The sequence below is a fragment of the Lygodium microphyllum genome, chromosome 10 (assembly GCF_053477565.2).
Source record: "Lygodium microphyllum isolate KBCC chromosome 10, Lygodium_microphyllum_v1.1.10, whole genome shotgun sequence".
NCBI lineage: Eukaryota > Viridiplantae > Streptophyta > Polypodiopsida > Schizaeales > Lygodiaceae > Lygodium > Lygodium microphyllum.
Window position 1 is genome coordinate 22,017,969 of NC_141144.1, and position 135,911 is coordinate 22,153,879.

Below are 135,911 nucleotides of genomic sequence, written 5' to 3' on the forward strand. Positions count from 1 at the left end.
GGCACATTGCATCGAGTTTCGGGGTAAGGGAGTTAAAAGGGACCCCTATTTTGGGGTCTAGGGGCAGTGCCTTTGGCCCGACGGTAAAGGGAATATTCCCTAGCCGACTAGTGGAGACTCATATGGTAGGTCAATCATGCCGACCTAACCACCTTCATGGGCTATAAAAGCTAAACCCCTTCACAGCCATCAATTATCTATCTTTCACCGAGTCAGAGTTATTCCAGGTAGCCTTAAGCTCTTCACCTATCTTCTGTGTAGATCACCATCTAAGCTTCACTGTGGAAGCACATGGGTGGACAAAGCCATCTCTGTATCAGTTGTTTGGAGCTAATTTATCTATTGTGTACTCTTTATCTCTATCTCTTTCTCAGATTTTGTTCGCAGCGCCATGTAATTTTTACATAGTATTATAGCCCAGGGGGCTCTAGGGATCGAAGAGTGCGCAAGAGGCAAAGGCTTCAGCAAAGAGAAACAATGTCGTCTTCTTTCGGAAGTGGTTCTAGTGCACTAAGAAGTGGTGTAGGAGGTGGTGTTGTTGTACCAGCTATTCAAACATTGAGGATTTGTCCACTAACCTTTAGCGAAGGAAAGTTAGATGATACAAACTATACCTTGTGGAAGTTCAAAATTACAACTATCCTTGATTCTTATGAGCTTTTGGAGACTGTGCTGGGAACTGATGTAGAACCATAGCCTACCCCCAACCCATCAAATCCTAGTGTAGTGTGATGATTCCTTCGAATGCAGATCTTCTACGAGCTTGGAAACGAAGGAATGCAAATGCATTGTCTGTCTTAGTTACAAGCTGTTCTAACAGTGTTTTGACTTTGATTCAGCATACAACCACAGCATTAGAGGCTTGGAATGTATTGAGGAGTCAGTATGAAACGTGAAACCAAACAAGGGTTCAAAACTTGGAGAATCAACTAGCAACAGAGAAGTTTGCTAAAGGAGAGACAGCTGAAGCATTCATCACGAATTAAGAATCTATGTGACCATATGGCTGGTGCTGGGATACAAAAGACTAGTGAGGAGCTAGCGAGGAGGTGTCTTCGGATTTGTCCACAAATGTTTGATGGACTAGTAAGTGCCCTTAATACTCATGTGAGACCTCAAGCTTTGAGTTTTGAGGAGTTTTGTGCATTATTTCTGGAGGAGGAGTTGAGGCTGAAAGCTCGAGAAGGAAGCAACAATGGAGATGCTACATTCTCTGCCAATGCAAAAGGCAAAGGTAGTTCCTCCACCAAAAATGATGGTGACAAAAAGAAGAAGGAGGGGTAAGAAGAAGTTTCAAGGAGAGTGCTTCTACTACAAGAAGAAAGGATATGCAATCGCATATTATCATGTCAAGAGGCATATGAAAAGAATGGTATCCTTAAAAGTAAAGGGAAAGAGACAGCCAATACAGCTGAAGCAGAGTTGGAGTTATTCATAGCGACCACTGAGGAGGTGTGCTCCTCGATGCAAGAAGAATCTACCACTGACTCATGGGTGTTGGATAGTGGGGCCTCCCATCACATGACCAACAAGAAAGGTCTATACAGTTCTATGTAGCCTCTACAAGAATCCATCACTGTGACGGTTGGAAATGATGTAAAATGCCCTGCTGCGGGCACATGTACTATTTCATTTGTTGATGCAAATGGTGATGTTAAAAAGCTTTCAAATTTATTGTATGTTCCCAAAATTAGGAGAAATTTGTTATCAGTTGTTGCCATAACTAATCTTGGTCATGAAGTGATATTCAAGAAGATAGGTGCAGAAATTCTTGACAGTGATGGCAAAGTTGTTGGCAAAGGAGAAAGAAGGAACAACCTATATGAGCTAAGTGCTCTTACAGCCACCGTTGGATTGGGCACAAATAAGCTTTGGCACGAAAGATTTTAACACATTGGATTTGCAGTGTTGAAGGAGATGCACAAGCAAGGTATGGTTGCTCACCTACCTGCAATGACTGAATTGAAGGAACCATGTGAAGCTTGTATGATGGGCAAGTAACAGAGAAAGTCCATTCCATAAGAAAGCAAAAATAGAGCACATGCTTCTCTAGAGTTTATGCATGCTGACTTGTGCGGAAAGATGCCTACACGGACTTTGGGGGGATCTTCTTATTTTATGTTGATTGTCGACAACTATAGTAGGAAGATGTAGGTGTACTTCATTTGTGATAAGGCTCAAGCTTTTGGTAAGTTTAAAGAATGGCTAACACTTGTTGAGAATGAAATAGGGAAAAGTGTGAAGAAATTTAGAACAAATGGTGGTGGTGAGTTCAACTCAAAGGAGTTCGAAGACTTTTGCAAGAACAAAGGGATCAAGCATCAATTGACAATGCCTCACACACCTCAGTAGAACAGTGTTGTGGAACACAGAAATTGCACCATTGTGGAGATGGCAAGATTCATGCTAAAAGGCAAGGGATTGCCTAACCATTTTTGGGCTAAAGCTGTTAATAAACAAAGGCTCTCAAGGAAAAAACACCTCATGAGGCTTACACTGGTAAGAAACCATCTATCTCACACTTCAGAATTTTTGGATGTGAATGTTATGCACATATTCCAGATGAGAAGAGAAACAAGTTACAACCAAAAAGCAAAAAATGTATCTTCTTGGGTTATAGTGATGAGCAGAAGGCTTACAAATTATATGACCAAGAGACAAAGAAGATCATCACGAGCTATGATGTGGTGTTCAAGGAGCAACTACATACAATGGAGGAGGAGAAGGCAAGTTCATCCACTTTATCATCAAACGAAGTAGTCCACTATGAACTTGTCTCGAGAGCTACCCCTATCCTTAAGGAGGAGGAAGCATCATCTTTAGATGATGAGAAAAAGTTCACCAACCTGACATCACCCCACCAGAAAAGCCATTTCCGTGTTGGGTGAAGCAGCTCTATGACCACAATAATCCTATGCCCACATCTATTGAGGAGAAGGCAGATGGACCAAGGAGGTCTCAAAGAATAGAGGAGTAAAGGAGGGCTTCTGCCCACATAGTCAATATGGCCTTGATGACTGAGATTATGAGAGAAGTAAAGGAGCGAACTGACTTAGAAGAAGCACTTGAAGATCCAGCATGGAAGTCAGCTATGCAAGCCGAGTATGACAACATAATGAAGAATGACACTTGGAAGCTAGTGGATCGGCCAATAAAGCGAAAGGTTATTGGCACCAAGTGGATCTGGAAGGTAAAGTACAAGGCTGATGGTACTTTAGAAAAGTACAAAGCTAGACTGGTTACTCAAGGATTTTCACAGGTTGAAGGATTTGATTTTCAAGAGTTATTTGCCCCAACTGCTAGAATGACCACTATTCGCACAGTACTTGCAATGGCCGCCCACAAGCAGTGGTCAGTTTACCAAATGGATGTTAAGTCAGCGTTCTTAAATGGTGACCTTAAGGGGAGGAGGTGTGTGTGGCTCAGCCACCAGGGTTTGAGGCCCCCCATTCTGAGAACAAAGTGTGTAAGCTGAAGAAGGCATTGTATGGGATGAAGCAAGCCCCTAGAGCATGGTACCAGCAAATAGATAAGTTCTTTTTAAGCTTAAACTTCAAAAGATGTGCCTCAGATGCTAACTTGTATGTTTACAAGGATGGTGAAAACTCTGTAGTGATTGTCCTATATATGGACGACCTTCTTATTACAGGTGACTATGAAGATATGATCAACCAAACTCGAAAGGCTTTGAGTTCTGAGTTTGAAATGACAAACTTGGGCTTGCTGCACTATTGTTTGGGAATTGAAGTCTAACAAGAGCCAAAAAAGATCTTCATCTCTCAGAAGAAGTATGCATGGGAGATCTTGAAGGCATTTGGCATGACCGAGTGCCAAGAGATAGCTACACCTATGGAGGTGAATGCAAAGTTATCCGTTGAGGATACATTAATACTGGCAGACATTGGGAGGTACAGGAGGATGGTCGGTAGTTGATCTACTTGTGTAATACTAGACCAAATATCAATTTTGTTGTTGGTTTTTTGAGCAGGTTCTCAAACAAGCCTCATAAGAGTCATTGGAAGGCTGGGATGCGGGTGCTCAGATACTTGAAGGAAACTCTTGACTATGGTATCACATAAAGTTTCAGAACTTCTATTGTGGGGAATTGTGACTCAGATTGGGCAGGAGATAGTGATTCCAGGAAGTCAATTTTTGGTTATTGTTTCTCTTTGGGTTCAAGAATTTTCTCTTGGATTAGTAAGAAGCAACCAATAGTGGCATTGTCTTCTACCGAAGCAGAGTACAAGGCAGCTTGTTTTGCTGCATGTGAAGCATTATGGTTGAGAAGGATCCTATGGCATATGGGAGTGCAGGATGAAGAACCAACTGTGTTGAGATGTGACAATCAGAGTTGCATCACCATTGCCAAAAATCCAGTGTTTCATGCGCTCACCAAACATATAGAGATCCAATATCACTATGTGTGTGGTTTGATGGAGGATGGGATACTGGAACTGGTCTACTGTCCAACAAAGGAGAATGGAGTGGATATCTTCACAAAGGCACTTACGAAGGATCTGCTTCAAGTTCACCTTCATAGACTCGACATTGGGCCGAGGAGATAGTTCACCTATGGGTGGACATTGAGAGGGAGTGTTAGATATGCTCAATGCCCCACCCTCATAAGGTGCGACCAGTGATCCATGGTGCTCAAAGTTGTAAGGCCCCCATTATGAGGAGAAGCCAAATGTGAGCCCGGATATTGGTTGATTCTTGACTTATATATCATATGAGGTCTATGTGACCGGATGGCAAAAAGGTGACCATTGTGGGTCTAATCTTTGGGTTGGACTGAGTAGTTAAGCTAGTAGCAACTAGAGGCACATTGCATCGAGTTATGGGCTAAGGAAATTAAAGGGGGGCCCTGTTTTGGGGTCCGAGGGCCGTGAAAGCGGCCCCTGGCTGGGGGGGTCCAGGGGCAGTGCCCCCGGCTCGATGGTAAAGGGAAAATTCAATGGCCAACTAGTGGAGGATCATATGGTAGTCGGTCATGCCAACCTAACTGCCTTCACGAGCTATAAAAGCTAAACCCCTTCACAGCCATCGATTATCTATCTGTCACCCAGTCAGAGTTGTTCCAACTAGCCTTAAGCTCTTCACCTATCTTCTGTCTAGATCGCCATCTAAGCTTCATTGTGGAAGCGCACGGGTGGATAGAGCCATCTCTGTATCAGTTTTTTGGAGCTAAAGAAATTTTCTAATTCTCCTCTTATCTGTTGTGTACTCTCTATCTCTATCTCTTTCTTAGATTCTACTCACTGCGCCGTGTAATTTTTACACTTCTATGGAGTCAAAATTTGGGGGAAATAGGTTTAATGCTTCAATCTTAAGTTAGGGATCAATCAAGCCTTCATCAAACATACAAAAGGTATTCCTCTTCAATTCTTAATCTCTCTCATTCATCCAATTGATTGAGAGATTAGAGAATTGTAAAATTTCCATCAAATTTCAACCAATCATTGCTTAAATCATCCCATTCATGGAATGCAATGTTTACTTGATGCATATTGGATCCAAGCTCAGTGAATTAGAAGCTTCTAATTGAAATTCTAGCATTGCATTTCATCCAATTGATTAAGTCCATTGATTGATAAGACTTCCTACTCTAATCCATTGATTTGCTGATGATTTTTCCTTCATGGAAAAATATATCATAGTCCATTGTAAAAGGATAAATAAGATATGAGTCATTGCATGGTAAGACCCTCTTCTCATTTATTTTGCCAAATTTCAGTTCTCTTGCATTTCATGTAAAGAGCTGAATGAAAATCTCAGTAATGCATATCATGTTGATTGATTAGAGAAGTATGCCATTGCCATGTTGAGATTCCCACTGAGGAAAAAGGTGGATGTCCGAGGAGATAGTGGGACAAAAGAGAGGTGACCCTCCCTCACTATTAAAGATCTTGAAGAGGTGTAATCAACCGACCTGAGGGAAACTTTTAGACAGTTTAGCCTCAAAGATTGAATTGTAGAATTTTCTATCCTAAACCTGTTATGGCGTGCTATGGCTCATCTTGAAGAGGGAATTGTTGGCTTCAATTTGAATTAAAATTTTTGAAAATCAAAGTTTCCTAGCTCAAGTTATATCCAATTTTCTAACAAGGGGTACTGCACCACTACACTACTATGGTAGGTCATAAGGGAAAGAGTAAGGTGGACCATGATGAGTATGCACAGAAAATCAAAGATTCCATGCTAGAAAATACACCTCAACAGGACCCTAAAGAGCCTCAAATTGCAACAAGAAATAAGTGCACTCAATAATACCATGTGTGAACATGAGAATAGACATGCTCAAAGGTATATGGAGCTGTTATCTACAATGAAGCAGATGGTATTGTCTACTAATCAAGAGCTAATCAACGAAGTCTTTCATTGAGAAGTTAGTGGATTTCACTACCCAAACAAAGGTTTTAGTTGACAAATTGGTAGAATCCAATACTCAAATAATGGCTCAATTCTCCCAATGGATGCAAATGCAAATGGGAACCAAGGAAGCTAAGGAGAAAGCTCATTCAAACAGTGATCCTTTAGTCCCACTTCAACCACCTAACCAAAATGGTCAAGGTCATGGTATCATTGGATGAAGGGGTATTCCAAATAGTCAATATAAAGTAAGTGAGAGTTCAGAAAAGGCATGATGACTATTTGGGCAGTTTGAGTTGTGATAATTCCCAAGCTTATGGACTGAATTCCCAACTTCCTAGAGGTTCTCAACCAACGACAAGGTTTCATACTAGTTCTTAGCCACCTATAAGGAGAGTACTACCTTATTCTAGAGGTTCAATGCCTAATAACCATTAGCAGTCTATTTTGGGACAACAACTCTTTCATGAAAGAGAGTTGAAGGATAAGATCATTCTGGCAAAGTACAATGGCCAATCATCTTCACCATTCGATCTAGAGGAATGGATTTCAAAATTGGAATCTTACTTTGATATATTCCCTAGAACTAATGATATGAAGATTTATTTTTCATATTTGCATTTGGAAGGATTTATGTATACTTGGTGGAGATACATTAAGAACGAGAACATACTTGTAGAGAATTGGGATGCATTTAAGACACTTATGGCTGAAGTCTTTGTCTCACCTCTTGAAAAAGAGAATTTGGCATGGAGATGGTATGGATTAGAGCAAAGTGGCCTTTTTATATGTGATTACACAAACCAATTCCTCAACCTTACCATGTATGTAAAGAGCATTAGTGATGAAGCTAAAGTCCACAAGTGTATGTATGGTTTAAAACCTTCTTTCTCATCTTATGCTATGCACAAAGCCCTACCAATCTTTTTGAAGCTATTGAGCTTGCAGAGCATTATAGAAGGAAGTATAGAAAGAAGTGTCCATTTCAGCCTAGTTATGGACAGCCAAAGACTATTTTAAAATAGGGACAAGTTGGCAATGTTTATGGTAGCAATCATGCACCAAGTGTGAGACTAAGAGTATCAACTTATCCATCATTCAATTCTTCAAGACCTCAAAGAAATTTTAGAATAGCAAACAGTCCAAGAGTGGACTTTAAACAAGGGGACACCAAGTTTGAATCTACTTTAGCAAATATGAAACCAAAGGCTATTCCTATGGACCTCTACAAAGAAAGGAAGGAAAAAGACTTATGCTTCAAATGTGGGGAAGAGTAAACAACTAATCATGCAAAAAAACTTGTATACAAAAATGCAAAATCCAAGGTTCATAGTATGTTAGTCTTTGAGTATTCAGAGGATGACACTAATAAGGTCAATGCATTTGCAACTATTGCTAAAAATGAAGATGTTGAGGAAGAAGTTAGACAATAACATTTTTATGATCTTGCTGACACTTTTCATTTTGATCTCGGTGGTAGTGTTCCTTTTGATCCGGTAGGAACTCCTAATGAGCCGCTTGCTACCACTAATTTTTTCATTTCCATGGATGCTTGGGCAAGTTCTAAGAGCCCTAATACACTTCGAATGAAGGGTAATATTCATGGGAAGGATGTATTTATCCTGATAGATAGTGGCAGTACACATAGTTTTGTGAATATGTCCATTGTAAATAAATTGAATTGTCTTTCCACTGACTTACAACAACCCTAAGAGTTCAAGTGGCCAATGGTGAAGAAGAAATCAGCACACAAATATGCCCACATGTTTCTTTACAACGAGCTGAAAATTTTGAAGCAAAACTAAACTTAATTACCTTTGAAATGGGGCCCATAGATATTGTACTCCGGTGTGATTGATTGATGATATTGGGCAAAATTACTATGGATTTCTCAAAAATTTATATGAAGTTTATATTTCATGGACATCTCATTCATTCATAGGGAATCCCTAGTAAATCATATTTTTAGCTTATCACCATTCAACAACCTAAAAAGGAGTACAAGAAGTGCTCACAGATTTTTATTTTACACGTGAATAAAGAGGTTGACGACCAATCTACAAATTCAACAAATCATCCAACTTTGAAAGCTCTTCTTGAGGAGTATATGGATTTATTTGAAGTACCTCCTTCATTACCTCCCAAGAGAACAGTAGATCACCCAATTGATTTGGAGCCCAACTCAAAGACAATTAATAAGCCACCCTATAGATTGTCCAAGTGTGAGCATGAAGAAGTAGCCAAGAAAATCAAGGAGCTTCTTAAAATGGGATTTATTGAACCTAGTTCTTCACCTTATGTATATCCGATCTTCTTATTTAAAAAGAAAGATGGATCTTTCTAGATATGTATTGATTATAGGGATCTAAACAATATCACAGTGAAGAAAAAGTATCCAATACCTAGTAGCCCTGAGTGGGTTGCCGGCCCGTAGAGTTAAGGCTTTGCCTAAGTAGTACTTCTTGTGGCACAGTCGCATCTCTTGGTTTCGGTAGAGGGGGTGAGAGTGGCATGGCGATGCTAAGGAGATCCTCGATCTCATCCTCCAAGATGGGCTCCGCATCTTTCAGGTGCTCTAGAGCCTCCTTTATCCACTCCTTCACCTTCTCGATGGCCTCCAGTTGGCGCTTCAGGTTGGGATACTCCCCCACCTTAGCACTTTCCTTTCCAGTAGTCTTTGGGGCTGATGTCCCTACCTCAATGTCAATGACTTTCTTTCCAGCAGGTAGTGTTGTGGCACTCTCAATTTTTAGCGTGACTTTAGCTTCGAGTCTCTTCTTCCTTCGCATGTGGCTCTTCTTCCCTATTGAGGCTATGTCAAGATTGCTAGGACCTGGCAATGACATGCCAACCTGCTTCCTTTGTGCACTGTCATGACATGCAATGGGATAGGCATAGCCTCCCCATCAAGCATCTCGACATGAACAGCCACAATGGGATGGATGACACATTAGCTAAATTCGAGGATGGCTTTTGCTTTGGACAGTCAACAAAGAGATGAGTGATTCCACACTCAGGACACCTTAGGTCAGTCTTGTCTCTATTTTGTTGCTCCCTTTCAGAACGCCGTGATGAGATGTGTCCCGAGTGACCACAAGTCCAACACATGATCGGATCTTGGGTTTTCCCTCCTAGGCCTCTACCTCGTCCCCTACCTAACGCCATCACTGTTACTGATCAATAGTCCATAAGGACTACGTTGCCCTCATCGTCGTGCGAGACGTAAGGGTATACGTAAGGCTCTTCCTCATTTGGCTCTTCCACCCACGTAGTGGATTGGAGTGTCGCTCGGTATATGTATCACATAGGGGCCAGGTGGCCTAGGTATTCCAGTAGGATTAATATCCATTCTAGGAACAATCGGCTTAACATCATTAAGTGTGGGAAGGGCCAATGGCGCTCCCCTTCCGAAGAATTGTTGCGGCCTATTCACTAGGTAAGGTTGACTGTACGGTTGTGAGTATGAAAGTCTTCTAGGCCATCTACAATGCGCACTGTTGTGACCAAACCTACCGCAATCAACACAAGGTCGTCACCTAGGGTCTTGACACTTAGTTGGCAAGTGGTTTCCGCCACAATACATGCATTGGACATGTGGTCGCGTTGGTCGTCTCAACATTTCCTACATTTTGGCTATTTCCATTTTCATGTCAGCCAATTCCTGGTTGGTGTCCGCATTCTTTCCCTTATCTTGGATACTCGCGCTTGAGCGCTCGCTAGATGCTGAAGCTCTCTCTGAACTTCTAGAGTTGGTCTCTTCTTGGTTTGAGTTCCTAGATCTCCTCTCCTTCAATTGGTCATCTACCCGAATGGCCTCTTTGAACACCCTTGCTGGCATGTCTCGTTGTAAGCTTGATTTGTCTGCCAAGGCATTATAAAGCTCCTCATTTCGTATTCCATTGATGAATATCGTCGACACTGCTCCTTCAGTCGGGTCGTTCACCCATCAGTATTCACTTGAAGAGACTCCTTATGTGGGTCACATAGTCACGGATGACCTCTTTTCCCTTTTGCCTAATGTTCATAAGACATACTAGCAAGTTGCCCGAGTATCCAAGCTCGAAAAAACTCTTTATGAAGAGGTTTTTGATTCCATTGAAGTTTGTTCGCTCTGCAGCATCTAGACTTGTGTACCAAGTCACCCTTATCGCCTAAGCAAAGCCCGAATGCTTGAGAGTATTGAGTCAAGTCGGTGAGACCGTTGGCCTCACAGACCTGCTCGAACTGCTCTATAAATCTATACGGATCATCTTGGGGCTGGTACTTATCCAGCTGCTTAGCAACGACTGGTATCTTAGGCTGGCTCTTAGAGCCTTGGTTCACCCCTAACCTTGCTAGTAGTGACGTGGCTAATACTGCAGTGCTCCTACTCTATTGTTGTGTTGTCTAGCAATCGCTTCATGAGAAGCTCACTTAGTGTCAAGCCTCCTTCTAGCACCCTCTCATGGTCAGTTCGATTCCTGCCTATGAGGCTCAGCACTCATTGTATCTCTCTCATCTCTACGTTCTACCTCAGGATCCTAGTCTGCTAGTCTCAGTTGTATTCCACTATGCCGCCTTGTAGCGCTTTGTGGGCTAGTTTCCTTTCCTCCTCTAGGTCAGCTATGATGGCTTCTACCCGTTCTACCACAATGCTCATACCGAGTGTGAGAATCATAGCTACTCACCAACTGCTAGATCGCTTCTGGGAAAACCCTTAAGTCAAATTCCTCGTTCTACCTACGGTCCTTTCTTCTGACATGGTTGTGTTCTCATGTTCCACCAAGTTATCGATAAGGTTAAGGAGGTTGGGTAGATCCACGTCTATGTTGCTATTCGCTTAGTCCCACGCTAGGCTCCGATTTCCGTCTATGTCCTAGGATCTTCTCTTATTGGTGGGTTCCTTCACGTTCTTTTATCTGGATGAGTTCCTTAATTATTGCACACAATTCTCAAGTTACCTCCACTTAGCGAGTGCGTTCTTTTCTGTGCACACAGGCTTTCGGTTTTTTTTAGATGTACTTCAAGTGTTGGAAGTCAAGGTGAGTGAGGAGAACAAGTGTCTAAGTGGCCTGCGCACTCTCATCTCATCTTAGGCCTGATAGGCTTGTTCAATCAATTTTTGGCCATCTTGGTAGATTTTAGGGTTTCTTGTTGCACCCTCCTACTCGGTTTAGGTTCGTTTGGGGTTTATGCCTCCACTAGCTATCGTCAAGGCACGGACTCTCTCGACAACCTATTCGAGCTGCTAAGCAACTGTGTCTTGAGAATTTTCCTATTCCTTGCATCAGAATCGAGTTATGGGCGTCGGGATGGCTCACAAAGGTTGGCGCCATTCAAATCTAGTTGGGTCTGGTGCAAACTTCCACAAAATTTACACAAGTCTGACTCGGTCCAACTCGTTCGAATTGCAAGGGGGCTGAGTGGCAGACTCGAACATGCCGAGGGCCAAATAGCAACATCGGCCAAGCTTGCAACTCGGACGGCCGAATAGATGTGGCCGAGCGCCGAGTGGTCCGAGGGCCGAGTCACATTAGTGGGTCAAGTTGATTGTTCGGATGGGCTGAGTCAAGAAAAGAGCTAAATCAAAAAGGGCCGAGTCGGTTGGGCCGAGTCAAGTAGGCCGAGGGCCTAATATCGATTTTGTCCAAATGATTGACTCGGACGGGTCGAGCAATACGTGTCTGAGAGTCGAGTGGGCTGAGTGGTCTAAGGGCCGAATGGTCTGATTCTGGGACTCGGCCCAAATCCAAGCCACTCTGATGGGCCGAGTTGCATGTGACGACGACCACGCTGAGGATGATCCTATTGAATACGATGATACACACGATCACCAGGTATGCCAACTTCCAGATCACAACAAATACCCAGCATGAAGGTTCTAATATACCTGAATCGTGCAAAGAACTCCCCCCCGATGGTGAGATCCAACCGAATCAATGATGAAAACTCTCTCCCTCTCTCACTCTCTCTATCTCACTGCTAGGGTGAAAGATGAGCTCTTCTATGGTCTCCTAGCCCTTAAGAGCAAGGTCTTGCTATCCCCAATCACTCCCTTGCCCCAGCATTAATCATTCCAACCACTCTCTTTTCCCGTTTACCTCGATTTGTGCCTGTCTTACCCTGTTTTACAGTAGTAAACCCTACGCCTCTCCAATCTGATTTCTTAATCCTAACCTACGCTAAATGTGACAAGAATCAAAAGTAAATAATTGAAATGATCTCCCCTTCTTTTCCAATCATTAAACAACCAAAATAGCCAAAATACTTACTTATATCAAAGATCAACAGCCCCAACTTCCTACCTATCTCAAGCTCCGGTTCGGGGATGAATCCCTTACTTCGATGCTTGGTATGAGGTGCACAAGTGCTCAAGCTTGAATCCGATGGTCCCAGCAATGGAACCAAAATGTGGGAGCTCTCGCTCGACCACCAAGACCCAGGACCGCTTATTGTTTCAAGCATTCCAAGAGAGCTCTAATGGCTACCTCTCACCTAGCCAAAGCGCCTCCAAGCCTATGAATGTAGTGAGCTTACCTAAATGCCAAAATGAGTCGCCTCCTCCTTCATGCACACTGGTAGCTCCACAATCCTAGATGCTAGCTCAAGCATCCTCAAGCCTCCTCCTTCAAGCTCCATCCACCATAGCTGTGCACGTGCGAGAAAAGAGAAGAGAAGAAGAGAAGGGGGAATGGTGAAGAGCTTCACCCTCTTGATCCCTCACTCCCATGTGCTCATTCCCTCACCCTCTCAATCTCCCTCTCTCTATATCACACACACACACAACCAAGAGAAGAGAAGAAGACAAGGAGAGAGGTCTCTTGTTAGCCACACACCAAAGAATGAGCTTCCATTCACTTTTTAAACTTTATATACAAGCCCTAAAATCCCATGGGCGCCCATCTCTTTTTACATGATTGGCTTTTGTGGAAAGGTCCTTTTTCCTATTTCCCTTTTCTTGCCTCATTCCTTAACCCTACACATGTCTATTCGTTTACAAATGGCACAGGAGGGAGCCTGGCGCTCTTTTACAAGAGTTTTTAGAGTTTTTTGAGGTGCCTTCTATTTAAATTTGCACTTTTGCCTCTGCTTAGCTCTTAGGGACCACCTCTGCACCTTTGCTCTTTTTCTGTTCTTTTTTCGCCTTTTGCTTCATATTTCTGTCATCTTGAACTGAGGTTAACACTATGTGTTATTTGTTTGTGTGTGAGTGTGTTTGTTTTGTGTCCTTTTAAAGATATGGTTCAAGAAAGCTGTAAAGATTTGAAGATGTCGATTTGTTGATATGGCTCAAGTTTTGAAGACTTGTGCTAGAATGGAAGAATCTCTTATATCCTTTACTAGTTTGTTTGGTTGTATTTTGTAAGCTTAGAATTGGTTTGTACTTCAAGATGTTTTCCTTTCGTCAATCTTTGGAGCTTAATGGGGTCAAGGTTAGTTCATGGATATTGATTGATGGATGTTTCAGATAGTAGTGTCAAGCTAGTTTTTGGGCTTAGTATTCTTTCTTTTTCCAAGGTCATGAGAATGCTCCTTGATTAAGTGTGGGGATATGTTGAGGGCTGAATTGACTTGTTTTTTTTTGGCTGATTTTTGTTATTTTTGAGAGCTAAAATGGCTACTTTTTATGGAATGATTAGTTTTTGTTGAGTTTTGGAGTGTTTTGGATTAGGCTGAATATATTGAAGAAGCTCATGATGGTTTTTGATTGAGATATGACATTCTGACAGGTTCTATGAATTGTCTATTTGATTCTATTAGGGTCCATTTTGCCTCTATTTTGACCTATTTTGTTTCTATTTGTGAGGTTCAAATTGTGAATGAATGGTTTGAGGAATGATTGAGAGTGTGTTGAAAGTATTTTGATGGATTGAGTTGGTTTTGGTTTGAGCTATATGATTTTTATGCCTTTTGTTGATCTTCTATAGTGTATTGTTGAGCTTTTGTGGATGGTTATAAGCCTATGTTTTTTTTAAATGTGTTTTGATGGATGGATGTTTAGCTTGGGGATGTTTTTTATCTTGGGAGAGGAAGAATAAAAGATCAAAATAGCTTGAAGAAGCAAAAGAAGTAGCTGATCAAGGCTTCAAGTGAAGACTATAGTGACAGTGACACTGATGAGCTCCCAAGGGACATTGTAGTAGCTCTATTGACTCTTCATATCAGGCATGCCTCTTTGGAGGGGTATCTATGATCAAGAGAGAATTATTGAGTGTTATTCTTGGTTATTCTAATGTACTATCCAAAGAGAGAATATGTGGGGGAGAGAATGTATGAAAGATAGCCAATTTTCCATGAAAAACATTGTATCTACATGAGAGAAAGGCTATGAAGACTATGAAAAGGAAGAAATATGGATACTATGTGATGAAGTCCATTCAAAGTTGATCATTCATTTGTGTCCTTTTGGTTCTTGGATGGTTTATATGAAGAATATGAAGAATATGTTGAAGATTTGTTGTTATAAATCCATGGGAGATTCGTTATATGATACTCCGTGAAGATTCGTGGTTCTTGGTATTCTTTTTCTTCTTGCGATTGATTACAGTGTGAAGAACATGCTTGTTGGTGTGACCAGAAGATTTTCTTACAGTTGTTTCTACGTTTTCTTGGTATTCCCCTTGGGCCTCTAAAAAAGAAAAGACGATTGAGAGCTTGCAAGGCCTTAACTTAGAAGTGCTTTAGTAGGTAATATATCAATACAAGACTTGCGAAAAAAAATCACCAATTTGGAGAATATTAGAACCACTAAAGAAGCCATATCCTCTTTGCGAGCTAACAACAAGCAGAAAAGCAAAGTCCATCTTAGGCTCACAAGAATGCAGCTTGATATTAAGCATAGCAAGGAAGCTACAAGCCATAGAACTAGTATGTGAGGCGGCGAGAATTTTGCATAGGAGAGTGCGAGAACTCTATCACTTGTACACGCGTCTTCGAGTATGGCCCCGAAGCGTAGCTCCACAAAGATAGTCGAAAACCCTGCAAGTGGGGATGGAGGTTCAAAACAAGGTGGCACCGCAACCGCGAACAATTCATCAGGCATCAATACCATGGGAATCACGACATCACTCCAAACCCAGGTTGTTCTATTATTAAATCATAGGTTATAATCATCACGGCAAAAAATCATATTCGCATGCATCACATTAATTGCATGTTGATAATTTCCTAGGTATAAACTTAGTTGTGATGAACGTAACGAGCAAGATAATTTCCATTGTAAGATGACATCATAATAGGTGAAATTGATTAGATAATTGCATCGTAAATTACCAAAAATGTCTTTCATGAATTCCTGCCTGAAGTGCATTGCTCCTTGTACAAGTTCTTGCTTATAATGCATTTCAAAGGACATTGAAAGAAATAAAGTGCATGTCCATATCGCAAGATGGATTCTAAGGTACATGTAATAATCTGCAGAAAAGATTAAAGTGTAGCTAGACTCATACAATGATCACGTAAAGTTAGATCATTCAAGAAGATTATAGATCGTGAAAAAAAGTACAGAGAGGATAATGTTAAGATTGCATGCATAGAAAGTACCTTCGCATGTGTGGCATGAAATATCGTATGGATTATATCAAAATTGTAAGCATTGAAATGAAGGCATGGCATTACATCGCGTGCATTAAAGTCGTTGGGAAAATTCAGCGTTGCTTGTAATCTACCAAATGGGACTAAGATCCAGGAGTCCCATGTCAAAGTCTTTGGTGACTTCAAGAGGGATAGGTAAAAGCTTAAGCGCCTATGAGTATTATTAAGAAAGCTTAAGAAGATTATACCTAAGATGGAGTAGGACTGTTCTAAACAGAACCATCTTGACCAACCATGGTCAAGGGGATAGACAATCTTGATCAATTAAGATCAAAGATAAAGGTATGTAGGTACTACAAGGGATCTAGAAGATAACCAACAAGTTGACGAACCGAGGACGAGGGGGTTGTCCATGATCTATCTTGTTAGGAGACCAAAGGTAAGGATAATTAGGGTCGGCAGGGTACAAACCCTAACCCGAAGATAAAGGGAAAACAAGTAACCTAGCTTGCCAAGCCCTTGGAATCTCGCCAAGTCACGAACTGATCCAAGATTGAATGATGGGAGCATTTGGGAAGAAGGAATCACACCTTAGCAGTTGGTCATGCAAACGACCTCTGAATTGATCATGATTATATACTTAGATACATTATTTGAACTTCTTTGCTTAAGGAACTAATTCAAAGAAAAATACTTAATGCTTCAGTTTAAAAGCCTGGAGGGAGAGGCAGGCTCAGTTACCTCCCGATTGTCTGTCTGGCCCTATCCAATGGGGTTGTTAGCCGCGCCGAGTATATGGACCGAACCCGCCGTGAGAGGTCTCTCCGTGGGTGATGCTTGGAGCGGGAGGATGCTTGGGTGCCAGGGAAGGCTCTTGCTGTAAATTACTTGCCTCTGGATCCCGCACAAGAGGTCGACGTGACTCGAGATGGGATCTCGAGGCCCGTGTACTAGTCCACAGGCGAAACTTGGAGCAGCAATCCTATTGATTGCTAGGATAGCCTTCGGGCATGATACTTGATGTATTCCGGGACTATGATAAATAAAGATCATATATTTGAAAAAGAAACTTGCTTGACATTGTTTTTATGTCAGTGCCTAAGTTACGTGAAGGAACCTGTGTTTAAAGTGATTAATTAAGGAAGCTATTTTTTGCATGTCAAACATAATGTGATAGGTAATTAGATAACTAAGCAAACCGAGGAAAGTGCAGTGGACGTGACTTGCCTTAGCTGAGAACTTTTCTCAAAAGACGTGATAATGAGACTGTGAAGACCTAGCGTCAGTAGAGTTAGAATCCCGATTTATGTTGTTTTAGGGGAATGGAATGGGACTATGCCTTACGGGCAGGGAGGTTGAGCTTCGCATCCCTCTCGTTTCCCATTCTCCATGAATCAAGTGCAACATAAATCCGCTTCGACTTTGTTGTTCTTACGTAAAGTGGTTCACCTAGAGCTCAATGCTGGCTACTTCCTAGAGACTTTACTTGATAGGAAAGAAACCCTGACTTCAGGTTGATCCTAAGTGGGAACGGTTGGATACTTCCGCTCGGGGCAGACTCGGGAAGACCTAGATTGCAAAACCTGTGACATTCCTTGCGAGTGCTAGGTGGCGCTTTCTAGACTCTCTTCCCGATGGGCTGCTAAGACGTGTCCCACAGGTGGACAGGCGGACATGTTTCAATTGGTATCAAAGCAAACCAAGGAGATCTAAAGGTGGTAAGGGAGCTTACTGAAGGAAAATAAAGGGAATAAGGGGATAAACATGGAAAAGTGAGTAGAATAGAGCAGTGTTTTCTGTTGAAAACATTTATTTACCCACTTATGGATGCTAGGTTGCAGAGTCACGAAGCATGGAGCAAGTTCTTGGTGTTCTAGGTCATGTTCATGACTGCAATGCATGCTTCGAATTATCGTCAAAGGCTTGGCATGATGAATATTCTGGACCGCATCTATAATCCTTCGCCCTTATATGTAGAGGGGAGATGGATGGGAGATTCAAGAATATACTACATAGCAGCCCATCAACTTGCGTACCTTTAGACCAACTTGAAGAGAATCAAGTGGATGTAGGATTTAAAGATCATGAAGTTGTTCATCTTTGTCGAAGCTCACGTAAACGCAACTTTGCATGTTAGCGGTCGGCAAGTCAAGCAGAACAAGTATGTCTATGAAGAAGTGACCCAGGTGATCTCTACTGACAGAATCAAAGTATTAGGGCGCTATGAGAAGAACAGGTATCAAAGGAAGGGATACCCCAAGCTTCCTATGACTTACCGTTTCCTAAAAATACATGATCCCACTCCATATTATTATTCCGTCCTTGTATCCGATTGTAACACAATCCTATTTTCCCCAAATTGATGTATCAATCAACCTGTCCTACTTATCCAAATAAATGTACTCAAAGGGTTATGCCTTCATGAATAAATAAGACTTTTTACCCTTGTCTATCTTGATCATAAATGTTAACTAAGGTGTTACGTAATTAAATCACTTAGCTAAAAATTGTGCTAATCATATTAACATAATATGGAAACGTATGATAAGATGTTAACATAAAGAATCTTATTATTCAGACGCAACCCCAAGCGCAGGTTCCAAATCCTACTCCTGCACTAAGTCCAGCTATGGTTCAAGAGAAGAAGTTCCTTCTCAAACTAATTAAGCCACCCGAGTTTGATGGCAAGGGAAGGACTGTTCAAGCCGACGCCGAGATCTGGATTGAGTCCATGGAGGACTATTTTGAGGCAGCAGGAACTGCACCTACTAACCAATCCATGCTCGCCAAAACAGGCAAAGCGAGATTTTGGTGGAAACAATGGTGCAGAGACCAAGCGATCTCAGAGGGGACAGTCACTTGGGATAAGCTTAAGGAAGATGTGAGAGGGAGGTATCTGCCACCTGCCTATTGCACAAAAAAGATGAATGAATTCTATGACTTGAAGCAGCTAAGATTATCCCTAGAAACATATTATTCAAAGTTCGTTTCACTCCTAAAGTATGCGCCTCCAATGGATATGGCACAACAGGTGTCAAAATTCTGTGTTGGGTTGAATCCACCCATAAACACTCAATTGGAATCAATGCATCCAACGGACTTATAAGACGCACTCATTCAAGCTGCTCCAATAATACAGGAGGTGCAAACCAAACCAAGGAACAACAGGATTTGGCCTTACAAAGATCAGAATAAGGGTATGTCTATGGCTCAGACTAAGAGAGCGCATGGTCAAAATCAGGGCCAAAGAAAGAAAGCTACGGCCAATGCTATCAACAACTTTGTTCCAACACAAAGTAATGATCGCAACCCACGTTGCTTCCATTGCAACGAGCCCGGACACTTCAAGAGGGAGCGTCCCAAGCTTGGTAGAGGGCATCGCCAAGGGCAATTCCAAGGTCAAAATAGAGCCGCTCATGGCCAAGGAACCACCATTATGGCCAGAGGGAGAACCTCCAGTGTTTTCAATAAGGAGCTGGGCAATGAAGAAGATCCATCCATGGATGATGACATTGAGAGGGCAACGGTTCACGCCACTCTTAACAAGAAGGGTCCAAATCGTCAATTCTCGATGATTCAACTCCATCAGAATATCAAGGTAAAAGCTTCAAAATCCTAATTGACTGTGGCAGTACGCATTCCTTCATCTCACCAATCTGTGCAAAGAGATTAAGGATAGCCACAATAGATTCACTTACCTTACTTGTGGAATTAGCAAATGGTTGTGAAGTCACTTGTACTAGGCAAACTACTAAGGTGAAATTCCTAATGGGTGGGAAACCAACTTCTATGAGATTCAGGGCAATGAACCTAGGTGTCCACGAATGTTTACTCGGAATGGATTGGCTAATACCCAATGATGCCCACATGCACTGTGGGAAGGGTCAAGTCTCCTTCCGAAATTCTGAAGGGGAACTAGTCACGACTCAAGGTGAGGCTAGTAAGCCAAAAATACAGTTGGCAAAAGCAACACGGATAATAAAAGATGTTCAAAAGATATGTCTATCTAATTAAACTGAATAAGCTAGATCAGAATCAAGAATCCAGAGAAGAACCTTCATGGTTAAAGGAATACGTAGACGTATTCCCTGAAAATCTGAAGGAACTTCCTCTCCAAAGGGAAGTCGACCATGAAATCAAACTTGTACCAGGAGCTACACCGGTCACAAAAAGAGCCCGTACAAGATGTCCATTCCGGAAGCTATCGAACTGAAAGAGCAACTCAAGCAACTGTTAGATCAAAGCTACATCCGACCTAGCAGTTCTCCATAGGGAGCTCCAGTGTTATTCCAAAAGAAGAAAGATGGAATGCTTCGCCTATGCATTGATTACAGAGGGTTGAATCAAGAAACCATCAAAAATAAATACCCCATTCCAAGAATAGATGAATTACTTGACCGTCTTCAAGGGGCGAAGATCTTCTCAAAGATAGATCTCAGATCTAGATATTATCAGATAAGGATCAAGGAAGAAGATATCCCGAAGACTGCATTCAGTACAAGGTATGGACACTTCGAATTCCTAGTAATGTCATTTGGGCTGACGAATGCTCCAACTACCTTCAATAGATTAATGCAGGATATCTTTAGGCCCTATCTTGATGACTTCAAACTCGTCTTTTTTTATGATACCCTAGTCTACTCAAAACAGGGAAAGGATCATGAACCCCAGCTTTGCATTGTTCTTGAAACAATGAGAGCACACAAGCTTTATGCCAAGAAGAAGAAGTGCGTATTTTTCAAGCAACAGATTAAATATCTGGGATTCATTGTATCAGCAGAAGGAATTTCATTAGATCCAACTAAGGTCAGAGACGTTCTGGAATGGCCAACACCAACTGTCAAAGAAATACGAAGTTTTCTTGGGTTGACAGGGTGGTATAGGATTTTCATCAAAGATTATGCTTTGATTACAGCACCTCTGACTGATCTACTAAAGAAGCAAGTAGCAATTGTATGGTCACCTGCTGCTGAACAGACCAGCTTTGACAAACTAAAGCAAAGCTTAGTATCAGCACCCATCCTGAAACTTCCTGATCTTAGTAAGGAGTTTGAAGTGGTAACTGATGCTAGTGCACTTTCTTTAGGATGTGTACTTATGCAAGAAGGTCGTCCCGTAGCATATTCTTTAAGAAAATTGAAGAGCCATGAAAGAAATTATGCTACCCACAATCTGGAGCTGTTGGTTGTCATCCATGCTCTCAAAAATTTGGAGACATTACTTGCTAGGTAACAAATTTTCCTTAGTAACGGACCACAAGAGTCTTAAATGGATTTTCACCTAGAATGAGCTCAATATGAGGCAACATCGATGGATTGAAGTGCTGGAAGAATATGATTTTGAAATCAAATATGGACTTGGAGAAGAGAATGTAGTTGTTCTGAGAATGTGTTATCAAAATATAGACCTGGATTGAAGTGCTGGAAGAATATAATTTTGATAACACGTTCTGTAAAATTCTCTCATTTTACAAGATCCATCAACAACGAGGTCTCTAGCCACAAAGGTATCAATGCCAAGTAACCCGATTCTTGAGCTAGCAAAAGAAGAGGCATATCATGACCCAATCTATTAGAAAATGCCAAGGGAGATCCCCATCAAGGATCAAGACCCGAAGCTAAAGACAAAGTATCAAGAATTCTCTGTCAGTAGTGGGCTTGTCTACTTTAGGACAAGATTATGTATTCCTGCAAGCCAAACTCTCAAGCAGAAGATACTTTGGGAAGCCCATGACTCCCCTTTCTTAGGACATCCTGGTTATGCCAAGACCCTTAATGCATTCAGAAAGAGCTATTATTGGGAAAGGCTCAAGGGAAACGTACTCAAATATGTCACGGAATGTTTGTCTTGTCAACGCATTAAGGCAGAACATGTTAAAATGCCTGGGAAATTGCAACCACTTGACATTCCACAAATGAAATGGGAGTTCATTAGTATGGACTTCATTGTTGGCTTATCCCAAGTTCAGGGAGGATATAACTCTATTATGGTTGTAGTAGATATGCTCACCAAGGTTGCATATCTCATCCCTATCAAGACGAACTATAAAGCTTCAGACATAGCAAGATTATTCATCAAGGAAATATTCAAACTTCATGGGTTACCTAGAAGAATCATTAGTGATCGTGACTCTCTCTTCACATCTCACTTCTGGAGGGCTATCTTTGAGGCTATTGGAACTCAACTCTGTTTCAGTACGGCTTACTATCCCCAAACTAATGGTCAAACACAACGAGTCAATCAAGTCATTGAAGATATGCTTAGGGCATACTGCTATTGCGAACCCAAAAAGTGGATTCAATACTTACCACTGGTTGAGTTTGCCTACAATGCTTCTTACCAACAGAGTATTCAGATGACCCCTTTCCAAGCATTGTATGGGCATGATTGTCGTACCTCTTTGAACTTCTCGGATCCAACTTTGAGGGTAGAAGCTTCAAGGAAAATCCTGGAAGACATGGATGATCAAGTCAAATCAATAAGACAAGACATTCAAGCTGCCAAGGATAGACAGAAGGCCTACGGTGACTTGAAACGGCAAGACAAATCCTTTGTTGAAGGTGATATGGTCTTCATCCATGTACGCCCTAAAAAGAGGTCACTGTCCTTGGGAGAGTACAAGAAGCTAAGTCCGAGGTCTTGTGGACCTTATAAGATCACTAAGTGCCTAGGACCTAATGCTTACAGACTACAGCTGCCCGCAACTCTGAAGATTCATAATGTATTCCACGTTAGCCTATTGAAAAAGTACCTACCTAATCCAAATCATGTACTTGATGATCAGCAAATTGTAATTCCTGGCCAAGGAGTCCTTGAGCTACGGCCTGATAGAATCCTAGATGTTAGGGAGAGGCATTTGAGATCAAGGACCTTGAGAGAATACCTCATCTAGTGGAAAGATTATCCAGAAGAGGATGCCACCTGGATGGATGAAAATACTCTCAACCAACAATACCTCCAGGTCTTCTCGAGATGAGAACATCTCGATTCCTCTAAGGGGGCAGAGGATGTAATATTCCCCCCGTGCCTCCCCCCCCATGAGAACCCCCCCTTAAAAATTTTTAGTTTTTAAACAAATTTTTTCTTACTCTCTCCCCCTGCTGACTGCATGGCGGGGAGAGAGAGAGAGAGAGAGAGAGAGAGAGAAAGTGAGTAAGTAAGAGAAGGGGGGCATGCAGCACCCCAGGTGGAGGGTGGCGGCCATTCAACGGCCATCTCCCCCCCCCCCCCCCCCACCATATAAGGAAGCCCCCCCCCCCCCCTCCCCCCTGGTGGTCGTCGCCTTCAACAACCCCCCCTCCATGTCAGCAGGCAGTGCCTCCCCTCCTTCGTGAACAGCGTCCCCCCCCCTTCTCATCATCATCACGACAGTGTGAGAAGAAGAAGAAGAAGATGATGATGATGATGATGATGATGATGATGATGATGATGATGATGATGATGATGATGATGATGAAGAAGAAGAAGAAGAAGAAGAAGAAGAAGAAGAAGAAGAAGAAGAAGAAGAAGAAGAAGAGATGAAGATGAAGATGAAGATGAAGATGAAGATGAAGAAGATGAAGAAGAAGAAGAAGAGAGAGAGAGAGAGAGAGAGAGAGAGACAGAGAGAGAGACAGAGAGAGAGAGAGAGAGAGAGGAGAGAGAGAGGAGAGGAGAAGAAGAGAAGAAGAAGAAGAAGAAGAAGTAGAAGAAAGAGAGAGAGAAGAAGAAGAAGAAGAAGAGGGAGGGAGGGAGAGAAGGAGAAGAAGAGAAGAAGAAGAAGAAGAAGAGAGAGAGAGAGGAGAAGAAGAGAAGAAGAAGAAGAAGAATTTCCAAAAATACCCCCCTTCCCCTTCGTTATCTCTTCCTCCACTCAAGGAAAGGCGGTGAGAATTTTGCATAGGAGAGTGTGAGAAATCTATTTACTTTTAGTACTTTTGCTCTTATTTCGTAGCGCATCTTCGAGTATGGCCCCGAAGCGTATCTCCAGAAAGATGGCCGGAAACCCTACAAGTGGGGATGGAGGTTTGAAACAAGGTGGCACCGCAACCGCGAACGGTTCATCAGACACATCAATACCACGGGAATCACGGCATTAAATCATAGGTTATAATCATCACTGCGAAAAATCATATTCACACGCATCACATTAATTGCATGTTGATAATTTTCTAGGTATGAACTTGGTTGTGATGAATGTAACGAGTAATATAATTTCCATTGTAAGATGATATCATAATAAGTGAAATTGATTAGATAATTGCATCGTAAATTACCAAAAATGTCTTGCATGAATTCCTGCCTGAAGTGTATTGCTCCTTGCACAAGTTCTTGCTTATAACGCATTTCAAAGGACATTGAAAGAAACAAAGTGCATATCCATATCGCAAGATGGATTCTAAGGTACATGTAATAATCTACAGAAAAGATTAAAGTGCAGCTAGACTCATACAATGATCACATAAAGTTAGATCATTCAAGAAGATTATACATCGTGAAAAAAAGTACAGAGAGGATAATGTTAAGATTGCATGCATAGAAAGTACCTTCGCATGTGTGGCATGAAATATCGCATGGATTATATCAAAATTGTAAGCATTGAAATGAAGGCATGGCATTACGTCGTGTGCATTAAAGTCATTGGGAAAATTCAACGTTGCTTGTAATCTACCAAATGGGACCGAGATCTAGGAGTCCCATGTCAAAGTCCTTGGTGACTTCAAGAGGGATAGGAAAAAGCTTAAGCACCTATGAGTATTATTAAGAAGGCTTAAGAAGATTATACCTAAGACGGAGTAGGACTGTTCTAAACAGAACCATCTTGATCAACCATGGTCAAGGGGATAGACAATCTTGATCAATTAAGATCAAAGATAAAGGTACATAGGTACTACAAGGGATCTAGAAGATAACCAGCAAGTTGACCAACTGAGGACGAGGGGGTTGTCCATGATCTATCTTGCTAGGAGACCAAAGGTAAGGATAATTACGGTCGACAAGGTACAAACCCTAACCCGAAGATAAAGGGGAAACAAGCAACCTAGCTTGCCAAGCCCTTGGAATCTTGCCAAGTCGCGAACGATCCAAGATCGAATGCTGGGAGCATTCGGGAAGAAGGAATCACACCTTAGCAGTTGGTCATGCAAACGACCTCTGAATTGATCGCGATTGTACACTTAGGTACATTGTTTGAACTTCTTTGCTCAAGGAACTAATTCAATGCAAAATACTTAATGCTTCAGGTTAAAAGCCTGGAGGGAGAGGCAGGTTCAGTTACCTCCCGACTATCTGCCTAGCCCTATCCAAGGGGGTTGTTAGCCACGCCAGGTATATGGACCAAACCCGCCATGAGAGGTCTCTCCATTGGTGCTACTTGGAGCGGGAGGACGCTTGGGTGCTAGGGGAGGCTCTGGCTGTAAATTCCTTGCCTCCGGATCCCACACAAGAGGCCGACGTGACTCGAGATGGGATCTCAAGGCCCGTGCACTAGTCGACGGGCGGAACTTGGAGCAGCAATCGTGTTGATTCTGGGATAGCCTTCCGGCATGATACTTGATGTATTCTGGGACTATGATAAATAAAGTTCAGATATTTGAAAAAGGAACTGGCTTGACATTATTTTTGTGTCGGTGCCTAAGTTAGGTGAAGGAACCTGTGTTTAAATTGATTAATTAAGGAAGCTGCTTTTTGCATATCAAACATAATGTGGTAGGTAATTAGATAACTAAGCAAACCGAGGAAAGTGTGATAGACGTGACTTGGGTCCGTCCTACGAAAGGGTGGTCCCGGTTAGCTAGGAACTTTTCTCAAAAGATGTGATAACGAGACTATGAAGACCTAGTGTCAATAGAGTTAGAATCCCGATTTATGTTGTTTTAGGGGAACGGAATGGGACTATGCCTTATGGGCAGGGAGGTTGAGCTTTGCATCCCTCTCATTTCCCATTCTCCATGAATCAAGCGGAGCATAAATCCGCTTCGACTCTGTTGTTCCTACGTAAACTGGTTCATCTGGAGCTCGACGCTGGCTACTTCCTAAAGACTTTGCTGATAGGAAATAAACCCTAACTTCAGGTTGATCCTAAGTGGGAACGGCTAGATACTTCCGCTCAGGGCAAACTCGGGAAGACCTAGATCGTAAAACCTGTGACATTTCTTGCGAGTGCCAGGTGGCGCTTTCTAGACTCTCTTCCTGATGGGCTGCTAAGGCGTGTCCCACAAGTGGACGAATGGACACGTTACACCATGCATAAATCCTAGTATCCTCTGCCAATTAGAAAATTATGTATCGTGAACTTCCATAGTGCGAAGTTCTTGTTATCAAGCTTATCACTGACAATTTGCCTGATGTTATCAGTGCCCTGAGCATTTTCCATATTGCAATAGACAGTTATACTCCCCGCAAACCAAGATGTCTTACTGACCAATTTTAGCTTTCAGCTTTTATGACAGTTTTCTACAACAAAATCCTTGCTGAAATTATAGTATTTCAGTCCACAAACATGTCAGATACATCCACAATCAAGTGGCACAGCATGTAGGTACATCAACTACTTCATACAGCATGTAGTTGATACATACCCTATGTACATTCAATCTTACTAACAATAGAGAAACATATAGTTTGCAATTAGCAAACCGGTAAATGACCAGCAGCCTTTTCTAAGTCAAAACAGAGATATTTATGTATCAAACATCCCCCAAAATATCTTAGACATTTGCCACTATATGTGGGAGTCCATACATGACCTTTCAGGCATACTGTAGTACATATACAGCAAGTACAAATGCCAAATATCTTCCCGACTGATAACAGTCAGCCAATACGCAACCAAAACAAGGGAGATCCAACTCAAAAGCTTCCTGAATCATAGCATACATATGCCAACACATGTAGAGACCAAGACATGATCATACCGACATTCATAAAACATGTCTTCAAGAACCAATGTCATATAACTCCTATGTTGTCCATGTACATCCAATAATCTTATCAATGTAGTTGATTTTCAGCTCCAAAATTCATCGTTCAATGCTCTTTTTAGTTCATACAACATCCAACATACATATGCCCATAATCAGGGTCCACAGATACTATCCAATGTCATAGATTGCTTTAAGAAGTAATAGATGCTTGTTGTCCACATTCTAGGACAGATTTCTAGCCTATTAAAGCCTTCCAAAGCTTAGCATTTGACACACCAGAACCATGCTCAAATGCATGAGAATAAGGGCATATACATTGTTAGGATGAAAGCCACCAATGCCCTAGAACCACCTGTTGTTTATTGCACAGTAAACAGCCAGTCTACACAAGTCTGTGCTAATTATCTCAAAATGTGTGAATAATTTGAAAAAACCTTCTTTTGCAAAGTTGTAGACCATGTTGAAACAACTAGGGTTTTGTAATTTGTTTCTCCAAAATCCATTTTTGTAGCAAGATATGGCTTCTGCAAAAAAACGGGTTGCAGGCACAGTCTCCTTTGATGACATTTTTTCAAATATGATGTCATTGATGTCAAATGGCTACTCACATGTGCTCAATGAAGTCTTATGAAGCTCCCAAACAAGCCACCGCAAGCTCTTGCACAAGCGCAAAGCATAAACCCTAATGCCTACCTTGACAAGAATAATGGCAACCTTTCTTCTTCAGTAGATATTCTTATCTTCAGGCTCCATATCTAGACTCCTTCAATGCCATGCTTCAAAGAGGCCATTCATGTTGGCTCTGATACCATGTTCAAAGATAAGAGAGATAGAGTGGAGTCAAAGAGTGTGCAGTCGGTTCATCTCATTCATCTTCATTATTCAATCTCTACTAACATGAAAGAGATAGTACAACTAGGTTACCACTAACCATGGCTAATTGTGGTTAGGTCAACACCGACTTATTTAATGTCCCACACATGAGTACAATTGGACATAGATGTAGGTAATGTCAGTCACACACACATACATATGAGCAGTTGAGCTTGAAGTCTCAACAGGAACACCTAGTGTGCAAATTGAGAAAGAGCCTTTAGGCCTTAAGCAGGCACTTAGGAAATGGTACCACAAGTTTGATGCTTTTATGCATTCACAGGGCTATACACACAGTAATATGGATCCGTTTTTATACATGAAGAAGACTTGTGATGGCAACCTTTTGATTTTGGCACTCTATGTGGATAGAATATTGATTGTTGTAAGAGCTCCTGATGAGTTGGATGCTCTGAAAAGTCAGCTCAAAAAGAGCTTTAAGATAAAAGACATGGGATAGGCCTCACATATTCTTGGGATGTGCATTACACATGATCGCTCTTAGGGGATTTTTCACTTATCACAAAATGAGTATATCTAGAATGTCCTTGAGCACTTTCATATGCAGGATGTTAAGCCTATTGGCTATCCTTTGCCTTCTCATATGAAGGTGAGCCAGGCCGATTGTCTACAGTCTAATGAGCAAAAGGTTGAGATGGCCAAGATCCCTTATGCATCTGCAGTGGGTAGTTTGATGTATGCCATGATAGCCACTCGTCCTAACATAGCTTTTGTAGTGGGAGCTGCAGTACGCTATATGGCTAAACCTAGCTGGCAGCATTGGGATGCCATCAAGGGTATCATTAGGTACCTAAAGGGCACAGCAAACATGTGCATATGTTATGGTGGCTAGGATGCAGGAGTCATTTGGTGCACTGACTCTAATTATGCAGGACATGTAGATAGTAGAAAATCCACTTTTGGCTATGTGTTTACATTTGCTGGAAGTATTATTTCTTGGACGTCCAGGGTGCAAAAATGCACAGCACTCTTAACTACACAGAGGCAGAGTATGTTGCAACCACTAAGGCTTGCAAGGAGGTTAGGCCATCGAGTGGTAGACCTTGTATGATTGACATGGTTCCCACAAAATATTCAGATTCTGTGAGTGCTATTCAATTAGCCAAGAATCCAGTCTTCCATATGCGAAGACAAAGCACGTTGAGGTGTGGTACCACTCTATTAGAGAGGTCTTTGTCACTTTTTTTTTCTTATTCCCTCTTCACTCAAGGCACATTTTCCTTTAAGTGGGAGGTTGTTGGGGGTAAAGGCGCATGTGCCTAACCGCCCATGTATTACTGCACTAACAATACCTGCACCTGCACATTGCAGGTGACGGTTGCCCATCACTGTCACTTCATTCTTTATTCTTTCAATGAAATTTGAATCAAGGAAAGGCCGGTCACACATTGTGACTGTTGGAGTTTCCACATCTTGAGTCTCTCTCTCTTTCTCTCTTGCTCCATCCACCATAGCTCACACCTCTCTTGCTTCCACTTGCTCGTGCTTCCACTTGGGCTTCTCCCTTCAGGAGCCTTGGCATGCATCCTCAACAAGGGGGAGGAATCTATAACTACCACCACCAATTGAGATTGAAGGATACCGAGAGTATGAAGCCAAAACTATCCTTGGTTCCAAAATCTCTCATGGAAGGCTTGAATATCTTGTGTATTGAAAGGGTTACGATGCTAGTGAATGAACGTGGGAGTCAGCCTCTAACCTTCATTAAGCACTGACTAAAGTAAAGGATTTTCATCAATGACATCCATTATAGTCAAGCACCTTACCAAGAGAACCCATCACTCCTTGTGGAACTCATCACTAGAGAGTTATATGAAGGTTCTAGAAGATTCCTTGGAAGACTCTAAAGCATCAGTGGTGCTTACATCACTGCTTATGTAATAATAATTATATTGTTCAAATGTCATCAAGCTACATGAATGCTTACATCAACACTTCTTGTCATTGATGATATCATCATATAAAAGGTTCCCCTTAACATCCTCTTTTAACCTTCCTAGCTCTAGTATAAATAGGGGACTTGGCTACAAGCCCTTTATTCTTACCAAAACCAGTTGTGAGGCTCTTGTGAGATGTCCTCTCCAATTCAAGTTTGGGCCATATATCTCTACTTCGTGTCTTATCTTGTATTGAATATAGTCTTGTATCAAGATCTTACCTTATCTTGTATTGTGAACTTTGCCATATTATATACAACTTGTATCGAATCTTGTATCAAGAAATTTATTATTGTATCATGTCTTCTTACAATAAAGAAGTAATTTCTTCATATTCTTCAAGTTATACTTTTGTAAGTCCTAAGGTGACAATCCTTGTCGTTGCCAAATTCTTGTTGCCCCCATAACAATTTGGCAAGACTATATACTTTAATCTTGCCTAGTTGTAATGGATATGGTGATTGAAAATGTCATCATCACCTTGCAAACTATTCAAGGATAAATTAATATGCAATTATAAGCAAAGAAAATCCAAGCTTTAAGGTTAGACATCCAATACCTTCAAAATCAACTCTAAGAACTCCGAGCGGCAAGTCTACATCATGAAGATCCTACGACATCATGCAGCCACCCTCCTAGATACATGAAAGAGCTAAAGTTTAGCCTACTTGAAAAGTTTGATAGAACCAAATTAAAGTCTAGAGGTTCTTTATAGCATGTGTGGTTGCTCATTTGTATGCAGCCCAAAATTTGTACTGATGATACTTCTCAAGTGGCAGTTATCAACACACACCTCTCAGATATAGCCCTCCATTGGTTTGCATCTTACTTCAGAAAAAATATCCTATACTTCATGATTCCAAAGTTTTCATTCAAGAATTCTCGAGTACCTTTGGAGGCACTGATAGAGCTAGAGTTTCCAAGACCAAAGTACGAAGTCTACGTCAAATATCTAGACCAGCATCAGTAAATGTATCTAAATTTTGGCAACTTACTTGTTATTTGACTTGGCATGAGGATTACTTTATTAGCCAATTTAATTGGAGAGCAAAGGATGATGTGACAAATTCCTATTAACAATACCAAAGGTTCACACATTAAGTGACCTTATTTCTCAAGCAATAGAATGTGACAATCTGCTATTTGAGAGACACCAAGAAAACACGATGGGGCATTATTAAGTCTAGATCTCCCAAGGAAAATAAGAAATCAATCTCAAGCCTATACAAATTGATTCAACCCAATTCAATACATTGTCAACCTAAGAGAAGCAACAATGATGCTCTCATAAAGTATGTTTATATTATGGAGGACCTAGGTGTATTGCTCATCCTTGTCTTAACGAGAAGCTACAAGTAGAAAGCTTTGTAGTACCCTTATCTTCAAGAAGCATGAGTGTCCTCCTTATTTGCTAAATCATACTGACCTAGAAGCCAACAATAGGGCCATGTAGCTAGATAGAAATCAAGAATTCTTAGAAGGCCCCTCCATGTCTACCAAATAGTAATGACCTAGAGATTAAGAAGGAAAATTGAATACGTTATCTTGACGCTCCTATCTTGCACCTAAGAAAGGAAATGTTGTTCATGACCACCAACTGGATTTTGTTGTCTTGCAACCAGAACAACTCCAAGTTTGCACAATAACAAGCAAAGCTCTAGACGATTCAACCTTTTTCTACAAGTTAAGTAGAACTTTCCAAGGATCACATTGCCAATAATATTAAGTAAAAATTTTGAGAAGAATATACAAATGTTGAAGACTTCCAAGAAGTTAAAAGTCTATCTATTATCAAGGGCTACTATATATACCACCTAGATCACTTCAGTTACACATACTTCAAACAAAATATGATCTTTCAACTATATGATATTTTGGGCTCAATAAAACAATAAAACTCATCTCTTGAGACTATTAGTAGTGTCAAATATGGAAAGCCCTCAAAGAATTTGTACACACATCAATGAACTTCATCACTAATCTGCCTTCTTTAAAAGGGTATGATTCCATTCTTGTGGTGGTTGATAGATTTACAAGATGGCACAGTTTATCCCCACCCATAAGATAATTATTGGCAAAGGCATGGTCAGACTTTTTCTTGAATATATCTAACATTATCATGGGTTACGGAATTATATTGTTTCAGATCAAGGATAACAATTTGTGCCAAGTTTTTAGATGTGTCTCTTCAAGATCCTAGGCATCCAAACCAATGTCTCTTCAACCAATCACCCTCAAACTAATGGATAAACAAAAAGGATAAATCAAGTCTTGGAACAATATCTCTAATATACAATCAACTACCATCAAAATAATTAGGTAGATGTACTTTCCTTGGCCAACTTCACCTACAATAATGCTAGCCATAGCTCTACAAGAAAAGCTCCATTCCTTGCCAACTATGGAAGGCATCCTAAAATGGACATTTATACAAGTTACCCAATGTAGAATCTACCATCTATGAATCTAGCTAAACACTTGTCAAAGATCCATAAGGATTTAAAGTCACATTGTGATGTGCTTTTGCAAAACCTAAAGAACCCCTAAGTTTGCATTAGGTAATTAGGTTATGAGATCTTGTATTGCTTTGATGTTTATATAATTGGATAAAACCTGAGCTTTAGATAGACTAGGAGTTCAAATCTTCATTTTTCTTTGATTTTTCATCATGTTTATAATTTTTATTGCCTTAATTGAGTGTTTGTACAAGTGAATAGGAGTTGGCAATGTACTTGTGATTTTCGAGCACGAATTTTTTTGGCCAAAATTGAGTGTTTGTACAAGTGAAAAGGAGTTGGCAAGGTACTTCTGATTTCCAAGTACAAATTTCACTAAGGTAACGTCAAGAGAAGGTAAGTCTTTTTTAGACTTGGAGCTTGCACACACAAGGAAACAAGGGTCACATGCACTTCACTCTCTACAACATGTTTCACACTACACCACCACAGCTTTGTATACCCCAATTTCTCAACTACATCCATGCATAGGGGGACGAAACACGAAATGTATCTATTTCTTACACTACACAAAGTGAGGACCATGTTGTGGCCATGGTGCGGGCAATTTTGTTTTTTTAATGTGATGTCATTTATGGAAGTTATTAGATACCCTCACAACACCCTATACAAGTAGAGCTACAAATCCACCAATCCATCCCTAGGAATTGAACCTAGGCTCTTATACTACGCACAAAAATGCCTTAATAAGTACTCCAAATTATGCTAGGTAGGGCGGGTATTTTCCTAGTCGAATTGAGGCTAGCAAGTAAGTCTTTACACACAGATTTGACTGCCATTACATATGTGGAACTGTGGCTTTTGAGTAGAGGGACCCAAATGCTACAGAGCTAATTCAAGATAATCAATTGAAGTGCGCTATGACAGGTGAGAAGTACATTCAATGCTCCCCTGTTATAGGCATCCATCCACGCTTGGTGTGTAAGCAAGTTGCAGTCACCATACCAATGCTTGCAAGTTGATTGGCTATCATTTCTTCATTTGCGCATCCAACGCTAGGTGTGTAAGCGCCAAGCCATGCCTAGGTCAAGGCGTGGTCAATATAGTGAAGTTAAGGTGAGTGTGGCTCAGCAACTTGACTTAAACTCTCGAGTTTGTGGGAACTCTAGAAAGTGCGTGAAGCTAAGAAGACTCCCCCATATCTGATTAGGTGGCAACATAGAAATCAATCAATCTCTCTCTCTCTTTTCTGAAATGCTTTTATAAGCATATACTCCCTTTTTACAATTATATATTTTTTAAAAGGCACTAATTGTACCATGGGATCCACACACCTATAAACTAGAGTGTGGCCTCAAGATTCTGTTTGCAAAGCCTCTCTACGTCAAGTCAATGGACTTACGCGTGGCGGGGAATGTAATATGATGGGGTACGTCCAAAAGAAGGGGAAAGAAGATTCTGGAAGGAGGCGGAGCTCTAGGAGGAGGAAAAAGCTTCGGAGGAGGAGGAGAAAAGGTCGAGCAGCTTTTTTAGGGAAGGGCTGCTAAGCTGTTGCATGATCCTGAGCTATGGTCTGGAGAAGATTAGTGGGTTGATCTCTAAAGGCCTGCATGATAGTGGAGCAGGGAGGCAGGTTGCTTATTCGAGGAGCTGCCAATTTCCAAGCCAGGGCTGATGAAGCCACTATGCACGAGAGAGCCACAACCACGCCTCAGAGAGTCATCCCATGCTACTCAAAACTAGTGGTTATACACATGAGAGGCCATGATCTCAATGGCCTGCTACTAGAGTAAAAGAAGGGGACCACGATCTGGGTGGCATCACCCATAGCAGGGCTGAACTCTGCGACTTGTGCTTGTAGATCTCTCTCTAGCCTAATTGCAAGCTGTGTTTACTGCATATTGCAGACCAGCCTCACTGCCCAGAATCACCTCATCTCCACTGCTACACCTCTGTCGTTTGAGTTGGCACCAACGGACCTTGAACACCATTGGACCCTGGACAGGCGGAGCACACCCAGTGCAGCATGTTTTCTTGTGTTTTTTGGAAGTATTCTTGAAGAGCAAGTATGTCAATCAGGGTCATGTGGATCAAGACTGCGAGGACCGTCATAGCTACGAGCGAGACCACGAAGACCAATGTTCTAGAGCCGTGACCTTGAGGATCATCTGATAGAGCATGACCAACCACCATCTAATCATTCTCTCCCTTCCCAATCTTCTAGGGCTATGATTGGCAGTGGTGGCACCCACTCTGTGGGTACCTAGAGACTCTATACTCCTACATGTAAGACACATCTGCACTGCTCCAAAGAGTTGGAAGAGAGAGTGGTGATTTGGAAGAGACTGACCACTCTCCACCAGATCCAATGTTCAAGCATCACCTATCTCGAGTTGAAGCTGTGACAACTCTCTATCATAAATTTCCTTACCACGAGGGATCACATCAACAAGATGAAGGAGATTCAGGATAAGCTTGTATCCCTTGATAAGGACACTCCTTTAGAAGACCTAGCTGTGACATCTTTTCCACATCTTCCATCGCCGACACATCATGTATTCTACATCAGTCTTCTCACCTCTCATATGTGGGACACTATCACTTGGGAGAATGTAGTCCCAATGATGCTTGAGCAAGATGTGCATCAAAGGGAGACAAATTGTGGTAGAGCCAATGCATATAACCGTGCCTTTGCAACATCATTTGTAAGTAAAGTACAGGCCTTCTACAAGTAAAGAACAAAATGAGCAGAAGAAAGAGAAAAAGAGGAAATCAGAGTCATTTTCAAACTCTTATTTAGATTGTATGGGAAAGCACAGAGGATATCCCAAGTGTACTCATTATGGAAAGACCTCACACCTTGAGAAAACGTTGTAGCTTGTAAAGAAGTATTGGAAGAAATACATATTCTAAGGGAAAACACAAAGGATATATGAATTGTACTTGCTATGGGAAGACCTCGCATCCTTAGAAGGAGTGTTGGAAGAAGTACCCTCACCTTCATCTAGGAGCAAAAGCTAGATCTATATCAAAGCCTCCCCTCACCTCTACTTTGACACCAGATAACCACCAAGTCAGTATTTGATCACATCTATCAATTGGAGGAGCCCTCTTTGCCTATGTTAGCTTCGAAGAGGCATTGGCTCATTGATAGCAATGCATTGAGTCGCATGACTCCTCAAGGAGAGTGGCTCCAAGATTTCTTCGTTTCTCGAGGGGTATTCATTATTGGTGATATTTCTTATGCATCTATTGGTGGTGTTGGCACATTGCCACTATTGCCCGACCATTCATTAAGCTCTATTTTGAAAGTCCTACATGTTTCAAACTTGGACTTCCAATTTCTCTTAGTTCATGGCTTTATTAGACTCGATACTTGCTACTAGAGCCATTCTTGCGATAAGTTGGCGAGAGAGGGGGCTATGCAAGCTCCGTTCTCCTTTCATTGTGCAAGGCCCTCCAAGACAGATTTCCATTGCCACACTCATTCCTAGTTATGCACTACCCATTCCGCAGACTCTATTAGATCTCGCACCATCTTGTCTACTGGTATTCTTATATCCCCATTCCTTTCAGAGGGGGACAATATTGGTGATGCAACTATGGATTCTCTAGCCCTTTGTATTTCAAAGGGGGATTCCTAGGAACTTGAGTAGCTTCTTCAAGGATTACAATCTACTTAAGGCTTCATTGAGCAACAGTCTCCTATTGCATGGCCCTTGGTCCCTGATGTTTCTTTGCAATTTATGGTGCCTTCAATAGCTGCTCATTATCTTCCCACAATTGGGTCAAAGGCTTGGCTCACCCATCACCAACCGAGTCTTCTAAAGTGATCCATTCAAGGCCCCTTCGTTTCCATTGGTCTATGGTAGCCTCCCATTGCATCAAGCTTTCATTTAGAGATGGGATCTTGCTCCTTGGCTCATATTCTTCATCGACATTAGCACTTCACCTGCCACCTTTTGACCACCTCTTTTGGCTTTTTGCCACATCCAAGATCTAAGAGGAGGTGTTACCAATCATTTGTGTCATGCACAATCATCTCCTGACTATGAGCCTCAGCTTGAGTCAAATGAGGACGTTAGGAGCTCCGACATTGTCATTTTGTGTTTTAGACACATTAAATGGAATGTGTTTCGTCTGGGACATTGTACGTTGTCTTGGGCATCCACATTTTAGGCCTAGCTACTTGATGACTAGTTGTAGCCCCAATTTTCCCATTTATAGACGGCCTATCCTCCCATTCATTCATGGCATCCATTGTGATCATTCAGCCAGCCCTCGTTCTATCTCATCTTCTTGCTATCACCTGGTGCCCATATTGATGTTCAATGCTACAAGTTGGGATTGCAATCAATTTGTATCTTCTCACTCGTAGGTTCATTGAATCTTCTTCTTCTCTTCAGGTCGCTTTTCTTTCCGATGCATAGTCTCATAATAGCTCCTTAGAGGAGCTATAATCTAGCTTACGAGATGTATAGAATAGGCAGCTTTTTGGGTACTACAGGCCAAACTAACTCTGATGTATATATACATTTTAGATACACGTTTTTTGTAATACATATTTTATGCCTGTATTGTACACAAAATTCATCGTAATGCATGCCAGACTTGGTGGTTTCTAGTTGATGTATTGTGCACTTTGTTAGATATTCTTAAATGAACTCGTCCTGCAATTTTTTGTTTAATTTGCTACGCACTTTGAAACTCTAATAGTTTAAAAAAAGCAGGGAGCCACTGGTTGCAAAAATGCATAATGTATACTGTTTTGTATGCAATTCTGCAACCAGCAGCTTCCCTTTTTTGAACAAAACCAAGGTTGATCGCATCTATAGTCATGTTTATATCTGCGGCTAAATTGTAGCTTCCCTTGTTTTAAAGAAACCAAGGCTGACCGCGTGACTATAGGCGGTGGCTACATTATAGAAAGAAGCGCATTTATCAGCTGTATAGATGCATACACACGCCTATATAGATGCATCTACTAAGTTCATAAATGCATCTGTTTACTCATCAACACGTGTTAATGGCCATCATTAAGGTACTACTTCCTCTACTCTCATTTTGGCCTCAAAAAATCTTGTAAGTTCCAAACGTTCAATGCAACTTCAAAAACCATATGCATTGCAAGGACTGGCCCTTCATATCTTCAATTTCCGATCAATAATGGCGCATCACCTCCCAATCTTGAAATATCAATCCTCAAAGAGGGCAATGGCTTTGCACTGGGAACAAAACACTAGATTTTACACTCTTAAGTAGGTGCACCTCCAAGATTTTACACTCATAAGTAGGGCGCCTCCAGGTAGAACCCTACTAGTCATGGGAGAAAACCTTGGAGCATGTCTCCTAAGGAACACATCGACAAGCCTAATTCTTAAAACCTTCCAGATCCTGCCTGCCTTAAAGCACAATACCACTTCTATTTGCCTCCTTTGTGGCTCGTACAAGTGTCATCACATCTTTGTTAGCTCCTTGATTGACTAAAAACCCTTCCACGAGCTTGCAGGAGAATGTAGCAAGAAGAGAAGTGAATAAGGAAGATGATGGAATGTCTCTGAATCTGGAATGTTTATGGCAGCTTACTAAGTTGTGCCTGGATGTTTCCTTTGGGGAACCTTCTCAGAATTTGTGGTAGCAGAAGAATGAAAATGGGGGAAAACTCAATGAGTTGGAAGTAGCTCATAAGAGATATTGAGGCAAGCTTCAAAAATAGGAATGTTTGACATCATAGACTTGAGATGCACAAGCTGAGATTTCATAGCATTGAGGTTTAAATTGGACCAAGCTCTACTGTTGCTTCTGATGATACACAGGAAACCATGAAGTCACTCTTTTCTGGATGGCAAAGTTGTGAGTTTTTTGCAGGTGTTGTGAAGAAGTTCAGCAAGCAGAAGTGGTCTGCTCTGTTACTCAGGTACAATGTGGGCTGTAGGACTATGCAGAGAATAGCAATAATGATTCTCTATGGGATCAGGAAAGGTAATGTGATGCTACGACAATGTTGTGCCTTTTCCCATCTGCAGGTAAAACCATCAATGCTGAAAAGATTTAGGAACTTTATAAATGAGCAGAGCTGAAATGTTTGCAAATTGTCATGCTATATGTATGTCTACTGACAATGGATGCAACAGTCTCATCTTTCCGATCTTGCAGGTCAGTATGCTCAAAATTGCAGCAAATGACATCAAGTTTTTGCATGTTACGCACTTATAATCTTTGTGCAGGGAGAATCAGATCCAATTTACCGCTGAATCCCATTGAAAAGCTTATTGGACATATAAACTTGAGATTCTTGGGAAGAGCTTTCATGTCTAAAAATATATTCTTGTATCACAGCTCAGCTATTACTAGTAGAAGATATGAAAGCAGAGCCTGCCTTTTTTTCTCTAAGCTACCTTGAAGGGAAGAATGAAACAGCAGTTCTCACCCTGTTGGTCAAAGTCTGAATATTGACAAAAATACTTATCACAGATTGAATGCGTGAAATTTTTGAACTTTTGATCTTAATACTAACAAAGTGTCCTGATATATTACAGGTTCAGTATCTGAAATGATAGAAATAAAACATCACTGCTGAAATATTGCATCTATCTGCTGAGAATCAAGAATTCTGATATGGGATTTTTAATGATCATTATCGGTGATGCCTCTCTAATGTATGTATGATCAAAATCTCAGCATCCATTGTAAAGTCAGAGCAGCTATAGTCTTTTTTAGGCTTTTTGATTTGTCAAACTGACATTTGTACGTCCATGAAGCAAAAATCACAGGAAAAAGACATGCAAAAGACTATAGTAAGTTGTAGCAATACATAATTTTTTTCAATGCTATAGAATATAGTATAGGGAGAGGCCCTTACTAACCTATCCTTGTGTGTTTTCTAGACCTGTCAGGCGGATCCTGATTAGTGGTTTGTGTTTACAGGTATACTGGAGATAGATAATTATGGTTGGAAAATTAAAGAGCAGTTTTGATTCTCTGGGAAGTCATTCTGCTGTCAAACTTTGATACTTGGTATCTCCCTAAGGTTCTCATCAGCATAATACACAAAGTTGGAAACGGAATAGACGGTATATTAAAATACATGGTCTGTTTGCTTCCCTTTTTAAAATGCCTCTGCCAAGTTGATGTTGAACTTTGAGTTGATATCATGTCTGAATCCGAATAAGTTATGGTTGCAATTGAAGTGTTGTAGTTACCGAGATCAATTTTGTTGTGAACCCTTGGGGTTTTGAATCTAAAAAGAGATAAGATCTATTGAAACCACCTTATATGACCTGCCTTAGGTAATTCTTTCAATCCTGAACAGCAGGGAATTTAGAAATAAACCAAATGGTCCCAGATTAACAGACAATACTAATTGGTGTAAATATACCTGCAGAAGTTGAGCTTAAAGAGGCTTTCCAAATGAATACAAAGCAAACCAGACATCTGCACTGGTGGAGCTGAAGGCAATTCTTGAGGCGCAATCTTATCTTGAGAGCTATTAGACTCGAAAATGATCTTGGATCAGCAGTGTTTAAGCAGGTGGATTGTATCTAATAGGACCGAAAGATCTGGATTTTTCCTAAGGTGATTGCTTGGGGGTTGTTAAAGACCAACCACCTGATTCACATACCACTATTACAAGCTTCAATAATCTAATGTCAAATTGTCTACGTACTAGAACTATCCTTCAATTATGATCATGAAACTAAAGTAATAATGCATACTGAGAGGAACTGAAAGTTGAGTACTCTCATTGTGTTACAACTTGATAGCTTACAAACTCTCTAATAGATAAACATGAAATCATCTCAAAAGTCGTGAGTGTAATCTATTAGCCTAGTGGGACAATCTGAAGAGAGCTAATGTGATTTTGAGTTGTTGAAGGAATTGAACAATTGTAAATGTCACTAACATTTTGGTGACATTGTACATGTAATTATTGACTCCCTAATTACAATGCATCCTACAGTAAAATGAATGTGATGGAGATGGTCCCAAATCAAAGTCAACATGTCGGTGTAATGTAATGAAAGTTAAAAGGGTAAGACTTTAAACAACTAGTGCATTTTCCCATATCATTATAGCAAAAAAGGTGTTGATCATGATTTCAAAACTACATCTAGAGCTCTTTTGCCATTTTGAACAAACACGAGTATCTATTCTCAACATAATTGTTCAAAGTTAAAGAAACATAAGACGATGAGGGAAAAACACTAATATGCCATACGCTAGTGTAGTGTTAGATACATAAGTGCCTAAACAATGGGTTACCAATTGTAGTTCATTTCAAGAAAGTTCACATGAGAATGTACAATATGATGGTCAATTATCCACTTTTTGAGGATGTTCCCTATTTAATCACGTTCAAGTAGTGCATGATCATAGCTCATTCATTTCTTTATTTTATTGCTACAAATTCACACGTCATCAATATCTATCAAGAGGTCGATGTGAAGCACAAGTACCTCCATATAGGCATCTTTCCTTGAGTGTGGCGAGACTACTTGGCCAAGAAGATAATACAATGTGTTAATCTTCCAGCAACTCAGCGTTTCGGATAATTCATCCAAAATCGTGGGTTGGTGGAAGCTCTCAATCCCTCAAACTGTTGGTGAACTGTTTCAGAAATGACAACTTCAGCTTCATGCAACTTCTTGTCATTCTTGCACTTTCTCATCTCTTCTGCTTTTGCCTGGTGCAATAAAAAGTTTAATTAATATCTTGATTGTTACATGTTATTTGTTTTCCATGTGATATGCATGCGATATTTCATTTCCTACCTCTTCAACTCGCTGTTGACTTAGCTCAGCCATGTGTTTGGCATTTAGCACCTCCTCCTCCCAGCTTCTCCTCTCCTCTTTGTGCTACAACAAAGCAAAAAAACCCAACTTTTTTCTATCATAGCCTCATCAGGTCTTGAGGTCCTCCAAAACTATCTATATCAATGTATATGGCAAATATTTTTGAAGACGGCAAGTAGGAATTGGTCACATTCTTTTAAAGCAGCATTTAGATGATCCTAGGAAATCAAACAAATTATCCATTTGCAACTCATTAATGCTAGGAATTTCACACATCCACATTTAATGCTATTATGTTAAAGCCAATGCACTCTCTATACACCTCCCTATTGTCACTTCCCTTCTTGATTGCAACAAAAAGGATGCTTTCCTTATTGATTCCATGGTCCTCTAGGCCTCTTGTGAGGTATACACGGGTTGTACATCTATGTTTCCACGCCTCTAGCTCCACATTACTTCATGTAAAATGATGATAGTCGATGAGTTCAGACACAATTGTATCACTCTCCTAATGATTTCTTCATCAAACATGCTCAATTCTAGATGAACAACTTCAACCTACTACATTATCCTTGCACACAAAACTCCATTGAAGGAAATCAAATGGATGACCAACCTTCGAAGCTACTCAAAGCCAACCCAAATGTGTGACCAATGTGCAATGTGTTCCAATGATAATCAAATCAAAACCATAGGTTGATGAACCTTCTTATCTTCCATCTCTCTCAGGATCATAGAGATACAAAAGGTTGCCCACGAACTAGAACGCCTAATCTCCATCAACAAAGGTTTCCTTGAACTACAGTTGTAAAGGGTTTCTCACCATCAAAAAAGTCCTCAATTCATCAATCAAAACAAGTAGTTCCTAGATATAGAAGGCTCCCAAACCTAAAAGGTATAGTCCGTCATAAACGATCTTCATAATATCACAAAAGAGATCGATACAGTATTCTAACAAAAACACCACATTTCATTTTTTAGATGTGACATTAATGTGACATTAAAAGTGATATTTAATGTCATGTTAAGGTCATAAATATGGGATGTGACATTAAAAGTGACATTTAATGTGACATTAAGGTAAATATAGGGGAACATGCACGAGAATGACCGTCCGGGCTCTTGGGCGCCCGAACGGGGTTAAGGGGAGCCTAGAGAGTAAGAGAGTCCAAGAATAGTAGGACTCCAGAGAAGTGGACGGCTGGCAAAGGAATCCGAGTGAGAGGTGCCAGCACTGATCTAGGCGTGGTTGGGAGGAGAAGAATCACTCGTGCTCAGTGGGTTTTCATGGTTTTTCTCTCTGTCTTTCCAAAGCCATCTTTCATTGGTATCAGAGCCTATGGTTCAACGACCAGATCCGTCGTTAGTCAGATTGTCAGTTGTTCGTCAGATCGTCAGTTGTTCGTCAAATAGTCAGTCGCCCGCCAGGTCATCAACTTTTCGCAAGGTCGCATGAGTATCAGGCACCGTGAAAACGCGACGGGCCGTGAAGAAAAAGAAAAGTGAGACGTGCCAGGCGCCGTGAAAACGCGACGGGCCATGAAGAAAAAGAAAAGTCAGACGTGCCACGTCACATTAATGTGACACGTTACAGGCAGGGAAAAAGATCAGACGTGGGGTCGCGAGGACCAGACCAAAAGTGGCGTCGCGAGGACCAGGCGTGGGGTCACGAGGAAACGTGACACGACTGCAGCAGATGGAGGTGAAATGTGAAACGTGACTTTGTCACGACTGCTGTTGATAGGTGACTGCGACTGCTGTGAGATGGACATGACTGCGACTGCTGTGAGAGAAACAGAAGAATGTCATACACGACTGAAGTCAGGAAATTGAATTTCCAGCATGACTGTTTTACTGCTCTAGTCTGGGAAGATAAAATTTGTTCATTACTCTTCGGGCTTCTTTCCAAACCAGCAACCACAGCCTGTCATTAAAAATCAGGGAAGTACTTTACTTTGTATGCAAATTTCTTATTTTTGCTTTCCAATTCCAGTGTATTAATGGCAGAAAAAGGGAAAGAAAGGGTAATGGAAAGCTCTAGTTCTGGGGATCAACCTATGGTAGATCCCCATGAACCAGAAATACAAGAAGAACAATGGGAAGAATTTTTTGCTACGCGAGAGCAATTTGATGATCTTACTGCTCGTGTGCAAACTCAGGGGGTTCAAATGGAATTTTTAACTCAAACACTTACTGAAATAAAATCTCAATTAACTTTATTATTGGAAAGAGATAAAAATAAGATAGAAATCTCAGATGTCCCATCTTCATCGAAAGATTTAGATGTGACTATGCGAGATCCTAAGGAACCCCAAACTTACCATAAATTGAGGGATAATCCAGTTCTAAAGGATATGAAACCACCTCAATTTTACGGGGAGGAAAAAGATAGGAATAAAGACACAATCTTTAATTTCCTCCAAAAATGGGAAGATTTACATAAATTAAAAAATACCCCACCACATCTCCAAGCACTGGAGGCTGGTTTAACTTTGGGACCCAAAGCATATAAGTGGTGGCGAACTTTAAAGGAGGCGAATAAAATACCTGAAACTTGGGCTCAATTTGAATCCGTCTTTTTGAAAGAATTTCTTCCTGAAAATGAAATGGAAAGAAATTGGGAAGATTGGGATTATGTCAAACAAAAGGGAAGACCCCTGCTGACATATCTGGAGGAATATCGTGAGATAATCCTCAAACTGGAAGGAATAGATGAATTCCAAAAAACAAGAGGATTCATTAGGGGACTAGATAAAGCCTGTAAAAAGGAAGTAAAACGGAGTTTACCTAAGACGCTGGAAGAGGCAATTAAATTTGCATTAATTTATGAAGATAGTATGCGTCCAGGTACACTCACTAGTCTCACTGATACGGAGCCCAAGTCTAAGGAATTGGAAACCTCAAAATTTGTGGGCAAATTTAAAAGGAAAATGCCATTTTTCAAGGGTAAAAAACAACCTTTTGAAAAGAAACCATATATGCGGCCAAAGTTAAGTCCTGATGACTTTGATAAGGCCAAAAAAGAAAAGTTGTGTTTCAATTGCCTATCCCCTAACCATGCTGCTTGGAATTGCCCTCAAAAGAAAAAGAGGGAAGACAAAGGAAAGGATAAGGACAAGGGCAAGGGAAAAGATAAACAAATCCATGTAGTGCAGACCTTAGAATTAAAGGGCCATGAAAAGTATAAATCTTTAGAGGTCTTGCACATGGATGTACAACATAAGTGTTGTATATCAACCTCTATGTGGCAGCCTACTTTTGGACCACATGATTTACTTAGAGTACATGGATTGATAGCTGGAAAAAGGGTTAGAGTCATGATTGATGACTCTGCCACACATAATTTTATAAATTATGCACTTGTAAAAAATTTGAAACTTCCCCAGCAAAACAGTGAACATCAATATGTTGTTCGTATGATGCAAGGCCAAGACAATAAAATATGGGATACAATGGTATCCAATTTGGAAATTGAGATTCAAGGATATAAAGATAAGCTTGATTTCCAAATAATGAACATGGAAAGAGCTGATATTGCTCTAGGGAGGGAGTGGCTATGGGGATTAGAACCATCCTTAAAACGTAGCTATCACCATCATACACTGGAATTTGAAAGGGATGGTAAGACTTTTGTCATTCAAGGTGAACATGAAGTATCTGATAATCCTTTGTTGTGTTCTACTGAAGTTCAGAAGCTGATAAAGAAGGAAGTTTGTGAGGTATATATGCTATGGTCTCTTCCTGTACAGAATACTTTTACTTTCTGTAATATAAAGCAACAATTTTCTTATGTTTGTGAGTTGAATGTTAATAATGAATTGAATAGTTTGTTAGATGATTTTAAAGATGTGTTTCCTTCTGATTTACCAAGTGGCCTTCCACCAGATAGGGGTGATATAAATCACCCAATTGATATAAATAAGGATACACACCCAATTTCAAAACCACCGTATAGGTTAAGTGAAACACAGCATCAAGAAGTTGAAAGACAAATTAAGGATTACCTAGATAAAGGGTTTATTCAACCCAGTAATTCACCTTGGGCTTCACCAATTTTATTGGTAAAGAAAAAAGATGGTTCTATGCGACTTTGTGTTGACTATAGAGCACTTAATAAAATAACGGTGAAGAATAAATTTCCTATGCCCAGAATGGAAGATCTTTTTGATCAATTGCAAGGGGCAAAATTCTTCACAAAGATAGATTTAAGATCAGGCTATCACCAAATAAGAATTCAAGCACAAGATGTTTCCAAGACGGCATTTCGTACTAGATACGGGCATTATGATTTTTTGGTGATGCCTTTTGGCCTCACTAACGCACCAGCTACCTTTATGAAGCTGATGAATAGTGTTTTACGGCCCTATCTAGGACAATTTGTAGTAGTCTTCTTGGATGATATCTTGATCTTTAGTAAATCAAGAGAAGAACATTTGGAACACTTACAATTAGTATTCCAACTGTTAAGAACACATTCCCTTTATGCGAAAAAAACTAAATGTGAATTCTTTGCACAAGAGGTCAAATATCTAGGGCATATTATCTCGAAAGAGGGAATCAACATGGATCCAAAAAAAGTAAGGGCAATTATTGAATGGCCACCTCCAAGGAACCTGGAAGAGCTGCAGATCTTCCTAGGTTTATCTAGATTTTATCGTAGATTCATTCGAGATTATGCCAAAATAGCTGTTCCAATGACAGACCAACTTAAAGGGAAAGGGAAAAGTTTTAATTGGGGAACAGACCAAAATGAAAGTTTTCAAAAACTTAAGGTAGCTATTGCTACAGCTCCAGTACTATTAATAGTGGATCCCAACAAACCATTTGTGGTTAAAGCTGATGCCAGTGATAAGGCAATAGGCGCGGTCTTATTACAAGAAGGTCGACCAGTTGCTTTTGAAAGCAAGAAATTAGATCGTGCAAAACAGAACTATTCTGTTTATGAGAGGGAGCTGTATGCAATAGTACATGCAATGAAGAAATGGAGGCACTATTTGTACGGTGCCAAACTTTTGATTTTATCGGATCATGAAAGCATTAAGTGGCTTAATGATCAACCAGATTTACACGGGCATAAAGCCAGATGGGCCGAACTTCTCCAAGAGTTCGACTATGAGATAAGATATAAAAAAGGAAAGTATAATATAGTAGCTGATGCACTCAGCAGAATGCCCATCATTAATGAATTGAGTTTTACTCAGTTCACTTCCAACTTGCTTGAATCTTTAAAAGGGAAATGCCAGGTTGATCCGGCATACTCCAACATATGGGAAGCAATAAAAAATGGGGATCCATATGAAAGTGCTTCTACTGAGGAAGAAATATCTGAGGATGTTCAACAAGGAAATGGAGCATCAGGGGTTGCTCAAACTCGATTCAAGTGGAAGAATTTTACCATTGATAATGGTTATTTACTCTACAAGGGTAGGGTATGTGTCCCGAAAGATACAGAAATAAGGCGCCAGATACTCTTTGAGTGTCATGATACCCCCAGTGTGGGACATCCAGGAATTAATAAGACTTATAGTCTTATTAAAAGGCAGTTCTATTGGCCTGGAATGAATAAGGACGTCCTTGACTATGTGGTCAAATGTAATAAATGCCAGGTTAATAAAGCTGAAAGATTCAAAATGGGAGGACTTCTCCATCCATTAGAAATTCCTTCGGGAAAATGGGAGAGTATCTCCATGGACTTTATTGTTGCTTTACCTAGAACACAGAGGGGGCACGACTCTGTGTGGGTGATTGTGGATAGGTTAACCAAATTGGCTAGGTTTATTCCAACTTCAATTGATGTTAAAACACCAGAATTGACTAGATTGTTCGTAGAGAACATATACCGATTGTATGGCCTTCCGGCAAATATAGTTTCTGATCGGGATAGAAAATTTGATAGCCATTTTTGGCGTGCGGTATTTAGGAAATTGGATACTAAACTTAGCATGAGTACGGTGGATCATCCGCAAACAGATGGGCAAACTGAAAGGGTTAACCAAATTCTTGAAGATATGCTTAGGGCATATGTAAGTAAAAGGCAAACTAATTGGGAAGAATATTTACCGATAGCAGAGTTTGCATATAACAGTGCCAAGCACTCTTCCACTGGATATAGTCCATTTATGTTAATGTATGGGTTTCAGCCCGGAGCTCCTTTTGCAGTAGGACTGCATAAGGAAAAGGTTCAGGCAGCTAAAGACTTTTTGGAGGATATGAATAGTATGTTAAAATTTGCTCAAGAAAATATTAAAAAAGCTCAAAATCGAGCTAGAGCATATGCAGATCCTCACCGAAGAGACATCTCCTTTGAAGAAGGAGAATTGGTCTATCTTAAGGTGCCCGAACAAACTAAAACTATGAAAAAGGGACAATGTCCAAAGCTTTCACCAAGGTATTGTGGTCCTTTCATAATACTTAAAAGGGTGGGAGAATTGGCTTACAAGCTCCAACTACCTGCTGGTAGTAAAATACATCCAGTTTTTCATATAAGTAAATTAAGGAAGAAGCTGGGTGATTTGGATAATCTAATCTTAAATGATGCTATTGAGGAGCTATTCTATGACCAATCTAATCCACATGAACCAGAACAAATATTAAATGTTCGTAATCGACGAACAAGGAATACTATTTATCAAGAATGTTTGGTTAAGTGGAAAGATTGTTCAGAAGAAAACTCAACATGGGAGCGAGTAAGTACTTTAAAGAAAAGGTTTCCCGATTTACAGTTAGACCTTCCAAGTATCGTTTTCGAGGACGAAACCGATTCTTAAGGGGAAGGAAATGTGACATTAATGTGACATTAAAAGTGATATTTAATGTCACGTTAAGGTCATAAATATGGGATGTGACATTAAAAGTGACATTTAATGTGACATTAAGGTAAATATAGGGGAACATGCACGAGAATGACCGTCCGGGCTCTTGGGCGCCCGAACGGGGTTAAGGGGAGCCTAGAGAGTAAGAGAGTCCAAGAATAGTAGGACTCCAGAGAAGTGGACGGCTGGCAAAGGAATCCGAGTGAGAGGTGCCAGCACTGATCTAGGCGTGGTTGGGAGGAGAAGAATCACTCGTGCTCAGTGGGTTTTCATGGTTTTTCTCTCTGTCTTTCCAAAGCCATCTTTCATTAGATCAACAACATCAAAAAGAATAGGTTTTAGGGAGGTTCAAGTTGTTAGATTTCCTTGGTACATATGTGCGCTCATCATGAAGGAATTCTTAATTTTGAACTTTAAGAAAAAATACAAAATGCGTAGACGGATTTTTAAATAATGTTGAAAAAACTAAGCTTATGAAGAAAAGATCGTGTTATTCATGAACATATGTAAATGGAAGAGGTTTTATAAGTACCTCTTGAACTATTGGATTTAGGGTTGCAAGAATGCATACATAAAGCTTGGAGAAGAAGAAGCTTGATAGCACACAACACATATTGTATTGAGTGGTGTCAATAGAGAAATTTTTTAAGACCAAGTATTCTCAAAAAATGGGATGGTATGCACTAGTACCATAGACCATAGGGTTTGCGGGGAGAACCGCAAAACCATTGAAGAAGATGATGAATGAAGAATGATGAACACTGCATCATGCCGAATGAATCGTGCTGACGCAATGGAGCTGAGCTCTAAGATGACTGAAGTCTCCTAGCTGATCAAGCCACAGCACCTGAAGGCAATATAAACTGCGAAGGGAGCGAACTGCAGTCCTCCAAGCAGTAGGATATCGAAGCAAACACTATAGAAAGAAGTATAGAAGGAGCAAAATGCAGTCCTCAAGGGCTATCGGAGAAGAAGATGAGAATCAGCAAACAGAACAGCAAAATGAAGATCTGGCTGTGAGAAAACAGTGACCAGCAACTCGAGTCAGCTCCACGACTGTCAAACAGCAAGGCAGCCTGCTGGGCTGTCAAATGCATGTGCTGCTGATGATGGCAATAATATTCAGATGATCCCTGAGAGCAGGGTGGTCAGTCTAGAGACCAAACGTAGGAGAAATCTGCACTGAAGATGAAAATGCAGGTGATCAGCAACCTTTGACAGTGAGGCAGGCTGGAATGTAATGGGTTTAATGACTAGGGTTTCTCAAAACCCCCCCGCCCTCCCAAGCCCAAAAAAGATGCCCTAGGAGGAGTATAAGAGAGAAATGGTCCACCTTATAATGTAAGTATTGCATCTAAAAGGAAAGCTGTAAGGAAGAACAATAGACAAGATCTATTGATGATGCCCGAAACTTGACCCAGGGAGAGAAGCCACTAGCTCGGCATCTCCATGCTGGTAAAGACTACGAAGGCATAGCCACCAAGTCATGGTTGAAACATCCAGGGCCTTGAACTAGGTAGAACCTGTAGATCCTAGGTATCAATAGGTGAGATGGTAGCTCGATGTCAGCCACCAAATCCAAGGGAAGATGAAGAATGAAAAGGTTATTCGCCAAGGTGTGCAAAGGACCACATGATGAGGAGTGACCTCCTCTAAAGTTGGGAGAATGGGATCCCCCCCCCCCTGAAGCCCCCTTTTGCAACCAATTTAGGATAATCCTTAATGATAAGATCTCTTGCCTCAAAATACCTACATTAAATTTTACTAGCATTTTTCTTCTCTTTTTTATCAACCTTCTTTGTCTGAACAACATTTGCATATTTTTCTGTATTAGAAAAGGTAGCTTTTCCATTGCTTTTCTGACTAGCCACAAAAGCTTGATCTGCAACATGTATAACAAACCTATTTTGCCAAAATCATCCTTGCAGCAAAATTAAATAACAAAGCATTCAAATTGCCTTTCATCACCAATCAAAGAGTAGACACTAAACTGTAATAAGAATCGGGATGACCATTGAAAACAATCTGCACACCTGAATTGTCTAGCAAAATCTCATTTGTGGTAATCAACTCCTCCTTAAGATCTTTGATCTTTGTTAAGAACTGTCCATAGAGTCACCATCCATATGTTCACTCTCTAATTGCTTCCGCAAATAGGCAACATGGACCTTACTGTTTCCTTAATACAAACGTACAAGTGTGCCCTAAGCATCTTTAGCTATCTTTAGCTAAAGATACAAACACATAAGTAAGCAATGTGGATCTTGTTTCTTCCTTGAAAAAGCATACAAGTGTACCCCAAGCATCTTTAGCTAAATTTCATGAGCAAATGTGTGAATCATGGTACATCTAATAAATATCGCAATTAAGCCATGAGCCTTTGCATCTCTACCATCCCAACGAATCTGCTCAAGAGTAAGTGGTGATGGTGCTCTAGTGTTAACTACAGCAAAACAGAACTTGCAACATCCTCAATAGCACCTATTTTTACTACACTTGCAACTTCTAGAACCACAACAAGACATATTTCAATACCGTACACAATGTTCCAAAGCCCTTTTGCTACCAATACATCATGCATTGTATAAGACCACAATGGGTTGGTTCCATCGAACTTATCCTCAATAGCCAACATAAGGTGAAACCAACCTTCCTCCTTGGCTAGGGTGGCAATAACATGATCAACGACTAATTATAAAAAGATCAAAATTCACGTAAACCAAAAATACAAATTTACTGCTTATCTTGGACAATGGACAACATGTTGGCTCCAAAAACTGGCACCCCTCGCAGTATTCTTTATCTTTTATTGCAAATGGATAGAGTATACTAAGATTATTTAAACCCCTCATAGTATTTCTTTATCTTTTATTGCAAATGGATGGAGTATATTAAGGTTGTTTAATCTCCTCCCTTGATCCAAGTACCTCTTGATGTCATAAATGACCAGCAAGCCTTCAAACCAATTTGCCCCTTCAAGGTCCATCAACCAGCACCACTGGATGGACCAAACTACGCCTTCTTTCTTCAGTCCTCTCACTCTGGAGAGTGGACGACGACACAGATAGAGGAAGAGTTGAAAAGTCAGGTGGCGGACCACACCTCCCAGTGGATGGGAGAAGGACTAGCACTGTTTGCACAGCAATGGCATGGTTGTATGATGAACATTAACTGGTGGGCTCGTGCTGAGGTCCCTCACCTGAGCATTATCTTTCGAGCCCCTCCACATGGAGAGCTCCGAGGGATGTGATTGAGTGGCCCCTGGCGCAAGCGGCCCGTTTCTACCACTACACAAAGGCTCAACTCTCAACATGGTTGATAGATGCATTGATAGTACCACCTGAAACTTCTATCACCCCATTGGTCCGGCCGAGGGCCACCATGGGGGAATGGAGCTCGCCGCCCAGACCAACGGCAAAGCGTACCTGTATGCCTCATAGCTCCTCCTCATCATCAGTAGCCTCCACACCGAACAGATGTCTGTTCGGGCAATCACAAGTTTCCCCATGAGCTTACATCTTGCATCTGGAATGTGAATAGCCTCCACTACAATGGGGCACGTGGTTCCAAAAAATTGATTGTTCGGCAAGAGTTGCAGCCTGCTCTTGCTGGATGGATCGACATCTTACTTCTACAGGAGCACAAGCTCACCCCCACCCAAGCCCAACGGGTAGGGAAGGTACTCCCAGGCAGCTCGCACACTTACTGGGAGCACGCCATAGGTGCCCACTGTAGGAGTGGAGGCGTATGTACCTCTATTGGTCCAAGTCTTACCGCTTGTGTTTGAGACCACGGGACGATAGTGGCAGGGAGGGTGCTATGGATCAGATTGGATGTTAGGGACTCATGCCTTGGAGTCCTTAATATCTATGCCCCTACGGAGGTTAGGGCATGCAGCAGGTTCTGGGTGGAGATCGCGGAAGGACTCCCAGAGGCGGACTCCTGGATTGTTGGAGGAGACTTCAACAACCTGGAGGCTTTGGAGGACCAGCAGGGCAGAGGGAGAAACTACCAGGGCATGGCCGGGGAGGAGTAGGAGGCATGGGAGGTGTTTCTACTGCCAGTAGGAGCACGGATGCCTAGAGAGACCCTACCTTCCATAGAAGGGAGAGGTCGCTGGACCTCTCTTGGGGATACAGGCGGCTAGGTGGAGTCCTGCTGGAGCGGTTAGACAGGTTTTATGTGGGAGAGTGGGGTGGCTCTCGGGGAGGCCAGATTGGGCTATTGGTGGGTACCACGTTGTCCGATCATTGCTCGGTTCTCCTGACACTAGATCCCCCAGCATCTACCCTAGACTCACGATCTTGTCGGATCCCTGACTCGATCTACAGGAGGGAGGAGGTGACCAGACAAATAGAGCAGATTTGGACCAGAGAGTGGGGCAAGAGGGGCCTGATCGCAGAGGAGGTTGCAGAGGCCCTAGCTGAGTCGAGCAGGATTTGCCAAGAGGCAGCCATGCAGGCCAGGCAGCAGAGCTGGGAGGAGGAGAGAGCACTCCGGCGGGACCTTGCAGCCACGCAAAGATTATTACAGGTGGCACCAAGGGATCCCACTCTCCACGCACAGAAGGTGCATGCGCGAGCAGCCATTACTGGCCTAGAGGACAGGCGCTCTGAGTTCTCTTTCCGCACCTCAGCAGCTTTCTGGGCGCAGAAGGGGGACACAATGTGCAAGGAGTTTTTTCAAGTGCACCAGCCTTGCACCTCTAGAGATCAAATACACAGCCTCCGAGATCAGTATGGGAGGACCCGTTCTAGCCCAGACGAGGTGATGGAGATTGCTACCAATTACTATAGTCGCCTCTTCCAGTAGGAGACAGCCTCAGCTAGAGGACAACGATGTAGACAGCAGGTCTGGGATAATATCCCATCCCTCGTCACAAAGGAGATGAGACGCTCCCTCCTAGCCCCCTTCACAGAGAAGGAACTAGAGGAGGCTTTCCATACACAGGACGGGCAGAAATGCCCGGGAGAGGATGGCCTCCCTAAGGCTTTCTTCGCTACCTTCTAGGAAGTGGCAAAGGACCCCCTATTGTTGGCCTTTCACGAGATCTTCACCTCAGGACAGATGCCAGGGAGTCTATCGGCAAGCTTTATCAGTCTTCTCCCTAAAGGGGGAGACCGGTTGGAGCTTTCCCAGTGGAGACTGATCACCTTACTGTCAGTGGCCTATAAGACACTGGCAAAGATGATAGGTAGGCGACTACGCCCCTTGCTTCCGGACATTATCCACGACACGCAGACAGGCTTTGTCCGAGATAGGAGCATCCTGGACAATGTACTCACCTTCTTTGAGGCAACAGAGTGGGCCCAGCACATTGGGCAGAGACTAGCCGTACTACTCTTGGATTTTGAGAAAGCCTATGACAGGGTGGACTAGGATTTCCTAGAGGGCACCATGGTAAGGTTGGGTTTCCCCCAAGCTTGGATTTCCGGGGTCTCCGCACTTTACAGATCAGCCACCAGCAGGGTTCTCATAGAAGGGAGACAAGGGGAGGAGTTTCGGCCAGAGAGATTGGTCCGACAGGGCTGCCCCCTGGCCCCGTACCTGTTCCTTCTCTTTGTAGAGGCAATGTCTCACTTCCTCAAGTCACGCGTGAGTGGTTTATGTGGCCTCCGACTTCCAATAAGAGAGGAGACCGAGCTGTTAGACTCAAAGTATGCAGATGACACAGCGCTCTACATAGAGAACGACGAATTGATGCTGAAGAGAGTGAGGTTAGCTCTTGAGGTGTTCTGCACTGCAGCGGGAGCAAAAATCAATTGGCGAAAGTCGGTTGGTTTCCTCACAGACCTGGACTCTAGCACAGCGTTGACCTGGGATTTAGATGGGTGAGCAGAGGACAGACCGTCCGGTACCTAGGGTTCCAAGTGGGACTCGACATCACTCCCACCCAACAGTTTCTTCCAGTCCTCGATTCTATTCGAAGGAAGCTGACCTACTCGAGCACGGCTCGCCTCTCACTAGTCGGCCGAGCCCTGGTTGTTAACCACGTCCTCTTAGCGACGGCCTAGTACATCGCCTCGTGTTGGTGCTTCTCCTCCTCTTGCGTACTACAGCTTTGCCGCCTAGTGCGGAACTTCCTTTGGTCCGGGTCAGACGGCTCCAGGGATTCCAGGGCCAAGGTGGCGTGGGCGACCATTATACAACATCGGTCAGAGGGAGGGCTTGGGATCATAGACCCAGAGTATCAAAGTATGGCCCTCCTGGGCAAGCTAGTTGTCCACGGCCTCACACCGGGAGGGCAAACCTGGAAGGTCCTATTGCAGGAGGGTCTTCAGGACTGTAGACCGAGGCTTGGCAGTGAGTGGAGGCCGTCCCTAAGATGGATCTTCACGACAGCCCAGATCACACCCCCCCCCAGATCACCCTTCCTACGCAGCTTGCTCCGCGTGTGGCAGGGCCTCCGTAAGGCCCTTATCCAAAGCCCCCCAAGCTGCCGGGAGGAGATAGACCGTCAGTCGGTGATTTGGAACCCCCAGGTCAAGGACCGGGAAGGAGCACAGATCGGCGAGCACCCCCACATCCAATGGGCCGGTTGGGAGGCTGGCCCGGCTCGTACAATCAGGACATGACAGGAGGTGTATAGGATGGCAGACAAGGAGGTGCTGAAGCAAGCATCACACTGCCAACGAGGAGTGGAGCTGAGGAGAAGGGAGGTAGACGCAGCGATACCTCAAGAGTGGCATGCTCCCCCAATCCGAGAGCCGATAGAGCCCGGGGAGGTATGGGCCGCCGGGTTTTCACCAACAGGCATCCCCTTACAGGTGGCAGGAAGGGTGGGTAGCGCTCCACCTGGGACATTTTTCACAGTGCAGGAGGGGAGGCATCTGGCTCTTGACAAAGGACAGCAAGACGAGGGGATAGTTGTCCTTTCATGAAAGAGGATTCGGGAGGTTGGCCTTCAGGGGAAGATATGGCGGCTGGACCCTTTGGTCTTTTGGCAGGAGCTCAGGGAGTGGCGCCTCTGGATCTGGGAAGGAAGGCCACTTGATGAGCTGGAGTGGGATCCGAGAGAGTGGCTTTGGCCAGCCACTGTGGTCGCCAAGAAGCCACCGAGGTTCCTGGAGTACACCGCCAGGATTGGCAGACACGTATTGATGCAAGAGGACATGGATTGGGTGCCGCCGCGTAGCAGGCACTGGGTGGAGCACAGCATCACGGAGCCGTTCCGACGGGCCTTTTGGTGCCGCCTATGGGACAGCTGCAGGCCGAGGAGGGTGTCGTATTTTTTGTGGCTAGTGGCACATGGAGGCTTGGCGGTGGAAAACTGGCTTGCCCAGATGCAGAAGGAGGGAGTTTGTAAGTGTTGCACACAGCAATCGATGGAAACCCCAAAGCACTGCCTTTGGTCGTGTGAGGCGGCACAGCTCGTGTGGAGAGGAGTATGCCGCATCCTGCACCGGATAGCATCCAACCTTGGTTGTATCTCTTAGGGTGCTTTCTATTGGCAGGCGGTCAGCCAGGGCCGTCACCTTCTGTATGAGACCGAGATGCAGGACACGGTATTCATGATCGAGGCAGGGTCGTGCACAATGGTGGGTTTAGAGGCTCTACCCATCCGCCAGGTACTGAAGCCCACAGCAGACCGCTCTGAGGTATGGGAAATCATAGGGAGTCTCACAGGTTGGCATATCTGGAAGGCACGGTGTCAGGTGGCTTTCGGCGAAGAGAGACCTTCAGTATAGGCGACCCTAGCGGAGCTCTGGACCTCCATCATCCACTCCCTTCGAGGCCAATGGGATCAGGTGCAAGGTGAGTCCAAGGCTCACCAGGAGCTCCATGGTCATTTCATGCACACCTAGGGCGGCCAGGACCTGTTCTTCATGATGCAGGCAAGTAACCCCAGATGGCAATACACCCCCCCCCCCCCCCCATGGCTTCTTGCCCCTATCCCCCCCAGACCGCCTTGAGAGCTTGTATATATGATGTATCTGTGACTCTCACCAGCTCCAGCTTAGTCTATTGAGCATGAGCACTTCTTTGTATTCAGGTTTTTTCTGGAGTAATATAATTAGCCACATTTTATTTGCACAAAAAAAAAAAAAAAACCAATTTGCCCCTTGGTTTGCTCGAGGATTGACCTTCAATTGTGCTCCTCGAGTAACAAATTCAGCCCCAAACATCTATTAACTAAGTGACCACTTGAATCTCCTAAAATTCTTGATTCTAGTGACTAAAATTCAAATCTCTAGGCTTCATTTTCTGAGCACACCACCCAAGGTAGCTGTCAAACCCTAATTTTTGCTGCAAATTAGGCTTCACAGCAAAGATTCTTCACAATCTCCAACTCCAATGGCTGATTATGTTGGAAATTGGTGAGAAAGAATGGGAATTGGCAAAGCGATGAGAGAGAATGTTATGAGAGAAAATTCTGATCTTCCTTGCGAACATATCGAGGAAAACAGTTGTTGTCCTGTCCAAACAGCCTCTACAGTTGTCGCTAGCTTCCTGATGGCCTCTGCATTGCTATCGCCTACAATTTGTTGTTGTCACCTAGCTATGAGGAACCCCCTCTGGCTGTTGCCTACTGGATGGGCTCAGTTAGCTGGTCCAAATCACCCCCAACCTACTGGTGATTGCTACTAGAGCCTCTCCTCCTGTTCCTCCACCTCAAATGGACTCTCATCCTCTCTCCCAACCTTCCCTCACCTTTTCCCACTTACATGGGTAAGTTTTGCCAAGTGACAGACTTCCAAAAACAATTTCTAGCATTATCCAACTTTATTAAATTAATTTTCAAATACTAATTTGAAAAAATGATTTAATAATTCTTTATGCTCATAAAAATAATCTGACTAGACAACAATTAAATTGGCTAGGCCAATTTATCACCAAAAATAACTTTTGGATATCCATGAATGACCAAAAAGAAAAAATAAGCTCATTTGACTATCTTTTTTCATATGTGTTTAATGTAGGGAGTGCTAAAACCAAGGCTTCAAAGTTTAGTCCACATGTAGGTTGATTGTAAACTTACTTTTAAGATCCTAGGCATTCAATTACACAAGAGGATCTTAACATACCTCATCCAATGCACATCTGCAAGTGTGTCCACCACTATCCCATGTACATCTATCTAAATCTTAATGGCCCAGCACTTGAAATTTTCTCCAACACACTCACTCCCTACAATGTGGCCCCTTTGGTTATGTGGAATTTTGACAATTATTTTAGTATAAATTAAAAGTAGTGAAATGCTTATAGCCTACACATAACACGAACTTGTTATATTAATGCATCATAACTCATGTTTTTCCTTGAAGGGGCCAACTTCAAGGCTTGAGTCAACAAAAGTATATCTCAATACAAACCTAAATACCACACAAAATAAAAATAAAAGCCACTCACATGTATGAATACTTGCTCAATCACAACACTATCGAGATTTTTTTCCCAAGAAAAGAAAATTCTCTCAAAAACAATTCAAAGAAAATCCCCCCAAGGTAAAATACAAAAGTACAAGGAACTCTTCAAAGAGTAGATAAGTACATAAAAATACAATGGTTGTGTGAACAACGAATCTGGTGGGATATAATGCCAAGCCATCTAAGGGACACTATGAAGCAAGGTGACTGAGTCCTAGGTCTACAAGAAGGTGCATCTCCTCTTCCTCATCCTTTGAGAGATGTCCTACATCCTCTCCCATCTTCCACAGAGAGTGTGGATGATATCTATCCAAATCCTTGAAAGAGTCTCCATTGTGGATACATCTTGAAGATCTATATAGCATGGCTGCACCTCGCATTACAAATGTACCGAGCTATGATACTACCAATCAGCTCCTGTCAATGACAATGTCCCTTGGTCCATTGTACTTGCAAGTAATCTAGAGTGGGGATCCTACTCAAATGTTGTCCAATGCTGAGGAAAGAAAGGCTCCCCTACAAATCCTCATAGCTATATCTTAGGCCTCTATCTATGATCTAAGCTGCAAACCCCCGACTCGTGACCGTCGTCTCTGCTGGGCTCTGGAATATCATCCCAAGGGCTCTCCTCCATACCTCCTAAGCACTAGGACAGTCCCATAGGCAATACCTTTGTGTCTCCTCTAGCTCATCGCATCTCATCCACGCCACTGGGTCCTTGCTGTATCCAAGCCAAGTGCCAACCGCTAAGCTCCTATGGAGCTAATAGCCATAGAAAGAAGGGTACCTTCCTAGACCTAAAGTTGTCATGTAGCATCCTCCAAAAATCTAATAAGAACTAGTTTGAGATGCCATATCTATGCCAATAGAAGGTGCCTACTGGCTATGCTTTGATCCTACTCATCAAAATCCTCCTCCCCAACCTAGTAGTGTAGCCAAAGAGCCATGTCGCATGGTCTACCAAGGAATGGATGCCTCCACACCCACTCACGGATCCCACTGTAATGTCTAGAGAGGCCTCCTCTATTAGACGAATACCTTCATCCATCTAACAAGCAAGTGGTTAGGTTTGGGTCAATGGGTTTGGGTCCATGTACCACTTGTTTTTGCAATGTGCCACGACTATGATTCTCTATCTAGAATCTAATGCACTTTGTATAGTCCAAGTCCTCTCACTGGAAGTGACCATCCTCCTCAATCATAAAAGTGAACGTCGTGTCTCTTCTTGTCATTGTGACCACTAGAAGCAAGTCCCCTCTGGAGAAGAGCCCACCAACCCAAGTCTAAGAAGTGTCTATATCTGTCCACCAATCAGGAGGAACTCCCTCTGTCATGCCCTCAATCATAGCTCTAACTTCCCTGAGACACTGTAATCTCTGCCTTTAAATCTCTTGCAGTAGCTTCTAAAATGTAAATCAGTCTCCCACTGAGGGTAATCTCTGCCTCTAAATCTCCTGCAATAACCCCTAAAATGCAAATCAGTCTCCCATTGAGACAGCAACCTATACATAGAACCTCCCCCAAGATGGGACAGTCCTCTATCCAAGTGTGCAATGAGCTTAGCCAATAAGGCTTTGCTCTAGCTATCTAGGTCTATGATCCCCAATCCTCCTCTAGATTTGGGATATATGATGACATCCCAAGCCACCTTTGCTCTAGCTGAGCTCCCATCTCCTCCTAACTAAATAAACTTTCTGATAAGGCGCTTCACCTCACAAATGCATGACCTGCTGGAGAATGCCCAACACGAAGTGACGTACCACATGTTCGCAGGAAGAACCTAGTTGCAACCACCACTCCCCCTACTAGTGAGAGCCTTGCCGAGCTCCAATAAGCTTCAGTTTAGTGCTCGAACAAATAGGTGTCAACCATTGCTTCAAGGTAACGCCAATCCCCACATGATATCAAAATATCTCACCACAATCCCATAGGAAAACCTAGTGAAATCCCCATGCAATCGCCATTCCAACTGCCTAGTGTCACATACCCAAAATCCATCCTTGCATTTATCATGATTAGGAAACTCCTATAGCCATTGTTGTTTAGCTACTAATAAGCCATCACTTGAACATTTCACCAACCTGTCACATCCTAATGATCATTTCACAAACATGTCATCATCCTCTAATCTCACATGAGATGCAAAGTCCCACAAAAACCCCTTCGTATGGCATGCATAAGTCATATCATGGTGTACTACTACTTCTTAGGTTTACGGCTTCTGATTCATAGTAGGGTTAGGGCCGAACAAAATGTATTATCAATTTCCAAACCCTACTCCATACATAGTAACACCCATTGCTACACAGTCACAAAATAACTCTTTAATTCCACCATAGAGCATAGTGAAAGGTGAGAAGGATCGAAGCTTGCACGCGAGCTATGGCGGGAGAGCAAGAGCAAGAAAGAGAGAGACTAGAAATGGGAACTCCAACAGTCACAATGTGTGATCGGGCCTTCCTTTATTCAAACTGTCACTAAAAGAATAAAGAATAAAGTGACGTGACGGGCGCCCGCCACCTGCAGTGTGCAGTGGCGGGTACTGTCAGTGTAGTAATACACGGGGCGGCACGGCGGAGGCGCCTTTACCCCCAACAACCTCCCACTTAAAGGCGAATCTGCCCTAGTGAGAGAGAAAAGAAAAAGAAAAGACAGTACAAATGTACATAGGTGAGGAAAGGTGACATCTCATCCAACGCCCATCAACCTCCTGAGGAAGGCAAAGCGCTCAGTAGTGAGGCTCTTCGTGAGCAAATCTGCAGGATTCTCGTCAGTGGAGATCTTGACAAGGTCAACAGACCTGTCCTCCACGACACCACGTATGAAGTGATACCTCACCTCAATGTGTTTCGTCTTCGCATGGAAGACCGGATTCTTAGCCAACTGAATGGCACTCATAGAATCCGAATGCAGTGTAGGTGTAGCATCAATCCCAAGGTCAGCAACTAGACGGCCTAACCATATGGCCTCCTTGCAAGCCTCAGTGGCTGCAACATACTCGGCCTCAGTGGTAGACAAAGCCGTACACTTCTGAACCCTGGACATCCAAGAGATAGCCCCTCCAGCATAGGTGAATACATAGCCAGAAGTGGACTTCCTACTATCTGCATGTCCTGCATAATCGGAGTCAGTGTACCCCACGACCCCTGTATCCTGGCTGCCATAGCAAATACACATATCTGCTGTGCCCTTCAGGTACCTCATGATACCCTTCACGGCATCCCAATGTCTGCTGCCAGGTGTAGCCATATAGCGTGCCACAACACCAACTGCATGTGCAATATCTGGACGAGTGGCTATCATGGCATACATCAAACTGCCCACGGCTGATGCATAAGGGATCTTAGCCATCTCGGCCCTCTGCTCATCTGTCTGCGGACAATCGGCCTGTGATACCTTCACATAAGAAGGTAATGGACAGCCAATAGGCTTTACGTCCTGCATGCGGAAGCGCTCGAGGACTTTATGAATGTACTCCCGCTGTGAGAGATACAAAAGTCCCTGATGCCTATCGCGCTTAATGCGCATCCCAAGTATATGTGAGGCCTGTCCCAAATCCTTCATCTCAAAGCTCTTCTTTAGCTGAGATTTAAGAGCATCTAGCTCATCATGAGCTTTCCCTACTATCAGCATATCATCAACATAGAGTACCAAGATAAGCAAACTGCCATCACGGGCTTTCTTCGTGTAAAGACACGGATCCATAGCACTCCTGCTGTAGCCCTGTGACTGCATAAAGGCATCAAACTTATGATACCATTCCCTAGGTGCCTGCTTCAAGCCATACAAGCTCTTCTTCAACTTGCACACTAGGTGCTCCCTGCCAGGTTCTGCAAAGCCCTTAGGCTGATCCATATAGATCTCATCATGCAAGTCCCCATGTATAAAAGCCGTCTTGACATCCATCTGATATAGATCTAAGTCAAGCTGTGCAACCAAAGCCAAGACTAAGCGCAGGGTGGTCATCTTAACCACAGGAGAGAAGACCTCATCAAAGTCCATACCATGTTCCTGCTTAAAACCCTTTGCTACCAATCTAGCCTTGTATGCCGGCTTGGGGTGTCCAGGGGTACTTTTCAGCTTGTACACCCACTTGCATGGCAAAGCCTTCTTGCCCTTAGGCAAGGCAACCAAATCCCAAGTCTCATTCTTATGCAGGGAGTCTATCTCAGACTGCATAGCCCTCTCCCAGGAGTGACTGTCACCCCTGCGCATAGCCTCATCATAAGTGAAAGGCTCTCCTGCATCTGTAACCAAAACATAATGCATAGAGGGCTGAAATCTGTCAGGTGGACGTCTATCTCTAGCAGACCGTCTCACCGCAGGCTCTGCTGCCTGTCTAACTACCTGTCCAACATCCTGGCCCTGTGGAGGAACTGCTGCAGACTGTACTACTGGCTGTGCTGGAGCTTTAGGCTCCTCCTGAAAGATCACTCTGCGGATCTCAACCACCTTCTCAGGCTGCCTGTGCATCTTGTCTTCATGGAAGATGACATCATGGCTGCGTACTATTTTCCGCGCCTGCGGATCCCATAGGCGATAGCCCATCTCTCCTGACTCACCATAGCCAAGGAATATGCATTTAATGCTCTTTGGATCCAATTTACTCATCTTGTCCTTGGGCACATGGCAGAATGCCTCACATCCAAAGACACGGAGATGCGCATAAGAGGGTGGCTTACCAGCCCAAACTTCCTCTGCAACCTGGAAATCCAATCCACTGGAAGGCGATCGGTTTATGACATGCACTGCCGTACTAACTGCCTCAGCCCAAAAACTCTGGGGTAGGCCTGCATGGCTAAGCATAGAGCGCACACGCTCCTGAATAGTCCTGTTCATGCGCTCAGCCAAACCATTTTGGGGTGGGGTGTAAGGGGTGGTCAACTGACGCTTAATACCCCTGTCATCACAAAACTGCTCAAAAGCATGCGAGACATATTCTCCCCCATTATCTGTCCTAAGGCATTTCAGCCTATACCCAGTCTGGTTCTCAACAAGAGCAAGCCATCTCTGAAAAACTGCCAAGACATCGGACTTCTGCTTTATGGGATAAGCCCACACTTTCCTAGAAAAATCATCAATGAAGGTAACGAAGTACTTCGCGCCACCCATAGACATGCAAGGCATAGGCCCACAAACATCGGAATGCACCAATGCCAAGGGCTCACTCATGCGTGGCCTACCCGATTTCTTATGCGTAGACCTATTCTGCTTACCATAAAGACAATGATCACACGAGTCAAAACGTGCATAGTCCAAAGGCGGAAGATACTGCAAACCAGATAACATTTTCATTCCCTTCAAAGACATATGCCCCAAACGGGCATGCCAAAGTGATACATGTGGGATAGAACCCACTGCCAAAACATGATCAACTGAGGACCCAGATACAACAAGAGGATAGAGGCTGCCAGCCTTGGCGCCTCTAGCAAGCACAAGTCTGCCTTTGGTAATTTTCCAGGCAGAATCCCCAAAACAGACATGAAACCCTGCATCATCCAACTGTCCTGCAGACATAAGACTGCGCGTAAGCGCAGGTACATGACGTACATCCCTAAGCAAAAATGAACTGCCAGTGGAAAACTGCAACTGAATATCACCCATGCCCACAATATCAAGAGACCTGTCATCTCCAAGTCTGACTGATCCAGATACAGTACGGTAAGAGTGAAACCACTCACGGTAAGGCGTCACATGGAAGGACGCACCTGAATCCAATAACCAGCACTGTGCATACATACTAGGTGTCTCAGTCAAGTGTGAAGCATCAGAAGAACTAGCTGCAAGTATAAACTCATCACCACCATCGGACTCCTCAGTCTGCGTGACATTAATTTCCTCAATCTTGACGTTGGACTTCGCAGGTACTATGCTGCGATCAGAGGACTTCTCCTGCACTTTATCTTTCCCCTTATCCTTGCGCTTCTCATTGCGCAACTCATGACACTGTGGTCTAATATGGCCCTTTTTTCCACAATGATGACAAGTGACATTTGCATTGCGTCCACGCGACTTACTACGCGACTTGCCACCACGAGATTTAGACCGACCCTTCTGCGAGTCACGGCCTCGGCCATTACCACGGTCATACCTGTCATTCCTGCCTCTAACTGTCAAAGCATGACTACCACGAGAGGCATCCAAGTTTTTGCGATTCACCTCTTCCTGAAGAAGAGCACTCTCAACATCTGCCAATTTTAGAGTAGCACTAGAGGCACAAAGAGCAGTGCGGAATACATCCCATGACTCATTCAGAGTTCCAAGCAAGAAAAGAGGAGTTACTTCCTCTCCAAAGGTGATATCCTGCGAAGTCAGGTTCTTCAGTATAGCATGGAACTGGCTCAAGTGAGCAGACATAGTTGCATTATCCTTCATACGCAGATCCATAAGCTGCTTCAACCAATACATCTGACTCGCCGGACTTTTCTTATCATAAAGATTCTTGACCTTATTCCATAGATCCCATGCACTCTGTGCTTCCTCAAATACATTATAATGTACCTGTTCAGTGAGAGACAATACAATCGTGGACTTGCATAGCTCATCAAGTTCAAGCCAGTCGTCAATGTCCATAGTTTCAGGCTGCTCCCCACTCAACCGAAGTGGCTTAATCTGAGATTTCTGCACCAAAACCTGCCATATTTGACTCTTCCAGTAAGAGTAGTTGGTACCATCCAACTTTGTAATGTTAAAGATGGCACTATCATGCGAAGATGACGCCATTATGCAGGCTGGAAATGCCCAAACAGTCCAAAACTGCTTGCTGTTTTACTGCAGAAACTGCCCAAAAATGACCAAAACGGGGTCCAAAGGGTGAGCAAAGTGTGCCAAAAGTTGCTGCCCACTTAGTACTAGGTGCGGTACACCAAATCAGGATATTTCAGCATGAAAAGTACACCTCAGTCCACCAATAACTGCTTGCTGTAATAAATTGCAGGTATGCAGTCTAGAGAGCAAACTGTCCCAAAATAGGATCCAATGTCAAGCAAACAATGCTAGGTCCAAAGCCGGTATGAAATGGACATAAGCAAGGCCAATGACAGTGAAAAGAATATGAGCTCAACACCAAGCATGTCAAAATAACATCTGCCAGTGAAAGGCACACCACCAGACACTCTAGGCAAAGTGTTCCTGTAACTGCCAAAACCTGACACAAATAGGTATGTGCTCAAAGAGAAAGATCCAAATATGAGACTCAGCTCATAAGCATCCTGTGAACCAAGAGTGCATCAATGCATATCCATAAAGATCGGAGTATGATCCCAAAGTCTCAATGTGTATGTAGCTGCTCAAGACATAAACTGCTCCAAATACATGTAAGTGCTCCAATAGCATGCAACTGTCAAAGGTCAAGAAAGCATGTAAAATGCTCCCACTGGCACAAAAGGCGTACAAAGCGAGCTCAGAAGCTCAAACAACCCAAGAGAAAGCACCAGTGATAAGTGACCATGTCAATGCATCAAGCGCATCCGAGAGAGCATGACATACATGAAGCACCGGTCGTATTAACCATGAAGCAATACATAAGCCCAAATAAGCTCTCGGTCAACTCAATGGCATCCAAATAGCAACCAAGATCAGTGATCAAGTAAGCCGGGAATGCTCAAATACATCCAAATCCAAGCTCCAAATGTCGGTATCGCATACACGAACCAAATAGCATATGTCACGAACCAAAGCATGTAATGCAAAAGCCTAACTGTCAAGCAGAGACATGAGGCATAGGCGGTCCACGAGCATGCCGAGTCGGTCCAAATGCCAGTGAAGACGGAGCTAATGCGAAGCTCAAAAGCATCCCATAATCTCATACATATGCTCCAAGTCGTCCCCAAATGTCAGAGATATCATGCCAAAGCTCAAAGTATACATCCGGTATCGGTAGGTAAGTGCCAAAGCATGTAAAGTACCTTCAGCCCACTGTTATTCCAGCATGTATTTACTGTTCTAAACAGTAGATTTCAGCCCCAAATTCAAGCCAAAATCATGGTCAAACCAAATGCATACATCCCCAATACATCCGGGTAGGAAGTAGACCGCATACGGACATCAAACAAGGTAACCGGAGTAGAGTATAAGCATTAAATGCCAATGCCAAGTGTGGCTGCCCTATTTCCAGCACTGTATAACAGTAAATAACAGTCCCAAATCAGCCAATATTTCAAGCCAAAATCATGGCATAATCATGTGCATACATTCCCAAGGCACTAGGCATCATGTAGACCGCATACGGGCATCAAATAGCACAACCGGAATGGAGTATAAGCAACAAATGCTAATGCCAATGGTGCTGCCCTGTTTTCAGCCTGTTATGACAGTTTATGACAGTCCCAAATCTGAAGAAATCAGCCCCGAAAGATCAAGACCAATGCCCAAAGCTTTAATGACATCAAACATGAAGTCTATAGCCCTCTTGATCAAGGTAGAGAGCAAGAAGCAATGGCCAAGTGTGGAGCTGAAGTAGATGAGTGCTCACAGTCTGGAAAAAATGATGCAATCTGCCCTGTTGGTGCTGAACTTGCTGCTGCTCCACATGGGCTGAAAAGGGGGTAATGGGGGGCTCAATGATGGCCCAAGGTAGGCACATACCAAGCCATGAAGGCCCAATGCAAAGGGGAGGGAAGATATGAGCTACGGAGCTCAAGAAGAGTGGCTGCCCTTTGTTCCTGCCCTGTTTCAATCTGAGAATACACTCAAATGCCTGCAAATGCTGAAGCAATACCTCAAGGGCAAGGCCCTGATGAAGCTCAAGAAGGCCAGGATGGAGCTCGGGAAGCCGGGGAGAGTCGGGAGCTCAAGAGGTCGGCTATGGCTGCCGGGATGGAGACCCAATGCGTGAAGCGAGTCGATGCGAAGGTCGGGAAGCACCGAGTCGAGCTCGAGCAAGAGAATGCCAAGCTCTGATACCAGTTGAAAGGTGAGAAGGATCGAAGCTTGCACGCGAGCTATGGCGGGAGAGCAAGAGCAAGAAAGAGAGAGACTAGAAATGGGAACTCCAACAGTCACAATGTGTGACCGGGCCTTCCTTTATTCAAACTGTCACTAAAAGAATAAATAATAAAGTGACGTGACGGGCGCCCGCCACCTGCAGTGCGCAGTGGCGGGTACTGTCAGTGTAGTAATACACGGGGCGGCACGGCGGAGGCGCCTTTACCCCCAACACATAGTAGATTGCAACATCTCATGCTCCCCAGCCTGAATATATAAGAGCTTCACTTGAATCTTTTGTAACTTCTTTTGTGAATTTCATGTTGAGACTTTGCCTTTGATAGAATGCATCCTATTGACACCAAAAATCATCAAGATGCTCAAAATGGCTTCAAAGTTCAAAGTTTAATGCAAGGGAGCATATCCTCACAGCTAGGGAAATATGCCTGACAGAATAGGGAACTGGGCCCATGGAAATAACTTGACTGATGAAACTCAGCAATCTTCACAAATGTAGAAGCAAATGATAAAGCAATTTTTCAACATTTGGTCAAGTCCCCTGGGAGATAGACCTATTTTCTGCCTAGTTATGGCTTCTCCAGGCATAGTGACACATCACCTCAAAACAGATAATATTCTATGTGATATAATCCCCACCTCATGATTATGAATATGGGAAACGAGAAATACCATTGTCATTCTCTATTAGCTTGAAATTGTGATAGCAAACACTAATTCTAGTCCTCTATTCCCTTCCACTTATAATGAAGCTCTATTTTCTGAAAGAATTGTACCTTTAAATGTTCAGTTTGTAAGATTTCAGCATGCTGCAGCTTCTCCAATTCCATGGTTTTCTCCAAGAGTAATGCTTTATCTTCTAAAAGCCTGATACTTTCTAGCATTTTGGCCTGCAATGTAAACTAAAGAAAGTCCATCAGTAAGTACAAAGACCAACTCCATTACCTGCACCTAAAGGCCATCTGTATTTGAAGTTAAAAAAATCCTAAGACAATGGTCAAAGGGTGTACACGTTCAGAAGCATAGCCAGTTATTGCTTGCTCGGTCGTAGTTGCAAGTTGCTTCTGATATAATGCTGTTTGTTCTAATCGTTCCAATTCAACTGCATGTAGCTAAAAAAAGGAATTATCATCATTATTTGTAGAAGTCTAAGAAGTCTAATGAGTCTAACAGCTTCATTAACATAACCAGGCATCACCACATAGAAACTAAGACGGCACCAGTTATTCTACATCTATGTGATTTCTTGTCAGGTCCATGGCAGCCTACCTTTTTAGCTTTAGAGAGCTGCTTCATGAGCTTCTCTATCTCGCTCTGTTTCAGATCAACTCCTCAATCAAAGAAAATGACAAAATAAGTAAGCCAGTAACTAACAATTTGGTGTTCCTTTATGAGAGGTAAGGATTGCAATGTGCCAGTGTAAAGCAATAGGTTGAAATGCAAACGCATCCACCAAATCAGCAGCACCTGTTTTAACTTCAACTCCATATTTACTGCGGTTAGATGATTTGAAACTTGCTGATGTGCATCCTGCAACCAGAACTTTCTGAAACAGGTTCAGTTGGTTGCTCTTTTTCAAACAAGGTGGCCTTCAATAACAGATAATGTACCTTTTCTTGCATCCATTTCTCTTCAGCACTTAGTACCAATGTCCTGTGTTTTTGCATTTCCTGCAGCTCTGAAATACAATTAATGCGGCATTATACTCAACGACACAGAAACAGCTATGGATTACTAACCCTTAGAGCATTCTCTCTTGCTTGACATTCTGCCGCAAGCCTGGATCTGAGACTGTTGATCTGCAAATGGTAAGATTAATATTTAGTTCATGATAGCCTACTAAATCAAAATATTGTAAAGAAACTCTTAGCATTGTATACTTACCTCCTCCATGTAAAATTGTTCATGTTCACGCAGTGTTGCATCCATTCTATCTATTAAGCTGTGATTGTAGTCCCCATCCTTTCGAGCTCTATCTGGCAAAAATCTCTCTCTTCTTTTCTTTCATAACTCTCTCTCTCTCTCTCTCTCTCTCAGAGAAAATCAGAATCGGAGGGCTCCCCCCAGGTCAGGACAGTACAACATTGCATCAGAATTAGGGTAACGAGGCCAATAAAGTGATGGCTTCCTGTACCATGCCAATGCACCTCTTTTGAGAAAGACATCAAAGCCAGTGAAGAAACAAAAATTCAAAGATACAACTGGAAAAGAGAGAACATTCATCAACATCGTGCTGCCACAAAGCCCGTCCTACTGGGGAAGATATGAATTGCTTTGATCTCATTTCCTGCAACCAGATAGGTAGTCGAAATAATTTCCCCACCTCAACTTACTCTTCTGAACCTCTCCACAAAAGGATATTCCCAAATCTTAGCTACAGAAAATTTTCGACAAGGCACCAGTTAGGTGCCACTACACTGGCCCTCTTACCCTAGAGGGGGATTTCATCCTTGAAACAGATGTATTGAAGGAACAATTGAGTAAAGTAGTCCCATCTGCAAACTTGGGGGAGCCCATTGCTATTATACCCAAAGGCACACATGCAGGAGTAATGTATATGGACATGATAGAGAAAATAGCATCTATGAAGCAAACAAAGTCTCTCCAAGGAATGTAGGTATGCATAGCAAACAAGCTGATCTCCACTCCAACTAAAGAATTGACCAGCAGAATTGACTAAAGTTAGAGAGGCAAGGAAGAACAGCAACTGGGCAGTTTACAAAGGAGGAAAAGCAATCATTACTAATTAGAGACTTCTATACCCCCACCTCTCAAGAAATGAATCTATAAGAGATAACAGCTATCTTCTATACAAGTGTAATGTTGTTTGGTAACACTCTTATGAGTCATAAGAGTACAGTAGTACCATTTTATCCCATTTTTGTTTTTGTTTTTGTATTGCTTGTATGCCAAGATGCCCAAAGTGGATTGTAACAATGGATGTATCTGATTAGTCCTATAGGCCAATTTTGATCTCCCAAGGACATTAATATGATCTCTTTTTTTTTCGTAAAATTAATATGATCTCTCTCTCTCTCTCTCTCTCTCTCTCTCTCTCTCTCTCTCTCTGTGGTGATGGAGAACCAAGAATCTGATCATGATTACAAAGACACACCAAAGCCCTCAGAGGGGCTGCCTAAAGTGCACGGACACGTGTGGAAATCCACATATAGAGGCAGTATGAAACATCAAGGTACCACAACAAGGATCAAGAGTAGCAGTATTGATCACACAAGAGCTACACGACCAAGTAGGCTTCATAGCACATGATCCTGACACTTGATACATATCAATCAAGGTGGAGATCTCACAAGGTCGGATGCTATACATCACTGTATGTTACTTCCCTCCAATAGGATTGAGATATGCCACTATGGAGATATACCAACAAGAGCAATAGGGAGATGGAGGAGAAAATGGAGAGTCCAAGTCATGAGGACATGTATTTTTGAAACCTAACTTAATATGTGGATTAATTTTTAGTCACATGGTTAAGTAAATGTTGCACATGTGAAGTGTAATTAGGGTTAGAGTAAATTTACGAGCCCAAGACCCAAGGAAATCACAAGATGTCAAAGGCAAAAGTTGCTTTAAGTTATACTGCACAAGTACTTGGTGGTATCTAGTGCCAGTTGTTGGCCTAAGTCATTCATTTGGCCATAAGTGTCAATTGGTGACACTAGAGAAGTGGTGATTAATGGTTAATCACATGGTTAAGTAAATGTTGCGCATGTGAAATGTAACTAGGGTTAGAGTAAATTTACGAGCCCAAGACCCAAGGAAATCACAGGATGTCAAAGGCAAAAGTTGCTTTAAGTTATACTGCACAAGTACTTGGTGGTATCTAGTGCCAGTTGTTGGCCTAAGTCATTCATTTGGCCATAAGTGTCAGTTGTTGGTGACACTAGAGAAGTGACGTTTAATGGTAGCTAATGTCAATCTGATGGTCAAAGATGGCGTAGACACACTCGAGAACGTAAGTTGCCTAGCCAATTTAACTATTGACTGACCAAATTATTTTTCAGAGCACCGAAATAATTATTATATTAATTTTCAGTATTTAAAGATTGAAAAGTAATATTTAATTATAGATACTCTTGGAAAAACCATTTGGAAAGAATGCCACTTGTCAAAAATGCCCATGCAAGACTGAAAAATATCTTTAGAGGCCGGAGAGAGGCATTTTAGTGGAAGGAGATGCTGCTAGTCTGATCTGCAGCCATTGGAGGGCCTTCTAAGGTAGCTAGGGGTAAGAGAAGACCAATCAACAACAAATGACAGCATCTACAAGCTATTGAGACAGGGCAACAGCAGTAAATGATTGATTTTCTTCAATTCTTTGCATCTACAAGCTATTGAGACAAAGAACACCAGTAAATGACAGATTTTCTTCAGTTCTTCGTGAAGGAAGTCTGAATTTTCTCTTTCCTCAGCATTCTCCCTCATCTCCCAGCTTTTCAATAGCCTTGCTCTGAAGATTACAGTATTGAGATCACCAGAGGCTGAGAAATTTCAGATTTCTCTGTTGTAAACCCTAATCTACAGCAGCAGAAATTAGGGTTTAGCAATAGCCTTGGAAAGCATGCCAAAAATTGGAAGCTCCAAGACATGGATTCAATAGGGCTGAAGTTGTTTTTAGTCAAACTCAAGTGGAGGGACCAGCAAATCAATGAATTTGGGGCATTTTCCATCTCCATCAAAGCGGGTGAAGGCCAATTGACTGCCCGAATCAAGGGGCAAATCAAATTAAAGACTTGCTGGTCATTTTGGACAGCAAGGGAAGTCGGAATACCAAAAGGGATTGGGAGAATTCCATTGTAAATCAACTTCTTCTTCAATTAAGTTAAATAAATACCGAAAGGGGCGCCAGTTTTGGGGTCCACTCTCCAAGATTGTAAGTTAATTTACATTTCTCAGTTTTGTAATAAATGTTACTCCTGTAACTAAGTTATAATTGGGGAATTACCACCCATCCACAGAAGGAAGGCTGATTTCAGTCCACATTTACAGATCTATTAGATAAGATCAAACACTTCTCTAGGTTGGAAGAGATGCTTTTGGTGGGGGATTTTAACACCAAGACATGGAGTAGTTAGTGTGACACGTATGATTGTCAATGCCTCAAGCATTCCATCATCCAGGAAATTAGCTGAGGCAGTAAAAACATTTTTCCCATGAGAGACTATCTTTGAGGTGGATGGTTTGACAACATTCTTTGAAGTCAAACAGAGATACCTTCTATCTCAAGGGGGAAATTTTTGTCCTATTTATCAAAGGCAAGGTGTGAAGGTGGATCACAGCGTCGATCTGCCCGAGGCTTCAAACTATAAGGTGACTTTGATCCAGAAGGCCCTTTGTCGTCATTCATAATTTGCTCTATAGAGGGCTTGTCCTTCCAATATACATATGCTCAAATGAAATCCTGAGCACCCACTGATGTGCCAACATGTTGTACAGCATCATGTTTTTTTACTTTTTAGTTGTGCACATGTATCCAACCATGCTCAACATCAGGCAACCATGAAAGTGGTTGCTTACCTTTATCTAAGTCCCACTCAATAGGATGAGCATCCATGCCAAAACCATCATGAAACATGCTGTCATGCCAGTATCAATATATAAGTCAGTGCGGCCCTCCAACTTATCAGGGCATTTAGCCATAAAGTGTTCCAATTTTCCACAAGAGAAGCAATAACCAGCAAACGTCCCCACTAGAGACAAATGTCAAAGGATGAAAACCTATAGAATTGATGCACAACAAATTAGGCCTCTTTCATGTTGTGTCCTAAAGCATATACAAGCAGTTGCAGTTAGCTGCCTGAATACTTGGAGGAACGAAGATCATGCCTATGGCAGCCACGGCATCCTTCACAATGACCAGTAAACAGCCAGGCAGCCCTCAACCTCTACCCAAATGGGACATTCCTACTTGAGCAATGGCTGGAAATCTGCCATAGGCTGCCAAGGAATCACATGAACGAGTTGCCAACCAAAGAACCAAGGCAGTTTACCCAAGAGAGTTTCACTATTATGAGCGGATTTCAACATGGCTTCATATAAGCATCAAGGTCCCACAAATATTTCTTCCACGCAATCCTCTTGCAAAACAATTTGCAGCCACTAATGAAACCAGGAGAGCATGGGGATTCTACCAGAAAAAACCAGAATAACACCTTGCTTGAGAAGGCAAGAAAAAGAGAATGACACCTTCTCGGTATCCACATGCATATCCTCTCTCTCACTTGAAGTTTAAATTGATGGAATGAAGTATTTCCAACAGGCCTTCTAGCCATCCAAGCAGAATCATAAACAAGTAGCAAATATTGATAAAGCCAAAAGGTGACAAAATACAATGCTATAGGGACAAGAGAAGGGGATCCTGAAGTGGGCACAACATGGGTAGTATGAACGATCTCAAGACATGGTCCTGGAGCAGCCACCTCTCCAAGTATCAGACCAACCTAAACCATAGAAGTAATATGCCATAATTGCAATCGTCGCACACAACCTACATGTCTACAAATGCCCAAGGCCGAGTCAAAAATGAAAGCATTGCGAGTTCGCCAAATGTGCCAAAGACTTGTTGTGACATTATTGTGACATTAAAAGTGATATTTAATGTAACGTTAAGGTCACAAATATTGAATGTGACATTAAAGTGACATTTAATGTGACATTAAGGTAAATCTAGGGAAACACGGACGAGGATGACCGTCCGGGCTCTTGGGCGCCCGAACGGGGTTAAGGGGAGCCTAGAGAGTAAGAGAGTCCAAGAATAGTAGGACTCACCTAAAGTGGACGGTTGGCAGAGGAAACGGGGAGAGAGTTGCCAGCACTTATCTAGGCGAGGTTGTGAGGAGAAACGAATCACTCGTACTCACAAATTAGGACTGTTTTTCTTCTGGTTTTCGTCGTCATCTTCTGAATCATCTGTCATTGGTATCAGAGCACGAAAGCATTAAGTGGCTTAATGATCAACCGGATTTACACGGGCGTAAAGCCAGATGGGCCGAACTCCTCCAAGAGTTCGACTATGAGATAAGATATAGAAAAGGAAAGTATAATATAGTAGCTGATGCACTCACCAGAATGCCCATCATTAATGAATTGAGTTTTACTCAGTTCACTTCCAACTTGCTTGAATCTTTAAAAGGGAAATGCCAGGTTGATCCGGCATATTCCAACATATGGGAAGCAATTAAAAATGGGGATCCAAATGAAAGTGCTTCTACTGAGGAAGGAATATCTGAGGATGTTCAACAAGGAAATGGAGCATCAGGGGTTGCTCAAACTCGATTCAAGTGGAAGAATTTTACCATTGATAATGGTTATTTACTCTACAAGGGTAGGGTATGTGTCCCGAAAGATACAGAAATAAGGCGCCAGATACTCTTTGAGTGTCATGATACCCCTAGTGCCGGACATCCAGGAGTTAATAAGACTTATAGTCTTATTAAAAGACAGTTCTATTGGCCTGGAATGAATAAGGCCGTCCTTGACTATGTGGTCAAATGTAATAAATGCCAGGTTAATAAAGCTGAAAGATTGAAAATGGGAGAACTTCTCCATCCACTAGAAATTCCTTCGGGAAAATGGGAGAGTATCTCCATGGACTTTATTGTTGCTTTACCTAGAACACAGAGGGGGCACGACTCTGTGTGGGTGATTGTGGATAGGTTAACCAAAATGGCTAGGTTCATTCCAACTTCAACTGATATTAAAACACCAGAATTGGCTAGATTGTTCGTAGAGAACATATACCGATTATATGGCCTTCCGGCAAATATAGTTTCTGATCGGGATAGAAAATTTGATAGCCAATTTTAGCGTGCGGTATTTAGGAAATTGGATACTAAACTTAGCATGAGTACGGCGGATCATCCGCAAACTGATGGGCAAACTGAAAGGGTTAACCAAATCCTTGAAGATATGCTTAGGGCATATGTAAGTAAAAGGCAAACTAATTGGGAAGAGTATTTACCGATAGCAGAGTTTGCATATAACAGTGCCAAGCACTCTTCCACTGGATATAGTCCATTTATGTTAATGTATGGGTTTCAGCCCGGAGCTCCTTTTGCAGTAGGACTACATAAGGAAAAGGTTCAGGCAGCTAAAGACTTTTTGGAGGATATGAATAGTATGTTAAAATTTGCTCAAGAAAATATTAAAAAGGCTCAAAATCGAGCTAGAGCATATGCAAATCCTCATTGAAGAGACATCTCCTTTGAAGAAGGAGAATTGGTCTATCTTAAGGTGCCTGAACAAACTAAAACTATGAAAAAGAGACAATGTCCAAAGCTTTCACCAAGGTTTTGTGGTCCTTTCATAATACTTAAAAAGGTGGGAGAATTGGCTTACAAGCTCCAACTACTTGCTGGTAGTAAAATACATCCAGTTTTTCATGCAAGTAAATTAAGGAAGAAGCTGGGTGATTTGGATAATTTAATCGTAAATGATGACATTGAGGAGCTATTCAATGACCAATCTAATCCACATGAACCAGAAAGAATATTAATTGTTCGTAATAGACGAACGAGGAATACTATTTATCAAGAATGTTTGGTTAAGTGGAAAGATTGTTCAGAAGAAAGCTCAACATGGGAGCGAGTAAGTACTTTAAAGAAAAGGTTTCCCGATTTACAGTTAGACCTTCCAAGTATCGTTTTCAAGGACGAAACCGATTCTTAAGGGGAAGGAAATGTGACATTAATGTGACATTAAAAGTAATATTTAATGTAACGTTAAGGTCACAAATATTGAATGTGACATTAAAGTGACATTTAATGTGACATTAAGGTAAATCTAGGGGAACACGCACGAGGATGACCGTCCGGGCTCTTGGGCGCCCGAACGGGGTTAAGGGGAGCCTAGAGAGTAAGAGAGTCCAAGAATAGTAGAACTCACCTAAAGTGGACGGCTGGCAGAGGAAACGGGGAGAGAGTTGCCAGCACTTATCTAGGCGAGGTTGGGAGGAGAAACGAATCACTCATGCTCACAGATTAGGACTGTTTTTCTTCTGGTTTTCGTCGTCATCTTCTGAATCATCTGTCACTTGTCCATCATATAAAATGAAAGAGACAAGGATGATGGAGTTGTAACATGACCGTGCATGGCATCTTGCCCAAAACCCAAGAACAAGTGGCTGTCCGCTATGTAATACAAAAGATGCATCTACCATGGGAGATCTTGCGGCAACGTAGCACATCCCCTGTGGGAAGACCCCAATAAGAAGCCTCCATATGAAAACTTTCCCTTGATTGGGAATCTTGGACTTCCATAGTGAAAGCAACTGATCGCACCACTTAGCTCTACTATCACGAATTGACCAAACTTTGTTTGCTTTCTCAATGACCCATCTCTTATCCTCAACCATTTTATGGTAGAGAAGACCGAAGGACCCTGTGAAAAAGATGGGTGTCAAAGGCAAAAGCTGTAACAAGTTACACTTGTTAGATTCTAGGTGAATTTTGGTATCAGTTTGCCCCTAGGATCATTAATTGGCCATTAAGTGTCAGTGGTGACACTAGGGACTAGGCATTAGATAATGGATTAATGCTTGTCCAAGGGTCAATTAATGCATGGGACCACTTTGGGTTGCAAACGGCCTAGCCAATTAATTTTTGGATGGGCAATGTCAATTTTCTGGGCATGGATTAAGGGCTGAATTAATTTTCAGAATTAATTAATTCTGAAAATTAATTAAATGGCTGGAAATTGCTGGAAATGAATTAAGAAAGTTGTCACTTAGCAAAACTTTCCCATGTAAGTGGGGGAAAGGCTAAATAGAGCTGAAGGGAGAGGAAAATCTCGTTTTTTCATTTTGGAGCTGTTAGAAAGAGGTGTTGGACTGTTGCTGCTAGCTTTGGGGCCAATTCCCAGCCATTGGAGACCATTTTGGTGATGGAGATTGCATATTCTTGACCTTGGGAAGCTGACAATTGCTGCTGATGCACTTTCTCCTGAAGATCACAGTCTCTGATGCTCCTATTGTTGTTGGTGCATCCGCTTGGGGCTGGTACAGCAGGGCAGCAGCTGATTTTGATCAGTTCTTTGTAACAAATCTCAAAATTTTCTCTCTCTACAGCATTCTCTCATCTCCTTCAGCCTATGCTCAACCATTCTCAGCCATTCAAAGGAGATCTCAGCCATTTTTGGTGGGCTGATCTATAATTTCTGCAATAAACCCTAATTCACAGCAGAAATTAGGGTTTAGCAGCCACCTTGGGATCCGTGCCAGAGATTGAAGGCTCAAGGGACTGAAATCAGCAGCTGATAATTAAAGGTTATCAAGGGATTTCAGGAATCAGCCCATCCCAAATTGATTTGGGGCAACATTTGGCCAGTCAAGGGTCAAATTGGAGAAGAAGTCCTGGGTGAATCAAGGGGCAAATGACCCAAAAGGCTTACTGGACATTTATGACAGCAAGAGCAATTGGTTAGCAAGAGGAGATTAAAGAATCTCAAGTTGTATTCCTTCCGATTGAATGAAAGCTAAAGAAATACCGCAAGGGGCGCCAATTTTGGGGCCAACAGGGTGTCTACTGTCCAAGAATGTTATGGTGAAGTGTGTATTTCATTTTATGTGCATTTATTTATTGCTGTAATTACCTCTTAAATCACGTTATCACCACTCATTCCAAGAAGGAAGGCTGGTTTCATGGTTCCATTGCCGAGATACATCAAATCTCTTGATTTGGTAGTCCCAAGGCACCTAATTGCAAGCCAAAGCTTTGTGCTAGTGCTAATTTTTGTGCTCGGCTGAGAAATTACAGCAACTTGTCTTCATACAGTGAGATGGAATCAAGCAGTGATGACGCCTCTCAATATGGACATTCTCATGGGAATGAAGAAAATGCAATGCCTAATCTTAGACAAGGCTCTCGTGATGGACAACAAGCTGAAAATGTTACTGTTGGGCAAGATGCAGGGCCTTCAAGCCGTCATGAGGTAGATGACCAAAAAAGTGAAGAGGAATTTGATGACCGGTTCAAGAATCGGATGAGGACAGCAACAAGTCTCTTTGCTGAATTGGCAAAGAATCCTCAGTTCACCCGATTTTTGAATGCTCCGAAGAAGGACAACAAGGGCAAGAAGAAAAAGTCAACTTCTACACCTTCGGGACAGCAAGGTGCACAAAAGGTAGTGCCAAATCCTTCACTTGAAGCTCCTAAAGAGGCCAATGAAGCTAAACAGTTGGTACCTATGGGGCAAAGAATGCAAATGCAAGGCCATTATGGAAGTGCCAATCCAATGGATTTTGGACAGCCGGTGTCAAAGGGTTTTCTGTTCATGGCATAAAACATGGAGTTATTATGTTTGCAGAAGAACTTCATTAGGATCCACGTAAGAAACTTTCATACATAATTCAATCATTTTTCCTTACATTTGTCTTAGATGTCATTTAATCTCATATGTTCCTTTGTAACTTGACATGTAATTTTCAGTTTGTATCAAGAAAAATGGCAATGATAGTATATATGAGGACCTTCAACTTGATCAACAGGTAGTAATTGATAGTTTACAGATTATGTCACATTGGTTTATGAAGTTCATTAGCTTGGAAGATCCAACTTTTGTCAAGAGCACTCCAAAGTTAACTAGGTCCACAAGTGACATGGAGTAATAGTTGCAAAGGACTTATATGACTTGTATATGATCTATATGAACTCTTTTTTGTGTGGAATAAGAAGAGGAGTCCAGCCCGCGTTTTACGGTGCATTTTTCAGCCTACACACCTGTGGAAGATGGAGGGAGAGTTGAAGACTATGGTGAATGCTCCAAAGCATGCGAACACAAAGTAAACTAAAGATCAAGAGAAGATACATACAAACAAAGAAGGTAAGAATCCTTTCGCCCCATCCATTTGGTAACGTGGAAATGAGTTGTATGACAGTCCATGAAAGGGAAAAACAGAGATAAAGTATTCAGCCTGCTCTTATGAGTTTCTTCTTCCATTCTCTTACCATATTCGTGTACCATTGAAGCCCTTCTTGTGCCCAAGTACTTGAGTGACTTTGGGGCAAGTCAAGAGGTGATTTTTGCCAATGTATGGGCTGAATAGGCTCTCCCAAAACTGTCATATACAAGGCAGCCATTAAAACTCATTCATTTGAAGGGGTTTCTTAAAATCTAATCACTTCCTTGTGTAGACAATGCTCCCGAAACAATAGGGCATTGGTTGAGATTGTAATGAGAGACTTTCCCATGAGTTTGTATACATTTTTTAGTCAAGTTTGAGGGCTGGAAATTACTGTTTTAATGCAGGGCTAAAGTACATTTGTGGTTCTATTGATGCATTTTTATCATCCTTTGGACTTTATGTCAATTGTAATGAGTTCTATCTCTCTATACCTTGTATCTTGAAGTCTCAATACATGTATCTTTATGAAATGGAGGGCATTAGAACTTGAATTTGTTGTAGGAAATGGAACAAAATCTAATATAGATCTATGCATAAACCTCATGGTTTTTTATGTAATCGGATCCAAGTTTATTATGGTAAACTTGTATGATACGGCTATGTAAGATATTGGTTACTCTCTATCTCATCTACTCTCTCCATAACCCGAGAATCCATCAAACCCCAATCTTTTTTCTCTCTCCCCTTTGAATCTCACTCCTCTTCTGTTCTAAACCCTGGTGGTAGACCTTCAACTCCCAACACGACGACACCGGGCATGCATGCTATGATAGGGCAGCCAGGATACTTTGGTGGTAGTACGATTTTTCATGCAATGTTTGGCCAAGGGCCACATACGGGAAGGCATGGCACAAATCCCTATGATATGCAGCAACCAATGCATGGTGTGCAAGGCCCATTGTATTCGGGTATGGCTGGAAATGTGCAAAACCCTATATATGGTAGCATTGGCTTGATGCCTGGGGCACAAAGTGAAATGTTTGGCAATGCATCTGCATCCCCGAATGCTTATGGGGCTCAAGGAATGACTACAGGTCATCCAAATGATTCATTTGGGCTTGATCATGATGTAAATACAGCAAATGCACCCTTTTTGCAACAGCCAATGTATGACATCTTGACTCCCAAAGGGGAAGCAAAAGACTATGATGAGGATGGAAAAGCAGTGAAGTTTGAGTCCTTCAATGGTGCACAAGATAGGCTGAAAGCTTTGACCTTCATTCAGCAGTTTGATGCAGTCTATTCAGGGGGAAACTTCACCGAATCCTCTAAGATTCGAAAGGCAGTCACTTTCTTAAAGGGGAATGCATTGCAGTGGTGGTCCACGCTCTTGATGGAAAGTAGAGCACCGTCAACATGGGTACAATTCAAGCAAATGTTTGCATCAAATTGGTTGACTAGTACCTTTGAGGTGGACATCATGACAGCTTGGAACAAGCTTGATGCTAAGGAATGCAAGAATTTAGAGCAATACAATAAGAAGTTTTGGGATACATTGCTGCCCATCACTTCTTATCGTGCCATACCCCTTCATGAGCAGGTGGAAAAATATGTATGTGGGCTGCCAAAAGGAATCAGAGATTTTTGCATAAAATCCACCGTGTCTAGCATGTCTCAACTCATAGAGACTGCTGCTACAGCCGATGCTTTGCTGCGTGGAAAGGATTCGGGCTTCCAAGAGAGCGGGGAGAAGCCGAATAAAAAGTTGTTTAAGTCTGAGAAAAGGGACATATCTGAAAACCAGCTTGAAAAGAGGCCAAAACAGCAAAGAAAGGGCTCGAAAACATTGACACAACATAGGGAATTGATGGCTGCAAATAAATGCTTTATTTGTGAACAAGAGGGTCATATTGCAAAGAACTGTCCCAATAGGCAGCAACCTGCAAAATCAGAAAATCAGGGAGATCGTAAGGGTAAAAGGCCCAAAACATCAGTGGGATTGGTGCCCGATGTTGTTAGTGATCAGCCCAATGATGATGCTACTGAGTTGTGCAGAGCATGGGGCAAAATTAGAAATCAGCATGCATTGATTTTCTTTGATAATGGTGCACGAGCCAACTTCATCTCTACTGACATGGCAGCCCGTCTAGGCATCAAAGACGATGAGATGGGAGCCATGGGGAAAGTTGGAATGGCATGTAGGGTCATGCAGAACCTGTCACACCACTCATTGGAAAGCTTCGGTTGCACATACACGGATATGTGGATAGCGAAGAGTTTTACATTGCTCCACTTGAGGGTTGTGATGTATTGCTTGGTATGCCATGGTGCCACCGTATACATGCAGTGATTGATTCATATGCAAACGAGATCACTATTCAACACAAGGGAAAGACACTCACACTTGATGTAAAGTTGAAAGGGGAATCTGTCCCTATTGTATCTGCAGCTGCTATTTCTAAAGTAATGAAAAATCATCTTTCAGCGTATTTAGTTTTTGCTAAGGATAAGGATGATAGTAAGAATATTGGGAATATGTCTAAATTAGAGAATGATCACATGTCATTTCTGAAAATGTATGTTGATTGCTTCTCTCAGTCACTTCCAGGGCAGCTACCACCTGAAAGACCCGAAGATCATGGCATAGACCTTATCCCTGGAAGTAGCCCTCCTAATAAGCCATCCTATAGAGTCAATGCAGCCCAACAAGAGGAGATTATGAGTAAGGTAAATGAGCTGTTAGAAAAAGGGCTGATTCAGCCCAGCTCATCTCCTTTCTGTTCTCTAGTGCTTTTGGTGCAGAAAAATGATGGTTCATAGCGTATGTGCACTGACTATTGTGCTCTAAACAAGATCACGATAAAGAACCGCTTTCCGATCCCTCGGATCGATGATGTTATGGATAGATTGCAGGTGGCAGCAATATTCAGCCGTATAGATTTGAAAAGTGGGTATCATCAGATACGCATTAGACCGGAGGATGTGCCTAACACAGCTTTTAGGACATTATTTGGGTTATATGAATTTTTTATCATGCCTTTTGGACTTACAAATGCTCCTGCCACTTTTAATCGGATGATGGATCGCATCTTTCGGCCACATGTGGGTACTTTCTTTGATGACATGATTGTCTATTCAAAGAATGAGACGGAGCATAGAAAGCATTTGGACATTGTTTTCAATGAGCTACAAAAGCATAGGCTGGTTATTATCAATGACAAGAAGAGTGAATTCTTTTTGCATGAAATCCACTTCTTGGGACATATTGTGTTGGCTGATGGTATTCGTATGGACCCTGCTACGGTTGAAGCAATACGTTCATGGCCAACTTTGAAGAATGTTCATGAGATCCACAGCTTCTTAGGTTTATGTTCTTACTATAGGAAGTATGTACGCGGGTTTGCTGAAATTGCATCTCCGTTGCATGCTTTGCAAAAGAAAGATGTGTCATTTAAATGGACGACAGTGGAAATTTCAGCATTTGAAAAGTTGAAGGAAAAGATGACTTCAGATCCTGTGCTTGTGTTGCTTGATCTAAGGAAGTCATTTGTGGTTCAGTGTGATGCATGTGGTAATAGCATTGGGGCTGTCCTTATGCAAGATGGCCGAGTTGTGCCTTATGAGAGCCGAATTCTCCACGGTGTAGAGAGGAATTTACAAGTTTATGAGAAAGAGCTCTTGGCTGTAATTCATGCACTGTCTACGTGGAAACATTATTTGTTGGGGGCTGATTTTACAGTGCAAACAGACCATCAGACTTTGAGGTACTTTCTGACGCAAACAAAGTTGTCAGAGAAGCATATGAGATGGGCAAATTTTCTCTCTATGTTTCATTTTCAGATTGTACACATTAATGGTAAAAAGAATATTATGGCTGATGCACTGTCACGTAAGCCACAAATTTCAGCCGTCACTATGGTTTATTACACTGGGTTGGATGCCATGAAAGAGCAATATGCTGCTGATTCGGACTTTGCTAATGTTTATGATCAGCTTTGCAATGGCCAAAGACATGAGCATTTTATGCTAAGAGATGGATTTTTGTTGATGCATGGACGATTGTGTGTCACAAAGCAGTTGAGGCCTAGAGTGATCATTGAAAGTCATGCCCCTCCGTATGCATGACACAGAGATATTGATGCCACAGTCAAGCCAGTGGAGCATTTCTTTTATTGGCCAGCTTTGAGGCATGATGTAGAGCAATATGTTAGGGCATGCATCATATGTCAGAAGGTAAAGCATGATAGGCAAAAGATGACGGGCTTGTTGCAACCCTTGTCTATTCCAAATAGGCCTTGGCAGAGCATTGCTATGGACTTTATCTTTGAGCTTTCTAGGACACCTACAGGGAATTATGGGATATGGACTATTATTTGCAGATTTAGCAAACAAGCCCATTTCATTCCGGTGAGGAAGAAGATAAAGGCTGATCATATGGCATGATTATTTATACAGCACATTTTCAAGATCATGGTATGCCTGAGTCGATCATCAGTGATTGAGACCCTTGGATGACCAGTCTATTCTGAAAGGAGTTGTTTGAGAATATGGGTACCACGTTGAAATTCTCATCATCCTTCCATCCGCAGACAGATGGTCAGTCTGAGAAAGCAAATTCCACAGTGTTGGATCTTTTGAGGTGCTATGTTTCAGACCACCAGACACAGTGGGAGCAGTATTTGCCATTGGTTGAGTTTGCATACAATAATACGGTGCATAGTTCCACTCGCAAGGCTCCATTTGATGTGGTTGAGGGTGGCAAGAAGATTCCACCCATTTTGCACGCTAAGGATAAGATCTTTGAGGCTGATCGCTTTGTGGAAAGCTTAGATGCAGCCTATGCAAAGATAAAGTATGCACTTCAGAGATCACAGGACAAGCAAAAGCGGGCAGCTGATCGCCATAGACGTGCTTTGCAGTTTGCAGAGGGAGATTATGTATTGCTGCGCTTCGAAAAGCCAAAGCTGAAAAAGATAAAGGGAAAAGAGAGGTTGTATCCGAAGTTAAGCATGAGATACTATGGGCCCTTTCAAGTGTTGGAAAAGGTCAGCGATGTTGCATATCGGCTGAAATTACCTCCACATTGGCGGATACACAATGCCTTTCATGTCAGTTTGTTGAGACCTTTTCGTGGTGATGTGTTAGAAGATGTATCTACTGAAATTAAACCAGAGGTTGAGGAACTAGATGAGATTTTGGTACCCGAGCAGATTTTCGCACATAAGGAAAGGAAGGTCAGAGATAAAGTTTCCAAAAGATATTTGGTGAAGTTTCAAAATTATTCACCAATGGATGCAAAATGGATGGAAGAGGATGACTTGACAGACAATCCTCAGTTGTTGCAACTTTATCTCAATGCCTTTCAGTTAGAGCCGACTTTGGATCGGGCTTACTCACGTTCAGCAAAGCGGACGTTCGGAGCATTGCCTGATGCTCAAGGGGAAGGTAACACTTCCACTCCACCGGTTTTGGACGGCTCTCGTATGTAGTGGATCTCGGATGTATTCAAAATGCATCCAAGGTACTGTGCTGACAGTATGTCTGCCATGAGGTCACTACTCCATGTACTAGTCACTGTGAGATACATGTATATGAGTATGGTTGTCACCGCGGCTCTGAGACTATACTTATGCATGAGTTTTTGGACAGTTTGGCATGAGTTTTTGCCTCAATTTTGAGATCAATTTCTGATCAGTGTCAGCTCAGCTTTTTATCACTTTGAGAACCGTTTATGATCACTTTGGGATCAGTTTTGCATCAGCTTTTGCATCAATTTCTGATCAGTTTTTTTTTACCATCAACTTGTGATCAGTTTGGAGTCACATTTGCAGCCATTTGTGACCAGTTCTCATATCAGTCCATGATCAGTTTATGATCAGGTCATGCTCAATTTTTAATAGTTTACAGCCGATTCCATGGACAGCCGCATGTAAACGAATGTCATTGACAATTCAGCTATAGTTTCGGCTCGGTTTATGCTTTACTATGGTTGTGTAGTCAGCACTCTTGAGAAACGAGAGTTTGGGATGCATCTGATGAGTTTCTGGCAACAGTTCTGGACTATTGTTGAGCTTTATGCTATGTTTATGCTAGCTGGAAATTTTCAGCAAATGGTGGGCATATGAGATAGTTAGTCAACAGTGGCCAATGTTGTGTTGACTATGATGCCTTGTGAAAATTCCAGTGAAGTATTGTTTGCTTTGACACATTACAGTGCAATCGAGGACAATTGCAAGGATTTCAAGGGGGTGGTCTGTCACGAGGACGTGAAAATGTTATGCTTTGCTTATGTTTAATTGACATTTGATTAAAGGATTAATCAAATGTGCAATTAAAAGATGCACATGTGTTGCACATGTGAGATGCAAGCTACTTTCTCACAATTGAAGACCGAAGGACCCTGTGAAAAAGATGGGTGTCAAAGGCAAAAGCTGTAACAAGTTACACTTGTTAGATTCTAGGTGAATTTTGGTGTCAATTCGCCCCTAGGATCATTAATTGGCCATTAAGTGTCAGTGGTGACACTAGGCACTAGGCATTAATTAATGGATTAATGCTTGTCCAAGGGTAAATTAATGCTTGGGACCACTTTGGGTTGCAAATGGCCTAGCCAATTAATTTTTGGATGGGCAATGTCAATTTTCTGGGCATGGATTAAGGGCTGAATTAATTTTCAGAATTAATTAATTCTGAAAATTAATTAAATGGCTGAAAATTGCTGGAAATGAAATAAGAAAGCTGCCACTTGGCAAAACTTTCGGGCTGAAGGGAGAGGGAAATCTCGTTTTTTCATTTTGGAGCTGTTAGAAAGAGGTGTTGGACTGTTGCTGCCAGCTTTTGGGGCCAATTCCCAGCCATTGGAGACCATTTTGGTGATGGAGATTCCATATTCTTGATCTTGGAAAGCTGGCAATTGATGTTGATGCACTTTCTCCTGAAGATCACAATCTCTGATGCTCCTAGTTGTTGGTGCATCCGCTTGGGGCTGGTACAGCAGGGCAGCAACTGATTTTGATCAGTTCTTCGTGACAAATCTTAAAATTTTCTCTCTCTACAGCATTCTCTCATCTCCTTCAACCTATGCTCAGCCATTCAGAGGAGATCTCAGCCATTTTTTATGGGCTGATCTGTAATTTCTACAGTAAACCCTAATTCACAACGGAAATTAGGGTTTAGCAGCCACCTTGGGATCCGTGCCAGAGATTGAAAGCTTAAGGGACTGAAATCAACAGCTGATAATTGAAGGTTATCAAGGGATTTCAGGAACCAGTCCATCCCGAATTGATTTGGGGCAGCATTTGGCCAGCCAAGGGTCAAATTGGAGAAGAAGCCCTGGGTGAATCAAGGGGCAAATGACCCAAAAGGCTTGCTGGACATTTATGACAGCAAGAGCAATTGGTTAGTAGGAGGAGATTGAAGAATCTCAAGTTGTATTCCTTCCAATTGAACGAAAGCTAAAGAAATACCACAAGGGGCGCCAATTTTGGGGCCAACAGGGTATCTACTGTCCAAGAATGTTATGGTAAAGTGTGTATTTCATTTTATGTGCATTTATTTATTGCTGTAATTAACTCTTAAATCAGGTTATCACCACCCATTCCAAGAAGGAAGGCTGGTTTCACAGTGAACCTTGGAAAGACCAAAACCATGGTTTTCAATACTTCAACAATATGGGTGACTAGATCTATGTACCAATTCACATTTGGGGGAGACATATTGGAGCATGTGAGAGAATATGTCTATTTGGGAGTCACCTTCTCTGGCCCACGTTTTCCATTGAGAGGGGCATCAGAGGCACTTCTAACACGTGGATACACAGCACTAGGAGCACTCGAGAGTCAATGTGCTCACATGTAGTTCCAGGAGCCCTGCACCAAACTCTGGTTATTTGACACCCTAGTCACACCTACATTACTATATGGAGCAAAGGTATGGGGTTGCAGCTTGTACCACGGGTGTCTTAGCCCACTCATTGATCATATTGGAGTAGAGAGGGATTATTATGATGGTTGGGATAGCACGGAAAGGCTATTGATCATGATGATAGTACGCATGATTAGGAGTAAGCCCTCCACCCCACATCCCATTGTCAGAGCAGAGCTGGGGGCAACACCTATAGTTACGGAGGCACTCTTCAAGGTAGTGACCTTTTGGCACAAACTATGGGAACTTCCACACCATAGATACTCTAGATTGGCACTAACCTCATCTAGACAACTAGCAGTAGGAGACGAGAAGAACTGTTTGTTTTCACAGATGGCTATTTGGATGAGCCTACATGGTTTGGATATTGATCGTCTTCCACCTTTGGATTATAGCATTGACTGCCCTACACTTTCTCTCAGCCGATCAAAGCTGAACCAGGTGATCAAAGCTGATATCTTGAGGATTGAGACAGCAAGGACATAGATCCATCCACCACTCCCTCTAGAATCGAGGATGGTGTTCTACAGGAGTCATTTCTTGTGTCTCTCTCTTTCACTATTCGGCCAGCATATATGGACACCCATCTCTCCCATAGCGTAGGGTTGCTATTGGACAGATTCGCACCTCCTCACATAGGCTTCAAATGGAGACAAGCACATGGACAAATACCCTAGCAAAGGATAGGATTTGCCAGCTTTGTGGTCGAGAGCCTAAGACGGAGGAGCACTACATATGCAGATGCACACTATACTATGACATACGAGGACGGTACCACTGCCTCTTCCGTGATGGATTTGGACCTCTTCGTCGCGTCATGGAGTAGGAGGACCAGAGATGCCTAGGTCTTTTCCTCCTGGAGCTCGAGAGACGCCAAACTGCACTACTGCGAGACAGGAGGCCAACTCATCCAGAAGGACACACACAGAGAATAGTGACAGACTTCTTCTACAGAGCCGACCCTACTAACACTAGCAGCCTGGCAGAAACAAAGCCACCCCGCCAGACACCTTACAGGCCACGCCGTGGAGTCACATCGGATAGAGCCATTTCCCTTCGTCGAGCATAACAACCCTGTCTACCAAGACCACGTTCAAGAGGCCACACCACAGTCGGATTAGAGCCATTATCACGAGACACCGAAGACTCACCACCAGGCATACCAATGAAGCAGCTAGGGACCGCATCATAGCTGAGATCATGTGCAGATCTTAAGATCAGCTACATCCCATAGTCTCCACGGACCACCACACTTTTGTACATGGCTCTATCAAATCTGGTTCTCCTTTCCTTTCCTTTTCTTTTCTATCGATGAAACAACACTGCACATGGTTCAACCCTAGTATAGTCCCATCATATAGTTATTTTCAGTATATTTTCAATATTGTTTGATAGGCCACCCACTTATTTGTAATGTTATCTTTACGTTGCTAATGAGATGACATTAGACATGGATGTACTCTGGATTTTGTCTCATAGGCCACATTGGCCTTATGTAGACGTTAATATATCTTTCTTTCTTTCTTTCTTTCTTTCTCTCTCTGTGTGTTAAACATGCATATCTGAACGAAATTAGACATGGATATACTCTAGATTTTGTCTCATAGGCCACATTGGCCTTATGTAGACATTAATGTATCTTTCTTTCTGTCTCTGCACAGAGGCGGGTCTGCTCTCTCTCTCTGTGTGCAGGGGCAGGTTGCATGCACAATTCTCTCTCTCTCGCTGCCTTTTCCTAGCCTGTGCAGGGTCACATAGTCTGCAAGCGCACACTTTCTTCCTGATGATTCTATGGTGCATTGGTGAGGGGTTCCACTTTGCAGAGCAGTGCAATTGTAGGTCTGAGCAAAGCAGGCAAGCATCTTAGTCAAGAGTTAAGGGTGACTACTGTTAAAGTTACGGGATCTAGAGCATGGCAGTGAGTTATGGTGGATGGAAGGAGAAGTGTGGACTCATGATGGAGAAGACAAAGACACTGTTTGTTACACAAGTGAATTAGGTTCCAAGATTGAGACTTGGACTCATAAACACAATCTTGTGTATGTGGACAATGACACTGACACTTCACTGGAAAGAAAAGAGTACTATCATTGCATTAAGAAAAGGAAGCAAGTACAATGCTTTATAGGAAAGTAGGAAACTGCAGTAGGCACCACTGTGCATATGGGATAGGTTAGCCTGCATGTCCTTGGCCCTGAAGCTCCATACAAAGAGGCTGTTTAGTGAGTGTGATTGCTGAATCTCAACAACTATGTAGTCCGAAAGGCAAGGCAGTCGCACAAGCTCCATCTCGCCTCAAATCTCTCTCTCTTGAAGTTTGAATGGATGAAAAGGAATGTTTACATAAATGAAGATAAGAGATATTTGTTTCAATGCACACTCATAACTGACATTGACCATGGTGCCTTTAAATAGCCTTTGCATGTAACTGATGTTGCTCATTTGTGGCTCTCAAAGGGCCATTCCTTCATCATCTCCACCTCTCCTATGAGTGAGGATGCACCCCTATATTCAATACACCTTATTTGACTAAGGTACAGCTGATCTTACTACTTACATTTACTTGACAAATCACTGTTGACATCAACTAAGAGAGTGCTGGCATGCTAAGGTTCTAAGTTTTAATTTACTCTAAATCTAGAAACAATCGTTTCTCAAGGAAATAGAGTCTGAGGGTATAGGGGAGTCTCTATGAATTAATGTGCAGAAAAATGGAAAAAGAGTGGGGGCTACAAGGCCATGGCTCCTGCAGCTAGATCATCAACTACTTGGGTGTACTATCACATACCTATGACTAGCCTGCTATCTGGAACCCTGCCCACCTGGTCAAGAGCTGCCCAGATTGCACCATCTTGGATACCTACCTAGTACCACCCAGATGTTATACATTGGTAAACTAAATAAAATCAATAATAGTTATTTAGCTGCTTCAATTTTGAATGTTTAAAGAACAAAAATGTTAAAAATAGTCCCACATCTGTATCCCTCTCTTAAGTCATGAATACTGTAAACCAGTGGTGACTACCTGCAAGCTTATGCAGCTCTGAGGAATGGTCCTCTCTCAGCCTCAAAATCTGCAATGACAACTCGACTTCAAAATCTGTATGGATAAATTTATATCCTGCACTCTGTCACCAAGCTGCTTTAAAAACTTATGAACCTCGTCTTGGAGAGCCTGACATTGGGTAATGGCTGCCGCATGCATTCTCTGTACCTCCAGCAAAGCAGACTGTAAATGGCAGTATTAGAGCTGTCACCAGAACTTTATTGATTCAATATATCTAAACGATGTTCCCATCATGCTCCTGTAGAATACAAAAACTCACAACTCACATTTTGTGGAAAGCTTCTATTGGACAACCTGTCTTCAAAAGCAGCATCCTGTACAAGATCACAGAGACAAATTAGAATTCACAATGCTACTCAGCACCCAAGTTCCACTTTTAGCCAGTCAAATATCTTCAGGCCTGCAATTTAATTGGTCTGTAGAGAAAAGACTCATGTGACATCTCATTGACCACCAAGGCAAAGTGCTTTACAGTAGAAAAACTACATAATAAAGGATGCAGCTTAGCACAAAAGTATCATGACATGCAGACATTCTGCACAACCAACCAAAGAACTTTCACTATTCGGACAGAAGATATACAGTCTACAAGAGACACTGCTGATCTGACCCTCAATGTCTTGTCATTGGCATCCTCCAACCTCTGCTTCTTTCTTTCTTACTCGCTGTTACCTAAATCTAGTCCCTCAATTATCCTTTTTCTTGCTCTCTTGCAGCCATGCAGCCCTGCAAGTTGTATCCTCTTGCCCAGTTGCTTTAATCACCTAAGGCCCTAGCGCACTATCTTGAGACCCTCCCTCCACCAATTTAGCCCCTGCTGCCCAGTGGTACCTGCCTCTCAGTAGAACTACAAATAAGAAGTGGAGTAGCATCTCTATAGACTTTGTGCGGAGTTTCCCCCAGAGAAATCAATGCCATGGCACAATCTAGGTCATGGTAGACCAATTAACTAGAAAAGCTTGGTTATTCTAGCATGATGACCATCAAAAGAATGGTTCTCTTCATACTTCATATGGACCAGTCCATTCCGTACAGTTTGTACCATGGCATGGTTCTCTTCATACTTCATATGGACCAGTCCATTCCGTACGGTTCGTATCATACGTATCCTTACAATTTTGTACCCCAAATTGGGCTAACTTTCGCCCATGCAGATTGGACCATTTTGTAACTTTCAACTTCCAAGCCTTGTGTTTATTATCATGATTCCAAGCCTCTCTCACTCTCTCTCTCTCTCCCAAACTACCAAAATGAATACATAATTCCAAGCCCCTCTCTCTCTCTCTTCTTTGTTTTTTACATAAGGAGTAATTATATTAATCACAAGATCAATACAAGAGTCACGGCAAAGTAGCAAAAGAAACTATATATGCCAAGAAGAAACTAAATCCTCCCTCAGGAGAAGGCCAGCACGTTGACTAAGATAAAAACTTCCAATAGAGAAGACCCTTGATCCTAGCAATATGACTTTGAACCTGGATGCAAAATCGAACACAAAGGCATTCTAGGTGACCCAGTTGTGCCAACAGCCCCAAAAGCCAAGAAAATGAAACACAATCTTCATATGTGGTTGCACGGGAGTGGGACCTTTTGCATTACCAAAGATCCAATCACAATTCCAAGCACATCTCTCTTTTCTTTTTTTCCTTGTAACAGGTAATTATATTAATTACGAAAAAAATACAGGATCACAAGATGTAGGATGCCTCTACGCCATCATGTAGAAAAAGATACAAAGTCACAGCAATTGAATAGAGGAGATTGTCATATGCCAAGGTACCAAATTTTCCCGAGGGAGAAGATTGACATACTAAATAAGATCTAATTGCCAATGGAAGAGAGTCGAGAGTCTTGATTCTAGCAATATGTCCTTGAACACTAGCAACTGAGTCAAAGATGAAAGCATTCTTAGTAACCCATGTGAAGAAATGCTCTAAACGCAAAAACACAAAACCAATCGTACAACAAAGAAAAGACTAATGAACACATACTAAAGATAGGCATAGTTACCAAGAATAGGGAACGGGACCCCTGGAACAGGGGAAAAGCCCAAAGTTAGGGAATGGGAACAGCATATATATATATATATATATATATATATATATATATATATATATATATATATATATATATATATATATATATATATATATATATATATAGAGAGAGAGAGAGAGAATCAACACTTAAGTCTTAGAATCTAAAGGTATCAACCATAATTCGTGAAATTAGAGACATAATAATTAAGTTTCAACAATAATAAAGATTCAAAACATTGTAATCATCAATGGATTCTCACATTCAACATTGCAATCAACAATGTTGCATAAGTCCAACAAGTGTGCATTGAAAAGACACAAATTATGCACTAAACATTAAAGTCTAAAGATCCAAGTTACAAGGGCTCCAATTTCCAAGTCAATACTCTAAAGTTCCAAGAGGCTAGCCGCTAAGTGCTCTCATTCATGGAAGATGGCTCCACTGTGCCTGAATGCTCATCCTGCTGAATAGCATCCTGGCCATCACCATCATCATCGTCATCTTTTTCCCAACATATAAAAGAATCAACCTTTGCAACTGATATACAAGCTAGTAAGCGAAGATTGGAGCTCACATAAACTAGGTCATTCATATTCATTGTACTAAGACGATTTCTCTTCTTTGAGTGAATATGATTGAATGAGCTCCATAGTTGCTCTAAACAAGAAGAGCTAATTGTTTGGCTAAGAATGCGAATAGCCAAACTCTGCAACTCTAGAGCTTCTACCCCATAGTCCTCCCGCCATAAAGCAGCTCCAATATTTGTCCTATCCTCTAGTGCATCCTCTATACCAAATATCCCTAATGTTTGCCAATACACAGAGAGCTGACTTTTAATTTTGCGTTGCATTTCACGGCTAGGATAAAGCCTTGTAAGCAATGTGTTCCAAACCTTGACTACCTCAAGGTCTCTTTCTTGCATCTTTCCTTGAAACTCAGGATCAAGCACATATGTTGCAACATGCATAGGAGAGTCACACTCATTCCATCTACTCATGCATAACTCTTTAATTTGCTCATACCTATCTACATTTGGTTCCAAACTCTCCAACTTCTCAATCATGCAATCCATACCTTCATAGATCTTCCCAATGCATGGATCCATGCCATTTGCAAGCCTCAACATGTACATGATAGGATCAACCATTTGGTTGGTATAATTCACCTCATCCCAAAAATCTCTATCAGAGACATATACATTACATAACACAACAATGGCAGTGGCAGCCCCAATCCAATTTTCATACTCATCACTAGCAAATAGCTCCCTAATTACACCTTTGCAATAGTGTAATCAACCAAGCATAAGAAAGCTATATGCAAATCGTGTATCCGAGTATTTGAGAAGTTCTTTGTCACTTCTCTTGCGAAACTCAACATGCAAATGTTGATGATTATATATGAATGTGACAATCTTGTTGCCTTTCGCAACAAGAGATGCAATCCATGGCAAGTCCCTAGTATCCTTCAACAAGTTATTCAAGCAATACGCCATGCATCGACTAAAGGTGATATGTGGATACATTGCTATTAAAATGTTTCCTACTACCCTATTTGTAGGTTCGCCATCTGCCACAAACTGCACACATCTTCTGCCCAAACAGCCTACACTGCCCTTGCACCACTCGAATGCCAATACATTTGCACTCTTTCCAATCTCTGAAGAATCATAACTACCAATGAAGTATACGTCCCCACAAAAATATGCGACAACACCATGTATGGACCTATGGTGTGTCACTCCATCCATCTACTATCAATGTCACTATCACCAAGTGGTGATACTTTTTACAGTTGCTTTCCTTATTTACTTATATAAATATTTTATTTTTCTTTTCTTTAGTTGATGTTGCTTTTTACCCCCAGGGTTCTCTTGGATTAAGCCGAGATCTTTGCATGGCCAAAAGAAGCAGCCATTGGGACAATTTGGACTAATACTTTGTCTAAACCTTGGGACCGGATTGAATGGGTACTGAAGAGTAGAGTGCCAGTAGTTTGGGACTGTGTGCTTAGACACTAGAGATGGTGCAGAACAATGAGTCTGGCCAAGACAGAAGATGCAAATGTGAGAATACCCACGGAATAAAAGTCACTGTAACTGAGCCACATTACACTTTTTGGTGTGGTTGCAATGATAAAAGCTGCTTAGAACAACTTGAGATTCATGCACGGGTCACCATCCCTAAAATTTAGGGAGTTGCTATTTTTGGACCCCAAAATCTGTTCACATCATTATCTTCGTTTTTGCACGAGGATTAATTCTCTGACATGTGCCGAGGTCAAATTTTGCACGATCATGGAGAATTTTAGACCAGAAGGTTTAAATGGGAAAATTGTTATGTGTATGCCATGTGTCACAATTTGGGCACAATTTCCCAAAAGAGAGAGAGCGCAGCAAACGTTAAATGCAGGAGGAGCAAATCTGAGCGTGAAATTTTTTTTGGGCTGAGAGCAAATTGCTGCTGCAAGTACATCAGCTATGAAGAGTACTTCGTCTCTAACTCATGTACGGAGGAAGAGCTTGCTTCCTCTGGTCAACTCTCTCTCTATTCTCAGAGGAAATGCTCTGCATCATGGGCTGAGTAGCCACTAATCCTGGTGGTCTTCTGCATGAAGCACCATGCCCTGCTGACCTTGGAGTCCATGTTGTTGGATCCACTGCTATGTTTGGCCCTCCTGGCATGTGAATTCCCCATAGAAGTAGCTATGCTGTCGAGTAACTCCTGCCTTTTCTCAATTGATACATTGATGCAAAAACGCACCTCTTTCCCCTCCTCATGTAGAAGATGGGCTCTCACTTTATCAGCCCCACTAGTGCGAGCATAAGAGCAAAGTTTGCATTTCCAAGGGCGAGCCCCTCCACCTCTCAATGGCACCCCTACATCTACCTCATCCCACCATGACCAAGTAGTGCTTTGACTTCATCCAGTTGTTGACGAAGTACCTGCTAAGGATAATGAAGATCCCATAGATGTCAATGTTGCCATCTATATAAAAGTGGCAAATAATCAGTAATGTTCAATGAAATTGCAGAAATTTGTAGCCAAAATTTTAACATGCGTGTGTTAAATGTTTGCTAAAAATGCCAGAACTTTGGTGCTACTTCAGCTTGCATTCCTTTTACTGAAAATGCCACAAATTTGGGGCATTCCAACCTACATTCCCTTGCTGAAAATGCCCCAAAAATTGGCGCATTTTCAGCTCCCAAATTTAGGGCAATGACTAATTCAAAATGCTCCAAATTTGGGGGCTCTTTCATATCCCGGGATCCCAATGCCCCAAATTTGGGGACATTGCAGCAAAATTTGGGCCCCAATCCTTATTGAGAAAGCCCCAAATTTTAGGGCAACTGCCAACAACTGATCCAAAATGCCCCAAATTTCAAGGAGATTGCAACTTAAATCCTAGATGTTTTAAATTAGGGAAAAATTGCAAATCCCTGCTGAATCACCCCTAAATTTGGGGCAAGTCTCAAGGAGTCAAGAGTCAAGACTGATCTGGATTCTGGAATCTGAAGTGCACATGAGAGAGAGAGAGAGAGAGTCCTCACCTAATCGTGGGCGACAAGGGCCGACAGTGCAGCATGGACAACAGGCGCAACCGTGCACAGCAGTCGGGCCAGGCAGTCGGGGCGTGACTCGTGAGGCAGTAGTCAGGATGAGTCACAACAAGCAGGCACGGCCGGAGTCGAGGCGGATGCGACACAACAAGAATGACATTTTTTTCTTTAATGCCCTGTTGAAACAGCTTGGGCTTAGACCTCCCGGAACGCATTAATCCATTCGTAAGTGTTGGAACGGACGTTCCCTATCTCTATGCATATAGAGTTAGGGTTAGGGTTAGGGTAACCCAGAGACAGTGAACACAACGAATAATAAAGTGAATTAATAATGAATATACACTGCTCATGCAGCAAACACACTATGCAGTGAATACTAAACCTCAAACTCTTGTATCTCGAGGATCAAGGTAGAGATTATGAGCTGTAGGGTGTATCGTACTCCGAACAAATCCCGAATTGTAGCAAATATAGACTCCAATGTTGAACACCAACAAACACAGCCAAGGAAGGCTGGATCCGATGCAAACCGCCGTGCATGAGAGAAAAAGACTAAAACGCACGTACCTGAGGAGAGAGAAAAACTGGCCATAGCTATTGGGTACAAACGCAACCTGTGGAGGAGAGAGAAGATCAGGGTGATAGCTACGGACTGCTAGCAACAATACCAAATGCTGATGTCAGCATCAAACGTAGCACTCAAATAGTAGGCGACAGCTCCAAGGTACTAGACGATGTGAAGAAACACCCTAACACAAAAACACAAATAACACCATACGACAATGCACAAACTAATAGAAGAACACAATTAGGGTTAGGGTAACTCAGAGAATGAATACAGAGAATGAATGAAATGATATGACTATTGAATATACAATGCTCATGCAACAAACACACTATGTGATGAATGAATATTGTACCTTGAACTCCTGTATCTCAAGGATTAGGGTAGGGGTAATGAGCTAGAGAGTGTGTCATACTTTGAACGGATCCCGAATCGTAACAAGGCAACCTCCGGATGTCGAACACCAGCAAACGTAGCCAATGAAGGTTGGGTCAAATGCAAAGGCAATGTACGAGAGAGAAAGACTAAAAATGCAAGAAGGTGAGAAAAATATTAAAAATGCTAGCTGCAGGAGAGAGAAAACAGCAAAGATAGGCTGCAAGAGAGAGAAATACTAAAAATGCAAGAAAAAGCAGCAACAGTCAGCATGCTGAAACCAGCTCTGAACAGTATGTAGTAGCCTACAAATAGGTACCAGACTGTTGTAGACAGCAATGGCCAACTTGGACCACAATGTCTTCCGCGTCTAAGGTGTAGACAGCAAGCTAAAATACCTAAAATCTGTAAAAACAAGATTAAGGCTGAATGGAGGGCAACATACCTATTTATAGAAAGTTTGGGCCCTCCCAAGTAGGTTTGTGCTTATGGGACACTGACACTCTCTAGGAACGCGTTTCTTTTAAATAAACAAGGTTTTTTTCTTAATTAAGCATATTTTGGGGCTGTCTAAGTGAAGCTAATGCATTTTTAGTTGAAAACTCTCTCTCAAGCCCAACAACGGTACCACAAGAAGTAGACTAGCCAAGCCCATTTTTTTCTTTATCTTTTATCCCCAAGTGTTCCACGCCAAAGCAGCCAAAGCATCGAACAAAGGGTGCACATCAGCTCTCAGTGGCCTACTAAGACTACAGAGGCGATGGTTATCTTACCAAGGGAGTACAAATGATCACCCTAGAGAGGCCAGGGCATTGGACAAAGGGTGCATGGTGGCTGCCCAATGGCCTACCAAGTCCTACAAAGTCGCATGGAATCAGCTATGGACTTTCTTTTTTCTTTTTTTTTTGGGCTTTGTAGTTTTGATAGTTTTAACATTAAGTGAGGGTTTCAAATCAATTTCACACACAAGCATACTATCCCTACCAATACTGGATGTCGGTGAAAAAAGAAAAAGGCTAAGGTGTGGGTGACACAAATATAGCAAAGATATGAAGCAAGTAAGACACGCAAAGTAAGCAAGCTAGGGAGAACTGCCTTGGAGACTGCCATGTGCAATGCCACGAATATGGTGGATCCAGAGTCGACCACTCCAAAAGACCGAAAAGGGATAAATGTGCACAGATACATGTTTACATGAACCGAATGCCAATGCATGGGATAATGCAAAGGGAGATGCAAGATGTCATACTCACGCAAAATGTAATGCAACAATGCCACTTGGACAACGCCCTTGCAAGAAAATTGTTCACTTGTCCAAGTGCCCTTTTACAATCATGTTATCCTGACAGTGCAGATGAAGCTACAAATATCCATAAGTACAATACAAAAGAATGAATGAATGAATGAATGTCTAAACACTGTAAGCATCATCACTATCACTATCAAGAGAAGTAGCCACCCCCTCTCAAACTGGAAGGAAAAGCAAGAGGGAAGCAACCTCTCCCTGTCAATTTGAAGAAGTAAGGGAGGGTGTACCCAAGCCGATTCTAGTTAAAAGGTACTGAAAAACCGGTTGGTTAACCGCTTTGGTTAAAATGTCTGCAAAATTGTCTGATGAAGGCACAAACTCTAGGCAGATAGTGTCTAGCTCAACTTGCTCTCTGGAAAAGTGGAAGTGGACTCTCACATGCCACGTCCGTGATGTGATGATCAGATTGTCTGCAAGGGCAATGGCACTTTGGTTGTCACAGTAGACAATGGTAGGAGAGTCACAAGGGAAGTGAAGCAATATCAATAAGCTTATCATGTAGATGGCCTTCGTGGTGCTATCGAAGAGAGCCTTATACTCAACCTCGGCCGTGGAAGCCGCCATCGTCTCTTGCTTACAGCTAGACCAAGAAATGGGAGCCGTGCCCAAGGTAAAGAGATAGCCGCCATGGGAAAGCCGCGTGTCAGGATCTCCTGCCCAATCAAAATCAATGTATCCCCGCAAACATAAAATACTAACTGAGAATGCTAAGCAAGCAAACTACATCTAGCCTAGTATGAATTAACCAAATAAGTTTCCCTATTAAATCATCAAGTGTGTGTGTGTATGTATGCACGACACCCGAAGACTCTGAAGTGGAATATGACAGGCTGCGAGCCAAACAATGCCTTGTGCAGGGTCTTATGAGGAAGAGCCGTAGTCGAGCACTGATTGAGGATATATACCGCAATGTTAGAAGCCTCAATCCAAAGGCACTCAAGGAGCTCTAATACGAAAAGCATAGAGCGTTCCACTTCCATGATTGTCCAATTCCGACGCTCTACGATTCCATTTTGAGAGAGGAAGTTGATACAGGTGAGCTGGCGAGAGATGCCATGCTACTATAGAAACTCCGAAAACTCGTGGGAGATGAACTCACTACCGCTATCACTCCTTATGCAACCAATACGACGACCCCCCTAATTATAAACCAACACTACCCAAGCAAACCAATATGTGAAAACATCGAACTTATGCTTGAGGAAGTACACCCACATGTATCTCGAATGATCATCCACTGTCAAAAAGTACAACACGTCGTTCAAGGCAACAGCAAATGTGGGCCCACAAAGATCAACATGATCAATCTAAGAGGTGCCTCAACTCTACGTGTAGACTACTGAGGAAATGGGGTACGATGTTGCTTCCCGAGCTAACATACTCTGCAGACATCTCGAGCTAGCTTCAGGCGAGGAAGGACCTCAACCCTCTCATGATGAGACAACTCATAAAGAGAGACACAACCAAGATACCCTAGGCGGAAATACCAAAGACGTTCATTGTTCATAGGCTCCTAAGATGTGGCTAATGCCTAGAAGCCATGGAGCACGGAGCCCTCGACTGTCGGCTCGAGAAGAAAATGGATCCTGTGGTATAGGCCATTAGGCTGTGCCTCACTGCAAGTAATCACTAAACCAGTCTGAGAGTCAAGAACCTCGATTGTGGTCGCTGTAAAGATAATTGCTCGCCCCAATCGACAAAGCTGTTGAACAGAGAACAAGTTCACCCCAAAGCTGAGGGACATAGTATACATTGTCCAATGAAGCCGAATCCGAATCCTTTTCAATGGCAAAACTAACGTAATCTTAAGCCTAGATCTTGACCAAGGAGTTGTTTTCTACGCGAACCAGCCCAGCTGCAAGAAATCAGCTACAGAAAATGTCCTCTATAGGAGTCATGTGATGTGTAGCTCCACTCTCCACAATCCAAACAAGTGCTAATGTGCTTGGCTCTGATGAGTGGGCCTCTGCAATAACCTCATCAGGAGGCAACTCACAAATGTAGACGAGACTCGTATTGGATGTCTCTATGGAGACGATATGGGCCTCTACAGACCACTATGACAAGCTCTCTAGAGTTAAGAACGTTGTCGACTGAGATGGCTAACCAGTGGCAATGTGGATCTCACATGTCCACTACCCCTTGCCATCACCTTGCCTTCCCTGAGGGCAATTGCCTGATTGAGGAACGGGGGGGTTGTGACTTGGGTTTTGGTGTTGTGTGAAACCAACCTTCCTTCCCTGGATGGGTGGTAAATAACTGATTACAACTTAATTACAGTAGCAAACAATTAGTGCAAATTTAAAAATACAAATTTATCTACTAATCTTGGACAATGCACATCCGATTGGCCTCAAAATTGGTGCCCCTTTCAGTATTTCTTTAGCTTTATTGAAGAATAAGTTGATTTACAATGGGATTCTCCCAATCCCTTTCAGTATTCCGACTGCCCTTGCTGTGATGAATCACCAGCAAGTCTTTAATCCGATTTGCCCCTTGATTCGGACAATCAATTGGCCTTCACCCGCTTTGATGAAGATGAAAAATGCCCCAAATTCAATTATTTGCCAGTCCCTCCACTTGAATAGGCTAAAAATAACTTTAGCCCTGTTGAATCCAAGTCTTGGAGGTTCCAACTTCTTGCACGCTTCCCGAGGTTGCTGCGAAACCCTAATTTCTACTACAAATTAGGGTTTACAACAAAGAAATCTGAAATTTCTCAGCCTCCAAGGGTTCAAATGCTGAGATCTTTGAAGCAAAGCTGTGAAATGGCTGGGAGATGAGAGGAAAAGCTACAGAGAGAGAAAATTCACAGTTTTGTCGCAAAGAATGACTGAAAATCAATCAAATGCAGCTGCTGCCTTGCCACAACAGATTGTAGATGCAAAGAACTGAAGAAAATCAGTCATTTACTACTGCTGCCCTGTCTCAATAGCCTTCTATCTCCTGTTGTTGATTGGTCTTTTCCTACCCCTGGCAACCTCAGAAGGTCCTCCAATGGCTGCAAATCAGACCAGCAGCCTCCCCTCCCTTTCTCTTGCAGGCTGAAATTATAAAAATACTTCTCTCTAGCCTCTAAAGACATTGAAAATTAATCTAATAATTATTTTGGTGCCCTGAAAAATAATCTGACTGGCCAATAATTAAATTGGCTAGGCAGCTTCCATTCCCAAGTGTCTCCGCGCCATCTTTGACCATTAGATTGGCGTTAGATACCATTAAACGCCACTTCTCTAGTGTCCACCAACTGACACTTATGGCCAATTGAATGACCTACGCCAACAACTAGCACCAAATTCCACCAAGTACCTGTGCAGCATAACTTATAGCAACTTTTTCCTTTGACATCTCATGATTTCTTCAGGTCCCGAGCTTGTAAATTTACTTTAACCCCAGTTGCACCTCACATGTGCAACACTCACTTAATCATGTGATTAAAAATTAATCCACATGTTAAGTGAGGTTTCAAAATACATGTCCTCATGACGGCTCTCCCCCTTAAAATCTTTGCAATCGTCCTCGATTGCACTGCCAAATACATCAAAAGCAAAGTACTACACTGGAATTTCCATAGGGCATCATAGTCAACACAACATTGCGCACTGCTGTTTAACCATTCCTATGCCCAACATATGCTGAAAATTACCAGCCAACATAACATAGCATAAGACTCACAAAAAATCTTAAAAACATTGCCAGATTATCATGTGACATGCCAATTTCTCATGAGCTCAACTCATCTACCAAAAACAACCCATAGCATAGCATAACCAAGTATAAACCATGGCTAAAACATCAATGGCATCATAACATATGTTGTTGTCCATGGAACTAGATGTAAACCATTGAAAACTGAGTATAATCTGATCATAAACTGATCACTTGCTGATCTGAGAACTGATCACAAACTGCTGCAAATGTAACCCCAAACTAATCACAAGCTCATTGCAAAAATTAACCAGCAATCAGTGCAAAAACTGATGCACAACAATCCAAAATGTGACCATAAACGGTTCTCAAGCTGATCAAAAACTGAGCTGAAACTGATCAGAATTTTTATCTCAAAATTGAGGCAAAATTCATGCTAAATTGATCATAAGCTGATGCAAAAGTATAGTTCCAATGCCCGAGTGAAACTCATATTCATCTGCATACATCTCACAATGACTAGTACACTTAGTAGTGACCTCATGGCAAACATACTGTCAGCGCAGTACCTTGGATACATGCTGAATACATCCGACATCCACTACATATGAAAACTGTCCATTACTGAGGTACTGCTGTAAACCCTAAATTACAGCAGTAATTAGGGTTTAGCAACCACCTTGGGACCCGTGCTATCAGTCAAAGGCATTGTACACTGAAATCAACACCAGAAATTCGTGCAATTGTGAGGATTTCAGATGCCAGGCCATCTATTGTGAACTTGGGGCAGCATTTGACCAGTTGGGGTTCCATTAGAGCAAGTCCTGGGTGAAAATCAAGGGGCAATTTGTCCAAATGCTTTGCTGATTATTGGAACAGCAAGGGGCTTTTGAATCAACCAAGGAGATCGTGAAATCTAGGCTTGTAATTTATCCATTAGCAATTGAAATTAAAGAAATACCGAAAGGGGTGTCAGTTTTGGGGCCAACAAGGTGTCCACTGTCCAAGTTTATGAAGGTAAAGTGAGCATTTCAGTTTATGTTCATTTGCTGATTGCTGTAATTAAGTGCTTAATCAAGTTAAACTACCCTATCCGAGAAGGAAGGCTGGTTTCACCCCCTACCGCCAACCTCAAAGTTGTTATGTCTCACAATCTCCAACCTACATCTTCATATCCAAGAGGTCAGCTTGTAATCATCTACTGCTTGTGGAGCTGCTAATCTCAACCTCAAAACCTTTCATTTTACTACCCACCATCTATATTAACATCTTGCTACCTAGAGGACTATGTTTCACTCTCCCCACTATTGCCCAATACATCACCATGATCAATGGACTACCACTGCTATGTTTTGCAATTCGTCATGGGCACGACACACTCTTCACTCTATTCACCTTTGCTCATACTCCTTGAGACACGAAGGTTTGAGGCCCCCCTCATCATATCATCCATATTCTTATTCACTCATTCTCATTCAGCATTCTGCATATCATGTTCATCATGTTGTTGTATGTTTTGCATTTCTTTGTGTTTGCCATACTATTTCTTTACACAACCCACTCCAAAAACTAGGGTCTTTGGATATCCATGTTTGTTGAAATAGTCGTTAGCAACTTGTCCACAAACGTTAAATCATTGACTTAGAGAAGGTTGTTTGACTCCAAATGGCATTAGATTTCTCCATGATGCAATCTAGTCAAGAGGGAGTACTCAAAGAGTGGAGGCTAGACATGTCTACTTTACAAACTTGGATAGGCCTTTTCTTAAGGGGGGATATACTAGGATTAGTAATAGACACTCCAAAGTCAAAAAACCTTTCACTTCACAATTTCAAGAAGATTGCAAATTGACAAGGAAGGTGGTGACTTGACAACGTATGTTGGTTGCAACAAATAGAGGATCAAGGTGGTAACTATCATGACAAGACGTGGTACATCATGATATCCATATCCAACATCTTGTATACAAGAGATTTTGGGCATATGTAAGCTCTCCAAAGAGACTCATATGCAATGCAAAGGAGTGGTTTTGAAGAGGAACTTTTCAAGACGAAGTTTTGGACATTCTAAAATACCAATGTATGACCAAGTGGGAAGGAGGATCCACACGAGGAGGACCATGGCAAGCACTACAACTCCTCAATACTAGTTCAAACACAACATTTTTCTACTAGATATGCTCTATGCCCCACCCGCATAAGGTGCCACCAATTATTCATGGTGCTCTAAGTTATAAGCCCCATTATGAGAAGCCATGTGTGAGTACGAACATTGGGTGGGTCCTAACTTATATTTCAAATGAGGTCTATGTGATCGGATGGCAAAAAGGTGACCTTTGTGGATCTAGCCTTTAGGTTAGATAGAGTAGTTCTGTTGGTAGCAACTCAAGGTACAATGCATTGAGTTGCAAGGTGTGGGAGTTATCAGGGGCCCCTATTTTGGGGTCCGAGGGCTGTGGAAGTGGCCCTGGGCTGGAGGGTCTCAAGGGGGACCAGCGGCTGACAAGGGTCCAAGGGCAACACCCCCGGCCCAATAGTGGGAAATATTCCCTGACCGGCTAGGGAAGGTTTATAGTATGGTCGAACATGCCAAACAAACTACCTTCCAAGACTATAAAAGGAAGACCCCTCTAAAGCCATCATCAATCTATCTTTTACCCAGACAAAGTTCTTCCAACTACCCTAAGCTCTTTGCCTATCATCTATCTGGATCGCCATCTAAGCTTCACAGTGGAAGCGCACGAGTGAACAAAGCCATCTTTGTATCAGTTCATTTGAAATTAAAACAATCTCTATTCATCTCATATTTGGTGTGTGTTATCTACTCCTTGCTCAAATTCTATCCGTTGTGCTATGTATTTTCTACATTTTTAGCTATTTCTAATAAACTTATTGAGAGATTGGAGAAAAGTTTCAGAAAAAGAGACAAACTTGAAGCTTACACTTTTCCTCGGGCTATTAGCACATCGGAATCCCATAATCAGCAATTGGTTGGTTTTTGGTGAATCCCCCATAGCTTGGTCAAGATGTGGTGCAATAGATGAGACCCAAAGATACTACGTTTAGGACTCTTCCCCAAGGCTCATGACATTTAGAGGAGAATCCATAGGTTGGACTCTCACAACACTCACTATGAGATAATAGTGAACTTGAGGGTGATATTGTGTGTCATAGATAGAGGACCTTCTTGTGGATATGAGAACTTGAAGGGAGCATGGCCTATTATATTCAACAATCAAGAATCGTTCCCGCTATCAATGTTTCTCAAACATGGTGGATACTATGTGTATCTGCCCTAATGATGATTATCACAGAGGTGCCATGTCTCTTCTTGGCAAAAACCCCTTTTTTTCCAAAAGCAAAGAGCAAAGGGAATGAAGAAGGGAGCCCTGTCAGACAATGTGGCTGATAAGCACTTGGTGAGTTTCCCAATGGCTATTGCATAACTGATCTATCACCCCGGTACATCATTTTAGTTCTGTGACTTAACAAACATCTAGGCTTTTGTAACATTATGTGATGTGACCTGAGTTTGAACTCGAACCATGATACATTGGCAATCAATTTAAACCTTGTGAACTAACAAATGAACTTTGAGTCCAAAAAAACTTGTGGTCGATCGGAAGGGAAACTTATTTATTACCGTCTTGTTCATGTTCTCTAAAAGCCCTGACGATGGACGAGCAGGTCTCTCTCCGTCATCCATGAGAGTGATCAATGACAATCAGAACTGTAGCAGTGTACATGATCCAGATCTCTGAAACCTCTCATTGTGGGCACTCTGGTCGTTGTCAGGAGAGCTACAACGAACAAGCATAAGCCCATGCTTCTGCATGTAATTTAAATACGCTAAAGTTACATGATGAAGGAAAATAAATGTGATTGAAGATACACAGACAGCTCTGCATGTAAGTAAAGTACACGAAAGTTACACGATGAAGGGAAACAACTCTGATTGAAGGTATACAGACAGCTGAATGTTTAAGACCAATCCTATTGCTATTTTGTTTATGGCTTTGTACCATGGTACCACCAGGTATGTTACATGATCAGCAAAGAGTATCAAAGCATGGATGTTTCACAGCAACAAACTTGCAATGCCCAATGACTCACACCGATGGGGAAAGACTTCCATTATGCAGTGCTTCTCTGTATTCCATAATGCAGTACTTCTCTCTATCGGTATTAATCTTCCTGGAGAATCCACAACCATAGCATGCCTACGTGCTTCTGACAAAATTCAAGCGAGGTATGGAGGATTCACGTAGATGCATAGGTTCGCTGCCTCTTTGAAATTTGAGTGAATTTTTCATGACCTGGCCATCCGTTTCCAGGGACTTGTGAAGAATCCATTTGCGCGCAGAGAATCTCATTTAGCCCATCTCAACTGTCAAAACTATCTTGATTATTATCAAACAATAAACAATAAGGTGGTCAAGGATCACAAGGGCTTGCCTCTGTTGCAGCAATGAGAGCATCGCAGTTAATGAAGTTGGGGACGAAGGGCAAATACGATCGATGTTCTGAGTTGGTTGGAAGGGGGAGATTCGTTGAAACGTGGCCAAGGCATGTGCCATGAATTGTGTGTAAGGGAAAATTAGGCGTTCTCGAATCTCAGCTGGCAGGTTGAATGTCTGGTGACCAGGGAGCTGTTCCCGGGAAGGGGTTTTCTAAAACCAATTTTCAAAGTTTTCACTCAGCCCTGGAAATTATTGCAATGTGTGAGTTTTCAATTTTCACTGAGGTAAGGGTTTTTAATTTGGAACACAATTCATTCAGTTTTCTCACATGGAACCCATCACATCTCTCTCTCTCTCTCAACATCTCGAGTACACAAAGTATTGGTGCTACCTCATTGAGATGGGTAGAGCACATGGTTTAGCCATGCTCAACGCTTGACACAACTGCATAACTAGATTCCCCTCATCAAAAGCATTCACATGTTGCCCCCACACAGTTGCATATCATGCCTACCTCTCATTCATAGTGGATCTTCCATACTTATGAAATAGCACTCACCATGTGGTTCCTAGACACCCATGATATAAGTTTTCCAAGGGAGACAACGAACATCTACTCAAAAAAGATCTTCAACCTACTATATGAAGATTGACCGTGCACTCCACCACCCGAGCTTAATCAACATTTCAATGAGGCTTTACACACAGTGTGAGTGTCAAGAGACTAGAGCACATCAACAGAAGGAAGTAGCTCTAGGATCTAATACCCACCACAAACAAGCAAATGTACTCTTTAGACACCTCATATGATGGAAGAAGAGAGCATTCCTTGCCCAATTCAAGAGAGATTTGTATCAACTATTTTTGAGCCATGATTCCAAAGAGGCATGGAGACTTTTCAAGCTTAGCTAAGCCCATAACATCCCTTGTCAAATGGATGCAATATGCAACAAGCCTATGCATAGTACTAGATCAACCCTCTCTCCCAAATCAATCAATATCTTGCCCGCAATTAGATACCTTCTTCACAAAGCCCATGGTGTGGAAAGCAATTGACAAGTTGCATGCAGTTAGGACACATGTTCATGATGGACTATTAGTTGAGCACTTGATACATGCTAGAAATGTGGTGACAAAACTCTATACATGTCTAATGGAGCCATGTATAAAAGCTTCCCTGAGAGTTGTAGCACCATTGTACCCATTCTTAAGTAAAGGGATCCTACCTTACCTAGTAACTACTACACTATTGTGGTTGGCCACACATTAGCCAAACTATATGCCTCAACCCTAAAGTAGGATTTGAGTGGACAAATACCGGGCCTCAGAGCATAGTGATAGGTTAGATTCAAGAGAAGTTTTTTCAATGTTGAATCATATGTTCACACTTGGAACCATTATCGAGGAGGGTAGAGCTCATGGGAGACAAATCTATTGTTGCTTTTTGGATATCTACAAGGCTTTTGACGTAATGCCTAGGGCCAATCTAATGTACAGATTATATAACATGGGAGTATCTAGTGAGCTCACTCAAGATATTATAACATTATACGAGTAGGTGGTTGGCAAAGTACAGACACCTAAGGATCATTGCACCATTAAAGTGAAGCAAGGAAGCCCTCTCACCAACACTTTTTGGACTATACAGTGTTGAGATCTCTAACTACATCTCCAAAGAAGGGGATAGAGGAGCCCAACTAGCCAGTGCTTGGATACCCCTCTTATTGTACACAGATCATATCGTGCATCTGGATGCACTATACTCCTATGCACAAGACAATGGACTCTTTGTTCACCTTGGGACAAAGGATATGGTGTTTAGCACCACTTCATAGTGGGGTTGGGAGATCAACACCAAGATTTACCCATGGTCAATTGGAGTATGTTGATTCTTATACATATTTGGGGATCTTATTTATAGGGCCTTATTCACAAGGCCCACTTTCCTTATGAGAGAGGCAATAGAGACTATGCTCACATGAGGGTATACAACATTGGGAGTGCTAAAGAGGATGTGCTCACATATACAAATCCAAGAGCCTTGCACTAAGTTATGGCTATTTGATACTCTAGAGGATGGAGTATAGATATAAGGGTCTAGCCTTGACCATCACAATGGATCAAACCGTACATATGATGGACAGAAGTCAATGGAAAGGTCACTAGTGTCCATGATTTCCACATGAGATTGTTGGAGCTGAGCTAGGGGCTCCTTGAGTTGTGTTAGAGGCTCTCACCAAGTCAATTTATTTCAAGCTCTGTATGTTTTTCTTCTTTTTCTTTGCTTTATGGAGAGAGAGAGAGAGAGAGAGAGAGAGAGAGAGAGAGAGAGAGTGTGTGTGTGTGTGTGTGTGTGTGTGTGTGTGATTAGAGTATATTCGAATATGTTGTGCTTACCTAGTCTAATTAGAATATAAGAATTAAAAAATGTATATTTGAAATATCACAAGAGTATAATTAGAGTTTAATGAAAAAATCAAAGTCCAAGTAGAGATTTTAGAGTATAAGTAGAAAAGTGAAAGTTTTTAAAATCCAAGTATAATGACAAAGATTAGAATATATGCAAATATACTTGGATTAGATGAATAAGATTAACATAATTGGTGTATTTACTAATTGATTACTATCTTTCAATATTTTTAAAAATGTTTTCTTTTATGTTTGCAACAACAAGTGTTACATAATCACCAAATGCAACAAACAACAAGCACGAAGGAGGAAAAAAACATAAAAACCCGGTACAAAGGCATAAGACCCTAAGAAAGATAAGACTTTTTGGCATTAGTTGAGCAAGAACTACGATGTATAATTGTTGAAAAAATCCTAAGGCTCTATAGAAAGGTTTTGTAATGAGAAATTGAACGATAGGATCTCTCTTGCCCAAGTTGTTGAAGATTGCCCTTCCTCTAAGTAAGGTAAGGATATGTTACATGGTATTGGATCTATATCCCTTCTCTTATCGTACAACTTGATCATAATGTGGCAAGACTATAATGGCATACTAGTTTTTGCGCTAATTCGTGATCGAATTGAAGCTTGCATGCCCCATCTAATGGTTCTCCCAATATTTTTGAAGCTTGCTCATTGGTGGGATAGATTGTTTGTAAGGCCAACTATACTAAGTATTCAACATAAAAAACTACCCACTTGATTGTTAATTCTTGGGTATTCTTTTTCAAGTAGGTGAATTGAAAAGGGTCCCTACTTAGGGTGACCACTCTCTCTTTCTCTCCCTTTGTGTTTGTGAGCAAGTGTGTGTGTGTGTGTGTGTGTGTGGCTCAATTTAAGAGCTTACAATGGTGGGTGTTCAATGGTCATGGTAATGGTTCAAATGGATATGCAAGCATAATCAAAATCCATATTTGAAAACACATAAGCACTCAATGAAGCATACCCTTAGATAACACAAAGGCATATACTCACAATAAAACAAACCAATTGCATACAAGCAAATACTAAAATGGACAATTGAGAAGGGTTAAGGGTGGATGGCCAAACAACCCTATGTATTTAAAGTTAAACAATGAATCATATGCCTCATTCTTATGGGTACAAAATAAGCTTCCCTTGTCTTATAATCTTCTCCTCTACTATCTATGATAGCTTAAGCATAGTGGCTTCGACCTCCACAACTACAATCAAATAAGGGCACCCTTACTTCTTCAAGAGCTCCATATATATTTTCCATCATGTTGCCTCTCACATGAGCTTCCTCTACCTACCTCATGATATATATCTTCATATGTGATGTTCAGAGATTGAGATATAATGTCTCAAGATTGAAAAAGCTTGTGCACAAGGGCCCCTACAAAGGTTGAGATAGTAAAAGCTTTATAAGGTTAAATAGATTTTTACCAATCGTTTTTTCTCATCATTTTTCCAAATGCCTTCTTCAACTTGCCATCATCACAAAAGCAAATGTCATGCTAAAGACAACAATGAGGTTGAGCCACCTACCATAAGAAGAGATGATGAGATCGGGCAAAGAGAACTCCATTGCCATCATTATCAAAGCAAGCATGCATCTCAAGCATGAGAAAGAGACATAATCATAACCAAGAAAGAGAAGCAATTGAAGGCAATGATCATGCCACCATGTTGTGAGATGACTAATCGGTCTACCTTTTTAATCTATTCTCAAGCCACAAACACAAGCAAACTATGAGATTAACCTATTTCTCAGTACAGTTGAGAGAGAGAGAGAGAGAGAGAGAGAGAGAGAGAGAGAGAGAGAGAGAGAGAGAGAGAGAGAGAGAGAGAGAGAAGGACACATAGACAAGCATGTATGTATATGTGTATGTATATAAGAGAGAAAAGGGGAGACTTAGACAAAATCTAAAAAGGCAAAGAGACCTCAGAGTATGTGAATTCAAAGGCCTACATCGACACTCCAATCATCGTATTCTTACTTGTCTTTATCTTTCTCACTTATTTTCCCTCCCTTTCCATCTATTAGTACCTCATTGTCCTATTGGATTGCACATGTTACATAAGCCAATACCGACATCATCGCTTGTGTACCCTTCATTCCTACCCTATTGCCAAGAAGTGCAAATAAACCCATCTGGAGTACCTAAAAGACACTATATCTATAATTGTGGGAGCACTCTCACACCTACGAGTGTAGTGAGCTTACCTTCATGCCAGATCAAGTTGCCGCCTCCCATGAGCTCTCCAATAGCTCCACAATCCAAGGTGCAAGCTCAAGCAAGCTCGATCCTCAAGCTCTAAGCTCCAAGCTCCAAGATTCATTGTCGCACGCAAGACAATAGAAAATAAGAGAAGAGAAGCAAAGGAGAGGAGAAGATGGAGAGCTTTTCCACCACGGTCCCTCACCCTCACACACTCACTCCCTCGCACTCCCTCTCTCAAGCACAAGCACAAGCAAGAACAAGAAGAGGAAGAAGAAGAGAGCTAGTTTTGGCCACACACAAGAATGAGCTTCTTCATTCACTTTTTGCCTTTCATACATGCCCTTGGGGGTCCATCCCTTTTTTACATGACTGGCCAGCTTTTCCACCACGGTCCCTCACCCTCACACACTCACTCCCTCGCACTCCCTCTCTCAAGCACAAGCACAAGCAAGAACAAGAAGAGGAAGAAGAAGAGAGCTAGTTTTGGCCACACACAAGAATGAGCTTCTTCATTCACTTTTTGCCTTTCATACATGCCCTTGGGGGTCCATCCCTTTTTTACATGACTGGCCATTTTAGCCTAGGTTCTCTTTCTCTATTCCCTTCCTATTTGCATTGCTCCTTCACCCATGCTTGTCTACATTTACAAATTGCACAGGAGGGAGCCTTGGGCTCTTTTACAAGAATTTAGGGTGTGCTTTTATATTTAAAATGCACATTTCCCTTTTTGCACTCGCTTTAGACTTTTAAAGTTGCTCTTGCACTTTTGGCATTTTTTCTCCTATTTTTTTGTTGGGCCGCCTTTTTTCGCTTTGCCCTATGTCTTTTGATTTTCTTTCACTTTCTTTGCGCCAAGGTTAATATTACCCCCCTCCTAGCCGAGTGCCAATCCCATGGCACTTGTTGGTGAGGGCTCAAGTGGTGGATGGTTTGCCTTGTGGATCTATGATGAGGCTTTGGGGAGATTGGCCATGGAGAAGAAACATAACAAAACAAATGTGAGGTTGTGGAGGCTGAGAAGAGATTGAGTGGGTAGGTCAATGGTTGGTTGTGGGTTATCTAATGTCCCTGAAAAGGAAAAGAAAGTGCACTACTTGGAGGTGTGTTTACCTCACCGTGCAGTGTATGGTGCTCGAAGCATAACAATATGAATGTGAGGTTGTGGAGGCTGAGAAGAGATCGAGTGAGTAGGTCAATGGTTAGTTGTGGGTTATCGAATGTCCCTGAAAAGGAAAAGAAAATGCACTACTTGGGGGTGTGTTTACCTCACCGTGCAGTGTATGGTGTTCGTGCCAATGGAATTGGGAGTTGGGTCAAAAGCCTATGATGTTGTCCCACACTTGAGGACCCAAATCAGACAAGGGGAGGTGTTGTGAGTGTGACTTAGTCTGCAAGCTCTTTCTACCATCTTGTAGGGTATTTTCCTCTTTTATCTATCCATCAGTTCTCTAGTTGTTGTGCCAGCCTGATCACCTGCTCCACTACTCTTAGAGACAAGACCCTGTCTAAGGACCAATGGTAGTGGAAGGAGAACTCAAAAGGTTGGTATTTGTTCTCCCACTGCTCCTAGACAACTAGTTCCTCGACCCAATTTTCATGATAGGATTCTTCTCTTTGTAGGATCTGAATAAGAACTTGCTACGGTTGAGCTCTCAGCCTCCTTTGTGATTGCTCCACCATCTCTCTTCTCTTCCTTTTTGCTTCCACCACCCTTTTTGGAGTTGCGCTTCCCTCATAATCTTTTGGTGGCATCACCTACCATGGTGGGCTAGGTTCATGCAGTTGCTATTCCTAATCTTGGCCTTGCTCATGCTCAAAGTTTGACCCCTCTTCCTACAGCATTGGCTCTCTTGGCTTTTTAGTAGAGCGTTGAATCTGTTGTTCCTGCTCTCTAAACCTTAACTCCTCCAACTCCTTTCTTGAGAGCCCAGTCTTCCTCAAGTATTATTGTTGTTGCTTTGCAATTAGGTTAGTGCTGGCTACAGGGGTGCGCTCCTAGAGATCGTATCTTACGAATCTTCTTATAATTTCCAGCTTCCTTTTTAGCCCTTCTACTGTGTCCTTGTCTTCAGTCCAGGTCACAAGTAATATGGTATTAAGAAAGGCTTGTTGATGGACTTCTATACCTGCCTCCACTGCTTCCACCCTTGCTAATGCCATGATTTGTTCACTTTTCACCAAGGCAAGGCATTCGCCAAGGTCCCTAAGCCTTCAAGCACTCTTTTCTTCCTAAGCGATGGCCTTCTCCTCCATCTTTTCTATGCCCTGAGTCTGGCATTGAGACATCATCATTACCATTTGTTCCTGCGCCTTCCAGATCTCAAGCATCTTCTCCTAATACTGTCTATGGCAGTTCAACTACTCTTCCAATCGTTCTTTCTCTAGGAGGGTCACATTGAGTTGGTTTTGCACCTCATCTTTTTGAGCCCTAGCATTGTGCAATTCTTTGAGTAGCCATTGTTGTTTCTCCTTACAGAACTTTGCATAGGCATGAGTCTTCACTCTTTCCAACTCCTCGATGAGCTCATCTCCAATTTTACTCAGTTGCTTGAGGTGCTCCTCCATGTTCTTATTTTGTTGTAGGACTAAGAAATCCATCTCCAACCCTATCTCCTCCCCTACCTTTGCATCATGGGGCTCTTTTTGCACTCTCTTCTTCCTTCTTTGCTTCCAACTCCTTCTTTAGGTCATTTATTTGTCTCTACTATGTGGCTATTTGCCGCGTCTTTTCAAGTTGATAAGTTGATAATGCCTCGATTTTTTGCCTCCAACTCTACAAACACTACCTTTCTCTTTTTCTTTACCTTTTCCAATTGGGCTAGCAGCTATTCTACGTATTTATCATAATTCATTGGCACTCACATAGCTAAGGGTATGGATGTCATTGCAGCTTCTGGTTCACTCTTCTTTGGGTATTTTCTTGACTCTATATCTATAGTAGTAGTTGGCCTCTTTGTCCTTGGCACTAGGGCTCATCCACTAATTGATGTCCTGCTGACCTACTTTACACTTGTAGCATTAGATCATATGACATGGACCATCACATCCACTTAAAGTATAACCCATAGTTCTATGATTAGCTCATGAAGAAATAAAGCCTAGCCAGCCAGCATGCTTAATGCTCTTAACCCTTCATCCTCCAATCCTAGGAAGGATCTTCATCATTCCTTCAGGGGGAGGGTAAGGTGGACAACAAAACATGACTTAAACCTAAAACTAGATTTCAAAAGCAAAAAAAAGGACAGTTAAAGTAAACTTGTACTTGAGGAAAATTTGCATGAAATTATTGTTGGAATGTGTAGACATCTTGAAGCAAAAATTTACATTCTATATTGGGACATTTCACTGTTCCATAACATACGTTTGTAATCCTCTTATCTTTTTGTAAAAAGTCATTTCAAGTGAGCTAATAGCGAGTTGTTGCATCATGACAAGAACTTGAGATCAGAAGGCACTATGACAAAGGCAGAAAGCTTCCATTCTTAGAAGAGGAGCAAGCTAAATACGACCTAGTTTGCTAAAACGAGAGCCTTTAACTAGCTTAAATACATAAGCATTCAGAACCTAGAAAACCTTGTGATAGAGGAGCAGGTTGTGCAACAGATCATCGAGCAATCAGTGCAACCTCAACAAGTATTTGGAGAAGGTTGGCCAAGCCATCAATTACAGCAAGGACACGAAGTTCTTGCAATCCTTTGATGCCAACAGGAACCATGGCACAATGACGGTGAGGCAGGGAGAGAAGAATCAAAGAGTAGAAGTCAAGCTAAGTCTTGAACTCGTGGAAAGGACTCTAGAACTTGTCAACATGCCTGAGAAGTGGCCAAAGAGAGATGTCTAGGCATGTTGAGGATGGATAGGGGCCATGTATACACAAATGATGGGATCAATTTAGCCAACATACCCAACCCATGCAAAAATGGTCCATGCATTATTCTTCAGCAGAGGTACAATGCTTTGATGAGCATGATTGGAGTACTGTTGCTCAAGAGCCTTGCAACTAGATCCTTGGATGAAATCAACTAGAATGGCTACATGCATAAGATCATCGACTCTTCAGCAAAAGCGCTAGCCATGAGCCCTAGTGCAACATGTGGGGAGTCTTCAACTTCAACGGAGGAAGCAAAAAGAGGAGGAGAAAAGGCTAAAAAGAGAAGATGATGAGTAGATGGCTCTTGCCTTCAGATTGTCAATCAAGCAAACCTCTTGATCAAAAAAGTGGGCAAGGATGAGCCTAAAAGATGCACTTGGCACCAGTGCCACAATAGCAGAAATAGCTAAAGGACCTACAATGGTAGGCAATGGGAAGGCCCCATTATATCCACCACCACCTGTCATGGTTGCCACTCCTGCCACCACACAATAAACCACAAGGTAATAGCTTCGGTGCAATATCTAGTTAGCACAAGGTAATAGCTTGGCCCAACACTAATTAGGGTATTTGTGGCTAGGTCTAAGACCAAAGTAAGGATAGATCTCCACTCATACAAGGGTTCTAAGGCCTATGGGAGGTTGGGGATTGACTAGACTAGATAACTTAGCGTCTGATGCTTGCTTCATGGACTAGTCAGTAGGGTGTCTGTCAACCACTTGTGTGATGGGTTGGTCATGTAGCTCAATTGGTGTGTTGCTTTCTTCTTGTGGAATAGTTGAGACACTAGAAGTGTCAGGTTGAGTCAAATTCGGTGTAGAGGGCTACGGTTTTAGTCAATGGACTTGTTGTGGTCCTATGGTTTTGTACCTTTTGTGTCAATTGGTTTCTCATTCCTAGCTAGCTTACTGTCTTGTGGAGATGAGCCAGAAGGCGGTGTCTGCTGAGGGACATGTGTGCCACTCATGGATTTGGGTAACCAAATCCATTTGTTGCCTTTGTAGTAGCCTTGAATGCACAATAGGGCTATGGGGACCCATCGTGGCTTGGCTATTCATATGCTTCTACCATTTGAGATGCTCCTCAGTAGTTTTAGGTGTGTCTACTGGGGTTGTGGCCAGTTTACTTTGGTGGGGTGGGACAAGTCAAGAACCCCTCCTTAGGCTTGGCACTAGGTTCCTCTACCTATGGCACTATGGGCTTAGATGGAGTCGTGCTACCCTTGCTAAAAGTCATCACTATTTGAACATCGCTAATGGTAAGGTGAATGCCTGTGAGTTGTAATCGACATTGTAGTGTGCTTGTTTCTTGAATGCACGTCATAGCAGCATTTCCTTACCGTGACAACCTTAGTGTTCGACAACACGTATAAGATCATTGATAGGCTTTTAGTCTTGATAGAGACTGCTACTTTGCACTTTCCCAAAACTGAGTAAGACTGCCCCCCAAACAAGTTGTAGGTTGCAACTAGGGCTGACCACCAATGAGGGTCCAATGGTCGTGTGTAAGAATATTAAAGTCAGCTCCCTCATCAATGAGTGTATCAAAGGTATGTGTCTTCTGGGTAGGTGACCAATATGCATACGTAGGCAGGTGCTACTGCTTCCTCATCCTCACCCTCTATCTTAGTGATGGTGGCGACTCTTACTTCACTAGCGATTCTAGCATTCGAGGCTCGTATAGGGGATGAGTTGGAGGGTAGTACTTCTTGAGGCAATTTCGATTAGAGAAGCCTATGCTCTCTCCCTCTAGAGTCTCAAGCTCTACATTGCCAACTCACTAATGTCGGAGACCTTGAAAGTTTCCAATCCTCTGAACTTCATTTTCTTCTTATGGCCCTTTATAGAGTACAATAGCACTAGGTCACCCTGCTCGAAGTCATGTTATTTGTCATGTTTGTCAAACAAACTCTTGCATCTTTCCTTCTCTCGTAGATTAGTGCATGGGTTGCTCGAAGTTGGGTCTTTGATAGGCATTCTAACTCTACTAGGCTTTCTGCCCATGCTTCCTTTCCATCCCATCTCTCTTGGATTGCCACTCTCAATCTTGGAGCAAGGAACTTCACTGGCAAGATTGCTTCAGTCCCATAGGCCAGTTTGAATGGTGTTTGCCCTACATCTTGCCCTACGTCCATCTTATAAGCTATCTTATAGGCCCATAGTGCTTCCATGAGCTTATTGTCCCAATCAATGTGTGCAAGGTGGGGACTACCTTAGTCAGGACATTCACTAGGGTCTTATTAGTGGATTTTGCCTGACCATTAGCTTGAGGGTAGTATGGTGAGGATTTTCGATGGACGATCAAGAAGGTCGATAGTAAATGGACAATAACTTCATTAATGAAGTGCATACCTTGATCACTAAACTAGTGTGATGGGGCAGTCGAATCATGAGATCACTTGCTCCCAAAGGAACTTAGTTGTGGTCCTAGTGTCATTCTTCCTTGTAGCCCAGGCTTTTGTCCATTTTGTGAGATAATTTGTTGTTACAATTATGTACTTTGCCAATGAGTACTGCGTTGCGTGGCTAATCGGCCCAATGAAGTCAATTTCCCATTTTTCAAAGGGTTGTCATGCCATTATTGGGGTCAACTCCATCTTGTCCTTATGGATGAGGATTTTGGCCTTTGGCACTCGTTGCAATGCTTTCCAAACTTAGCTGCATAGCAGAATAAGGTGGGCTGCCACAATTAAGATTGTAGTACCTTGCGTGTTGTAGTGTCCCCACTGAAGCATCCAACAATTCCACCATGTGCTTTAGCAAGTACATCATGCATCTCATGCTCACACACATATCTTCACAATAATCCATCCTATCCTAGCCTATAGAGCTGGCCGGCCATTAACAAATAGGGCTAAATCTTGAGGATAAGGCACTTTAGCCTAGCCTGCTCTATAGGTCTTTCAAGCAATCCATGCTCTAAGATTGGGACCATATCATCTATCCAATATGGTTTTAGAGCAGCCCTAAATAGGTCTCATTCACACAAGACATGTTGAAGAGGTACACATTAGTAACATATCTATGATGCCCTATTTAGCAGCTTCTCTTGTGGGTATGCGGGACATATGGTCTGCCATGTAATGCTACTCATCTCTTGCGTACAACCACGTAAAAGTCAAATTCTAGAAGTAGAAGTAGCCATCTAGCTATGCGTCCTGTAGCATAAAGTTTGTTCACCAAATAAAGCAAAGCTTGATGGTCAATGAAGAAGGTAAAGGGCATTACTAAAAGATAAGGATGAAACTTCTTTACAACAAACACCCTAACTAGGTCTTCCCTTTCTGTTGTGGAGTAATTCATCTCCATATCCATGAGTTGTATGCTAGTAAAGCTCATAGGATCATTGAGATTACGTTCACCAAGTTGGCACAAAACATCTCCCATAGTAAACTTTGATGCATCAATGTGCACATGGAATGTTATGTCCAATTTGGGGCTCATGGGATCGATGCGTTCGTAAAAGCTTTCTTTAGTTCCTTGTAGGTGAATTGGCGTTCCTTGGTCCACTCAAATACAATCAGCAATTTGTAAAGGGGTCTAGTGATTAATGTGTAGTTTAGAACGAATCGCCGATCGTACCCTATGTATCCCAAAAAGTAGTGAACTCCCTTGTAGTTCATGGATGGTGGTAAATCAACAATGACTTTGACTTTGAAGTTTGTGGCAATGCCATTCTTAGGCATTACATGTCCTAGGATACATCCGTGTTTTACCCAGAACTGGCACTTCAAGGGATTCAAGGAGAGATTATATAATCTACACCGCTCAAAGATTGCACGAAGTTTATCTGGGCATTCCCTCCAACTAGAGTGGATACATATATTATCAACGAATACCTCCAGTTCTCACCTAAGCATGTCTTTGAAGATGGCACACATGAATATGCCCCATTCAGTCACAAATGTTGTCTTATATCTATCGTCAATGTGCACCTACACTTGGTTGTAGTCTGAGAAGCCGTCCATGAAATTATAGGCTTCTTTCCCCCCCACTACTCTTTTGAGCAAGTGCTCCATGTAGGGTAGTGGATAGTTGTCTCTCTTAGTCGCAGCATTGCCCTTTTTATAATTCATACACACACGAATCTTTTCGTTCTTCTTTTTTTGGACAATTACTATAGGTGACACCTAGTCCATGTGCTTGATTTCATAGATGAATCCGACCTTCAACAGCTTATCTATCTCCTCCTTAATGACGTGTGCATGCTTCGGATTCATTAGGTATTTTCATTGCTTAACTGATGTTGCATCAGGAGTCACAAGGATGCTATGAGTCATGACCCTCAGATCTACTCATTTTAGTTCATCTAAGGACTAAGCAAACATATCCACATACTCTTGCAGGAGAGCAATGAGATTAGCCCCCTCTTTCTCATTCAGCTCCTTTGCTACAAACATGGGTTGAGGCTTTGCCCCTTCCCTTGCTAATTTTAACTTCCTTGACCTTAGGAGGCCCTTCTATTGGTTCGCTTGCCTGTCCTTTCCTCTTAGCTCCCAGCAAGATCACTACCTCATCACCCTGTTTGAACTTCATGAAGCGCTTCGGTAGATCCTAGGGATTCCTTTTCTCTTTAGCTTCTGACCCCTTTGACTACCTCCTCTTTTTCTCCTTCAACCGCCTGTGCCTTAGGTGGAGTGGTAGGGATGGTAGGTCCCCCTTGGTGCGTTTGGTCTTAGGTTGTTAAGGTAATTTTGGAGCTCACTTTCAACTCAAAGTTAAACTCACAACCTTCGCTAGAAGAAGGAGTTTCCCTTGGTGGTCATAGCTCTGAGACCAATTCAATTCTAAAGAGTGGTGCAGTACTAGGTTGAACAAATCCAGCTCGCTCATAGTCTATTACACCCAGGTGGTCCACCAACTAAGTACGGTCACATTCTGTCCTTGTGATGACTCCTCTTTCGATCCTAAAGACGTTGGATTTCCATGGCTTGGAGTCTACTTGTATATGTTCGATCACTCGGGTGTCTGTATTGCATTTTATTGTCTCGGCCTCTTTCTCACTTTCCTCATTCGTAAAGTAGTCTTTTTTGTAGTCATCGTCTAAATCATCAAATTCTGACTCCTCGTCATTTCCTAGGCTTCCACTCTCAGCCTTCTTTTTATTCATGATTAATGCCCAATTGTATAATAGGTTCAAGTCATGCACTTTGGTCCATTGCCACTTTAGCTCCTCCATGAGGTCCTTGAGGGGTTTGAGATTGGCAAGTTGGGTTACCATCTAGCTCTCTCATCAAGTGTTCAAGAATCCCTTGGAGTTCAAATTTGTTAGATGGAATGTGGAAAGGGACGTGTGTGGTTGACTACTAGAGCTCTTGGCCATCATGCAAAGTGGTACTGATGGTGTGGTCCTACTCTTTGGTAGTTGAGATGGTGTGGCTTTGTGGGACTCGTTGGATGTCCTCGCAACCTACTTATAATCATCATTATTATTTGAGAATAGCAGATCGATGGTGGCTAGCACATGCATCCAATCCGGCTCATCCTCGGGGCAAGGGATATACTTCGCTAGTGGCTCATCATAGAAATTCCTAACTTGTGAGTCTCCTTTCAAGATGGCAGAGATGGCATCTAGGTCGATCGACGTGGTCTTCCAAGTGCATCTCAACTCTCACAACTTTCGATCCGTTGCCTAAGAATATTAGACCATTACCCTAATCTTTTATCACTTGTGTGTTTCGCATCGAGGGTTAGCCTAGTAGGATGTCATAGTCCACTATGTTTGTGACTACGAAGTTCACTAAGAATTGAACTCGTGCTATCTTCAAGGGCCAATCTTTTAGTACTCCAAATGGTCTAACCTTCATTCCGTTACCCATCATGACATTAAACCTTGTAGTCTCCACAAGTTGGTTACTCCAAGCCCGCAAGATTGTATGGTTGAGCACACTAACTCTTCTCGTGTATCTACAATTCCCTTTCTCGTGACCTCTCCTAATACTACGACAGCTAAAATTGCATGCATTTCTATGCCTTTTCAATAAGCATTTACATGCAAGGACTTGAGCACTGAGTTCTGGGTTAAGCTCGATATATGCATTGTTGCATTGTGGTCAGGCAAATCTATTGGTCCAAGCTCATTAGGTCCTTCTACTCATTGCTTCAACACTTGCCATAGCGTTGGGTTTTGCTTAAGCAGCTCTCCCAAAGGTAGAGTCATGGGGGTTGATATCAATGTCGTGAGCAAATTGCCAACCACTTGGTTTTCATCAGGCTCTATGCTCTTTTTCTTGTGATTTTGGGTGGTCTATGTGCCTATGGTGTCTAAGCTTTATCTATGCCACATTGCTACATGGGGTGCAGATGCGTCTCTCAATCTTACTAGTATAGGCGAGACTGGAGTGCTCACACTGGAGAGCTCATCGATCTCGTCTTCAATGATGAATTCAGTATCCTTTAGGTACTCTTGGGCTTTTCTCACCCACTCCTTGACCTTATCTACTACTTCCACTTGGTGCCTCAAGTTAGGATACTCCCCAATCTTGGCATTTCCCTTTTCTATTGTCTTAGGAGTAGATGTTTCTATTTCTACATCTCTGACTTGCTTCCCCTTGGGTAATGTGGTGGTATTGTTTGTCTTGAGCGTAACCTTTACATCAACCCTCTTTCTCCTTTTTTTATGGATCTTCTTCTCTATTGAAGCTACATTAAGGTTGCCAGGTTCAGGTAATGAAATACTAGCCTACTTAATTTGTGCTTATACCATGACATTCAATGGAATCGATGTGGCCTCTCCATCAAGTGTCTCAACTCTGAACAACCCCAATGGTACAGATGGCACGATTGCCAAACTAGTGGAGGTTTTTCACCTAGGACACTCAACGTACAAGTGTGTGATCCCATACTCTGGACATCTTAGGTCAACCTTGTTTCGATTGGCTTACTCCCTTTTGGGATAGCGAGATGAGATATACCTTGGGTAATCACAAGTCCTAGGTTCTTGGTTCTATCCAATAGTTGCTAGGGTTGCTCTGCATCTAAGAGTCGCTTCATAAGAAGCTCGCTCAGCGTAAGATTCGCCTCTAGCACTCTCTCCCTCTTAGCATTTGGTCTTACCCTAGTTCTATTGTTTGGTGAGAGCCAAGATGCATTGGACCTCATGCATTTCTATGTCTTGTGTGAACTTTTGAGCTTGCTGCTCTTGATTATAGCTGGTTATGCTTTGTAGCAAATTTCTTGCCAACTTTCTCTCTTCTTTGAGATTGGCTATGATCTCCTCAGCCGGTCTACCATGATGCACCATTTTAGTTCACATGTCATACTAGTTTACAAGTTGCTAGATATCGGTTGGGAATTCCCCCAAGTCAAGTTCATTGTCTCCAAGGTTGGTGCTAGTTCTGACATGTTGACAAATTCTTAAGCAACTAGGGTATCAATTAGATTGATCAAATCACGTAAAGTTGCATCCCTAATGGTACCGTTCTTTGTTGCTCCCTAAGTAGCTCGATGACAAGCCTCTCAGTCTTCAATAATTGGTTTTCTTGGTCACTTGTATGGCGTCTTGGGGTCTCCTCCTACTAGTGGGTTTGTTGACTTATGTTATCTTGTGTGAGTTCCTTGTTATTGAAAACAATCCTCAATGCTACATGCACTTAGACGCTTGAGTGGTGCTTATCGATGTGCACTTTGCAAAATCGAGCTTTTTGCTTTTCTAGTGTACTCCAAGTGTTTAAGTAGTGCAATGTGTGAGTTCAATGGAAGCAATGCAAATCACACTCTTCTAATTAGTTTTAGCTAATTATAACTTCTTCATATGGGTGATGGCCACTCTTAACAAACTATTTTAGTCTCTACTACATTCTAGATACGTGGTCTGAGGGATAACAAGTTTGGTTAGCTAATTTGAGTCTCTAGCAGGATAAGTGACTAATGCTGAGTGACTGGAGTCGTTTCTAGACCGTCAGGTCGTGATTCTTGAGTCTATCGGCTCTATGAGCCATTCTATGTGTCTAGAGGCCTATGGGGGTGTCGCCTATCTTGGACTTAGGCTTTGCCAGCCCTGAGATGGGTTTGATGTGCCAAAAAAGTTATTCAGTATACTTGTTCGAGTTGCATACTCAAAGGTTTGAGTTTGAGGTTGCGTGCTTGTCTAAGCATGATGCCTCAGCCATCCTATGCAAAATGCATGGTCGTACGAGGCTGAATGAAGTTCATTGTTCTGGTCGTTTGAGCGGACTATGACTCGGACTATGCAAGTCAATCAAGGCCATCTGAGTATGCAAATGGGGTTCTAGTGTGTAGACAAGGGTCCAAAATGGTGAAAATCTAGTCAAATACTCCAAGTGCCTACTCTATTATGGCAACCAAGGTCATGACTATGATCAAAAAGCATCAAATGATGCTTAGAGCATACCTGTGGGGCTCCGGGATGCAAGAATACAAATTGGTGAGCAAATCTGTGCTATTGCCTTATAGCTCTCTCTCTCTCTCTCTCTCTCTCTCTCTCTCTCTCTCTCTCTCTCTCTCTCTCTCTCTCTCTCTCTCTCTCTCTCTCTCTCTCTCTCTCTCTCTCTCTCAATTGAATACACATAGATGAGCTCTCTCCCCCTGTTCTTGGCCTCTTAAACCCCTTCTCTCTTACTCTTTTACTTCCCCCTTCTCTCTCTTTGCTCCCTTAATGTATTTGAGTCATTTTTCTCCCTATTTTACCTTGTTTTAACAACGGTAACCTTGATGTTTATTTCCCTTATTTTCCTTGTTTCTTACTACCTTATGCAGCCAAAACACAAAGAAAACACCTACTTGCTCCACCTACTCACCTAAATCTTGAAAACAAAAAACTTTACTTGCAAAGAAGATCAAATCCCCTCTAACTCCCTTGCTTCCTACCTATCTGAAGCATTGATTCGAGCCAAACTCTACTTCAATACTGCTCGATTCGGAGCATACAAGCACTCAAATATTGAATCCGTTGGTCCTTGACAATGGAACCAAAATGTGAGAGCTCACGCTCGACCACCAAGACCCACCTACTCACCTAAATCTTGAAAACAAAAACTTACTTGCAAAGAAGATCAAATCCCCTCTAACTCCTTGCTTCCTACTTATCTGAAGCATTGATTTGAGCCAAACCGTACTTCAATGCTCAATTCGGAGCATACAAGCACTCAAAGCTTGAATCCATTGGTCCTTGACAATGGAACCAAAATGTGAGAGCTCACTCTCGACCACCAAGACCCACCGATCACTTATTATTTCAAGCATTTCAAGCTAAGTGCAATGTCTACCTCTCACATAGTTGTGCGTACTCTCACACCTACTAGTGTAGTGAGCTTATCTTCATGCCTAATCAAGTTGCCTTCTCCCACGAGCTCTCCGATAGCTCCACGATCCAAGGTGCAAGCTCAAGCAAGCTCGATCCTCAAGCTCTAAGCTCCAAGCTCCAAGATTCATTGTCACACACAAGACAATAGAAAATAAGAGAAGAGAAGGAGAGGAGAGGAGAAGATGGAGAGCTTCTCCACCATGGTCCCTCACCCTCACACTCCCTCTCTCGAGCACACACACAAGCAATAACAAGAAGAGGAAGAAGAAGAGAGCTAGTTTTGGCTACACACAAGAATGAGCTTCTTCATTCACTTTTTGCCTTTTATACATGCCCTTGGTGTCCATCCTTTTTTACATGATTGACCATTTTAGCCTGGGTCCTCTTTCCCTATTCCCTTCCTATTTACATTGTTCTTTCACCCATGCTTGTCTACATTTATAAATTGCACAAGAGGGAAGGGTGCGCTTTTATATTTAAAATGCACATTTCCCTTTTTGCACTCGCCCTAGACTTTTAAAGTTGCTCCTATGCTTTTGGCATTTTTTCTCCTATTTTTTTGTTGGGCCGCCTTTTTTGTTGCTGCACGGGATTTATGCAGGGGGTTCATGAAAGTTGCTCGCCACAGGGACGCTTTGAGATGAGAGAATTCAATGAAATAAAACTAATTCAGATGAATTTTTGAATGAGGAAATCAACTTCTTGATTAAATTATAGGCAAGATACAGGTGCATAAGATTTTCTGATTTAATCACAAGAGTTTTGGATTAGAGAAAGTGAGAAACACCAAGCTCAAACTCAAGCCACTCTTCATGAACAACTCACGACAGAAACTTTGATGTAGGTGAGGGGCTTAAAGCTCGTCCTAAAGCCTTCTCTCAGAAATTTGACGATGGTCTTCAAAGAAGATGAGGGATACAAGCTCAATCTCTAGCCTTACATACCTGATTTTATTGGCCCATATCTCACGAAGTTGTTGAAGAAGTGAGGAGCATTAAGCTCGACTCAAAAGCCTCTCTTCTTGGTCTTCTTGGGGACTTCAAGGAGTATATCCCAAAATTAGGTGTCCTTACATCAATCTTGAAAATGAATATGGACAGTTCGCTTGGAAGGCAATATCGATATGATAAAGAATATTTATTCATGTTATGAAGCTGTTCTTCTTAGCACATCATCTTCATTCTCATGTAAGGCACCAAGAAGAGAAAAAAAACTCTCTATATGGAATCACTCCTTATCATAGTAAAAAAAATAAACAATGCTTAGCCATTCACAAGGAATAATGAAAGATCACATTAATGAGTTTAAATGACTTCATCAAATCTTCTTGAGATAAGAGAAATTAAAGTTGTCTTCATTATGAGAACCAAGCTTCATGCATTAGTTCTCTTCTTGCAGCTTCTCTTCGGCACCTATCTGGTGGATATAGAGCTGCTTTATCCCATGTACAATAGCCTTTATCATGCTGGATTTGAGTTTGTCCTTTAATTTCAAGCTAGTGGCCACAAAAACAATTTCTCTATGCTCAACGAATCGGTGCCAAAAATCATGTTTATGCAGTCGATCTCTTAAGGTGCACATATTTTCACGTAGCAACCTCCCTTCCATAGAGCTGATGGCTTCCCTCATCAATTTTCAAGTGTAAATTGATTCTGTTATTCAGCTCTTACGCTTTGTAGTCCGGCACCACGTGTTGATCACTGCTTTGAGATTGTAGTCATGGTCAGATTTGAAGAGTAATTGCCTGCACAAGAAGACAGTTTGCTTCTACATCTTCAGCGTCATCTTGTCTTCACCATCTGCCCTATCGCCATCATCTTCTCCTTCTTTTGTGCCTATCCTTCATCAACATCCTCCTCATGTTTTTATAATCATCGTCACCTCAATTTATCACATGGTTTTTTTTCTAGCTTTCCAACATTTTCTTATGTTTTTATCACTGCTTTCAGGTTGATAGGTCCATCTATTTCTCATTTCTCACTCTCTTTGAACTAAGTGTGAAACTAATCTACTTCAATTTGGGATGACTTGCATAAGTAGATTCCCCAAACTTTTGCTAGAAGAGCTTAGAAGTAAACTAGGACTCCTTTTACAAGGCGATCCTTATGAGATGAGGTGGAGCTTCCCTTACGAGGGTAGACTTGAGTGATCATAGGTCACAAGTTTGGATATTCCTTGGGAGTTTTGGATGGAGTCGCCTAGACACATCCCTTGATGGACTACCAAAACCATACTTTTGAGGGTTCATTAGATAGGCATATCATATCATGTTATGCCTAAGCATACAAAGAAAACACAGACCAAGGAGAAGGAAGAAAGAGAACATAATATCAGTCTCATGCACAACTCTAGTGTTTTCCTTGATCCAACAATAGCCTTTGTGTAGCTCCAAAGCTCTCTTCAGTTCCACATATATATGTGTGTTGCTAAGTCAAGCTCTTGGTATTGCTCTCACTTTCCCACAATTATCTCTTGAATATTCAAGAGGGTGAGAAAGAGAGAAAAAGTAAAGCCTATGGCAAAGGGAACTCCACTTGCAAAATGATGACCTACTACGCAATGTGGTTGGAGATGGATGAAGAGTAAGAGAGAATAAGGAATCAATGAAATGATGTAGACAATTATCACAACGACTTTGTCAATACCCATGATTCCTCAATCTCTCTTAATCTCTATCAAAAAACAATTGTAACCTTTTCCCTTCTTCATGCATGGTGAGTAAAACGTAAAAGTTGTCTTCTCTCACTCACACACACACACACACACACACACACAAAAAAGCAAACCTTTGAGTTTAGAAAGCTAAGGTCTAGCTTTAGTATACACAAGAATGAGATTTTCATTGAATTTGAAACTTTTATACATTATTATTATTTTTACAAGTGAACACCCTATCCTATTTTTCTCTTATTCCCAACTTTGAGTCTTGTATATTTCCCATAGGCTTTTGTGGCATGTTTGCGGATTTTTTAACATTAGTTTTTTAACTTGATAGTTTTCAAATAATTTCTACAATCAATGACAACTTTAGTAGGAGTGAGTCTAGTGCTCAAATTGTGCATAAATTTGTTTTTTGCCATAAAACCTTGGAAAATGGATATTGGCTTTACAATTTGAGAGGCATTAGACCCTAAAAATTTAATTAAGCATGGGTGCATCAAAAGGGTAAATACAACCAAGACCTCTCACCCAATCTGCATTATAGGGTTTCTACAACTATGAATTAGAGTTTGCACCCTCTTTTGGGAGTCCTACCTACTTTATGGGTTCTGGGGGGCCAATCAATCCTTCAAATATGCTTCTAATCCAACTAGACCTAACCTATTGCAATTATATTCATGTGTACAACCCATGCAATTATTGTACGTGTGATAATTATAACTACAATTGATAATACAATGTGCGCAGGAGTGAACCTAGCTCTCATAAAATAATACCACCATGATAATATGATGTCCATGAAGTACCACAAGTACCTAAACTTAATATACTAAGCTTTTAAAAGCAATATCCTTCCAAAAATAATGTTAACACTTGCGCTTTCATTTTTCTTTAACCTTCTTTGATTATTTTCAACTTTCACTACAAGATATAGGCCTTATACCGACGTTTAAAGCGACGAAAATGCAAACAATAAAATTTGCCCCCGTCGTCGTAAAAAGCGTCGTTATTGGCGATGCCATAGAATAGTCGGTATTGGCGTCGCTAAATGCGACACTGATAGCGACGCCAATACCGACGTTGATAGCGACGGTTTGCAACGTGCATAACGACGCTAATAGCAACGCGAGCAGTAAAATTTGCGACGCTAATAGCGACGGTAATAGGGATTAAAAAAATTTGTGGTAGGGCAGCAAATATAGCACTGTGTGCTTTATGAGAGCCATACAAAATAGTTTCTGCACTACTGTGTACAATGCGCTTGCAAACAAAAACAATGTATACTGAAATCATAAAATTGATACATGAAATAAATACATGATTGCATAAAAAGCGATTGGTACAATCATGACAGGATATCACTAATACATAGAAAATGTCTACATAGATCAGGCGACTCAAAAATAAAGGTGTGTGAGCTCCAGGGATCCAAGGGCGAGCTACGCATCCTCATCCCCCGAAAGCTCATTCCGTCGCAAAGGAGCATTGAACGGACTCTGCAGAAAAAGAAACAAAACATCAATCCACCATATCATTCAAATATCTCATGGTAACTACGGACAAGAAAGATGAGTGACTTACAAGACCGCCGCATCTATACAATCGGTCGATCAATTTAGTGAGACCATGCCTCTCTGCATATCGAGTCTCAAGGCCAGTTGGATTGCGATTTGTAATGGAGTGCTGCAAAGAAAACAAAATGCTAATTGTTAGAAACATGATTGTCAATACAAAGAATATTTCAAAAAAATAAACAAGCAAAACAAAAGAAAAACTTACAAAGTCCTCCAAACATGTCCTGTGGCCGCCACTCCCAAGATGATGGACCACACCGGCCTCGAGTCGTGCCCTCACCGCCTCGCGCTGGTGACTCCAACGTCCTAGAGAATTTGAGCCTCCTCCCTCAGTCGGCGCCAATCGTCTGCATCTAACCACTCGGGCTTTGCAGCCCCACTCTTGATTGCCTTGCGTGCGTCAGATCGTCTATGTGATATGCATGCACGCATGCAATCCATCGTCCAGCCCGTAGAGAATCTATCTACTGCGGCTGGAACCGGAAACTCCTCGTGTAAGGATGCTACTATGTAGTCCTTGCTCCCCTCCGGTATGTTCTTCCAATGATCCAAGACGTTGTGCCGAAAAACTTGTTGACACAACTCTCTCATGCGAGCCATCATACTCCTCCCCTCATCATTCATGATGATGGCTCCTGACCTACTATCGACTAGATATCCATAACCCCTAGGAGTCTGCCTAAGATGGATCCTCTCCCATGTGCGTCCATGCTCGTGGGCATATCCAGGAGATCCCTGCACATCCGATGTACCGACGTGGGTAATATCTCTTGGAGTGGCACCCTTGTGCCACCTGCTGACGGCTGCGCAAAAGCTGGAGTAACTGAAGTAGACGTCTCCACAGGTGTGACAAATCCTGGAGGTGACGTAGCTCCAGCTGAACGACGAGACGGAGACACCGCGTCCGTGTCTCCACAGCATCCACCCGAGCCACAAGAGCGAGGAGTCGCACCTGTATCCAGTGTCGACTGTGGGCTCGCTGCCTCTATATCTTTGCAGTATCCCTCGAATCCCGATGCACTCCCTCCCCGTAGCCCAAGTTGTGAGCATCGAGATCGTCTGCTAGAAGCCAAAGCATCCAATCGCGCTGAAGCAGATCTAGCAGAGCGCCCTGACGAAGACCGAGACAGCTCTTGGTCTGCCATCTCTCTAAATCTGGCGATCTGGTCTCGTGCGAAGATGTCTTGTAACTCCTCATCGCTCATCCCTCGACTCATCCTGAAAATGTCACCTGCACAGATTAAAAATGATGTTAGAATAATCAATTTAAATCATACAAAGCACAGTAATGTAAATCATTTTAAAAAATCTCACTTAAAATGCATATCTTATGTATCCTTATAAGCGATTGGTCAACGAATTGAGTAAGTGGATGCTCCAAGTATGAAGTATCCTATGGTCCCATGTTAATCTCTTAACATAACTCCGCATACACTGGAAGGTCGATAGACATGTTAGCACAAAAGAATGAGTCTACCTCGTTCTCAAAGAATTCTTGGACTCTTGTATTTCCATCATTGTTAGCCAATGCTGGCTCCAAGCTTTCGATGGTCTCCACCCCTTGCAATATCAACCCCTCTATTTGCATATTATCTTCATCTATGCTCGGAACATCGCTTTGATCATATACTCTCGCACTTCGGGGAGTTGAAGGTATAACATACCACCATCGAGGTTGTTGGGGGTTTGGATAGAAGATTACCTGTTCACAAACACGTACAAGAGAGTTCAAACCATTGTGACATAAAGCATGTCGTAATACAATTAGCAAGCAAATGAGTCCATGCACCTGTTCACAATGAGCCGACAACACAAAGGTATCGTGCAAATCTGTCCATTTTTTTTGAGAATCTATTTCGAGAAATCCAGATGGACCTCGTCGAACTGTTGCTCCAGCTCCTCCAAGTACCACTTTGAACCATTGTACATCGAATGGTAATCCACCGTAACAATGCTTTGCAAGTTTCCAAAATACTCCATCTCATCCACAATCGTGTTTGGATCCGTTGCTCGTCGCCGGCTCTCTTGCTCGAACCTTGCCATGATACCAATGTCCATTGTGGAGCGCATTTTGTCAATATGCTCCACGCGAAAATGTCGTCTGCGCGACCACGCTACACTATATATTTTGTATTGTACATTGAAATACTCAAATTACATGTCGTATATAAAATTTAGATACGACAAATTCTAAACCCTCATCACCTTTGGACTACATCCCCTTGAGAATTCCCACTCCTCCATTGAGACCTCTGTCCCTTCGTGAGACGCTGTAGTCAAAGCTCCATGCAACCATCGCGTTGACATAAACCGTGGCATCTCCTCCATGCCTTCGGGATATTAAATCGGTCGATGACGCGTACTACATCGGAATTCAGCTCGCGCTTCCTCTCGATCTTGCCTAGCGATCTGGTACTTGGCAAGCCACATCTCCATAGAGGCATGGTGCAACATACAAAAGCAATTCACCTTCTCTTCCATTGAGGCATCCATTCTTTTTTCTACCCCATTTCCAACCACCACATCTCCAGTCAGTTTATCATCGTCCTTCAGCGACCATAGCATTTCATTGTCTGGTTTCACCGTTGGTAGCCATTGTGAAATATGCACTAGCGCCTCAGACACCAACCAACCTTCGGCCATGCTACCTTTTGGTCGAGCTCGTTGTCACACAAAGCCTTTCAGGGTTTTCATGAAGCGCTCCAAGAAGAACATCCATCGCATATGGACAGGTCGAGCAATCTCCACTTCATCCACAAGATGCACAAGAAGGTGAATTTGTATCGTGAGCATGCTGGTGGGCAGGTATTTCTCAAAGAGACAGACCGTTTCCACTACTCCCCGCCTCGCAGATTTAATAAAGGACGTCTTAATCTCCTTCTGTGAGATCCATTGCATCAAAGTCGACAACTTGTAAATGGCCCCGCGTATTTCTAGAGTAAGACATCCTGCGATCGCGATCGGTAGTACAAACTGCCACAAATGAAAAAGCATTATGAATAATGGCTAGATGCCAAATAGCAAAATGCCCATGCTAATTATAATCCATTCGTAGTACAAACCTAACATATCTTATGCCAGTCATGGGATTTTAGCCCTGATAATGGTCATCTTTAGAAAATGCGGACCTGAGAGAACACATCATACCCGTCGGAGTGCGGATAGACTTGATTACTTGCTTCACAATGCGCTATTCTTTAGTGGACAAAAGCCAAGAAGCGCGAGTGTGTATCAGCACTCGACTGCGGGCCAAAGCGCCTCCATCTTACCTACCTCCTTCAAATCCATTCGTGCCCCTATAATGTCTCTCTTTCCTGTGATGTGGTCCCATAATAAGCTGCCCACCTTCTTGAAAATATGCATGGGATCCAACAAGTGGTTGACCTGTAAGTGGGTCCAATATGGCAACTCGTAGAAAACTAAGAACTGCCGCATTCCATTTGGATGCACATGGGCCATTTTAGCTCGTACCAGCTTATGGCATTCATACGTGTTGGAGGTCGTCCAAGGAAACCTTCCCTGAGTTCATGATCCTCCGGCAAGAAAGCAACGTGTCCTTGATATACCATCTTCTTCATGGTTCGTGACCTTCGGGAGTCTAACTGTGGCCCGCACAATGGACATGCATGATAACCTGAGAAAACCAAACTTATTTCAACACCACGACCTAGTGAATACTTAATTGAACGAGATAAAATATAAATATTACCAGCGAGAATGGAGGCCTACTCACCTAAGCACTCTCCCAATCCCGAAAAGTCATGCATCATCCACATGAGAATGGTTTGAATATTGGCTGACCACCGACCATCGCGCCTGCTCATATCTTGCACAATGACCCCCTCCTCCCATAAAATCTTAAGCTTATCGACTAATAGACGAAGATATACGTCCATATTTTTTACTTTGTAGCGGCTTGGGACGAGCAAGCTAAGGATGAGATGTCCTTTCTTCGTAGAAAGCCATGGAGGGATATTGTAGTTGACAAGGACTATAGGCTACACACTGTAAAAAGTTGAGCGCAGACCAAATGGGTTCACGCCATCCATTGCAAGACCGTGCCGAAGATTCCTTGGCTCTCGGGCAAAGCCTGGGAAGGTAGAGTCAATGTGACTCCATGTACGCGAATCTGCTGATATTTGTTGAACTCCATCCGTTGACCTATTCTGCGCATGCCATGTTGTCAAGCGCGCCATGTCGGACATACGAAACATGTGATTTATGCGGGGGATAAGCGAAAAGTGTCTGAGAACTTTTTGAGGGATGGTTTGCCCTTGCAAGTCCTGTCGATACCTATGAGCACCACACTTTGGACATGTCTCCATAGTCTCGTATTCTCCTCAAAACAGATAGCAATTGTTGATACATGCATGGATGTTATTGTAGTCCATGCCAAGCTTTCGTAAAACATGTCGTGTATCATCACGAGACTCAGGCATGGTATTTGCAGGTGGTAATATATGATATTTCAATAACTTGAAAAAAATCATAAAACGCCTTTAAAAAGCACAAATGTTTGTAATAATAGTGTCGAAAAAAAAATCAATGAAGCATATGTATAAGGTACCTGAACAACTCGGTCACACTCGTATCGCTCCACCCGTATTTTGCTTGCACACTTAAGAGTGCAAGCAGTGTCTTCAGCTGAGATACTCGGCACCCATCATATAATGGTATGGATGCTTCCTCTCTAAGTGGATCAGAAGTCTCGACATCCATGGGAATCAATGCATCAATCATTGCCTCCATCTCAGGCTCCAAGATTGTAGGTAGGTCTGGAAGGTTGCATGTCTTCTCTGGCATTGATGGTATAGATTGACCTTGCGAGTGGTGGATTGGCTCCTACACTCCATCCATCGCACACCCACGTACTCTTCTAATTTGCCGCAAAGGGTGCACTCCCCCTTGGGACGAGACATCACCTCCTTGGATAGAAAATTTGCCAGCAAGACCCAATCTTATTGTATATGATATTCAATTAGCTCGCGAGTACAATGCATGATTGATATTAACTTCAAATTACCGTTTGTTGAAAATCCGCAATCGCTTGATCAATGATCTTAGATTGAAACTCGCCAAATCGTCGTATTGTTCTATAGACAATCGGCGTTTTCGTCTAATTGCCAACTTGCATTAAGAGCAAGGACATGGGACACGCTGATTAAGATATGCCTCGCGATCTTGAACAACAAGACCTTCTTCGTTTTCCATCTTGTCTACATTACAACAAACAATTTGTTTTTGTTATCATTCTTTTCTTTTTCTCTCTCTCTCTCTCTCATTCCGTTTTCTCTCTCCTGTCTCTCTCATTCCTTTTTCTCTCTCCTCTCCCTCTCTCATTTCCTTTTCTCTCTCCTCTCCCTCTCATTCCTCTCCTTCCCTCTCTCTTTTTCTCTTCCCTCTCTCTCTCATTCCTCTCCCTCCCTTACCCTCTCTCATTCATTTTTCTCTCTCCTCTCTCTCTCATTTCATTTTTCTCTCTCCTCTCCCTCCCTTGCCTTCACCCTCTCTTTCTCTCTTTCCCTATTAGGTTTAATGGTTTTTCTCTCTTTTTCTCTCTCCTCTCTCTCTCTCATTTTTTCTCTCTCTCCTCTCCCTCTCTCATTTCGTTTTCTCTCTTCCTCTCCCTCTCTCATTTCATTTTCTCTCTTCCTCTCTCTCTCTCGCCCTCACTCTCTCTTTCTATCTCTCTTTCCCTATTAGGTTTAATGCTACCTTCTCTCTTTTTCTCTCTCTCATTTTTCTTCTCTCTCCTCTCTCTCTCATTTACCTTTCTCTCTTTCTCTCCCTCTCTCATTTCTTGTCCCTTCTTCACCCTGACCCTCTCTTTTTCTCATTCTCTATTATTTTTAATAATTTTTTCTCTTTTTCTCTCTCCTCTCCTCTCTCATTTTTTTCTCTCTTCCTCTCCCTCCCTCGCCCTCACCCTCACCCTCACCCATACCCTCTCTTGCTCTATTTGCCTATTATGTTTAACATCTCATCTCTTTTTCTCTCTCCTCTCCCTCTCTCATTTCCTTTGGCTCTCTTCCTCTCCTTCTCTCATTTCCTCTCCCCCTCCCTCTTTCTCTCTCATTTTCCTATTATGTTTTCGTCTCTCCCCCTCTCCCTCTCCCTCTCTCATTCCCTCTCTCTCTCCCTCTCATTTTCTCTCTCTTCCTCCCCTCCCTCTTTCATTTCCTCTCCCCCTCCCTCTCCCTCTCTTTAATTTTCCTCTCTTTCTCCCTCTCCCTCTCCCTCATTTCTTCTCCCTCTCATTACATACAAATTATACAAAAAATAAATAAAAAAGAGAGAGAATACACTCTCCCTCTCTCCCTCTCTCATTCCTTCTCTCTCTTCCTCTCTTTCTCTCTCATTTCCTCCCCCTCCCTCTCCCATTTCCTCCCTCTTCCTCTCTTTAATTTCACTCTCTTTCTCCCTCTCCCTCTCCCTCATTTCTTCTCCCTCTCACATTATATACAAATTATACAAAAATTAAATAAATAAGAGAGAGAATACACACACACTCTCTCTCTCGTTCTCTTATTTCATCCCCCCTCCCTCTCACTCTCCCTTCCTCCTCCTCTCCCTCCCTCCCCCATTTCCTCCCTCTCCCTCTCTTTCTCTCTCATTTCCTCTCCCTCTCTCAATATATATACACAAATTATAAAAGCAAAAGGGAGAGGGAGAGAGAGAATGCACTCTCCTTCCCTCTCCCTCTCTCATTTCCTCCCCATCCCTCTCCCTCTCCCTCTCCCTCTCTTTCTCTTTCTCTCCCTCTCTCATTTCCTCCCCCTTCCTCTCCCTCTCTTTCTCTTTCTCTCCCTCTCTCTCGTTCTCTCATTTCATCCCCCTCCCTCTCCCTCTCCCTCTCTTTCTCTCTCATTTCCTCTCCCTCTCTCAATATATATACACAAATTATAAAAGCAAAAGGGAGAGGAAAAGAGAGAATGCACTCCCACTCCCACTCCCACTCTCTCTCTTTCTCTTTCTCTCCCTCTCTCATTTCCTCCCCCTCCCTCTCCCTCTCCCTCTCTTTCTCTTTCATTTTCTCTCCTAAACAAGCAAAAGAGAAAGAGAATTAAACCCTAAACAAGCAAAAGAATGAGAGAATAGACTCATCAATGAGATATGGCGAGGGTTTGGTGGCTTCTCTTCGCGATGAAGGCTCCTCCTCTCCTTCACGGCGGCGGCGGCGGCAAGCCTTCTTCCTCTCCCTCTCTCATGACAGTCGCTCTCTCTCTCTCTCACTCTCGCTCTCGCTCTCAAAACAGTAGACAAAAATACGCGAGATAAACCCGTGCTCGGTTTTGGCTTGTTTTTTTTCCCTATGGGGCGTCGCTACCTCGCTACCTGCATCGCTACCCGCCGTCGCTATAGGTTTAAATCCTTGTAGTGTTTAGCCTTCACAACAACATACTATTAATGTTACCCCCCTTCATGACAAGTGTCAGCCCCATGGCACTCATATCATCAAAGGTAGTACGTTGTGGCTTACACCGAGGACGTGGGATGTTGGGATAGCTGATGAAGAAGTCGTGATGGAGGAGTAAGGAATCTTAGTGATGATGAAAAATTGTCGCGTATGATGATGATGATTTTACTCATGGTACAAATGATGTTTCTAGTTCTAGTACTGTGGTGAATAGCAAGGATAACAATGCTATTGTGAAAAGATCTACAAAAATCAATATTGTTGCTCGTAGTACACTTGGCTACTTGTCCTTTTGATGGATAGCACTTTAATGGTCATGGGAAATAGAGATTACAAAAGAAAAGAGATTCGATGCAAGAATAGAAGTGATAGCTTAAAAGTTGCTCGGAAGTTTGTACCTACAAAGTAAAATCTCATGTGCATTCGCCTCCTAGGGGGAAAGGGCTAACATTTTGATCATGCATGACATATGATGGTGTTGGCTTTGAAGATGGGTCAAACTCTAAGAAAGCCTAAAGTGTTGTCATATACTTGAGGATCCAAAATTGCGAATAAGTTATGGTGCAAATATACTATAAGTAGATGTGCATACATTGATACACCGCCCATGAATAATAGCTAGATGACAGTTATCCTTATCTACTCTAGTTCGTGGCTCAGTTAGTATGCCACCTTAGTTAGTTGAGTTTGGTTTGAGACCCATATATAGGGTTCTTCTATTTTCTTTGTAAGAGAGTTCTTTTTGGCTTACACAACTAAGAAGAGGAAAACTGTTTTCAGCCTCCACCCTTGTGTGTATTCTCCCATTGTGCAAGCAAGAAAGCTACAAGTGAGACTCCTTCCTTCTCTCCCATAATCTTGACATGGTATCAAAGCCTTGTTCGTGGTAAGGAGCTCAAGAAAGCAAGCCAAGCTCGTGGTGTTCTGGTAAGAGGAGCAGTGTTGCTTTCATTTTCTATTTTGGGAGCAGATCTCTGCAGGTAGCACAACCGAAAATTGCAAGAGTGCATTGTCTCAGGTTGAGACGCCCTTCGCGGTGAAGTAAGAGAGCAGTATATGCTGCGGGTAAGGGCTTTAGCCCTTGGCGACCCTGTTTTTTTTATTTGAGGCCATTTCGGGGCCTGTTTTGGAGGTGGAAGTTTTATGCACGCACTCAGGAAAATACCCTATTTTATGCTGTGCGACCACTGTTTTACAGGTCGGTGAAAAGTTACTGTAGAAATTGCATCGTATGTTTGTGCGCAGAGACACTGGGAGTTACAGAATCATCCTTGTTGCCTGTTGATGCAAAATCGTCACTTGGAAGTGACTGTGTGGTCAAATACCACTTTCATCAGTTTTGCAGATTTGCCCTTGTGAGGCTGAAGCTGTATTCTTTGCAGTGACAAAATTTTTGCAGTGTTCTGTAATGGCGTCTGATTCTCTTTCACAGATTGTCACTGAAAAGCTTGACAAGAACAACTTCCAAGCATGGAAGTTTAGAATGACAAATTTCCTTATGGAAAAATGATATTGGGAATTTGTTGCAGGAAATGAAGAAGAACCAGTTCTTCCTGATGTTCCCAATCAACAGCAAATGCAGGCATTTAAAGCATGGCATGAGAGAGCCAGGAAAGTTATGTACTGGTTGTCTATCAGTATTTCAGACTCTATGATTGTGCATATTCAGGATGTAAGTACGCCAAAGGAGGCATGGG

General features: G+C 42.3%; 1 protein-coding gene and 2 long non-coding RNA genes across 10 annotated transcripts; 2 read left to right on the forward strand and 1 right to left on the reverse strand.

Annotated features, from left to right (window-relative positions):
• Positions 1-33,616: 33,616 nt before the first annotated feature.
• LOC148029784 (uncharacterized) lies at positions 33,617-40,006 on the forward strand. Of its 2 annotated transcripts, none has more exons than XR_015692100.1 (3): positions 33,617-38,732; positions 39,001-39,163; positions 39,458-40,006. It is a non-coding gene; the product is annotated as an uncharacterized LOC148029784 (long non-coding RNA). The 2 variants fall into 2 exon arrangements; XR_015692099.1 differs by having other exon boundaries at positions 33,617-37,990; positions 38,100-39,163.
• A 270-nt stretch (positions 40,007-40,276) lies between these two features.
• Positions 40,277-105,103, reverse strand: LOC148029785 (uncharacterized). Of its 7 annotated transcripts, none has more exons than XM_087686108.1 (14): positions 104,789-105,103; positions 103,977-104,162; positions 89,105-89,152; positions 88,932-89,000; positions 88,797-88,845; positions 67,873-67,964; positions 67,728-67,787; positions 67,599-67,658; positions 67,456-67,518; positions 67,258-67,302; positions 66,999-67,100; positions 66,765-66,890; positions 40,845-40,928; positions 40,277-40,756 (listed from the first exon to the last, which is right to left on the reverse strand). In XM_087686108.1, the coding sequence occupies exons 2-14, from the start codon at positions 104,037-104,039 to the stop codon at positions 40,610-40,612; spliced, it is 1,008 nt and encodes a 335-aa protein (XP_087542234.1). In that variant the 5' UTR covers positions 104,040-104,162; positions 104,789-105,103; the 3' UTR covers positions 40,277-40,609. The 7 variants fall into 7 exon arrangements, with proteins under 7 accessions (XP_087542234.1, XP_087542232.1, XP_087542230.1 ...); XM_087686106.1 differs by having other exon boundaries at positions 67,258-67,316; positions 67,456-67,534; XM_087686104.1 differs by having other exon boundaries at positions 67,258-67,319; positions 67,456-67,534.
• On the forward strand, positions 63,859-104,806 carry LOC148029786 (uncharacterized). Its single transcript, XR_015692101.1, has 4 exons — positions 63,859-67,796; positions 77,715-77,826; positions 104,370-104,582; positions 104,668-104,806. It is a non-coding gene; the product is annotated as an uncharacterized LOC148029786 (long non-coding RNA).
• Positions 105,104-135,911: the final 30,808 nt, after the last annotated feature.

Excerpts from the sequence above, each read along its gene's own strand:
- LOC148029785 (XM_087686104.1), bottom strand. The coding sequence starts at position 104,039 with ATGGATGACGGAGAGAGACCTGCTCGTCCATCGTCAGGGCTTTTAGAG. Across the intron at positions 67,965-88,796 it reads AGAGCTGCATAAGCTTGCAG|ATAGAGCTCGAAAGGATGGG; the intron begins GTAGTCACCACT and ends GATTTTTGCCAG. Across the intron at positions 67,659-67,727 it reads CAAGAGAGAATGCTCTAAGG|GAAATGCAAAAACACAGGAC; the intron begins GTTAGTAATCCA and ends TCAGAGCTGCAG.